A 105104-nucleotide genomic window follows, 5' to 3' on the forward strand; every position below is an offset into this window, starting at 1 on the left:
GCATATGCCTGTAATTCCAGCTACTCCAGAGGCTGAGGCATGAGAATCACTTGAACCTGGTAGGCAGAGGTTGCAGTAGGCCAAGATTGCACCACTGCACTCCAGCCAGGGAACAGAGTGAGTGACGTTCTGTCTCAAAATTAATTAATTAATTAATTAAATTTAATGTGATGAATAAATAAACCTATAGATCTTTTATAACATTCGTATAAGATTATTTTCTTAGTCTTAATAAACATTTTAATCAATGACTTGATTGATGCTATATTTTTTAAAAAGGAGCATGCAGGCCAGGTGCTGTGGCTCATGCCTGTAATCCCAGCACTGTGGGAGGTTGAGGCAGGTAGATCACGAAGTCAGGAGTTTGAGAACAGTCTGGCCAACATGGTGAAACCCCATTTTTACTAAAAATACAAAAATTAGCCAGGTGTGGTGGCAAACGCCTGTAGTCCCAGCTACCTGGGAGGCTGAGGCAGGAGAATCACTTGAACCTGGGAGGCAGAGGTTGCAGTGAGCTGAGATTATGCCACTGTGCTCCAGCCCAGGTGACACAGCAAGACTTTATCTCAAAAAAAAAAAAAAAAGGAGCTTGCTAGTTATTGCAATTATACACATATTGAGACAATGTGCTTATGGATAGATAAAAATACAATGGATAAAAAGGACATAGGTCAATACCAATATGATAAAATTTAATATCACTAAATGTATATTCAAAAATGCACAATCAGGCTGCACGCTGTGGCTCACGCCTATAATCCCAGCACTTTAGGAGGCCGAGGTGGGTAGATCACGAGGTCAAGAGATCGAGACCATCCTGGTCAACATGGTGAAACCCCGTCTCTACTAAAAATACAAAAAATTAGCTGGGCATGGTGGCGCATGCCTGTAATCCCAGCTACTCAGGAGGCTGAGGCAGGAGAATTGCTTGAACCCAGGAGGCGGAGGTTGCGGTGAGCCGAGATCGTGCCATTGCACTCCAGCCTGGGTAACAAGAGTGAAACTCCGTCTCAAAAAAAAAAGCACAATCAAAGAATAGGAGGACTCCCAGCTCGAAATAGCTTACTTTTTCAAAGATATGACAGTCATAAGATCATCACCCCCTGAGCCATCCAGCTATAAAACCTAGATAGAGTGGATGGAGCACCTATTTAGGAACACTGCAAAATAAATGATAGAAGATTTGTAAAGGAGACCAGAATTCAAAGCGCCACCAAGCCAGTACTGGATTTGCCCTTTTATTCCCTCCTGGCCAGGATTCAAGAAAGCCTAAAGCTTTGAAGTGGGCACCCAGATGTAGACAGAGAGTGCTTCAGGAGAAGCCCTCTAGTTTTGGCTCCAAGAGTGAGAAAGGAGAATTCTAACACTCATCGAGAGGGGGGCAATTCATCATTTTCCTTTCTTCCTTGTTTGTCATGCCCCAGAAGCCAGATGATCCCATGACAACAGTTGCAGCAAAGACAGTGGTGGCAGCAGAGGCTACAGGTCCCTAAAACTCTGAAGTACAGAATGTTCCTCTCTAATGAGAGGAGCTGTGGTCCCCCAAAGCAGGGCAAATCCCTGTTGTTTTTTCTCCCTCTGTCCTCCTCCTATTTGACTCTGAATACACACAGAAAGTGTGCAGCAGACCAGGCTAACTAAAAACCCAGTTTTGGGGCTACAGAACTAAAAAGATGAATGAAACTGGAAAAATTCTGAGGAGAGCATAGAGAGGGAGGAGCTAGGAAGTTTGACCCAATAAAGTCGTTTCTAGACTCTGGAGCTTATTCCTGAGTGGTACATGCATGAATCTGACCCTTAACAGCATATCATAGATTTTGAGAACTGGAAGGTGGGATAGACTGCAGCCCAGCTCCCAGACTGTACATTGGGTGGCACATACAAGGGACACAAACAAGAAGCATTGCATAGGCTTTAAAAACTGAACCAACAATGGAAACACACCCAGAGTGGGCTGATCAGAAATCACAGCCTGTATCTAACTTTATGTATTCAAAGTTTATGGTATGCTATCTGTTTATTCTATTTATTCCTGGGGGATGAAGATTGAAGTTCCCAGTTTTAACTATAGATTTGTCTATTGCTTTTTCAGGTTTTTGTAAGTTTTTACTTTACGTATTTTCAAGTTTTGTTGGTAGGTATGTACATGTTTAGAATTGTTATGTGTTCTTGGTGAATGGGCCCCTTTTTCTTTACATAATGCCCTCCCTCTCTATCAGAATGTATGTAAAACAAGTCTCAACTATATTACATCTACAAGAAACTCCCTTCAAATATAACACATAGGTAGGTTAAACGTAAATGGATGGAGCTGGGTGCAGTGATGCACGATAGTCCCAGCTATTTGGGAGGCTGAGGCAGGGGAGTCCCTTGAGCCCAAGTCAGAGGCTGTAGTGCACCATGATCATGCCTGTAAATAGCCACTGCACTCTAGCCAGGGCAACATAGTGAGACTTTGTCAATAAATAAATAAATTTTAAAAAAATACATGGATGGAAAAATGATAGCCTAAAGCTACAGTGGTTATTTAATAGCAGAGAAGAATTCAAAGCAAAGACAATTACCAGGAATAAAAATGAACCTTGTCTATTAACCAAGAATACATAACAGTCCTAAATGATAACATACCTAGCAACAAAGCTTTAAAATACACAAAGCAAAAACTAACAAAACTGGCAGGAAAAATGGGCAAACCCACAATTATAGTTGAAAACTTCAACACTCCTCTTTCAGTAGTCGATAGAACAAGTAGACACAAAATCAGGAAAAACACAGAACTAAACAATGCCATGAAAAAACTGTATCTAATTGACATTTATAGAATATTTTTCCCAAAAACAACATCATAGTCTTTATATGTGTACACAGAATATTAATCAAGATAGAGCATATACTAAGTCATAAAATAAACCTTACCAAATGTAAAAGAGTTGAAATCACACAAAGTTTTCTGGACATAAGAAAATTAAATGAAAAATCAGTAGTAGAAAAAAAAAAGTTTTAAAAACTGAGAAATTTAACAATAGATCTTTAAACAACCCACGAATCAAAAAGGAAGCCTCAGGGGAAATTAGAAAATACTTTGAACTGAATGAAACTTAAAATAAAACGTAAAAATCTGTGGTATACTGCTAAAGCAGTATTTAAAGGTGAAATTGTACCATTATGTGCTCATATTAAGATCTCAAATCCACTAGCTAAGATTCCATTTTAAAAAACTAGAAAGGCTGGGCGCGGTGGCTCACTCCTGTAATCCCAGCACTTTGGGAGGCTGAGGCAGCCAGATCACAAGGTCAAGAGATCAAGACCACCCTGGTCAACATGGTGAAACCCCATCTCTACTAAAATACAACAATGAGCTGGGCATGGTGGCTTGCATCTGTAGTCCCAGCTACTTGGGAGGCTGAGGCAGGAGAATTGCTTGAACCCAGGAGGCAGAGGTTGCAGTGAGCCGAGATCCCGCCATTGCACTTCAGCCTGGCGCCTGGCAACAGAGTAAGACTCTGTCAACAAAAAAAAAAAAAAAAAAAAAAAAAAAAAAACTAGAAAAAGAAGAGCAAAATATATACAAAGCATACAAAAGGAAGAAAATGATGAACGTAAAAGCAGAAATCAATGAAATTAAAACTAACCAAACCAAAAAAGGGGTGGAAGACAGAAAGAGGACTAGACAAAATAAAACCAAAGGCTAGTTTTTTGATAAGATCAATAAAATTTAAAATTCTCTATCAAGATCAACAAAGAAAAAAGGAGAAAAGACATACATTATCAATATCAGGAAAGAAAGATGGAATCACTACAGATTCCACAGATATTTAAGGTTCAATAAGGGAATGATACAATTCTAAGCACATAAATGGAACAACAAAGATGAAATGAACCAGTTCCTTAAAACCTCAAAACACCAACATTCAGCCAATATAAAATAGGTCACCTGAATTTTTCTATAGCTATTGAAGAGATGGAATATGTAGTTGAAAACCTTCCAAAAAGAAATTTCTAGACTCAGATGGTTTCACTGGAAGATTCTATAAAACATTTGAAGAAGATATTACATCAATTCTACAGAATCTCTTCTAGGAAAGAAAAGAGAAGGGAATGCTTGTTTGCTAAGTTTACTAGTTTATGAGGCTAGCATTATCCTGAAAACAAAACCAGAAGATGATGATAGTACATGAAAACGATAGAACAGTAGCCTTAATGACCATAGGCACAAAATATTATTGAATCTAATTCAGCAAGTATAAAACATAAAAAATAGGCCAGGCACGGTGGCTCACGCCTGTAATCCCAGCACTTTGGGAGGTCAAGGCATGCAGATCACGAGGTTAGGAGTTCAAGACCAGACTGACCAACATGGTGAAACCCCTCTCTACTAAAAAATACAAAACTTAGCTGGGCATGGTGGCACGCACCTGTTGTCCCAGCTACTCAGGAGGCTAAGGCAGGAGAATCGCTTGAACGTGGGAGGCAGAGGTTGCAGTGAGCCAAGATCGCACCATTGCACTCCAGCCTGGGCAACAGAGTGAGACCCTATTTCAAAAAAAAAAAAAAAAAATCAATTATGCTTATGTTTATAGAATGGAACCATCATAAAAATACTAAAGAGTAGGGTTCTGAGAGTTCCAGATTGGTGAACACATTCAGGTGCTGGAAGGGGCAGTGCACCTGAGAGGGCCTGGAAGCCCTGCAACCTCTTCACCCTTACCACGCCCCGTGCATCTCTCCCATGTGGCTGGTCCTGAGTTGCATCCTTTATAATAAACTGGGAACAGTAAGTAGAGCACTTTCCTGAGTTCTTTGAGCCATTCTAGCAAATTACTGAACCTGAGCAGGGGGTTTTGGAAACTCACTGACTTTATCCTCTGTCAGCTTTAAGTACAGGTGGCCCAGACCTGTTGCTGCATGTGAAGCAAGGTGGTCTTGTGATATTAGGCCCCTAATGTGTGGGGTCTTTCCCAGCTCCAAGCATCAGTGTCTGAAGTAAACTGTAGAACACCCAGTTGGTGTCCAGAGAGTTGGGGAACTGGTTAGTGTGAGCAAAAAAGAACTGCACATTAGGTGTCAGAGTGTTGTGAGTAAAAACAATTGAGAATTACATTCTGAATGATTTCATTTATGTGACACTCTTGAAAAGACAAAATTTTAGTGATAGAAAACAGCTTAGTAATTCCAATGCTAGGGGGTCCCAAGGAGGTTATGACTGCAAATGTGTAGCGGGAGGGAGTTTTTTGGAGTGATGGCACTGTTCTAGGTGCTGAGTATGGCAGTAGTTACACAAATCTATACACGTGCTAAGATTCATAGAATTGCACACTAAAAATGTCCATTTTACTATATGTTAATTTTTTAACTACGTAAATTTTTTAAAGATAGGGCAGTTTTTGTTGAACACAGCTCAGTATATGCCAGAAGTATGACTTAACTACCAAAAAAACAGTTTGAGATGCGTTAATGGAAGTACTCAATCCAAAACAAAGAAAGTTATAGACCCATTGGACTCTAAAGTAATTACACTGCATCTATAGTATTGTGTTTTATTTGGGATATTGATAAAATCAATAGCATCTAAAGGAAGGTGATCAAGATGACCAGAGGATGATAGAAAGGATTAGGACTATTTAGCCTGGAGAAGAGAAGAAATGACATGATAATTCTCCTACTATATTAGAAAAATATCCAGGTAGTTTACTGAGCCCTATTCTGTGTTACTTTTGAGGGAAAACCTGTGTCCCCCAGGGAGTAGTTACAAGAAGAAACGACATGATAACTCTCCTAGTATATTAGAAAAATGTCCAAGTAGTTTACTGAGCCCTATTCTGTGTTACTCTTGAGGGAAATACTGTCTCCCCCAGGTAGTAGACCTCAAACAACTATACAGGAAAGCTTTCTAACAATTCAAGTAAGGAATAAATAAAACAACCTGCCTAGATAAGCAGTGAGCCTCTTGTCGTTGGCTGGAAATCACTGAAAATGTTCAAGCAGATGTTAAATAACCATCTATCAAGGTTATTGTCAAAGGAATTACTTCATTGAGTAGGAGACTGATCTATTTAACCTCTAAGGTCCCTTGCAACTCCACCTCCCGTATTCTAAGTTATAAATGATGTTGTAAATCACCCTCACCCTATGAGTATCTCCAACTCCCTACACCTCATTACAGTGTACATCATATACACAAGGCTCACAAAATCCTCATGGACTCCAGCTAATACTGACTGTCTCAAGACAGCCTTCGAGGCTGCTTTAATGATTTTCAACCAGCAATGGGGGAGAAGATATGCTGAAGAACATGTGAAAATGCTTAAATTTGTGTAAAGAATGAATAGATCACTTTTAACCTGGATATAAAGGGAATTTTTGACCCTGCTTTGATAAGTTATTGTAGCAGCTTCAAAATGAGCTATTACAAGCCTTGAGGCCTATTTCGACTTCCCTGATCTGGCTCCTGATGTCTAGACAAGGAAACTGGGAAGCTCCTTGTCCTGAAAGTTACCATATACAAAATAATTTCTTTATTCTTTCCCACTCTTATCAGTTCTTTGAATAATACTCTTTATATTTTCCTTTCTAGTTTTCTCAGTAAATTATCTAGGCCTGAATCTTTCAAAAGTCTAGCTACAAATTAGAATAAGAGGGACTAGTTAAGGTTGCAGTGGGCTAGTTCAGGACAGGCAACAGAGTTAACTTCAAGCTAACAAAGATTGGAATAAGGGGATGGCTATGGAGATTAGTCTTCTCTGGCAAGACATGAGTCAGGGCAACTGATAAGGATTTGGATACCCGAATTTGGAAGGGCAATATTGAAAGCAGTAGATCAGGCACAGGTTAGACATGATTTCAATCAGAGGTTATGTGCACCCCAATGATTCCAAGAGAGACGAGTTGAACTGCCTATGCCCATGACCATCATGGTGTCTTTCCACACCAGAGCCCATGGGCCTACCTGGTTGACCTCATCCTCTTGGTGAAATTTGATTACAAAGTATTTATATCATCAGATGCAACTTTACTCTTTTCAGGGTGTTAATGAAGTTATTATAGTTCCCTTTATCAAGTCCATTATTGAATTTAAAAGACTGTTTGGCAGAAAAAAGTAGTCTATAATGTTAGAGGTCAGATTGTGTATTGCAGCAGGTAATCACTGCAAGGGAGATAGGAGGTTCCCAGGGTGTTGTCTTTGTTTCTTGATCTAGCTGCATTCAATTTGAAAATTCTTGTTTTTATGGTTTTCACACTTTTCTGTATTTATGTTATACTTCAATAAAAATGTTCCAAAGATAAGAAAAAGCCCTGGACAGAGGTCTCCTGATACCATCTAGGTCGCGTTCAGCCAGCAATGCAATGAGTAGGCCTCAGTCTTCTTTCTTTCTTTTCCTGTGTGTGTACATGGCTCACACAGGCTCATTCAAATCTACACACACCCAGACACAAACAAGATCTGTTCAGACCCTGAAGAAACCAGCAAGAATGCTCCAAAGGGATATATTTGCCTTCTCTTCCCAACTCCCACCCAGGTGAGAATTCAGGGCTTGGCAGATGCCATGCTATAGAACAGAATTTAATATTCTGTCCCTAAGTGTTGGAAAGGGGGTCCTCATTCTCTCAGGAGAAATCTGGTTCCCTGGAGCAGAAGAAATAAGGCAACTTTAAGCACCAGTTAACTAATAGTACATATATGTATATGTATGTATATTTATATATGAATATTTATATATTTATATGCAAAAAGGAAAGTAATACATCAAAATGTCAACAGTTACTTCTGCTGAATGACAGGATTAACTGAATTTTTTCTTTAGACTTTTCTCATTTCACTTTTGTGTTTTGTACATGATCATGTATTGTTTTCAAAAAACATTTAAGTGCTATAGTTAAAATTCTCCCCTCCTCTACAAGACAGAGTCTTGCTCTGTCACCTAGACTGGAGTGCAGTGGCACAATCTCAGCTCACATTGACCTCTGCCTCCCAGGTTCAAGCAATTCTCCTGCCTCAGCCTCCAAGTAGCTGAAATTATAGGCATGTGCCACCATGCCTGGCCAATTTTTGTATTTTTGGTAGAGACGGGGTTTCACCATGTTGGCCAGGCTGATCTCAAACTCCTGACCTTGTGATCCACCCTCCTCAGCCTCCCAAAGTGCTGGGATTACAGGCATGGGCTATGGCCGTGCCTGACTATCATTAAAACTATTATGTTCATATAGGCCATTATTATTTTCAAACATAAGCATAAGTTTTCTCAGTGAATTCTTTGTATATTTTGAATACAAATTCCTTATCATATACGTTTTGCAAATTTTTTTCTTAGACTGTGTCTTGTCTTTCCATTCTCTTGACAGTATCTTTTGCAGAGTGGAAATTTAAATTTTAGTAAAATTCAACCCATCAATTTTTTCTTTCATGGATTGTACTTTGGGTTCTGCATATAAAACTCATCACCACTAATTGATTCTCTGATATTATTCTCTGACATAACTCTGTTTTTTTCTTTTTTTCTTTTTCTTTTTTTTTTTTTTTGAGACAGAGTCTCACTCTGTTGCCCAGGCTGGAGTGCAGTGGGGCAATGTTGGCTCACTGCAACCTCCACCTCCTGGGTTCAAACAATTATCCTGCCTCAACCTCCTGAGTAGCTGAGACTGCAGGCATATGCCACCATGCCCAGCTAATTTTTGTATTTTTAGTAGATACAGGGTTTCACCATGTTGGTCAGGCTGGTCTCGAACTCCTGACCTTGTGATCCACCCACCGCTGGGATTACAAGCATGAGCCACCGTGCCTGGCCACAAAGTTGTTTTTAACGTAGGATGAACATGGTTTACTAGAAGAAATGGCAGCTTCCAGAGAAAAAGACATCGATGAAGCTAATCCAAAGTCTACCATAATAGCATTGTTAGAAACATGCTCTAAGGTAGCAATGCTAAGGATTATAAGAGTCTGGGGAACCAAAGGAGCATGTTATAAAAACAAGAGCTCATTTCCCTAGAAATATGCATACACACAACATTTTCAATACAATTTTAGGATCTCTGAATGCTATGGTGGCTCTTCGACACAAAATATATGCAGATTAGTTTAGCCCCTTGTTCTCCAGGGAAAATATAAAATAATTTTAAAAAATAATATTTATAAAAGCATCATCATAGTTCCTGTAAATAGTGAGCATTCCATAAATTCTCTGAATTAATTTAAAGTCTGATTTATTTGGTTCACAGTAATTTTTGTCTTCAAGTAAAGAATCCATAACCACTCAGCTTAATAGCTTCTATTCTATAAATTGGCCACAAGATGTCACTGTTGTTTTAAGGAAAAACGAACAGCCCACCACCCCCACCACTTCCACCTCCCACCCCTACACCCACCCACAGTTCCCAGCCCCCTTAATTTAAAAGGACTAAGTAATGCCTTTGTGATGAGGAATGGATTGAATGAGAGCATTACCTTTGTATTCCAAGAGCTTCATTTTAGACAAAAAAAAAAATGCCCAGGCACAGTAGCTCATGCCTCTAATTCCCAGCTCTCTGGGAGGCCCAGGCACAAGGATCACTTGAACCCAGGAGTTGGAGACCAGCCTAGGCCACATAGTCAGATCCTCTCTACAAAAAATTTAAAAATTAGCCAGATGTGATGGCATGCACCTGTAGTCCCAGCTACTCAGGAGGCTGAGATGGGAGGATTGCTTAATCCTACAATATCAAGGCTGCCGTGAGCCATGATGGCCCCACTGCACTCCAGCCTCGGTGACAGAGCAAGACCTTGTGTCAAAATAATAATAATAATAATAATAATAATAATAAATGTAATAGTAACATAATACATTCCATTTGAATATTCTATGAAAAATATTGCACCAACATAATCTTTCAGAGATGCCTTTTGTGTGAAAAGCACTCATAGGGTTCAGACACCTCCTTCTAACCCAGAAGATCCATGGAAATTCTCAATCATTCACTTACTGATTCATTCAAGATTTTTTGAATACCTACTATATGATAGGCACTGTGCATATCACAGTTTGCCAGGAGATTTAGGCATATCTGGTCACTCTCACAATAGCTCTGCATAATTAGATCCCAGCTTGGGGTGGCAATAGCATAGGGATTTGGTTCAGAGTCCCTATAGAGAAAGTGGTCACCCCAAATAGCCTCAACCTGAAAAATGTCATAATAATCCTGTATCTTACAGTGCTGCCTGGGGTAATATTCATCCATCACTGCTAAAGTGGACATCAGTCATCTGTAAAATTTCTACCTGGCCCCGTGGCTGCTCCCTTCTGGGCACCACCAAAGGCACATCAAGATTCACATGAACAGTTTTGTTTCATAACAGTGTTTTTGAGATATACTTAACATACCATAAAATTCACCCTTTAAAAGCATACAAATCTGTGGTTTTTAGCATATTCAGAGAGTCGTACAATCATTGCCATTATCTAAATCTAGAAGATTTTCATTGCCCCAAAAAGAACCCCCAAATTCACTACCCCAATAAGAAACCCCATATCTTATTCTCACCCTTGACCCAGCCCCTGGCTACAACCAGTCTACTTTCTGTCTGTGTGGATGTGCTTAATCTGGACTGATATAAATGGAATCATATAACATAAACTGGCATTTATTTATTTAATTTTTGAGATAGAGTCTTGCTCTGTCACCCAGGCTGGAGTGCAATGGCACAATTATGGCTCACTGCAGCCTCAACCTCCTGGGCTCAAGTGATCCTCCCACCTCAGCTTCCCTAGTAGCTGAGACTACAGGCACCCACTAATTATTGTTTTAAATTTATTGTAGACATGAGGTCTTGCTATGTCGTCCAGGCTGATCTTGAACTCCTGATCTCAAGTGATCCTCCCACCTCAGCCTCCCAAATTCAGCCTCCCAAACTGTCAGGATTAAAGGCATGCGCCACTGCACTTGACTCATTATAAACAGTTTTTAAATGACAAGGAAAAGTAATTCTGTCACATATTTCAGGAATTGTCATAACTGCCATGGCTTGATGGGGTGGGTTTCTGCTTCCAGAAAAGGGCTTCCAGAGTAGGACCTAACATAGAAATCTGTAAATCCTTATAGTATAGATCATGGACTCTCTTGGGAAATTTTTTTTTTTTTTTAACTTTGCTAAACAATACAGCCAAATTGAAGTGAAGCTGGTTTTACTCAGGACAAAAGTGGCTAAAATTAATCATCTTCTAAAGTCATTTTAAAAATATATTCTGCAAGATTATGGAGTCTGGGTACAGTGCTTGTGTCTATTATATTATATTCTAAAGTAGGAGATAAGAAAAATAAACTACAAGCTTCTGCTAGTCTGTCTTAATTAATCATTAAATAAACATCCAAGTCCTCCACCCAGGTACACAGAGTAAAGTGAACTGACAGTGACCAGTCTAGAGGTGGAGAATAACATCTACAGACAGAACCCCCACCAGCCATTAGACTATCAGTCTTCCTTCCACCAGTTCCATGAGATAGGTACTATTCAAATGGAAAAAGAGAGAGAGAGATTCAGTGGGATTTAAGAACTTAATCAAGGGAGATTGCATCCCTGGCATGTGGAAGTGTCAGGGCCAGGCATGGTGGCTCAAGCCTATAATCCCAGCACTTTGGGAGGTTGAAGCAGGCAGATTACTTGAGGCCAAGAGTTCAAAGACCAGCCTGGCCAACATGGCAATCAACACCCCATCTCTACTAAAAATACAAATATTTGCTGGGCATAATGACCAGTGCCTGTAATCGCAGTTACTCTAGAGGCTGAGACAGGAGAATCACTTGAACCCAGGAGGCTGAGGTTGTGGTGAACCAAGATCATGCCATGGCACTCCAGCCTGAACAGAACCAAACTCTGTCTCAAAAAATAAAAATAAAAATAGTGACTGGGGAGGGCTGTGGCCTGAGCTGACCCCGTGATGCTGTCAGATGCAGCCTCTCAGTACACAGGCCTAGGACAGTGAGTACTTTGGTGATGCCACCCTGTTCACACACCAGAAAATACCTTCTGCATCTTGTTTCCTCCATTCAGTGTACGCAAGTACCGTGGCTCCCACATGCATTGCAATACATGCATTACAAGGATGGGGGGGAAGGGTTTGAAGGGCCACTTCCTCCTGCAACATCCCCATTACATCACTGTAGATACAGACAAATAAAGTTTCTCTGCTTCTTCTCTTATGAAGGAAAGTAAAATGAGGTCAATGAAGTGATAACAAGAACTAATGAACAGGAAAGTGTTTCCTGCCCATATCCCAAGGCAATAGGGGCAATTAAGCTGATTTATGGCAACAACAATAATGATGCTACTGGCTTTGTCAGCAACGTCTTTATTTTATTATTTATTTATTTATTTTGAGATGGAGTTTTGCTCTTGTTGCCAAGGCTGGAGTGCAGTGGCACGATCTTGGCTCACTACAACCTCCGCCTCCGAGGTTCAAGCGATTCTCCTGCCTCAGCCTCCCAAGTAGCTAGGATTACAGGTATGCACCACCATGCCCGGTTAGTTTTGTATTTTAAGTACAGACGGGGTTTCGCCATGTTGGACAGGCTGGTTTCAAACTCCTGACCTCAAGTGATCCACCCGCCTCGGCCTCCCAAAGTGCTGGGATTACAGGCGTGAGCCACCGTGCCTGTCCAATGTCTTTATTTTTAAAAGACTAAGTCTTAACTGGGTGTGGTGGTGGGCACCTGTAATCCCAGCTACTCAGGAGGCTGAGGCAGGAGAATGGCTTGAACCTGGGAGGTGGAGGTTGCGGTGAGCCGGTATCGCACCACTGCATTCCAGCCTGGGCAACAAGAGCGAAACTCCATCTCAAAAAAAAACAAGGGGCCGGGTGCGGTGGCTCACGCCTCTAATCCCAGCACTTTTGGAGGCCGAGCCAGGTGGATCACGAGGTCAAGAGATCGAGACCATCCTGGTCAACATGGCGAAACCCCGTCTCTACTAAAAATACAAAAAATAAGCTGGGCATGGTGGCGCGTGCCTGTAATCCCAGCTACTCAGGAGGCTGAGGCAGGAGAATTGCCTGAACCCAGGAGGCGGAGGTCGCGGTGAGCCGAGGTCGCGGTGAGCCGAGATCGCGCCATTGCACTCCAGCCTGGGTAACAAGAGCGAAACTCCGTCTCAAAAAAAAAAAAAAAAAAAAAAAAAGACTAAGTCCTTTCAGTCCTACAAGTCTGCCTAGATTTCTGGGTGAAGGAACTCCAGGAGTAGGGAAAGAAAAGCTGTTCCCTAAAACAAACAAAAAGGACAAACTTGACTTTCAAGTTTTCTTAATAAATGTACTATCTCTATATTTGCATAACTTCCCACTTGCCTCTTGTGAATTTTTTGAAGAAAAATGAAAGAAATCCTTGCTGTTTGTGACTTGGAGCTGCGGGTTGAGCACGTAAGTAGAAGCTCGTTAACATTCCAATACCTAAAATTTGAAGCACCTGTGTATTTGGAGTCTCTGTGGTTTCTCCAAATACCTAGAGCTTCTGTGTCCATATTGCAGAAATTGTCAACCTTTGCTATTCAGTAGAATCACATAGGAAGTTTTTTTAAAACCGCTAGTTCCCAGGTTATGCCCCTAGAGACTCTGATTTCATTGATCTGGAATGCAACCTGGGCATCAGGAATTTCAAAGACTCCAGAGTTACAGACAACCAAATATAGAAGTTGGTACTTAGTTGGCTGTCACATGCATCTCTGGTTCTTCCTCAGTTTCAGCTGTTCTGGTGGATGGCTCCTTATATTTTGAGGTCTCCCTTGAGGTTCCTTCACTAACAAGTAAATTTTAATTTTCAGTATGGCCCATGGTCCCTATTTTATGTCAGACCATGTCAACCTGAGCCTTCAGGACAGGTCTGCTAAATGGACATGAATTAGTGAGAGTTACCTTTCTCACAATCTCAACAGAAATAAACCCTGAGAGATACCCAAGTGTATCAGTTCATACTACATCAAATTACCATAGACTGGGTGGCTTAAAGAGCAAAGATTCATTTCTCACCGTTCTGGTGACTGGGAAGTCCAAGTCTGGTGAGGTCTCACTTCCCAGTTTCCAAACAGCCTTTTTCTCCTTGCACCCTCACATGCTGAGAGAGAAAGCTTTGGTCCCTTTATCACCTTATAACAGCACTAATCCCGTCCATGAGGGCTCCATCCCTGGACACAATTACCTGTCAAAGACCTCACCTCCCGATACCATCACATTGGTGATTAAGATTGTCAACACATGAATTTGGTTCGGAGGTCATTTTGGGAACATTTGGTCATAACACCCAGTAACAGAGATTAGCTGAATGCCGGAAGAGTTTGAGTATAAACTTAGAAAAGAAACTTAGTTCTGGTCATATGTCTGTTTAAAAATTATGATCTTATGTTCAATTCTGTTGTTTTCTTCTTTAAACAATAAGCTAGAATTGTTACTTCATTATAGTATGAAATGTAGTATGATTAAAGTTTGTAATTTAGCTGTAAAGCAGTATATATTTTTATTGTCACAGGAAGATTGAAATCAAATGGAAACTACCAACCAAAAAAAGAACATCTTACAAGATGATCGGGCCATTGAGAAAGAATACTGAATTGAGCATTAAACTATTTCCACTTCACGCAGACATTTATGAAGCATCTACTAGGCAGCTGGCACTGTGCTAAGAACTCAAGATTCAAAAATGCACCTTTTAGGGTTGACCATCCAGTGAGAGAACAGATCATTTCAATATACTGTGGTCAGTGCTCCACTAGAAAGGAACAACAGAGCAGGAACCTTGACCTCAAAAAGAATAGTGAAGGGGTAGGGAAATCTGATGGAGGAAATGCCTTTGCTATATTTTAAAGGATTGTTATCCATGTGCAGTGAAATACTGGTGTTTAGGGGATAGGGCCTCAGTTAAAGAATGCTCCAGCTTCCTTCAGGTTCTGAACCAGCTGAGAAGTGGACTCAGCTAGAGATCAAACTGGAGATCAAAATCTCAGCTTTCTTACTGTTACCTTTGCATTAATCTAAGAGGAAGGATGGCTTTGCCAGGAGAGGAGGAAACAGTGAGAGGAGGAATCCTGTGATTTCCAGCTCCTTATCACGGTGTGCTTTCTGGAATCCATAGTTATATAAACAGAGGAGTTTGCTAAATATGTTCAAATTACTCACTATTGTTCACTTTGAGTGAGACAGCTGCATCAGCATCCTTAAAAGACCTATAAGGAGAACATACTTTTAGTTCTCACAAATTGTAGTTGGAAAAAACAAACAACAAAAAAACTTGTTTTTATTTGATCTTATATCAGAATCAATTTTAAGTTGTATAATCTGGCACACACTGATTTATGGACACTCATGGTTATCATCAAACTTGGTCCTAAAAGCTAAATAGGAGATGTCAAGCCCAGCTTCCTATAGAGCCTAAAGACCACACAATAATGCAATAAATTTTTTAAAAAAGCATTACCGCAGGGTTTATTTTGAAATACATATATACACCTACATATATATATTATACTGATGTCTATCAACCACAGTGTAAGTTTTTGTGAACGGTAAAGTTAGACCCAAAGTAATCAAAGCCACCCCTACTAGAGTATCTAAGATTAGGTACCATGAAATTCAGCCCCTCTTTCTGATTTCTACTTGGGGAGAAACATTCACACAAAGCCTTCATGTTTTTGGTAGATTTTACTTAAAGTCTTGTCAGATAAATCGGATTTACATCACAATTCTACAGTGAAGGGGTAGGGAAATTTAAAACAGAATTAGATGTCCATGCCATTGAAATGACCTTCTGCCATGTTTTGAAGTTGTCATTTCTATAATATTTTCAAACCTCCCACTAGGTTGAGAAAGCTCTACTCTCCCTTCCCCCAACATCCCTCATAATGTGAGTATCCTAAAGTTATCTATATAAGCTGGTGGCCTTCCAGAAAGCACTTTTCATGCTGTTTACTTTTTTATTAGCACAGAAAATATTACAGCTTACAAAATGGATTTTCTAAGCTTTACTAGTTATGTTATCATCAGTAGATACTAAAAATTCCAAGAAATAAACAACTCTTTTCTTCTTTCTATAACCCCTCTGATCTTTAAAACTTAACCTGGTGGTTAATGTACTATAAATAGTTCCAACATCATCAGATTGCTTTTGTGTTTTGGATTTGCATGAAAGAACAATAACAATGAAACTTATTCTATTCATAATGTTTATGTTTAATACTGTGAGGAGTTGTACTTTTTATCAGTCCATTGAGCACTGAAGCTCAATTTTAACATACAGATCATACTGTCAGAGAAAATCATAACCTTTTAAATGTGTTGCTATATACTATTAATGGCATTCTATTAAAATAACTTTGGGCATCAGAGTAGATCAATCTACTTTGGAGGTATGGGTTGAAAATATTTGTAAAATGTTTTATTAAAAGGATTAATAATGAAATATAAATAATCACAGATATTTTCATTGTTCTTTTTATACAGAAGATACACAGAAACTATGATGTAGATTGACTTAGATAAAGGTCATGCTATGTGTGTGATACAATGGTATTATGATTTGGATATAAATGACTGTACTTAGTTTTGGTAGAGTGGTTGCCACAGAAATGTTTATCATTTTGTCAATGAAGGCCAACACATAAAGGCCTACTCATTTCTTAAATGGAGGTTGAGGTAATGTTACAAATGTGCATTTAAAAGATAACTTGATGGTCTGATAAGTTTAGATTGGAAAGGAAGTTGTATCCAGCAGAGAACAGCATAAGGAAAGCACAAGGCACATACTGGAAATTGGGTTTAATAGTTCAGGATACCTGGCCATTGATAAATAGTGAAATACGAGGCGAGAATTCTGGGGTAACTTGGCTTGATAATTTTTTTTTTTTTTTTCCTGAGATGGAGGTTTGCTCTGCTGCCCAGGCTGGAGTGCAGGGGCACTGTCTCCACTCACTGCAGCCTCCACTTCCCAGGTTCAAGCAATTCTCCTGCCTCAGCCTCCCAAGTAGCAGGGATTACAGGCACACACCACCATGCTCAGCTAATTTTTGTATTTTTAGTAGATACGCAGTTTCACTATTTTGGCCAGGCTAGTCTCAAACTCCTGACCTCAAGTGATCTGCCCACCCACCACGCCCAGCCAATAATGATAAAGAGAACTGAGCCTTTTAAAGGTTAAGAAAGAGTCACTGAAATATGGTAAATGAAACTAGGTGTCATTGGTTTGTTTCCAGTTTACCAGATTGGAAGTCAATGGGACTATTGACACTGGAGAGAGAAAAGGCCCAATTATCCTATTACTAGTAACATCAAAGCACAGGGGCTGCGGCTACTACAAGGAGAACTGGCGATCTTAGTAGGAAGATAGAAGATGATAAGTACAGAGCCTTTCTGTCTTCCCTATCCTGCCCTTACCCCACTGCCAACCTTTTATAATAAATATCTCAATCTACCCAAGAAATAATATATTGCTTTAAATATGGCATATTAAGAAAATGAACATGCTTTTACAGCATGGGACACAATTCTCAACAGCATATATATATATATATATATATATATATATATATATATATATATTTTTTTTTTTTTTTTTTTTTGATGGAGTCTCACTCTGTTGCCCAGATTGGAGTACAATGGTGCAATCTTCGCTCACTGCAACCTCCACCTCCCGGGTTTAAGTGATTCTCCTGCCTTAGCCTCCTGAGTAGCTGGGATTACAGGTGCACACCAGCTAATTTTTGTATTTTTAGTAGAGACGGGATTTCACCATGTTGGTCAGGCTGGTCTCTATCTTCCGACCTTGTGATCTGCCCACCTCAGCCTCCCAAACTGCTGGGATTACAGGCATGAGCCACTGCACCTGGCCAACAGCATATGTTAATTGCTGATGAATTTAGTCACAAGTTGAGAATTTTATGTGTATTGCATTCCTTTTCAGTGATTGAATTTTTTTTCAGTGATTGCATTCCTTTTCAGTAAACAAAACATTTCTCAGTGATACAACCTCTGTGATATCCAGGAACACACCCTATAGAACATCTTGTACATAAACCATAATGTTTCATTTTATTTTGCATAAGCTTGAATTCCTTAAATGGATTCCACAACTTCATTATAGTAAGAAAGTGTTTTTGGCCAGGCACGGTGGCTCATGCCTGTAATCCCAGCACTTTGGGAGGCCAAGGTGGGCAGATCACCTGAGATCAGAAATTCAAGACCAGCCTAGCCAACATGGTAAAACCCTGTCTCTACTAAAAATACAAAAGCTAGCTGAGCGTGGTGGTGTACACCTGTAGTCCCAGCTACTCAGGAGAGTGAAGCAGGAGAATCGCTTGAATTCAGGAAGTGGAGGTTGCAGTGAGCCGAGATCGCGCCACTGTACTCCAGCTTGGGCAACAGTGAGACTACATCTCCAAAAAAGAGAGTCTTTGTTTTCAACAAAAGAATAAAGGATTCAATAAATTCAACAATTCAGTAAACAGATTAAATATTTTAAAATACAAATTTCATAGTTACATTAAACTCTCTATTAGCTCCTTTTTATACTTTAAAACAATCTGCAATGAGCCCTACTCGGAACTTGTGGCATGTATTTATTGATTGTCTTCACATAGAAGTTAAGGAATAGATCAGAGATAGATCAGAGATAAGGTTCAGATCAAATGCTAGGAATAGCTTAAAATAACTACTTCTCCCTTTATAACATTTTTGCTTAGTATCAATTTCCTAACAGTTAGACTTCAAAAGTTGTTCCTAAATGCAACAATTTTGTCTTTAGATAGAAATAGGTTTCAAAAAACAAAAGCTAACAATGCATTTCTCAAAATGTATCCCTGTTTAGTGCCATATGACTGTATATACATTTTCTTTATTCATTCATCTATTGATGAACAATTGGGTCTTTGCCATATCTTGGCTATTGTGAATAATGCTGCAATGAACATGGGAATGCAGATACCTCTTCAAGATCCTGATTCATGATTTTACACCGCACTGTTTTTTCCAGCAGTCTCTCTACAGAGGCATGCTGTTCACCTGGGTTGCTATCTCTCCCAAAACAATCAAGTGTCAAGTTAGTGATTCCTCAAGACACCCCAGAAGTGGTATGGTATAAGTCCCTCCAACCCATTTTCTTTTTCTTTTGTTTTCTACTTTTTATTGATACATAATAGAGGTGAATATTTTGGCATGCCTGAGATAATTTAATACATTCATATAATTTGTAAAGACCAAATCAGTGCAATCAGGATACCCATGACCTTAAATATTTGTCTTTTCTTTGTGCTAGAACCATCCAAATTCTTTTCTTTTAGCTGTTGAAATATACAATAGGCCAGGCATGGTGACTCATGCCTGTAATCCCAGCACTTTGGGAGGCTGAGGTGGGAGGATCACTTGAAGCCAGGAGTTCAAGACTAACCTGCCCAACATAGCAAGACCCCATCTATATTTAAAAAAAAAAAAAAAAGAGGAAGAAGAAATATACAATGGGTTATTGTAAACTATAGTCACCCTACTGATCTATCAAGCACTGGGCCTTATGTCATCCATCAAACTGTATCTTCCACCCATTTTCAACCAAAATGTTCAGATGATTTAAAGTGATCATTTATTAGGTTTGAATGATCTGCATAATGCCACAGGTTTTTATTTTTGTAGGCCCAATATTCTTCTGAGATAGGAGCAAAGTATTACTAAACGTTTAAATAACAAAGCAGAATTTGGGAAGTAATTTTTTTTTTTACAAGTATCTTCCAATTGCTTGTTGAAATTCTTTTTTCATGAGTCTCACATAAGTCATTCATTTACTTTCTTTCTTTTTTTTTTTTTTTGAGAGTCTTGCTCCATCACCAGGCGCCAGGCTGGAATGCAGTGGCGTGGTCTCAGCTTACTGCAACCTCCACCTCCCGAGTTCAAGCAATTCTCCTGCGTCAGCCTCCTGCATAGCTGCGACTACAGGTGCATGCCACCACACCGAGCTAATTTTTGTATTTTTATTAGAGACAGGGTTTCACCATGTTGGCCAGGATGGTCTCAATCTCTTGACCTCATGACCTGCCTCGGCCTCCCAAAGTGCTTGGATTACAGGTGTGAGCCACAGCACCCGGCCAAGTCATTCATTTATTCACTAATTCAACAAATATGTATTGATATTCCATTAGGTACCAGATGTTGTGCTAGACACTGGGGATATAGTTGGTAGTTTTTAAGAAGTTAAATATATACTTATCATTGATCCAGCAATTTCACTCCTAGGTATTTACCCAAAAGAAATGAAAATCTGGCCGGGCATGGTGGCTCACGCCTGTAATACCAACACTTTGGGAGGCCAAGATGAGCAGATCACCTGAGGTCGGGAGTTCAAGACCAGCCTGGCCAACATGGTGAAACACCATCTCTTAAAAAAAAAAAAGAAAGAAAGAAAGAAAATCTATATCCCACAAAAACATATGTATTCATGTTCTTGGCAATTTTATAATTTTATCAAGTTGTGTTTGAATGTCTTGGGCAACCTCCAGCACAAAACTGCAACAACCCAAATGTCCAAAAAGTGAAACAAATTGTGGCATATGCATATAGGACCATTATCATACGATACAAGACAGCAATAAAATGAACTACTGATACAGGTAACAATATGTATAAACTTCAAAAACTTGCCAAATGAAAGAAGTCAGATACAAAAGAATATATACAGTACATAATTTATTGCACCACTTATATGAAATTCTAAAACAGTCAAAACTATAGTATGGCAAATTTGTTATATATATTTTACCACAATTCAAAATATGAAAAAAATCTATACTGATATTAATAAAAAGCAAACACGTGGTTTTCTGGGGCCTAGAACTGACTGCAGAGGAACACAGGAAAAGTTTTTGGGGTGACAGAAGTGTTCTATATCTTGATTTTTTTTTTTTTTAAAGATGGGGTTTCATCATGATGGCCAGGCTGGTCTTCAACTCTTGACCTCAGGTGATCCACCCACCTCGGCCTCCCAAAGTGCTAGGGTTACAAGTGTGAGACACCACGCCTGGCCTTCTGTATCTTGATTATGGTATTGATTACATAGATGCATACACTTATCAAAACTCATCAAATTGTACACTTAAAATAGGTACATTTTGTTGTATGTAAATTATACCTCAGTACAGGTACTTGATGGGGGGAGAGTTGAAAACCTACCAGTGGGTACCATGCTCGGTACTCAAGTGATGAATTCAGTTGTACCCCAAACCTCAGCATCACACAATATATCCTTGTAACAAACCTACACATGTACCCCCAATTCTAAAATAAAAGATGAATGTGTTTTAAAGAAATGAGCTATCTAACCTTGAAAAGACATGGAAGAGTCTTAAATGCATATCACTAAGTGAAAGGAGCCCATCTGGAAAGGCAACATACTATAGGATTCCAGTCATATGACATTCTGTAGAAGGCAAAACTATGGAGACAGTAAAAAGATCTGTGGTTTCCAGAAGTCTAGGGGGCAGAAGGCAGGGATGAATAGATGGGGCACAGGGGATATTTTAAGACAATGAAACTATTCCGTACAATGCAGTGATGGTGGACACGTCAAGTCATTAAGTATTTGTCAAAATCCATAGACCGTAAGACAGAAAAACGTGAACCCTAATGCAAACTATGGATCTTAGTTAATAATAACGTATCTATATTAGTTCATCAGCTGCAACAAATGTACCACACATTGCAAGATGCAAGATGCTAATCATAGAGGAGGAGCTAGGGGAGGGGAGGGGATACATGGGGCTCTGTACTTTCTACTCAATTTTTATGTAAACCTAACACTCACCTAAAAAATAAAGTTTGCTTGTTTGTTTATTTATTTAGAGACAGAATCTCGCCTTTTCACTCAGGCTGGAGTGCAATGAAGAAATCTTGGCTCACTGCAACCCCCGTCTCCTGGGGTGCCTCAGCCTCCCAAGTAGTTGGAATTACAGGCATGCCACCATCGTCCAGCTACATTTTTGGGGGGGATTTTTAGCAGAGACAGAGTTTTGCCATGTTGGCCAGGCTGGTCTTGAACTCCTGGCCTCAAGTGGTCTGCTCACCTCAGCCTCCCAAAGTGCTGGAATTACAGGTGTGAGCCACTTCACCCATCCAAGTATATTAATTTTAAAAGTATGTGAATGTTAGTTATATGCATATTGATGAATAACAGGTTGTCATTGTCTTCCCCCAGTCATTTCAAAGGTTCCACTGTGATGCCAGTATGTTAACGTTGCTGCACAGTAAATTATTACAATCTTAGAAGTTTAAAACACACAAATGTATCACCTCACAGTTTTGTTTTGTTTTGTCTTTTTTGAGACAGAGTCTCTCTCCGTCACCAGGTGCAAGGCTGGAGAACAGCGGCACAATCTCGGCTCACTGCAACCTCCGCCTCCTGGGTTCAGGCAATTCTCCTGCCTCAGCCTCCTGAGTAGCTGGGACTACAGGCACATGCCACCACGCCCAGCTAACTTTTTTTGTATTTTTAGTAGAGATGGGGTTTCACCATGTTGGCCAGATGGTCTTGATCTCTTGACCTCGTGATCCACCCACCTTGGCCTCCCTAAGTGCTGGGATTACAGGCTTGAGCCACCACACCTGGCCTCACCTCACAGTTTTTGTGGGTCAGGAGTGCAGACTGGGTCTCTGCTCAATGTCTCACCCAAAGTAAAGATTCGACCAAGAATATCTCATCAAACCCATTCAGGTTGCTGGCAGAATTCGGTTCTTTGTGGGTAAATGACTGGGGTTTCTGTTTTCTTGCTGTCTCTCAGTTCCTAGAGACCACTCTCAGTTCCTAGCCACGTGGCTCTCTCACAACATGGCTTCTATTTCATCAAAGCCAGCAGGAGACTCTCTTTTAAAGGCTTGCCTGATAAGATCAGGCCAGCAAGGATAATCTGTCTTTTGATTACTTTAAAGGACATTAATCACATCTCCAAAACTACTTCACCTTTGGCGTATAACATAACCTAATCACAGGACTGATATCCTATCATATTCACAGATCCTTCTGCACTCAAGAAAGAGGGATTATATAAAGCATGTACACCAGGAAAGCAAGAATCTTAGGGGTCATTTAGAATTCTGCCTACCACAGTAGCCCTTTTGGCCTCCAACAATTTGTGTTCCTTCCAAAGGGGAAAAAGACTTCCTCCCTCCCAAGGTTTCCCGCATCTTCTTACAGCATGAGCTCAAAGTCCAAACACTCATCATCTGAATTATCTATATCTGGTGCAGATGAGTGTAGGTGCAATCACTTAAGCTCAGTTCTTCAACGCACAATTCCTTTCTGTTGACTTGTGAAACTAGAGACAAGTCTGCTCCCAACACTCCATCACATAATGGTGGGACTGACATAGGATAACAGTTACAGCCATACCAATACAAAAACAGGGAAAGGAAATGGAAGGTAACAATGAGTCACTGGTGTATAACAATTCTAATGTCACCTGGACAAATGTTGGATTTTTATTGATTAAGTTTTAAGATCTGCGAATAATCTTCCTTGACTTTCAATCTACCCTTTGGGCTCTTGGTTCCATTGTGAGTCATCCTTGGTTTTTCATAGAAGGTAGCACATGTTTGATTAATTTTATCAGCCTGCTTCCTACCAATATGATTTTGCTAGCTCTAAAATCTCCTGCTTGCTCACTAGTTCCAAAGTCAATTCTATGATTTTTCCTCCCCAAAGACATGGTCTCTCTCTGTCACCCAGGCTGGATTGTGGTAGCGCAATCAATAGCTGACTGCAGCCTCAAACTCCTGGGCTCAAGTGATCCTCCTGACTCAGCCTCCCATGTAACTGGGACTACGGGTGCACATCACTGCATCTGGCCCACATTTGTATTAGTGTTTTATTGCTCCATAATAAATTACCGCAAACTTAGCAACTGAAAACAAGACAGTTATTATCATTTCTGTAGGCCAAAAGTAGAGGCACAGCTTACCTGTGTTCTCCGCTTCAGGGTCTTACCAGGCTGCAATCCAGATATTTCCTAAGACTTTAGCCTCATCAGAAGCTCAACCTGGGAAAGATCCACTTCCAAGCTCATTCAGATTGTTGACAAATTTCAGTTCTTTGCACCTAGAGGATGAAGGGCTCTGGTACTAATTCTTTTCATAGCAGCTGGCGTCCTTTTTTTTTTTTTTTTTTTAGACGGAGTTTCACCCTTGTCACCCAGGCTGGAGTGCAATGCGCAATCTCTGTTCACTGCAACCTCCACCTCCCGGGTTCAAGCAATTCTCCTGTCTCAGCCTCCCAAGTAGCTGGGATTACAGATGCCTGCCACCATGCTCAGCTAATTTTTGTATCTTTAGTAAAGACAGGGTTTCATCATGTTGGTCAAGATAGTCTCAAACTCCTGACCTGAGGTGATCTACCCGCCTTGTCCTCCCAAAGTGCTGGGATTACAGGCATGGGCCACTGAGCCCAGCCTAGCAGCTGGCTTCTTCAAGGCAAGCAGGAGGGTCTTTCTCACTCCAGTTGGCTGAGACCAAGTCTTTTATAACATAACAGTCATGGGAATGACATTTCATCACCTTTCCTCATCTCTAACTGGCTGACTTGAAAGTTGTTGAATTGATTTTATTCATCAATAAATGCTGAAACTGCTCTGACTTAATGATAGGCTGTGAGAATTAAGTGATAATATTTGTGGAAGAGATTTACTATAATTCTTTGTCATGTAAGCTTTGTTATTCTTTCATGCTAGATTTATATGTTGATAACTTAATTCATTTTCACTGTGTTCTCTAATTTGTAAAATAAAAGCATGGAATTAAAAACTAAAACATTCCCCATAATTATCTCTGTCTCCTCCTCATGCAGAGATCATGTCTGTTCAGTTCACTGATGTATTTTTTCCCAGCACTGTGCACAGGGCATGCTGTATAATATGTGTTAAATAAATGAAAAAAAAAAGGGCTTACAAACACAAAATGTAGCTTTCAGATAATACAGAGAATGAAAACAGTTTTCTAATTTTAAACTTGTGAAGATTTTTTTAAATAATGATTTGTCTTTTGGATGAGTATCAGGTAAAATGGGCTCTCAGGGGTAGATGGTGGGAGTGTAAATTGGTACAAGCTTAATTGCAAATAATTTGGTATCAAGAATCTTAAAAATGCCAAGGAAACTTATTCTTGTTAAAGAGTTTCACTTGCAGTATTTATTGTGTTTAAAGTTTATCTAGGTTCCAAACTGCAGCTGACCCCAAGAAAGTCAACAACCTGGCCTTTTTAAAAGAGATACAAGACCTGGCTGAGGAAATTTATGAAATGATGGACAAGGCAAAAAACTTACAAAGACATTGGGTAGAACAAACCAATACTCCAGGCAAGTAAATCTTTCATAACTGTGACATTACCTACCTGGACACAGCTTAGGGAGAGCTGTGGAGGATGTGAGAGCCCAGAATGTTTAAAAAATGCTTAAATCCTTCCTGTGCTAAACTCTCCTTGTAATTGTTTGATGGATGAAGCCAGCACTTGCAGATGGTTGTGGAAGGTGAAGAAGGATTCTCCCTCCTTGACCCCCTGGGAAGGTACCTTGTGCAGTGCACACACTGTACAACCTTTAGAGGGCTGCAGCCCATCCTGACTTTGTCTCCACAGTTACATTCTCACCTCTCTGCCTACTTAATCATGTTCTTTGGCTGTTGTCTTCCTTTCTTGCTTTTCCTTATTCTGTTTTTAAAATATGTCCCCACCTTTCCCAAACACACACACACACACTCACACTCACACTCACACTCCCAATTCATTTGCTCCTTCTTGAAGATTTGGATTGGTCTTTTTCATGTTACAAACCTTTTGGATTATTGGGGTAGATTATTCCCTAAACAAAGGTAATTTCTGTTCATTATAAAGAATATCCACATTATAAATGGCTTTGTCTTATTTATAAATCTATAGTAGAGAAAGTTAGGATGGACATAGATCTTAGAGAGTTTGGCTTACAAATGGAGAAGTTTGCACCTCAGAAATAGGCAGCCAGTTGCCTCTCTTCACATCCGAGTCATTGCCTAGTGTAATATTTCTTAATAAATGAGGGGCATTCATTAAATTTGACATTTAAATAACAAAAGTTTGCTAATATATGTATGTCCCAAATGTTACATACGTTGGTAAAAAATAACTTATTTTTTAATCTGAAATTGAAATTTAACTGGATGTGCTCTGTTTTAAATTTGCTAAATCTGGTAAACCTAAGTACACAGCTCCAAATTTTCTTCCTATGTATTTTTTTTTTTCATGGAGTGTATACAAAAACATGAAATAAAGAGTTTGGCAGAAAAATGAAGAATGAGCTTCCCAGAGCGGATGGGATTATGTGTTATTTTTAAGAGACAGAATAGCACCTTTGTCCAGAATGGGGCAAGACTGGCCATGGCCTCCCTGAAGGCTGATACCACAATGGTCCCAAAATGTATCAACAATAGACCAGAATGGTTTCAAACACCAAACAATGGCAGTCTTATGTTGCACTCTATTATGGGGTCATTCTACTTTTATAAAATTTGATTTTCAAATGAGGTTTTTAACATTCTATTGAAAGAAGAATTAAATGTTTTTGAGATGAAGTTCCCACTTTATTTCTAGTTTTCTATTATTTGAACCATTTGCTATGGTATATGTAATTAAAAATAATCTGAAAAATTATAATTTTACTTTTTTTTCAAGTTTTTCCTTCATTTATTTTCTTTTTTTTTTTTAAACTTTCATTTTTTCCCTCTATCCTAGCCTGAATTTTTACAATGCCTGGTGAAATTAGATACTAATAAAATAATACAATACCTTTGGCAAATTGTTGATATTTGGTTTGCCAGTTACATTTTTCTATAAATATACATACTTGCATTAGGAAATCTATGGTGATAGCTTTATTCAGAAAAATCTTATGAAGATAGATTTATTCTTCAATTTTGGTGTATTTGGCTTTTGGGCCAGGGCTCTAGGATACTCCATTTGACTTTAGAATTAAAGTAGGTATTTAGCATGTGCTTTTTCATTGATGATTGAACTAATATCTCTTAAATCTTATTTATCATAGATTCTTCTTATGGTTCCAGTTTTTTTTACAGTAAGTATCTTAAGAATAGTTTGAAAATTAGTCTTCAAAGACAAAATAGTTAAGTTCACAACACTGTTTTTAAGTTTAATTTACATTTTCAAACAATGATTTCTAATGACTTGAGTTGTATAACAATTGTGTAGAAGCTGGATTTGAGAGAGCCAAGATCTTTGTTCAGATGGACTGAAAGATAAGTTTGAATTTTCTGAAGCAAGGGTCTGGTCTGTGAAAAGCAGGGGTGAAACCCGAGGTCAGCAGGTGGTGGACGATCCACAGAGTTGCTTTGTAAGATGAGTACAGAGTTTATCTGATCCCAGGGAAGGTCTGAGATTTGTGCTTGGCACGTAAGCGGTGACTCCCTCGAGACACGAAGCCGTCAGTTAAAGCACTAGTTACCAACAGGGGATGATTTTGCCCTCCATCATATATTTGTCAATGTCTGGACACATTTTTGATTATCACAACTGTGGACAGGTGGGGAGGGTGATATTAGTCTCCAGTGTGCTGAGGCCAGAGATGTCACTAAGAATCTTAAAAAGCATAAGACAGCTTCTACAACAAAGAATTATCTGACCCAGTAGAATTATCTGTCTCAGTAGTCTGGTTGAGAAACCTCAAGTTAAGGTGCAACCTTGATAGTATTAAAAATTCTTTGTTGCTCATATTGTAGCACCAGACACTGACTGACTGCACAGGCATTTGTAGTAACATTGCACTAACAGAAGCACATGTGTCTGTATCTGTTTAATTCTAGGTAACATTTAGAGAGCTCAAAAAAACACATGCCATAAAACCATAAGAATAGGGGCCGGCTAATGAATAGCAGGAATATCAGTGTATCCATTAAATAATTACACTAGCAAGGAGTATTGAACACTCAACGTGGAGCTTTCTGTTGCGCCAGGTCAAAAGGAAAATGTAGGATACACACACTCAAAGTCTTACAAATAATGAAATAAAAATACAATAAAGCATCATTTTAATGATTAAAATAGCATTTAAAAAGAAATAATACCTGATGCTTGTGATGTTATAACTTACTGATATAATCTCATATGGTTTGTGACAATAAAAAATGGATATAATAATTTTTAGAAAAGCAACTTGGTATTTTTGTCTTGTAATTGTTCTGAAAATTAATCTTATATATAATAGAAATAAAAAGCTGTATAAAATATTCATTGATAATGATGGATAATTTGAATTTCCCAAAGTAAGATAAATTGATATTGATTACCTTCTTAGTACAGTCACTTAATAGTAAGTATGTTATGTGGAAAATGAGTATGTTACTGGATCAAGTGCAAAAAGGAGAGCACAGCATCATATCCGTCATATGTTTGTGATGTGAAAACATTTTGGTACAAGGAGTTGAAGCAAAGTGGCTATAGGAAAGCAGTTCCATTTGTTACAATGAAAGAATTCTAGGTCCCTTTTTTATTAAACAATTTTTATAAAGATGTTATACTGTTTGGTTTTCACTGAGAGTGAAATGGCTATCTGAATAATCTGAGCAGAGGAATGATGGGACTTGATTTATGTTTTTGGAGGATTTCTCTGGATGTTGTGTTGAGCAGAGACCGACGGTAGCCAGAGCAAAAGTGGGAGTCCACGTAGGGAATTCACTCATCCTTCTATGCAACAAGTGGAGGTCTTTTAGAACAGATGCACAGTTAGTGAGGGAGGTAGTGAGATGCGATGGTGGTTTTGATATATTTTGGAGGTAAAACCAGTAGGCTTTACTGATGAATATGAGATAGGTTATAAGAGAAAAAGAAGAATCAAGCATGAATCTATGTGGTTTGACCTCAGTAATTGGAAATATGGAGTGGCCATTTACTCAGGTGGGGAAAGATTGAAACAGGATTTTTGGAGTGGAGGTGAGAAGAGGGTAAAAAGGGAAATCAGACATTGATTTGGGGCATTTTAGTGGGATATCCAAGTGGCGCTGCCAAGGAGGTTGTGGGAGGTTCCAGTTTGGAGCTGAGATAAATGGTCTTGGCATAAATGACACTTGAAGGTCATGAAGGGAGAATGTGTAGACAGAGCAGAGAAAGAGGGCTGGGCACCAAGCACTTGCATTTAAAATAGTGTCAGGCAAGGAGGAGGAAAGTTAGGTTGTGGGGTGTCGTGGAAGCCCAGGAAGGCTATTTTCTAGGAGATGGGATGATCCATTTTCTCAAGTGTGGCTGAGTGATCATGTAAGAAGAGGATGAAGTGCCACTGGGAGTAGCAACATGGAGGCCATTGGTATGTTGACAAGAAAGGCTTTGATGGAATGATGAGGGGAAATCCTGACTGGAGTGCATTTAGAAGAGAGTGGGGGCAAGTAAGTGGAGACAGAGAGTGTATATGACTCAAGACGGTAGGCTGTGAAGTGATGAGGCATAGGGTGGAAGCTGCCGGGCACTGCAGAGGCCTTTGGTGTCTGGTTCCCACCCCACTGGCTCCCTAATTTCTCCCCAGCTAAGATGGACAGTTCCCCGAGAGCTCAGACTCCTGGTCACAGGGCCCCACATCAAGCATGTGCTGAGAGTATTTTGCTTTCTGTTCTTGCCTGAAGTCAGCTCAGCTTGAGAGGGCAGGGGAGCTAACACCCCCAGAGCAACCCACAGCCGAGGTGACCACCAGACTCACATTGCCTGGGACTGAGAGTCTCTTGTTCCAGAAAACATCTCAGTCCTGGGCAACTGGGGAGGGTTGGTCCACCTTCCCCCAGTAATGGGTCACTTCTGGGCAGCACCTTTGTTCCTGAGAAACTTTGAGGATTTAAGGCAGTATGGTCTGTCCAGGCCCTTGATGGCTGCATTGACTTTTCCCTCTTTCCTGTCTCATTCTTTCCACCTCCTGAGCTCTTTCCTGGGATCATCTCCTGAACATGCCACCTACACACAAGCCCTTGATTCAGGGAACCTAAACCAAGACAGGAAATATGGATTTATTTTCTTTCCTTCCTTCTTTCTTTTCTTTTTTTAGAGACAAAAAAAATACTCTGCCATTCACCTTCAAACTCCTGGGCTCAAGCCACCCTCTGGCCTCAGCCTCCCTAAATACTGGGATTATTTAGGAGGAATTAGCCTCCCCAAATACTGGGATTATTTAGGAAAGAAGGGAGGGAGGGAGGGAACAGTGGTTCCCTCCCTCCCTCCCTCCCTTCCTCCCTTCCTTCCTTCCTTTTTTCCTCTCTCCCACCCTCCCTCCCTCCTTCTCTCCCTCCCTCCCTCCCTTCCTTTTTTCCTCCCTCCCTCCCTCTCTTTTCCCTCCCTCTCTTCCTCTCTTCCTCCCTCTCTTCCTTCCTCCCTTCCTTCTTGTCTGCCTCCCTCCCTCCTTCTTTCCTTCCTTCCTTTCTTCCTCCCTCCCTCTTTCCCTCCCTCCACCCTCCCTCCTCTCTCCCTCCTTTCTTCCCTCCCTCCCTCCTTCCTTCCTTTCTTTCACCCTCCTTCCTTTTCTCTCTTCCTCCCTCTCTCCCTTCCTTTCTTTCCCTCCCTCCCTTCCTTTCTTTCCCTCCCTCCTCCCTCCCCCCTTCCCCTCCCTCCCTCCTTCCCTTCCTTCCTTCCTCTTTCCCTTCCTCCCTCCCTCCCTCTCTCCCTCCCTTCCTTCCTTCCCTCCTTCCTTTCTTCCTTCCTTCTCCCTTTCTCCTTTCCATCTTTCCTCCCTCCTTTCCTCCCTCCATCTCTCCCTGTTCAGTACAGATGTAGCCATCCATTTTTTTCCCTAAATTTTTTCAATCTATGGTTGATTGAATCCAAGGATGCAGAACACACAGATACGAAAGCCTAACTGTACTTCATTGTGCACCTCTGAAAAACAAGGACATTCTTTTTTTTTTTTTTTTAACTTTTAAAAGATGATTTTATTAAATCAATCATTGCACTTGATCATTTTATTGCTACAGCAAAACAAGGCCATTACATTATAATACTTTTCATTTCTGATTTAACTGATTGTCTCATTCTGTTCATACATTTCAAGTTTAAATGCAAGCATAAAATGTTTATCAACAAATCTAGAGAGCACTTGGATTATTTTATTTTTCTGTGATCACAGTAAGGAGCATAAAAAAAAAAAGAGTATCTTCTTTTACACAAGGCCTGTTCTGTACATCTTCAGACTTAAATTCTGTAGAAGGTAACAGCTTTATATTAAGACAGAAGCTTAGTGGTCACACACAAAATAACACTGAAATACAATTAGGAAATTAATGATATTGTGTCTCAAAGAATACCTGAACTATACATTCATTAATAATTTGGCAATGACAGATTCCATGCTGTTCAACTTTCATCTTTGATGCTCACATGTAAGAAAAAAAATTCATGATTTACCCCAAGTAAAGGTTATTATTCTTACATATCATTTTGTGATATGAACTCTAATAATAGAAATTAATAAAACTTCCCATAACAACAGCAAGGAGTAAATTGCTAGAATAAAGGAATCATTTTTCCCATGGTTTGTTTGGTTCTCTTTACTACTTTATCAAGGACAGAAAGATAAGAGTATTTCAGTTACTTTTCTATGCTGACTGAGTAGTACACAAGCAAAAACTTTAAATGCATTTCAGTGCCCACGAGCATCTTGATTTTAAGTACTAATGAGAAAATGATCAAGAAAAACTTTAAGAACAGCCTGAAATCTGTTGGAACCTTCCTTCACCCCATTATTAGGGTAACCAGGGATCACTTCAATAGATTTTCAGGTGAGAAAGCTGGAGGATAATTTCGAGGATTACAATGTTTTTATTTTTACCTAAGGTCTGTCATTAAAAGAAAAGAAAAGAAAAGAAAATTTAACACGGAGGAAATAATTCATTTGACTAGTCATTTAAACCTATTCAATTTAACAAAAGAGGGAACAAGTTTGTTCAGTAGTGACTTCATTAGAGGAGCCCAAACATTTTAAAGATTTCTAACGTATATTCTTAATATATAATTAGTGTTCCCCAAAAGCCCTAACATAAACTGTAAATTAAACATTATGTTGTTTAACTGGCATTTCTATTATTTTCTACTTCAGTTCTCTTCATTTGAAGCATGACCAAATTTCATTTACATTGATTTCTGTATTATGATATTAAAATGTAAAGGAAAAATACTGGTTTAGTGGTTTAAAACTAAAAAATGGAAGCATGATAACTGGTACTCAAAAATCTGACACTCATTTGCTATATGATAAAGCATAAAGCCTAATTTTTTAAAAATAAAAAATTTCAGATTTTAAAAATTTAAATAAATCCATGTGTTTTTAGATGTTACCTACAAACAGAACATTTTAAAGCATTCAACTGTTCATAAGTAACTCTGAAGAAACAACTAATTCATCCATTCTGTGAAAATGTATTTTAAATATGTTCAACTATATTTGGTTTTAAATAAGCTGTAATGTTATATATTATGACATACTAACATTCTTTATAAAGTTTGTACCTAAATAATAGTTCGAAATATCTCCACAAGTTAGGTTGGTCTATTAGGTAAATTAAACATCATAAAACCTGAGTATTTACAAGGTAACTTGTCAAAATAGGAAAGCTCACATTGAAGTTCTGAAAAGCTTTGGGTTTCATTTTCCTAATATTATCATTATTAAAAGTCACAAGGAGGAGCATGAAGAACTGAACTAAGTCACAAGATAATGAGAAATATTTGAGACTGTAAAATAGCAGAAAAGTATAGCAATAAAGCTAGTGTTTATATATTTTATATGTGCTGTAGCTTCTAGGCACAAGTTAAGGGTTAAATTAACAGTTTTAGATTCTTCAGAGCTAATGAATTTAAAATACAGCTCATATTTCCCCCAAATGTTTAAAAATCCAACATGTTTTAACTAAGTTCCTTTTATGACTCCTATAGTGCAAGCAACACAAAATATTCTAAAAGCTGATGAAATTATCTTGATTATTCATTAGTTCTTACTATATGCATGGGTGAGTAATCTGGCTTATATAGCTAGGAAAGTCCTATTTCATCACCCAAAATATAAACAGCAGACAAATAGGCACAACAATGTAACCTTGGGTAAGAGGATAAAAGTAAAAATATACACACACACACACATACACACACAGTTTATATCCCTTATGCATTATGGAAAAAGTAGTGACTATAGTTACTAAAAAGCTACTTTGTCCCTCTCAAATAGTATATCTTACAGATTACTTGTAAATATATCACCATATTTATAGTATAGATCTCTTTAAAAATAATACGTTTCAATTTAAAAAAACTACTGTGAACATTCTTATTTATACATATTCAGTAGTATTTTCTTTTTTTCTTTTTTTTTTTGAGATGGAGTTTCGCTCTTGTTACCCAGGCTGGAGTGCAATAGCGCGATCTCAGCTCACCGCAACCTCCATCTCCTGGGTTCAGGCAATTCTCCTGCCTCAGCCTCCTGAGTAGCTGGGATTACAGGCACGCGCCACTATGCCCAGCTAATTTTTTGTATTTTTAGTAGAGACGGGGTTTCACCATGTTGACCAGGATGGTCTTGATCTCTTGACCTCGTGATCCACCCACCTCGGCCTCCCAAAGTGCTGGGATTACAGGCTTGAGCCACCACGCCCGGCCCCGATTCAGTAGTATTTTCAAGCAAACAATTTTTTTAAAAGTGTTTGCAATCCCAGCACAGTAAGAAATAAGGCCTCTTTTTCTTCATATTGGCAAAACAGTATATATATATATATATATATATATATATATATATATATATATATACACACACACACACATAAAATTCACCCACACTCTACTTTTCTATAGATATTATACTTCATATACTCATATTTATCACAACACCAGCATTCACGATTTTTAAGTAATAAATCAGTTGAAGTTCATAGTGTTGCTTCTGAATCCCTGGAACATTATGAAAATCGGGTCCACACCACCTCAAGAAGACAGGACAGCTTTTTTCAGCTTCTCTATTTCTACCTCTAGATTACTTCTCCTTGCCTTTTCTTCTTCCAAATCTTTTCTCAGTTTTTCCAGTTCTTTCCCATGATCCTTTTTCAGTGCTTCTACAGTGCACAACAATTCAATAATATGGGCTCTAAGCTCATCCAGGAAATTCTTTTTCTCATCATCTGTTTCTACTTTAGCTTTGATTTCTAATGGAGTCAGGAAAGCAGTTGTATTTGCTTTAGAAGCACTGGAAGGTGTTGAAAGGTACACAGATGGCTTTGGAGAGTAGCATGTATCTTTCTTTAATTCAGATGGCTTTAGGTTGGCACTATCTTCTTCTTTTGGTAACTTGAAGATTTTTTCGGGGCTGTGAGTTGGAGAATGTCTACCATTGAAGCAGCCCGGCAACCTTCTTTCAGGCATCTTTTGTCTATTTGCAGTGAGATGAAGCAAGTTTTCTGAGGAAGCTATGTCATCAAAATTTACAATATCTGTTTCTTTGGCGGTCCTTACTATAAGTGAATCAAGGTCTACTGATTTTGGTCTAAGTGGCAACTGTTCAGAATCTAGCTTTGGTTTTGATACAGGCTCAGCTTCAAATTTTGATGAAATGGTAGAAACTTCCCCCATTAATCTTGGCTATAGGAGGTGGTGGAAGAACTGGTTTTTCAGGTCGCTTTGGGTACGTAGTTCCAGAAGATCTCAATAAATTATTGGCTTTGGTAGGTGGAGTAGGTTTCTTGGGTGGGACTAGTGGAGCTGCTGGTTTAGAAGGTTTCTGTTCCAGTGTTGATTTTTCATCCTTTTCTTCAGGCTTTAAAGGAAAATACTGCTTCTCTGTAGCTATCAGTTCAGGCTTGGGAGCTGGACCCTTAGCAGGAGGTGGTGGTTTCTTTGGTTTTGGAAAGTCTTTGTCCAGTTCACTTATCTGAACAGCAAAATTGTCTGGAAATACTCCTTCTTTACCATTAAGTTCACCCTTCCATCAGCCAGCTTCTCCAGTCTCCTTACTTATCAAATGGATTATCTCCCCCTCTTTAAAAGTAAGTTCATCTTCATTCATACCTTCATATGCAAATAATGTTCTACAATATTCTTTAGCTTTAATTTTACCATCCGTGTCTGTTTTTGTTATCGCCACACTCTTGAGTTTTGGGTCCCAGTGACTAGATGATTAAGGGCTTTTCTGTTTTTTTCTCTTCTGTTTCACTACTCGATGTTCTTGTCCGAAGTTTCACAGAGCCTTCTTTAAAAATGTCTCCAAATCCAATTCCTCTAATTTTCTTGGGCTGTGTAACTGATCCAGGTGCAGTTTCACTCCCATTTCCCGGGGAAGGTAAAGGTGAAGTAGGCCCAGCCAAAACAGTTTCTGAATCGTCCTAGGATTCATGAGTTTCACCATCATCTGTTACCTCTACTTCTTTCACAAAATTTGAGGGAAACCATCCCAACTTGTTGTTCAGGGTTCCACTCCACCAGCCTTCTTCTACCTCTTCATTAATATCAATAATATCTCCCACTTTCAGCTCCATTTCATCCTCATTTTGTGGAATATACTCAAAAAGAACTTTACACTGACGCTTCTTGGTCTTCTTCTTAATGTTTTTGGTTTGTGGATGTGGCTGAATTCCTCCAGCTGGAAGTCCGTAAGTGCTTATTCGTTGTACAAGACTTGCTACATTCCCATGCCTTTCCCGTCTGATGGGCGAACTGTCATCTTTGAATTGTGTCTCTCTTTTAATTTCCTTAACAAAATTATCAGGGAACATTCCTCTTCTCCCATTTAGTTCTCCTTCTAGCCATCCTTCCTCCTGCAGCTTTTTCACATTCCTGATGACTTCTCCAACTCGAATAGTTAATTCATCATCATGTACAGCATCATAGTCATACTCCACAACATAGTCAACCATGCTGGAGGCGCCCGCAGGGAGAAGCCGAGGTCCGCTCCTCCTCCTCCTCTGGTGGCTCGCGCAGGCGCTTCCGCGGCTGGAGGCGGACCCCGCGCTCCGCGCTAGCCCCTCCTGACCTTAGGCGGGGCGAAGAGTCGCCTCCATCCGCCTGCGGCGCTCTCCGGCCAGTCCCTTCAGTGCGGCCCGCGAGGCAGACGCAGAGGCAGCCGCAGCTCCTCACGCCTGGCCTCCGCTGAAGCCACGGCGGCGGGAGGGCCCTACCCTGCCCGCCGAGACCGCGGCTTTCCCACCCTGGCCGTTCGCGCAGGGGGACGGACCCGCCGGTTCGCCCTGGCCCTCGGCTCCAACCCGGAGCGCCCGCCCAGCCTCGGAGCCCGCCCCTCGCCTCTCCCTTAGCACCAGCAGTTAGAGAAGGCCACCCCTAAGCCTACGGTGGAGACCCACACCGACATTCTTGTACGTAACTACAATTATTAAAATCAGAAAATTAACACTAATACAATAGAATTGTTTAACCTATAGACTTTTCCAGATTTACCAATTGTTCTAATAATGTTCTTAACAGCAAAAGAAAATTTTGGATCATGCATTGCATTCAGTTGTCCTGTCTTTAATTTTCTTTGGTCTGGAACGGTCTTTGTTCATCAGGATTTTTGAATACATCACTTATTTGTAGATCGTCTTTCAATTTTTGGGTTGTCTGATGTATGTTCACGATTGCATTTGGCATTTTGTACTTACGGCAGGAATAGGTAGTGTTTTTTAAGATGGCACATAATGATATGCTGATAGGAATGAACTGATAGAGGGGAAAAGAGAGAGGACAGTTGCTGAACGATGCTCTTGAGGGGTGGGAGAGCAGTAGGGCTGAGCTCAGCCTGAGGACTGAAGCGCTGAATTTGACTGGAGATGAAATTTATTTATTTATTTATTTATTTAGCCAGAGGAATATATGATAGATTGTGAGAGGAGAAAATAGTTGAGTGAGTATTCAAGGGAAAGATCATCCAGGGATCTGGGGCATGAGAGCAAAGAGGACAGGAAAGAGGTGTTGGCACAGTGGAATGTGAGGCCTGGCAGGGCTGAAGAGTCATTAGAGTTGGGGAACTATAGAAAAGGAGTGGGGTTGGTCATGGAAGAGTGAGGTGCATAATGTTGTAGCTATTGACAATGAAAAAATACAGATTTTGACCAGAGAAATGGGTGATTCAAGCAGGTGGAAGACAATATCACTGGATGGAAGGGAGGTCAGAACAGAAGGGATTTGAGGATTATTAGATATGGAGATCACCGAGAGTGGTGGCTGAAGTCATGCTGAAGAGCATGGCAGTGTGCTAGAAGCCAGAATCCTCCAGAAATGACTGGACTGACTGTACTCCCTGGGGAGGACCCTGCTGAATTCTGAGACCCTCTCTTCATTCCACTGACAGTGGTGTGAGGAAGAGGAAGTGTATCTTGTTTGGAGTAGTTGGACCTCTGGAGAATGCTTCTTTTTGTTTGTTTGTTTAAACTTTATGTCATCTGAAAGATAAATGTTGTGACTTTTATGGGTGGTCTAAAATGCAGGATTCACTTTTATTGAAGGAATGGAAACTAGACTGCAAGAAGAAAGCCAGAAACTGTGGAGCTCGGAACACAGAGGGTGGGGTAGTTCTTACTGGGATGTCATGGAGCGTTGGGGCATTTTTCTACCCAGAGAGAGCATGTAGGTGCAGTGAGGCACTGGAGACCCATGGTCCTACTATTTTGGCACTTTGTCATTCTTGGCATGTATATAAAAGCCTGAGGTATCTAGAGAAATCCAAAGACTATACCATAGGCCAGCTGCATTTGCCTTCTGACCAAGCCATCAGTTCTCAGTGAAATGTTGGGTTTTCTTGTTCCTATTTGAATTTTTCTCTTTCTTTTATCATTTACATGTAAAAAATAGATCATTACGTTCTTATCTAGCATCTGTCTCAAAGACGTTGTTGCTTCAAAAACTGCAGAAGTTGGTACAGCTTGTCATGAAAACCAGCTTTCTTTTTCTCCTTGCCCCGTCTATACTATTTTTCCTCATCCATATTTTTAAACCATTAAAAAAACCCCTTCAACTGAACAGAATAGCTTTAACATTGTGTTCAACATAGTGGCAAATCTGTTCAGTGTAGTGACATATGAAGTATGGGTTTCTACCAGGAGAATTTCTACAATTTTGCACCTTTGCAGCATTTCTGTCTCTCATTTACTTGATTAATAAAAGTCCAGAGGGAAACTTTTGGCATTTTTTTTCCCCATCAGATGGATCTCAATAAGACTGAGGAGGTAATATTGAAACTGGAAAGCCTCCACCAGCAGCCTCATATCTGGGATTTTCTACTTATTACTGACGAGGCTACACACAAGCCACGATCACGTGGAAGACGGCATGCGTGTTGCAGTGCACTTTCTCCGGGCTGTTTTGAATTAAGTGAAAATGAAAAACGTAAGTATCGATACATTGTTTTTCACCTTATTTTTAAAATGGGAAATAAAAATTACTGAGTAATTGTTGGATTAAAAAAACCTCACAATAATGTCACCTTGAAACGACGGGAGCTTCTGCACCTCCACGTCTGTCCCTCATCTGTCTGTGTACATGTTTTATGTAGGGGCCGTGATGTTCTTCATAGCATGTTCTCCCTGATTTAAAAAAGTTAGCTCCATACTTTAATATTTCATCTGTTGTTATAGCTGATAAATGGTCGTTTTGAATGGCTGCAGCGTATATCATTCTGGTAAAGTACGATATAGCATAATTTACTTAATAAATTTAGCATTAGATTTTTGGTTGTTTCTAAGTTTTTCACTATTAGAGATGAGGCTTGAATATAATAATTTAAACTAATTTCTTAAGAAGTTATGCCACAGTTGCCCACATAGTATTCAGAACTGATAAGCTCAGTTGCGTCAGTGGTGTAATTCAGTGAGCTGGATGTTGGTCTTCTATGCTGGATCTGACCCCCATGTTACCTGGGGTGACTTTGGGAGCATCCCTTCCCATGGTGGGTTTCCCATGCTTTAATCAGCATGACCCTCTTTTACAAATAATTGAATTATTTTGTGTAAACTCATTGTATGAATAATGGGTTTTATTGTCTTTTATTAGCAGAAGTTTATATTCTTCTCTGATTTTTAACTGTTACTTATTTTATCTGCCATTGGTGAGAGAAACCCACATTGCCCTTAGGCTGGGACAAAAGGGGCCCTGTCCTGGGGCCTGTGCTTTGGGGAGTTCCCTGTTCTGGCCTTCCTCAGATTGTATCTCTGCTCATGGCTCAGAATGCCCATGGGGTGAAGGTGATGTGTTCACAGAGCCCACACACCGTGATTCCCTCTCACCCTGGAGTTCCCTAATCTAATGGCCAGAGCCTGCTCAAGCCTCTTTTCCTGACCCCTCCTTCTGAGGGAGTCTTACCATTGGACTGTGCCTCCTCCAGCCTAAGGGTGGTCTAGGGATGACTGCAGCCATTGGCAGGAGTGTAGGGTGAGAGGCATGGGTGCTGTTGGGCTGTGTAGGCTGGAGGACTCACCTGTGAGCACTAAGGCCCCTTGTGGTACAGACCAAGCTGAGGGTGGGGAGCACATAGGGGAGGAGTGGGCTGAAGATTGTGGCCAGGGACAGGCGCTCCCTTAAACTCTTACAGTCTGGTGTACAACTCCGTGTCCGAGGATCCTCTGGTGTCCGAGGATCAGACAATTCTTAATCTGAATGTAGCTTTCCAAGTTGTTATGAAGATCTATTGGTCAATATAGGAAAATGGAACATATTATGATAGTTAGTTAGCTTGATTTATAAATTAAATATTTGAACATATTAGAAATGCCTCTTTTTGTATTCTTGCCTGAAGCCCTGACTCTGTTAGCAGTGAACAATGAGAACAATGGGGCTATTCGGAGAGACGCAAAATTTAAAATGAGAAGATATTGATGACGGTTGTTGAACCATATCAACTTCAGCATAAATTGTATTTCCATATTTTGCTTCAGTAGCATGATATCAAGAAAATCTGCATTCATAGAGAGAAGTATTTGCAAGTGGTACCAGGTTTCAATGATATATCTTATAATCCTGGGATACTCTTCAATACACAGAGTTGTCATAAAATATTTTTCTTGATGAAAATCTACAAGGAAATAATCTGTTTGGAAGCACAGCTTATGGTTGTGTTGGTCACATGTTGCCAAAATACAGATATAGTCCGCCTTCTGTTGAGTGCATTTTCCAATCTACAAATTGAAGCGTATTTATTTATAAAATAAAATATTAATATTCTAAAAATAAAATTAATACCATGTATATGTAGACTCCCCCTCCCCAAAGCTCCCTTTTCTTTGAAACAATTTGACAGCCACTGATTGAACCCTTGACCTATTCAGATCCATAGGTTAAGACAGGGTGGAGGATTGAGGTACATGGCATTGCCCTGCAAATATTAGACTGATTATCTGAAATTGAAGCAGCCAGGCTGACTGTTCATTTGCTTTTCTAATATGGCAGCCCTTTGCACCTTGCTGGCCTCATCAGCTGCCCTGCGGCAGGAAGAATCAAGGCTGTGTATAAAGTAACACCTATGGCAGAGCCAATGCAAACTTGAGTTCTGTGTCAAAGGCAGAGTGGAAGATGGCCTAAGTTCTCAAGTGTTTCAAGAGAAGACCTGAACTCTTAAATTTAGTTACTAGTCCAGGGAGTTAGAGTCAAATTAAAGCCATGAAGAATGCTGACACATAAATGGTCCAGCCACTTCTTGCAACAGTGCTAGGGGCCCAGTCCACGGGATGTTAAGTAAACCTTGAATTGATGCTACTTGTTTTGCTCACTACCCATTCATACTGCTTTTTGTTTTGTTTTGTTTTGGTTCTAGTTCCTTAATATCCCTAGAAGATTTAGATTGGCTGCCACTCAACCAAACTTTTTCCTAGGTTTCTGAACTTGTACTGAATGTGACCATTTCGACACTGACATTTCTGCAGCAACATGGAGTAGCAGTCACTGGTATGGGTGCCTTGCAGCTATTGCTATATTTAAACAATGTTTAACTACTTAAATTCATTGACCATCAACAGAGAGCTAAAATGATGTTCAAAATGATTTAATTAGAATTTTAAATTCAAAAAAGAATCAATTGTTTCTGTTAATACAAGACAAAAATAGAATAAAAATTTGGAACTCAAAACTGAATTTGACTTTCTACCACTGTTGAAATTCTGCAGTCATTACTAACATAAATAACATTTTTGAATTAAAATAATTGATTTTAAAATTCTTTGACATTATTTCTTCTAATATTAGACCTATCACTGGTTCTGTGATTTTACTCTTTCCTCTCTCTAACCTCCTATTGGAAGGAAATATTTTAAAAATGGTAGTTAGTAAGAGGAGGCAGGTTGATGTGACCTTACAGAGTCCCCTAACTAAATAAGCAGTCCTACCACAGGGGAGGGAATGGAATTATGTAGCTCTTTTCTTGACCCAGGATATTATTTGCTGAATTGTCAACTGAGTCTGAGCATTTTACTTTTAATTCTTTTCTTTTGTCTATTTTTCTATCTTTGGCTATTTCTTTAAGAGAAATACAGTGAGAGAACAACAAAGTTAGACTTCATCCACTCATCTATTCATCCATCCTTTTATTCATTCATCTGTCCACCCATTCACCCACACATCCATGCATTCATACATCCATCCACCCAACCATCCATCCATCCATCTGCGTACCCATTCACCCACTAAACAACCCTTCAACCCATTTATACCTCTATCTATCTATTCATCCATTAATTCATCCATCCATCCACCCATTCACATACTCACCAACCCACCAACTCATTCATCTATCTATCCGTCATCCATCCATCCATCCATTCACTCATCCATTCATTTATGCATTCATCTACCTCCCCATTCATCTACTCACCAACCCACCAACACATCCCCAGACAGTGGAATAAAAAGCTGAATAAGACACAGTTCTTCAATGAGAACACATGGACACAGGGAGGGGGACAGCACACACCAGGTCCAGTTGTCAGGTGCAGGGGTAAGGGGAGGGAGAGCATTAGGACAAATAGCTAATGCAAGGGGGACTTAAAACCTAAATGATGAGTTGATAGGTGCAGCAAACCACCATGACACATATATACTTAGGTAACAAAACTGCACGTTCTGTACTTGTATCCCGGAACTTAAAGTAAAAAAACAAAACAAAACAAAAACAAAAACAAAACATAGTTCTTGCTTTCAAAAAAGTCATCTTTAGTAAAGGAGAGAGATATATCAATAAAGAAAAAAAAAAGACCACAGAGTAAGGATCTGAAATCTGTTTCAGGAAAAACTTCAAGGAGGAATTTTGAAGGGTGAGTTGGAGTTTATCAAAGAGATGAGGGAGCATTTCCAGGAAGGAGAAAGAGTCTGTGAGATACTTGGGCTTGCTAAGAGCTGTGAAGGTTTGACATTCAGCTTGTCTGAGGTACAGTAGGGAGTAGCGGGGTTGGCACAGAAAAGAGCCCAGGCCAAAACATGAATGGCCATGGAAGCAGTAGAATTAGATCTGCGTTATAGAAAGATACTCCTGGGCAGTGTGAGGAATGGATTGGAGGCAGGCCAGTCTGGAGTTCAGGATTCTGGGAGCAAGTCTTTCACTGACCACTTTCTCCTTAGGTCTCAGTATCCTGAACTATATTATTATTTGAGATGGAATCTTACTCTGTTTCCCAAGCTGGAGTGCAGTGGTGAGATCTCAGCTCACTGCAACCTCCAACTCCTGGGTTCAGGCGATTCTGCTGTCTCAGCCTCCCGAGTAGCTGGGACTACAGGCATCTACCACCCGGCCCAGCTAATTTTTGTATTTTTAGTAGAGCCTGGATTTCACCGTGTATTGGCCAGGCTGGACTCAAACTTCTGACCTCAGGTGATCTGCCTGCCTCAGCCTCCCAAAGTGCTGGGATTACAGGTGTGAGTCACCACGCCCAGCCCTGAAGTATTATATAATGAGATTGTTATGCACAGAGATTTCTACAATCCCATTCAGAATTTTGCGGCTTCATGGAGCAAACTAACCTGAAACCCTCTATTACCCCAAATTCTGCCTGTTGCTTCTTTCTTCTCATTGCTTGTGACCCAGCACAGTGAGATCCACATAGAAAGGGTTTTTTTTTTTTTTTTGAGCACTCTGTAAAAGAAAGTTAGCTCATTAACGTTTAACTCCATTTTCAGGTTAGGTTAGTTCTACTGAGAACTATTTCTTCTTTTTTTTTGAGATGGAGTTTTGCTCTTGTTACCCAGGCTGGAGTGCAATGGTGTGATCTCGGCTCACCGCAACCTCCGCCTCCTGGGTTCAGGCAATTCTCCTGCCTCAGCCTCTCGAGTAGCTGGGATTACAGGCACGCGCCACCATGCCCAGCTAATTTTTTGTATTTTAGTAGAGACGGGGTTTCACCTTGTTGACCAGGATGGTCTCGATCTCTTGACCTCATGATCCACCCACCTCAGCCTCCCAAAGTGCTGGGATTACAGGCTTGAGCCACCGTGCCCGGCCTGAGAACTATTTCTTATGCTGAGAACAAAACACAGAGGTGGGGTGTGGGATGAATAAAACACTTCATTGAAGTCTTCCCAGTGACCTTAATTTTAACAAACTCATTTAGAAGCTCAAGTTTTTGTACATCATCCAAATTACAACAACCAATTTACCTTACAATTGGAAATGTAATTACCGCTAAGAATGTAATTAAAATAAACAATTTTCTATTAACTCTCCAGTGAGTCAAATCTAAGGAACACTATTACAAAACATACTTTGAGAGGTAGCTAAAAATTGTCTTCATTTCTCTTGTCTCCAAGAAAAATTCTTTGGCCTGATGAGCTGATTTGAAGGGAAAGGGATGAGTGGCCTCATGTGGCTTTGGGCTACTGGTCCAATTAAGTTATACACTGGAATTGTTAATCTACACATTGTGAATTCTCTGTTGTTTTAGCAACAAATTTCTGAATCCAAGGCGCCTTTCACTTTTTGAGAAAGATTGTGTACTTTTATAAGTATGCTATACTGACGTCACTATTCTTTTCTCTCCTTTCTGGAACTCTGTGAGTAATTCTAATACCTTCTGAGACCAGTAGAGATTAATAGTTACAGCTCAGCTTCAGGAGCCAGATCATTTGGGTTTGAATCAGACGCTTGATCTAACATGTGTGACTCTAAGAAAAAGGAGATAATTATAGCACCAACCTCACAGTGTTGTTGGAGGACTAAGTGAGACCTCCCATGGGTTATTCTTAGTGTAGGTCCTAGTACCTCTTCAACATACAATAAATGCTAGTTTATGCCATGTAGAGACAATCAGAGTGGAAACAAAAAGTCTTGTATTCCTGGGATCTTGCCCATCTTCAGTACCTTCCTGAAGTCCTCATTGACTTGGCCTTTCTTTGTAAATGTCAGGGATTGTGCTTTTTTTGTAGACCTCACTGCGATTATAAGGATCCTATGAGATAATGCATGTGAAAATGGTTCAATAGTGGTTGGCAAGTACGGGGGCTCAGTCCATGGGTGTTGAATCATGATCTAAAACAATCTAGTTTCTAGATGAAGGGTCAAGGTTCAAACACACCTTGAAATTTGTGTGTTTTTGTGTTTGTGTATGCTGAGGCATAATCCTCAGAGATTTTGTCATACCTTGGGGGTCTTGGATTTATATTTTGAATATGTCATTTCTAGATAGTGTCATGGGTTTTTTGGGTAGCTCATGAATTTTATACGTTGACAACTTGAGTTAGGGGAACTTTTTCTTGTGACTTTGAATAATTATTGGAAATATAGTTTTAAAGAACTCCATAGTATTTTATGCTATGAATATACTATAATTTATCTTTTCCCTTGATGCTAAGCCCTTAGCTGGTTTTCAGTATTTAATCAGTATAGAACCAATAAAATATTGTTGTACAATAATTTTTGCTCAGATATCTGATTAAGCTTCTTGAGAAAGATTTTTAGAAGTGAAATTATTGGGTTCAGGGACTTGAATTTTATAAAGCTCTTGAAATACATTTTAAAATTGTCCTCTGGAAATGTTGCAACCATTTATGCCAGGGAGTGTGTGACACTTCACCGTTCTCTCTATAGCAGCAAGCATTTTTTTCTGTTTGCTTTTTCTATTTGATGCCCAAATGGTGTTTTGTCTTCATTTGCTCTTCATTTAGGGGTGGAAATGCTATTTTTTTTTTTCTGAATTACATTAGACATATCAAAATATTCAACCAACTGATGGTGTAAATCTTTTGTTGTTCCAACAGAGCCAGGTTACCACCTGTCCATGCAGAATATAGTGTGGGATCCACAGAAAGTCCAGTATGATCTCAAATCCCAATTTGGTTTTGATGATCTTCACGCGGAACAGATCCTGAACTATTCAGCTGAACTAAAGGAGGTACACATGCTTGACTGCTTCTCACACCGTTAGGTCTTTCCTGGAGACTGGATCTACAGCCTGTTGCTGGGGCAGGGTGGGCAGGTACCACAGGAGAGGCAGCCAGACAGGAGGGTTCCATTAAAACCTGAACTCCTTGCACAGAAGGGACCCCTGCTGTCTTCAGCTTTTCTAGAAGTGTCTCTTTCTTCTTACCTTGAAGTTTTATCCTGGAATGGAAAGGCAGCTTGGAAGTAATAAGATACTTAATTGCTCTGGGAACTAGCAGTGGGAGAGGCCAGGTCAAGTGAGGTTGTGAGATTCTGAAGACAAGACAGTGCTAGTGGGGTCCAGGTAGGAAGGTGGTGTACCAGCCGTAGTGTGTTGGGGTACAAGTGGGTGAATTTTTAGGTAAAGAGATAATTTTCCTTAGAAGAGTAGGAGCTGTAGGTTATAGATGCCAGCTGGGTTCCCTGAAGTTGAGCTTCTTCCCAAACTAGGTGAAATAACGGGGTTGGACTGGATGATCCCCAAGACTCAGTTCACTGCTGGTATTGCTGAGGTTCTGGGAGGTCACAGAGTTCCTTTTGCCACTCTGGCCTGTTTGTCGGCACTTCTCCTTTGCATGGTGCAGGCCCAAGAACTATGCACCTGGAGCTTTGGTCCATAGACTTTACTTCCAGGGTTAGAGCATTTCTGGTGCAGCTCCTAGGTCAGGGTTGAGCTAGGCATGTTTGGAAAAGACTACTGTTCTGTTAGGATCTCAGTCCATGCTGGGTGTGTAGCTTTTGCTCACTTCTCTGTCAGTTCCCCACAACCTGGTCTTCCCAGATGGCACTTTTCACATTTCAATGCAGCTACTGTTTTTGTTCAGACTGTTGCTTTCAATATTTAGACTCTGGATCTGTGCTGTCAGTCCGAAGGCTTAGATGGTTGGCCTGCAGCCAGCAGACCCTCATGCTGGCTTGGTGTTTGAAAAATTCTGCCAGGTAGGTTAGGGCTCACCACAGTATACTAAATTTTGTGCTTCTTGTACCCCTTGCACAATTTTATTTATCATCTTAGTTTTAGGAACTATTTACCTACTCTATATAGAATTTGAAATTGTGACTCTTGGGTTTTCTCATGGGTGCTGATATAGATGGAATATGAAACCCCAGTTGGCTGACTTTTATTCTAGTTTTCTCCATCTTTATGACCCATTTTCTCATTATATTATAGTTTGAGTAAACTATGTAAAATTTTTACTTTAGAATGTTAAATATATTGAGATTAGAATTAAAAAGAAAATGATCAGAAAATGCCACTGTGTATATCACCAAAGCTCCATTTATCATCTGATGGTGTACATATGATATACATATGATTGTACCTCATATGTGTGAGCTTTCTATTGCTGCTACCCCAACACGGTGGCTTAAAGCAACCCACATTTTTTTTTTAAATCATAGTGTACTGGAGGTCAGACGCCTGAAATGGTCTTACTGGGTCAGACTAAAGGTGTCTGCAGGGCTGCATTCCTTCTTGAGGTCAAGGAGACATACTGTTTTAGGGGAGGAAACATTCTTTTTTTCTCTATTATTGTGTTCAATGGCTGGGGATCATAAATTAACCTGAGAAAAGACAGATAAACAAGAAGAAAACCAGTTATTATGTAGGTATGTAAGGGAGTTCACAAAGTGAAATATATAGATGTTCCCTGACTTATGATGATTCAACTTATGATTCTTCAACTTCACAATGTTGTGAAAATGATATATATTTAGTAGAAACTGTACCTCGAGTACCCATATGATCATTCTGTTTTTCACTTTCAGTACAGTAGTCAATAAATTACATGAGATAATAAATGCCTTATTATAAAATAAACTTTGTGTTAGATTGTTTTTCCCATTGTAAGCTAATGTATGTGTTCTGAGAACAGTTCAGGCAGGCAAGGTTAAGTTTGGTTATGTTTTGAGGTTAGCTGTATGAAATGCATTTTTGGTTTATAATATTTTCAAGTCATTATGGGCTGATCAGGATGTAACCTCATTGCAGATTAAGGATCACCTGTATTTTAAGGAAGCAGCCAGATGATGAAGGCTTATACACCATCCAAGTCTGTCTATGCAAATACAGGGGGTTTGGGGTTTCTAAGCAGCAAGGCAAGTTATGGGAAGGTGAGGGGAGGAAATGTACAGTGAATGAGTTATCCTGTTTTGCAGAGAAGTCTTCCAGGTGATCAGAGTTGTTTGAAGAAGTAGTTCTCTTTGTGGTAGGAGAGATCTTTTTTTTAAGACAGAGTTTCACTCTTGTTGCCCAGGCTGGAATGCAGTGGTGTGATCTTGTCTCACTACAACCTCCCGCTCCCAGGTTCAAGCGATTCTTGGACCTCAGTCTCCTGAGTAGCTGGGATTACAGGTGCCTGCCACCACACCTGGCTAAATTTTTTTTTTTTTTTTTTTTTTTTGTATTTTTAGTAGAGACAGAGTTTCTACTACCTTGTCCCTACTAAAAATACAAAAAAAAAATTGGCCGGCGTCAACTACCCCATGTTGGTCAGGCTGGTCTCAAACTGCCGACCTCAGGTGATCCACCCACCTCGGCCTCCCAAAGTGCTGGGATTATAGGAGAGAGCCACCACGTCTGGCCAAGAGAAACCTTTACAGATGAAAATTATCTTTATAAATGTAAATTTTCTTTAGAAATCTAGATTTCCTTTACCAAAAGGAAATGTATACTCTATTTTTAAGCAGTTAGGGAGAGATAAGAAGCTGGTTCTTGTCTTTAGCTCAAAATAATACATATGCCAAAGAGACATACTTTGAGGTGGTATGTTCTGTTTTCTTGCTTTTTCCAGCTTCTAGTGACAATCCGCATTCCTTGGGTCTTAACCCCTTTCTCAATTATCAAAGCCAGCAACAACAGGTCTAGTCCTTCCCACATCCCATCACTTGGGCACTAACATTGTTGCCTCCTTTCTCCAATAAGAACCCTTGTGATTACAGTGGGATCACCAGGAAACCCAGGATAATCTCCCATCTCAAGGCCAGGTGATAAGCAGCCTTAATTTCATCTGCAGCCTTAAATCTCACTCACAATATAACATATACATGGGCTCTTGGGACTGGGACATGAATATCTTAGGGGACCACTGCCTGCTTCTCACTCTTTGTAAGTGTAATTGCCTGGTGGGTTCTTCCTGCCCACTGCATAGACAAAAGGAATTCACTGAGACTGCAGTCCTGCAGTAGAGAAAGGGTTTAATTAATGCAGAGCTAGCCAAGGGGAAGAAATGGAGGTATTACTCAAATCAGCCTCTTTGAGAACTCAGAGGGGTGGGGGTTTTTTTTGTTTTTTTTTTTTGGATAGTTTGGTGGGCAGGGGACTAGGAAATGGGTTCTGCTGATTGATTGGGGATGAAATCACAAGGGTGTGGAAAATGCAAAAGTCTGAAAAACATCTCAAAAGATCAATCTTAGGTTTGACAATAGTGATGTTATTTATAGGGGCAATTGGGGAGGTCATGTATCTTGTAATCTTTGGCCCCATGACTCCTGAGCAGCAAGGGATTATAGAAGGCCAGCTAGGGGCCAATGGCTGGTTTTCATTTAGCTACACTGACATTTTAGCAGCATTCAGGCCCCTCCCATAATCTTAATCTTGTGGCCTTTTATTAGTCTTACAAGGGCAGGTTCTGTTCCTGAGAAAGGAGAGGATTCATCTTAAGGAGGGACTACTATCACCCTTGCTAAAAAGTTAAACTATAAACTAAATTCCTCCCATGGTTAGCTTGGTTTATGCCCAGGTGTAAGCAAGGACAGCCAGCCTGAGGCTAGAAGCAAGATGGAGTCAGTCATGCTAGACTTCTCTCACTCTCATGATCTGCAAAGGAGGTTTCACAGGGCCCTTTCCATCTGGATCAGCCTGTGCTTCTAGGCCCTCCCTGGGGTCCGTCTGACTCCTGATCCCTCCAGTCTCTGGGCCTGCTGGAGGCCTCAGTGCATGCTGCCACTGCAGGAGAGTAGTCCTCCTCTCACTGTCTCTGCTTCTTGAATTGGAAAATGATTTGTCTAATCTCACATCCTCTGTGGAACCCCTGTAACCTCACTTCAGCCTCTGCCTCTACTCCTTCAACCTTCCATAATAAGGCATGTCCAAAGGAACCTGATGGCTGCACATCTGCCTCTCATAGACTGAGAACATCTGAGTTGGGACTCAGCCTTATCTATCTAACACGATACATAGTATTGTTGATTTTTTTTTTTTATTTGAGACGGAGTCTCACTCTGTCACCCAGGCTGGAGTGCAATGGCGCGATCTCGGCTCACTGCAACCTCCACCTCCCAGGTTCAAGCGATTCTCTTGCCTCAACCTCCTGAGTAGCTGGGATTACAGGCACGTGCCACCTTGCCCAGCTAATTTTTGTATTTTTAGTAGAGACGGGGTTTCAACATCTTGGTCAGGCTGGTCTTGAACTCCTGACCTCATGATGCACCTGCCTCGGCCTCCCAGAGTGCTGGGATTACAGGTGTGAGCCACTGCACCTGGCCAATTTTTTTTTTAATTAAGGAAAAAAAATAGGACTAAAACATCAGGAACCCTGTGCTTTGACAGTCACAGGCTAATATTTTAAATCTTGATCCTAAAAGAACCTAAAAGTGAACACAAAAGACTAAAATTAAGCTGTTTGACTACTGCCATTATTTAGCCGATTTAGGCTGTTATAACAAAAGATCATAGACAGGATGGCTCGTAAACAACAGAAATTTATCTCACTGTGTCCTCACATGGAAGAAGGAGTAAAGAAACTCCCTGAGTCTCTTTTATCAGGGTACTAATCCCATTCATAAGGCTTCACCTTCACAATAGTTCCCCAAGGCCCCACCTCTTCATACCATCACCTTGGGGGCTAGGATTTTAAAGTATGAATTTTGGGGGACAGTCCATAAGCATTTAGACCATGGCAGTCATCAACAGAATCTCTTAAAGATAGCATTATAATTGTTATAAAATGATGTAATAGGGGAATGTGGTTCATTATATTACAAACATAAGTATTTGTAAAGCGGTGTTAGAGGAACTGTGTTGAAGTTCACGTGTAAAATAAAGGAGGTTTGTTTCAAGCATGTTAAACAGTTTCTGACCCAAGACCTCAATTTGAATCTTTCCAATATTATCCACTTTTGATAATCAGAAAAGAAAATGTTCTTGGCAAAACAACTTTGTTAGTCCAAAGTATCGATTAAACTGGGCTGACCCATGTTCACTTTTGGCCTGAGAACAAAAAGAAACAAGATTTGATGTCATCTCTATGTCCTTGGCCTGGAGAAACAGCTGTTCCCATTGTTTGTGGATGAAACTGAAAAATATAACCCCTTTTTTTTTTAAACTACCAAGTCTCCCCTCAAGGTAAATCACATACATATTATCACTTGTTACTTCTTCAATCAAGCAAAATGTAAGACCTTTTACTATGGCAAGATCGTGGTGTTATTTTTAGAAGAGGAAGGTTCTAGGAAAGGAGCTTTACTTCTAAATATTTTTTCATATTGTTGTCAGATACCCACAGACAGCTCTTTGGAGAAGATGGTGTGTTCAGTCTTGTCTAGCACGTTAGAGGATGAAGCTGAGAGATGGGGCCACACTGGAGACTGCCACCCCAAGTGGTCAGAAGCCAAAAACTATCTTGTCCATGCAGTCAGCTGGCTGTGAGTCTTCCAACAGGTGCTGTCTCCTATCTAGATGTTCTGTCCAAAGGTGTGCCAGTTTGAGTGCCCAAATCCATTCTCCTCCCTTGCCCCACCCCCACCATGTTGTTTACTGTTGGATTTTATGTCCTTTCCAGGAAAGGACCTTAGGATCCCCACATCCTGGCCATTGAGTGCACCTTATCTCATGTGCATCAACTGGCCCCATCTCCTTAGGCCTAGGTCCTCAACCATCATCACCAAACGGTCCATCTTAGGTTTGCACACACACCTTGGCAACTCAGAAGTTCCTAGACCCATGCTCTGTTATTGGTGCATGAGATTCTCCTGGACTACTTTGACCAGCTCCTTGGATGTTTTCATGCTGGCATTCAGCATCCCTGCAGTACTTTGAGCTCTGGACTGGCCTTGTCCCTTCACTCTGGTTTTGACCAGAAGCTCTGTGCACAGTGACTGTGATTTCAGTGACTGTAATTTAGCAACACGAAGGGAGGCTCTGGTCTGTCTTTACAGAAATGTTGGTGTGGGGCAGAGCGCCTGAGTGATCAGATTGCTCTTGGCCTCAGAAGCTCATGGGGCCCTGGCTGTTTCACAGCTTTGTGCTTCTTGGGGAGTTTTTGGAGACCGTGAGGCAGAGCTCTCATGGCAGTCACTTCCCATTTGGTTTATCAGGCTTTGCCATCTGCATCTCATGTTTTTCCTTAAAGAACATATCTCTTTAACTTTGTTCCCCTCTAGTATGTGTCATTTATAAAGGCCAAATCTCAAATAGTGGACAAAACATCATTAAAAATATATAGGTGTTGTCATCTGCTTTATGGTACTAAAGTCATCCAGCATAAAATAACCAAGGGACAGTGCTGAAATGATCAGCATCCAATGGTCTAGTGGATACCCTTGCTTTGTGCATTATCTGGGTAAAATAACTCGTGGTTATTTAAGATGTAGTTAGCACACATATGTGTACATCATGCACCTCCCATGCTATCAGGCTTGGGCAAGAATGATCTATTTTGGTATAATGTTGATGATAAACCACATTGCTAATTGACATCAGTATCATCCTCCCCATGTCCATGTCATAAAATGGCACTTAGTATATATGTATTAACTTTGGTATATATTTAAAAATATGAAATATACTTATGTTATCCTAAATATGTCAGTTTAGGTTTTAAATTATATTTCCTTGGTTTTAAGGTGCATGTTATTCTCTTCTCTCTCTTTTTTTTTTTTTTTATCTTGGGAGAATAAAGAGAAATAAGGCAGAGATTATAAAGTTGTGTGTATCCATTGTTGCAACATTAAATCTTTAATTTCTGAGTAGAAATTAAATCATAATGCAATTGCTAACAAATATTCTAATTTTCAAAAAAAAAAAGATAACTGTCTTTTTTTTTTTTTTTTTTGAGACGGAGTTTCGCTCTTGTTACCCAGGCTGGAGTGCAATGGCATGATCTCGGCTCACCGCAACCTCCGTCTCCTGGGTTCAAGCAATTCTCCTGCCTCAGCCTCCCAAGTAGCTGGGACTACAGGCGTGCACCACCATGCCCAGCTAATTTTTGTATTTTTAGTAGAGACGGGGTTTCACCATGTTGACCAGGATGGTCTCGATCTCTTGACCTCGTGATCCACCCATCTCGGCCTCCCCAAAGTGCTGGGATTATAGGCGTGAGCCACCGCGCCCAGCCAACTGTCGTATTTCTTTTCTTTTTTTTTTTTTTTTTGAGATGGAGTTTCGCTCTTGTTACCCAGGCTGGAGTGCAGTGGCGCGATCTCGGCTCACCGCAACCTCCGCCTCCTGGGTTCAGGCAATTCTCCTGCCTCAGTCTCCTGAGTAGCTGGGATTACAGGCACACACCACCATGCCTAGCTAATTTTTTGTATTTTTAGTAGAGACGGGGTTTCACCATGTTGACCAGGATGGTCTCGATCTCTTGACCTCATGATCCACCCGCCTCGGCCTCCCAAAGTGCTGGGATTACAGGCGTGAGCCACTGCGCCCGGCCGACTGTCGTATTTCTTAACTAAATATTATTCTTTCCAGTTTGCTATTATTAATGCTAGTATTTTTGTTTCCAAATTTGTAGGTGTTTGACCAGTGGCAACAGGGTAGCCTTCTTCAGAAGACACTCAGAGGCATGGGCCACAGTCTAGAGGCTCTCAGGAATCAGTTTGAAGAAAAGAGTAAGCCCCGCAAGGTGGTGGAAGCCCTGCACACTGCGCTGCTCCTCCTGAATGATAGCTTGGCAGCAGATGGCCCAAAAGATAATCACACATTTCCAAAGATGTAAGGTGGATTTCCCTGTTTGATTATTAATTAGATAGATGGCACTGAATTTTAAAGAGAGCATAATGATACTGTTAAAAACACATTCTGTAAACTACAGCTAGACAATGAATTTCAAGTTAGCAAATGGGATATCAAAGGCTTTCATTGTGGACTATCACCAGGATAGAAGTTTTTTCAGCACTCTAGATGCCTATTCAGAGGCCGAAATTGACCTAATAAGGGAGCAATATTTGAGAAGGTGTCAGTTTCCTGGATTTTGGATTTTATGTGTTTGGTATTTGTTTAAAAATGAATAAATACATTTCAGAGGCATTTTCATATACAGAACTACTTTACATGTGTAGCTATTTTCCTAGAATCTTCCTCTTGTAAAAATATATTTTTGTATTTACTTAAAGATTTTGTATAGTAGAAGTGTTTACATAAGGTCCGGAAATATTTTAGAATTAGGAAATGGTGGAACTTGTTTCTTCCTTTTTAAGATAACCACAATTTATTCACCAAAATAGCCGACTACATCTTTTTCCTCAGTAGGTGTGGCAGTTTGTAGTAACTTGAATCTTATTATCCTTCTGAAGTTAAGGCTTTCCTTGGAAAAGAACAATATGATTTCTCAATATTATCTCAAAAATGTTCATTTCAAACCAGGTCAGACAAACTGTTGCTCTCTGCGTACCATGAAGGAGAGTTGAGATGACAGAATTGGACGGACCGTGTTGTATTATGATTACTTAACAAATAGCAGTTCTAAACACTTCCAGTTTTTTCACATTTTCTGGAACCATTAGCAAACAGGATCTTGCTTTTGAAGGCCCTGTTTCCTAACTTTTACTTAAGAGATGTTCTGGGGCATGAGGTGCTGGTGCTAGAGGTGGCAGTACAGTTCCCCATCAGGGCCATAAAAGCTGTAGGAGGATGGTCACAGGGCGCCAGCAAGGATGCCTTGAAGCAGTGATCTAGGCAAAGGGCAGGGACAAAACATCTGTATTAAGTAAACAAATGCCAGGACATTGCATTGGGGATGTTGAAAACCTCCCTGCTGGTCTGTTACTTAACGAACATTAATAGAAACACCACATTAAGTCACCTTAATTATCCTACATGCCTTGAACTCCCCCTGGCACGTTAGCCTAGGATTCTGCCTGCTCTATGCCAGGCCAGGGCATTGAACCCCAGAAGCTCTACCTGGCTCTTAGTCCTACAAAGATTGGGGAAGCTGAAGACTACATCACACTCTAAGTACAAAGCTAGGACAGCCTGCATTCTTCTGTCCCCATATATAATTTCCATACATTCTCAGTGCCAGGAAGATGAGGCCCAAACACTGGCTTTGCTGTCCATCTGCTGTGTGTGTGTGTGTGTGTGTGTGTGTGTGTTTGTTTGAGACAGTCTCGCTCTGTCTCCCAGGCTGAAGTGCAATGGCATGGTATCGGCTCATTGCAGCCTTCACCTCCTGGGTTCAAGTGATTCTTTTGCCTCAGCCCCCTGAGTAGCTGAGATTACAGGCATGCCATCATGCCCAGCTAATTTTTGCATTTTTAGTAGAGATACAGTTTCACCATGTTGGTCTTAAACTCCTAGCCTCAAGTGATCTGCCCTCTTCAGCATCCCAAAGTGCTGGAATTCCAGGTGTGAGTCACCAAGCCTGGCCTGAAGCCTCCATTTGTATTTGGATACTGCTTTTGTTGCCTGTAGTAGAAAACTGCCACCTCTTGGCTGTTACAGCTTTGACCCTTCTGTTGGCTTCCCTATGGGATGGACTCCTGGCTTGGTAATGGCATTGCTAGATGACTGCTAAGGCCCTCGCTAGTTTTTAGTTCCTTGGTTTGCTGAAGACTTGGCACACAACTGCCCAATGGCCCTGTCTTCATTTGTTAAGAAGGAATCATCTGTCCCTGCTTGTTAGACTGCTACTGGGATCAACAGAGACCCCTGTGCTGAGATGCATCACGCTCTGAGTGGATGCCCTAAAGCATCAGTCCCTGCCACCAAAATCTGCTAATCTCTCTTTCTAAACCCACCCCTCTATCCTGCCATCCTTCTTCTCTTTACAAATTCACTGATTTTCCTACATGGGTGTGAGATGACACTTCATGCCTACCTTCAAGACTAATCCCTTTTGTTAATTCTATTATTTTCAAAGTAAATTTTTTCTCTAAGTTTTGTATGGAGTCATGAGTCCCATCCCAGTAGGTGCTAGTTTGTATGTGTGTGTGCGTGTGTGTGTGTGAGATATTCTAATTGCTTTCTCCTCTGTGTTCTGTGGTTTCTTATCTACCATTCCTATGGCACAAATTCTCTCCTCTGTTTTCCTCCTAAGCATTTGCTGAGTGCCTCCTTCTCTACCTTAGTATTTTATTGTTGTTCTACATGTTGATATATCTATTAAGTCCTTTGTGAAGTTTAATCCTTGTTTCTTCAATTCAGTATTTCAAATAAAGCAGTCACTTGTCTTCAGCTCTTTTTTTTTTTTTTTTTTTTTGAGACAGGGTCTCACTCTGTTGCCCAGACTGGAGTGCAGTGGGCAGTGGCACAATCTCGGCTCACTGCAACCTCGGCCTCTCAGGCTCAAGTGATTTTCCTGCCTCAGCCTCCTGAGTAGCTGGGATTACAGGCACACGCCACTACTGCCTGGCTAATTTTTGTATTTTTAGTAGAGATGGGGTTTCACCATGTTGGCCAGGCTGGTCTTGAACTCCTGACCTCAAATGATTCACCTATCACAGCCTCCCAAATGCTGGAATTACAGGCATGAGCCATCATGCCTGGCTGCCTTCAGCCTTCTTTAAATCTTTCTGAGAATCACATGCACTCTTAGCAGAAAACTGTGTATCTTTTATCATTAGCTTTGGTCCAGGAACCCCACCCCTTTTTTCCCACCCTGTCTCCATAACCAATTGTTCACATCTTTTTTTCTTCCTAAGCCACAATGTTCACTTAAAAGAAATGGAAATCACACCAGACCCTCAGTTTTCTACTGAGTATTTTTGTGTCATTATAGACTGCCTTTTCTTCTCCAGGTTCTGTCTGGTTCCTGCCCACATCCCTGCAGTCAGGGTGGCTGAGGTGTGGGAGCTCTTCACCCAGGCTCTAGCAGATAGCGTGGATTTTGGCAAGGCGAGGACTCACAGAGGTTCCTCCAGACCCTCCAGCAAGGACTCACCTTTCAGTGTCACACGTTGCTGTGAAGTGTCTGTTCACAGATGTGGGAGGAGGGGTGCGGGGGTGGGTATCCTTACTTGTCAGAACTTAAAGACACTTGACAGCAAGATCCAGATTCCAAGTCACGCAGCATTTCTTTTTTCCCTGGGGAAAATGAAATAATCTTCTTCCCACTTTCTGGTTCTTTCCAAGAGCCACTCTGCTTCCTTCTCAGTGTAACCCAAAAAGTCAGAGGAACGACTAACCTAAGACCACTTCATTCTGCAGATGGCCAGTTCCAAAAGCCGTGCTTCCAGCTTCACACTAGCACAAGGTGTCAGGAATCTGGTCAGCAGCCAGAAAGCCCAAGCATGAGGATGTGATGAAGCAGTTGCTCCACCTTGTAGGGTGATGACATGGGGATGGGTACCTCTTCCTGCTGGTGTCTCATAGAAGAATTATCACTGGGGCCTTGCTCATTCTCTGTATGCCCTCTACAGTGGTCAGGTCCATCAGTCCTCCAGCTAGAGAATAGCAGCAAGTATTTATCAAGCCTGGGTTCAACCCCAGACTATCAAGGTGCCATGAAGAGACTGACCACTATGGGACAGAAGTCGAAATGGACACCAGGGGCTCAAAGCTGTGGCGCACCTCCAGCCAGTGGAATATTCTGCTTAGGCTTCAAGTAGCTCAACTCTTTCTGCTTTTCTTTTTGTGGCTTGCCTTCTTTATTATGGGTGAGGATTCCATGTGGTTCCTCAAAGACACAGAAAGCTTGGACTCATCTGCTCTGGGCAGTTCTGCCCACGGTGTGGCTGTCTTGCTCCTCCCTTACCCATATTTATTCCCATTTCAGGTTCTTTGCATTATTAAACTCATTTTCTTTCCAGCTTCTCTCTCAGTTACTTCTTCCCTGTCTAGAGACCGTTGGTCTGACACTCCAAGGACTATTTGTATTGAGCTGCCTGGCTCTTCATTCTTCCTTTGACCTTGGATAATCCTACAGGCATTGCTAATTTGCTCAAGTTGGTACCACTGTGATGGTCCTGTACACCACCACACACCATCTCTGTATTTGAAACTTCTCTCAAAATGTTTTTCTGTATCTCATTAACTTCAAGGCAAGTGTTTTTAGATCCCATGTGAAACTTTATCCTAACCCTCACTTCTTTTAGACACTACTAGGAATATGCTTTTCCATTTTGGGGTAAAGAGAATGTTTAATCCATATTCAGTACCAAAAGCATCTCCAAATCAGCTGATTCAAACAATGCAATTTGTCAAGAATCTGGTTGTATGATGAAGTGAGACTTTCGGTCTGTGAACACGCTTCTCAAAGTAGTAGAATATTTTCCTTTGAATGGAATTTTTATTTCCCTAGTTGGCACTTTGAACTACTTTTCATTTTATTTCATTTATTTATTTTTGCCCTCAAATTACAGCATCTCTGGAAATTGCAAAGCAGGCTGCAAAACCTGCCCCAGTGGCCGGCACTGAAGAGATTTCTTCAGCTTGATGGAGCTCTCAGAAATGCGATAGCTCAGAATTTACATTTTGTCCAAGGTGAGCTAGTTCTGGCGTTATTTGTCCCTGACTCACTAATTGTAAACGTGAAATTTATTGGAAAATGGACTTTAAACTGCCTGACAACATTGTAAAGTTGAAGATAAGTTGGCTGGTGTTGAATGCTTATTTATGCTTCGCTCTGATGCCTTCTAGGGAATTTAAAATACGGCACACCAAGGCTAAATAATCAATGAGGGCACAGTGAAGAGCACATCCTTGATGTGGCCTATGACAAGCAGTGTCCTAGGGCTGGGTTGACTTTCACATTCACAGCAGCATCTGTGGTTGTCAGGCTGGAAAGGAACCAGAGTGCATTGTGAATAAGCGAATCTTTTGTATTGTTCCTTCTACCACCTCCTGTTACTGCTGCTCCTTGGTGTCTGGTAGGGATAGCATGTTTCCTGTGGGTTTATAGAATGACCTTCTTTAAACTTCCTTGACTCTGCTGAGCATTATTTCCTTCGCCCTCTTCTGAGGAAGTCAGGTTTGCACTTTTGCTCCCATGGGCTGCTGCCTTTGCATTTTCTCAGGGAGGAGAGGGAAAAAATGAGGGGGGATGCTACTTTAGAAGCAAAACTCTTCTGTAACTAAAACACATTCTCATGAGTCTTCAGAAAGGATAAAATGATTTACAATGACTTCTGTTTTTCTTTCTGAGTAAGAGAATAAAATATATAATAATAGGTCAAGTTTTTAAAAAAAATCTAAGTGTTCAGAATTCAGTTTCTTGATTTGTGGCCATGTGTAGAAGTAGCCTACCGTAGGTGAATAATAAATGAATTTGTCTATTATACAGAAGTCCTCATTTGCCTGGAGACATCAGCTAATGATTTTAAATGGTTTGGACTTGACCAATTGAAACTGGAAAAGGATGTGTTCTTTTGGGAGCTAAAGCAGGTAAAGCACAGCAAAGAATTGTAAATAAATAATTTTAATAAAACATGTACCCCAAAACCTAAAATGCAATAAAAAAAATTTAAAAAAAAATTCAAGAAGCTCATGCAATATTCAATTTTGCTCCTGTTGTGAATTGTGCTAGAAAAATAAAGAGAACAATATGCAGGTTTTCCAAAACTTTATATTGTGTTTAAAATGTTTGTCATTGCTTATTATATTTGCAGTTCTTGGGACCAGGAAGAGGGTATCTAAGCCTCTATGAATGTTACTCTTTCCCATTCTTATTAATCTTTTAGATGTTGACAAAGAATGCTCTCTGCTCAAATGGTCATTTGTCTGAGAAGGAGGTCTTCTTGCCCTCTGGAAACTCCAGCATATGGGTTGGTTTCCAGGGACTGTTGTGCTATTGTAACTCCTCCAAGACCAGTGTTTTAAAGAAGCTACTTGATTCAGTGGAGGATGCTGTAAGTATTTTACCATCTTAGCTCCTCTAAGAGCACCAGTGAACTCATTTTTGAGATTAAATTCACCAGAGATGCTAATATTTAACCCGGGGTTTTGATGAGGAAAATGTTGCCATGAGCCCATAAACTTAAGGGAAGCTGGCTCTCTGAACTCCAGCTGCCCTTCAATGCTGACCCTCCTGTTTGACTGTTTGAAAGGTTGTGTGCTATCCACCTGGCCAAAACCTACTTGAAGTTCCTCAAACTTTCAGATCATGCCATTTCTGCTTTTCTGGCTTGCTAGCTCCTTGATCTGCTTTATTCTTGACTGCACATGCTAACAAAAGTAGAGGAATCTCTCTGGTGATCAGTCAGTCCCAGCAAAACTGTGGCTTTGAATGGTCACAGGCTTTAAAAGTCATGTTCTTCTCAGGTAAAACTGCCAAGGACAATGAGCTACCTCTATTGAGTGTTCAAGTGGCACTGCAGAATGTTGAGCAATTTGTTTGGAAAGATTATTTTGTCAAGTTCTAGCCCATGTTCTTCTTACTGAGAATTAAAAATACAGTATTTTTATTTTTCGAGTTCATTTTTCTCTCTCAGTATTACCTATTTTATTTTTTAATATCCTTCCTTATGTACCATGGAAATAAAACCAGTGAAATAATGACATTAGTGAAATATAAATGATATCACAGCAAAATGAAAATTGAGATAGTAATTGCATAGTGTGTATAATTCAATCAGTTGTTTCTTAGCATCTACTCTGGGCATGATGGCATATGGAAGGGAGTACAAACATGAAGAAGACACTATTTTGGTAGAGAAGGGCAAACAGTGATGAGACCCTTGGAACTCAGCATCTAGAGTCTTCCCAAGTAAGTCAATGAGCCTTAGATGAGGTGTAAGCAAAGAGAAGTCAGGAGGGGATGCTAGGCAGACAGCAAAGTGTATGTGAAGGGCTGGGCATAGTGGCTCATGCCTGTAGTCCCAGCACTTTGGGAGGTCTAGGTGGGCAGATCATTTGAGCCCTGGAGTTTAAGACCAACCTGGGAAACATGGCTAATCTCCATCTCTACAAAAACAAAAACAAAAATTAGCCAGATGTGGTAGCATGTGCCTGTAGTATCAGCTACTCATGAGGCTGAGGTGAAAGAATTGCTTGAGCCCAGCAGGTCAAGGCTGCAGTGAGCCATGATCACACCATTGCACTCCAGCTTGGGTGACAGAGTGAGACCCTATCTAAAAAAAGAAAAAAGAAAATAAAAAAATAAAGAAGAAAAGTATATATGAATGCATGCAGGCACAGAAAACATTACCTGTTTGCAAATATCTTTCTTGCCACTGGATATCAGCTCTTTCATAGCAGAAATCTCATCCCAAATTTTATCTGTAAAGCTTAACTTATAGCCTCATATAAAGCATGGAACTATATGTTTATACGTTACATATACATGAGATACCCTTTCTAATGATGCCTAGGATGCGTATCACTAACAAATCACCCCAAAGCTTAGTAACCTAAAACAAAACACATTCTGTTTTCTCTCTTCTGACTCTGGGTTGACTGGGCTCAGTGGGGTGATTCTTCTGATGTTCTTACTAGACATCATTCATGTAGTTGCAGTCAGATGGCTGTGGGGGCTGGAGTCTGGTCAGCTGGGACACTGAGATGAAGGCCTCTCGTTCTCCTCTCAGACTCAAGGTGTCTCTTCTCCAGGTAGCCTCTCCATGTGCCCTTTCAGCAGGGTAGCCAGACTTCTGACATGGCTATCCAGGGATCCCCCAAACAAGCAAGAACAGGCAGGGAGGGAGAGCAGGAGCTGCCACTCAGAGAAGGTAGACCTGGAATTGGCACAGTTCACTTCTGCTGCATTTTATAGGATCATGTCAGCCAGAACTCAGCCTAGAATAGTTGTAGAAGGTAGTACTAAGAACGAGACTCTCAGGGGGTCTGGGTCACAGGCTACTTGTCGCTACTAGCTAACACAGATGGCTATGACACTGGGTTGCATCCTACTTTATTTTTGGATTAGGTTTTATTTTTGGACGTATTAACTTGAACATGAGTAAAAATTCAAGTCTAGAACTATAACTTATTTACCATGCCATAGGGCATGATTTCTGATGTATAGTTTGAGTGGACCCTTTGTTAAGTGGTACAAGGTAAAGGCTGCATCTCAAATACCCACATTTGAATTGGTTTATTTGTTATAAGCAATTATCTTCTTTTCTTGTTAAGGATCGTATTTTGCAAGAGGTCATTACTTGGCACACAAGCATGCCAGTTTTTTTTTTTTTTTTTTTGAGATGGAGTTTCACTCTTGTTACCCAGGCTGGAGTGCAATGGCGCTATCTCGGCTCACCGCAACCTCCGCCTGCTGAGTTCAAGCAATTCTCTTACCTCAGCCTCCCGAGTAGCTGGGACTCAGGCGCGCGCCACCATGCCCAGCTAATTTTTGTATTTTTAGTAGAGACGGGGTTTCACCTTGTTGACCAGGATGGTCTCGATCTCTTGACCTCGTGATCCACCCACCTCAGCCTCCCAAAGTGCTGGGATTATAGGCGTGAGCCACCACGCCTGGCCAAGCATGCCAGTTTTAATACCTGAAGAATATTTGGACTGGCAGGAACTTCAGATGCAATTGTCAGAAGCAAGCCTTTCCTGTACTCGGCTCTTCCTGCTGCTAGGAGCTGATCCCTCTCCTGAGAATGGTGTCTTTTCTAGTGACTGTAAGCACCAGCTTGTCTCCATAGTGTAAGTACATGTTTGGTGAAAAACTTATAAACAAATTGGACATCAAAATGATTTCAACTGCCCTTTCTACACAAATGATAGATCACTCTGGTAGATTATATTTCTAATAGAAAGCGGTTCAATATATTTTAAACATATTTACCTACTGGTATTGTTGGAAAGCATCTAAAAACTGTAAAATGTGAAACAGTTCCTTTAATTTAACCACTGACTTAGTCTTTCATAAGAAATCGAGGATCCCTGTGAAGTCCAGAAATCACGCATTAACTACCAATGGGAAGGAGCTTCTCTTGGGATCTGTAACTCTACAGAAAATTTGCCTTGTTTTTATTTTATAACTCTGTGAACTATATATGTAATCAATTTCCATTTTCCTTGACTTCTAGGAAGTTCTCTGTATTTCCTGGACTTGAATCTTGGCCTGCCTTGCTAGGTTGGGGAAGTTTTCCTGGATAATATCCTGAAGAGTATTTTCCAGCTTGGATGTATTCTCTTCGTCACATTCAGGTACACCTATCAAACGTAGATTAGGTCTTTTCACATAGTCCCATATTTCTTGTTGACTTTGTTCATTCCTTTTTACCCTGTTTTCTCTAATCTTGCCTTCTCGTTTTATTTCATTGAGTTGATCTTCGACCTCTGATATCCTTTCTTCTGCTTGGTCAATTCGGCTGTTGAAACTTGTGCATGCTTCGCGAAGTTCTCGTGTTGTGTTTTTCAGCTCCATCAATTCGCTCATATTCCTCTCTAAGTTGTCCATTCTTGTTAGCATTTCGTCAAGTCTTTTTTCAAGGTTCTTAGTTTCTTTGCATTGGGTTAGAACATGTTCTTTTAGCTCACAGAAGTTTCTTATTATCCACTTTCTGAAAGCTGGTTCTGTCATTTCATCACACTCATTCTCCATCCAGTCTTGTTCCCTTGCTGGTGAGGAGTTGTGATCCCTTGTAGGAGGAGAAGTGTTCTGGCTTTGGGTGTTTTCATCCTTTTTGCGCTGGTTTCTTCCCATCTTTGTGGATTTATCCACCTGTTGACTTTGTAGTTGTTGTCTTTCTGATTTTGGTAATTTTAAGTCTGCAGTGGCAGAACTCATAAACCCCCTGTTCTTCCCCCCAGGTGTTCTGTCCGAGGGAGTTAGGATTTTATGATGTTCCCCTGTGCAGTTGCTGTTTTCCCTACCCACAAGGTGGCAGCCTAGTCACACTCAGCCTGCAGAGGCTTCACTAAGCTGCTGTGGGCTCCGCCCAGCTTCCGTGTGAACTTCCCTGCAGTCCTGTTTATATGGGTGTAGTTAGAACTGCTTCCGCTTTGTTGGCCCACCCCTGTAGTGACGGAGTCTCTGTAGTGGCAGGTTGCCTTGGTAGATTGCCCTGGGAACTGCAGGGTGCCTATGGAGAACGCCCCTCCTCCACAGAGCTGGACCGTCCCGGGTTCAGTTGTGTTTGCAGTGGCGCTTTTTTTTGCTCGGGAATCTCCTGTCTTCACTTCCTGTTTCAGGTCCTCTTGCTGGCTAAGAGGGGACACCGTCTCATCTGCTCTGCCTCCGGAACCGCTGCGTTGGCTAAAGCCACGGCTCTGAGATTCGTGGCGCTGGACTGGCTCCCTGTTTCAGCTCCCCTTGCTGGCTTATAGGGGACTCAGACTCTCTCACTCTGTACAGTGAGCCGTTGCCTCAGGGTGCCGGCCCAGCGGCTGTGCCGTTCAAACCAGCGGCGCTGGCAACCCGTGTGGCTCCTCTGCCTGTGAATCTCCTGGTCTGTGGGCAGTAAAAATCAGTCTGGAAATACGGCGTCCACTCACCCTCTGTGCTTTCTCTCGGAGCTGCATTCCCGAGTTCCTCCTAAGCGGCCATCTTGGATCAATCCTCGACTTCTAGGAAGTTCTTTGTCAACTATGTCAAATAGGGAATATATATTTTCTTAACCTAAAGTTTACTTCCTGTTATGGCCTTTAATTTCCCTTCTTTTTTCCTTCTTGATTTATTTTGTCTTATATTTTGTGTATTCTCATAAATTGCTTTTCCTCATTTTTCAAATTAAGGTAGAGGAGTTTGTAAACAAACTAAAAAAATTAATAGAGCTGTTGGAAAGATTCTATTTTCTTACATAAGTGGACTGCCATACATTTGCATATATTTGTTTTTAGATAAATTTATAATGATCTGTCATCTGCAAGATCATTTTTAAATTTAATTTTCTCTGGATTCTTTTTGACTGCAGGATATTTCATACACTTGAAAAAGCACAATTTTCTCTGGAACAAGCATATTACTGGAAAGCCTTTATAAAGTTAATCAGGAAGACTTGCAAAGTGGCTCAATATGTAAATATGCAAGAGAGTTTCCAGAACAGACTATCAGGTAAGTCAGTAGCCTAACTACAGGAAGGAGAATATTCTCCCCTTTAGTGAGGTGACATGATTTCCTGAGAGTCTATCCTATTTAACAAAGCAGGGCTTAATATGGTGGATCTCCAAGCACAATTTGGCATTGTGATTACTTCATACAATTTTTTCTCATCAATTACAGCAAGACTTACCAGAAGTCCTTGTTTGACTGGGCCACGTTTTCCCTGCAATATTTCTAATAGTGAATCCTTTTACTCTCAAAACTGTACTAGTTTGGATGATAAATATGTAGACTCATCATGATCCTACTCATAACAGTCCAGATTTTCTGCTGTGGGCCTTCTGACTTTACTCAGCATTAAGACTGCTGCTCACACTAGGGACAACACCCCATGCTTCTGTAGAAGAAAACACAAACTGTTTTTCTCAATACTCAACACTTCCAACACTGCTGTGACCGTATGTGTGGATTCTTCCACAATAAGCAATTCTCCACTTCTCCGTTGGCACTAATTGGCACTAATCCAGCAATTCAATTCAATTCTAGCACTATCTACCTGGAATTAGCATCAGATCCTACAGGTTAAGGCTTCAGTTCCACAAGACTGCCCCTATTTCAGATGCCAATGCCAAGTCCAGGTCTCCCTTCTGACTTCTGACCAACTGGTTATAAATCAGGATTTGCATGAGCCCCTCGTTGTGTTCAATAATTTGCTAGTACAAATCACAGAATGCAGAAAAAAAGTTTGCTTACTAGGTTTCTGGTTTATTAAGCAGATATAATTTAGGGACAGCAGATGGAAAAAATACATAGGGCAAGGTATGGGGGGGCATGGAGCTTCGATGCCCTCTTCAGGCCTGCCACCCTCCCAGCACCTCCATGTGCTCATCAACCTACTAATACTCCGAACACTGTCCTTTTGGGTTTTTATGGAAGCTTTTTTATGTAGGCATGATATATTAAATCATTGGCCATTAGTGATCAACTGAACCTCCCTCCCTCTCTCTTTTACCTAGAGGTTAAAGGGAAGGTAAGGGAATGAGAGGAGGTAGAACCTGGAAGTTCCAACCTTCTAATTACAGGGTTGGTTCCCCTGACAATCAGCCCCCATTCTGAAGCTATCCAGCAGCCCCTAGTCACCAGTCATTCATTAGCATACAAAAAGACACCACTTCCTATATTCCAAGGGTCTTAGGAGCAATGTGCCAAGAAACAATGGCCTAGACCAAATATATTTATTTGTTATTATGTTAACAGCTCATCTCTTTCCTTTTCAGCTTCCTCCCTCTCTCCCTTCCTTCCTCCCTCTCTTCCTCCCTTCCTCCCTTCCCTCCTTTCTTTCCTTTCTTTTTCTCCTAATTGCTGTGGCTTGAACTTCCAGTACTCTGTCGAATACCAGTGGCAAAAGTGGCATCCTTGCCTTGTTTCTGCCTGAAGCAGAAACACTTTGTCTTTTACCATTGAGTATGCTGTTTGCTGGGAGCTTTTAATTATGGTTTTATTATGTTGAAGTAGTGTTCTATTCCTAGTTTGTTAAGTGTTATGAAAGGGTGTTAAATTTTGTCAAATTTTTTTGTGTGCCTCAATTGAGATGATTATGTATTTTCTTTCCTTCATTCTGTTAGTATGGTATATTGCGTTGACTTATTTTTGTGTATTGAACCATCTTTGCATTATAAGAATAAATGCCACTTGTTCATGATGTATAATCCTTTTAATTCTTTTTTTTTTTTGCTATTGAGTTCTGTTTTTGTTTTGTTTTATGCTTGTATTTGTTTTTCATTTTCATAGATTTCGGGGGAACAGGAAGCAAAATGGTGAAATCTTTGCTTTAATATTAAAATGCCTGGACCAAACAATTTAATGGACTAGGTGTGAAGCTCAGAGAACAGGACTTAGACTTTTTCTTAGATATACCTCCTGCTGTTGGTTAAAACAACATTAAGGGGACAAACTTGAAATGTCTGTAAATCAGATAAGAGAATTGCATCGACAGCAATTTCCTGATTGTGATCATTGCACCATGATTATGTCAGTAATGTCCTTTAGCAACATTCTCTGGGGTATAGGGGGATGACTGGGCACTGGGTCTGCAACACGCTGCCCGATGATTCTGAAAACAATAATGACAACAAAATGATAAAAAGAAAGAAAACATAAAGCAAATGTGGTAAAATATCATTTGAGGAGCCTAGGTGCAGGGTATAGGGGAATTCATACTATTCTTGCAATGTTTCTGTAAGTCCAAAACATTTAACAATGAAAAGTATTTTAAAAGTTAAAAAAAAAAAAAAAAATGGAAAGTTAAAATTTTCTAAACAACAACGACAACATAAAGGCCGGGCGCAGTGGTTCACACCTGTAACCCCAGCACTTCGGGAGGCTGAGGTGGGTGGATCACCTGAGGTCAGGAGTTTGAGACCGGCCTGACCAGCATGGAGAAACTCCGTCTCTACCAAAAATACAAAATTAACTGGGTGTGGTGGTGTGCACCTGTAATCCCAGCTACTTGGGAGGCTGAGGCAGGAGAATCACTTGAACCCAGGAGGCGGAGGTTGCAGTGAACCGAGATCATGCCATTGCACTCCAATCTTGGCAACAAGAGTGGAACTCCGTCTCATAAAAAAAAATGTCTTACTGATGGTAATAGGTCAACCAAAGTTGCCTGCTGCTGCCACGGGCATTGTTATCATTTTGCTGTCCTTATTATCAGGAAAATCAGTTCTTCCCACTCCCTGCCTTTTGACACCAGGGGAGGGAAGTGTGGGGAGCTACAAAGTAAGTGGGTGAGTCAGGAGCTGGCCTGGGCCTCTGGGAAGAGCCTGTGTTCTCTGTGCTTCTCAGGGTTGGCTCCAAGGTGACTGTGAAATCTCCCAGGTACCTTTCAGGGGCTTGTATCCTACTTCCCATCTGGAAACCTGGAGGGGATGGCTTCTCCTGGAAATGGTCGGGGTGTGGTTAGGGACAGTTCCACAGTGGGAAAGGACAGTCAGACTGTCCTATGCTTAGAGAATGGTGTGGGGGTAGCTGAGGATGAGGGAGCCAGCATGTGCAGCCCCTGGAGACCTGAGCTGTGGAGGGATGGGCCCCCACCAGGAACTGGTCTTTGTCCAGATCCACAAAGAGTGAGATGGGGAGAGGCATACAGGATGCCCCGGCTTGAGCACAAAGCAGGACATCCACCCGTCAGCCTGCGCAGAGACAGGTAAGGATCAGAGATGCTTTGTTAGCCCCTGGATTGCAGAGGCAACCCCAGGGAGACCCACAGTTCCCCTTGTAAATTGAGCCTATCACTGGCAATGCTGTGTGTCTGTGTAGGGGCAGCAGGGTGTCTCACAGCCATGTCATTTTCTCTTTGAGATTCGTTGAAGCACTTTGCTCCTAGGACCAGGAAAGGCTCCCCGGTGGCCTATTCCCTGCCAGACTGGTATATCCACCACAGCAAGCCACCAACAGCCAGCTAGTGAGAGTAAGTATATTAAAGCACTCATGTTTTTGTTTATTTTTGCAGGAAAGAAAATAGCCCAATACTGATAGCAAGCATGTGGTATGGCAACTCCAGTTTCTCTTTTATAATAGGCTGCTCTTTGGGGGACATAGCCTAGGTGGTCATAAAACCTGAGTTCTGGAAACCTGTGACATTTTGTGCCTCCCTAGAGTCTTGTGTCTTTGGGAAATGGCACTGCAGGACTGACCATGTCCGCCTATCATAGAAATAACCCATCCCAAAGCGTTCTTGTTAAAGACAAAAGGCAGTGCCTAACAAGCTACAAATACATGAAATCCTAAGTTTCTATGCTGATTATTGAGTTATGGGGAGCGAATGTTCCCATAATATTTGAAATGTCTTAGAAATTCCTATTTGTGGACATGTAAACTTTATCTCCAAAACCACCTCTCTTGGATTGAGAAGTAAAATAAAAAATCATTTCAGGTCATTTCCCCATTTTTTTGGCTTGAAAATAGGACCACTGTAGATATATCCAGGCTGTTATCCAGTGTATCCTACTTCCTACAATGCATCTTTTGTCTTCAGGATTCTGGTCCCCCTGTTGTTTAAAATGAATATGTGTGGTGGCTCACGCCTGTAATTCCAGCACTTTGAGAGGCTGAGGCGGGTGGATCACCTGAGGTCAAGAGTTCAAGACCAGCCTGACCAATATGGTGAAACCCTGTCTCTACTAAAAATACAAAAATTAGCTTGACATGGTGGTGTGCACCTATAGTCCCAGCTACTTGGGATGCTGAGACCGGAGAATTGCTTAAACCCAGGAGGTGGAGGTTGCAATGAGTCAAGATCGTACCACTGGACTTCAGCCGGAGCAACAGAGCAAGACTCCATCTCAAAAAAAAAAAAAAAGGATACTCTGTGCTAACAGGTTACATCAAAGTGGATGAGCTGAGCAAGAAGAGACAGGCTTAGAAGGGGAAGCAGGAGACTAGGGGCCTCCTGCAATGCTGCCTGTGCTTGCAGGAACAGAGCAGGTCAGGCAGCCTGAGGTGAGGGTAGGACCTGAGTATCCCAGGCAGATGTGGAGTGATGGGTTTCCTGAGCGCCCTTGACCCTGAGCACTGACTGAGGGATGCCCAATCCCTGAATAGACCAATAACAAGATCTGAAATTGAGGCAGTAATTAACAGCGTACCAACGAAAAAAAAAAAAAAAAAAGCCCAAGACCAGACAGATTCACAGCTGAATTCTAGCAGAGGTACAAAGGGGAGCTGGTACCATTACTTCTGAAACTATTTCAAACAAAAGAAAAAGAGGGAATCCTCCCTAACTCATTTTATCAGGCCAGCATCATCCTGATACCAAAACCTGGCAGACACACACACACACACACACACACACACACACACACACACACAGAATCTCATGCTGAGATCCCTGATGAATATAGATGCAAAAATCCTCAATAAAATACTGGCAAACCAAAGCCAGCAACACATCAATAAGCTTATCCACCCCAATCAAGTTGGTTTCATCCCTGGGATGCAAGGCTTGTTCAACATACGTCAATCAATCAACATAATCCATCACATAAACAGAACCAATGACAAAAACCACATGATTATATCAACATATGCAGAAAAAGCCTTTGATAAAATTCAACACCCATTCATGCTAAAAACTCCCAGTAAGCTAGGTATTGATGGAATGTACCTCAAAATAATGAGAGCTATTTAAGGCAAACCCACAGCCAACATCATACTAAATGGGCAAAAGCTGGAAGCATACCCTTTGAAAACTAGCACCAGGCAAGGATGCCCTCTCACCACTCCTATTCAACATAGTATTGGAAGTTCTGGCCAGGGCAATCAGGCAACAAAAAGAAATAAAGTGTATTCAATTAGGAAAAGAGAAAATCAAAATGTCTCTGTTTGCAGATGACATGACTGTATATTTAGAAAATCTCATCGTCTCAGCCCAAAATCTCCTTAAGCTGAGAAGCAACTTCGGCCAAGTCTCAGGATACAAAATCAATGTAAAAAAATCAGAAGCATTCCTATATGCCAATAACAGGCAGAAAGAGCCAACTCATGAGTGAACTCCCATTCACAACTGCTACAAAGAGAATAAAATACCTAGGAATACAACTTACAAGGGATGTGAAGAACCTCTTCAAGGAGAACCACAAATCACTGCTCAAGGAAGTAAGAGAGGACACAAACAAATGGAAAGCATTCCATGCTCATGGATAGGAACAATCAGTATTGTGAAAATGGCCATACTGCCTACAGTAATTTGTAGATTAAATGGTATCCCCATCAAGCTACCATTGACTTTCTTCACAGAATTAGAAAAAAACTACTTTGAATTTCATATGAAACTAAAAAAGAGCCTGTATAGCCAAGACAATCCTAAGCAAAAAGAGCAAAGTTGGAGGCATCACGCTACCTGACTTCAAAAAATACTACAAGGCTACAGTAACCAAAACAGGATGGTACTGGTACCAAAACAGATATAGACCAATGGAACAGAACAGAGGCCTCAGAAATAACACCACACAAGAGTGTAAACCATCTGATCTTTGACAAACCTGACAAAAACAAGCAATGAAACTGGACCCCTTCCTTACACCCTAAATAAAAATTAACTCAAGATGGATTAAAGACTTAAACATAAGACCTAAAATCATAAAAACCATAGAAGAAAACCTAGGCAATACCATTCAGGACATAGGCATTGGCAAAGACTCCATGACTAAAACACCAAAAGCAATGGCAACGAAAGCCAAAATTGACAAATGGGATCTAATTAAACTAAAGAGTTTCTGCATAGCAAAAGAAACTATTATTAGCGTGAACAGGCAACCTGCAGAATGGGAGAAAGCTTTTGCAATCTATCCATCTGACAAAGGGCTAATATCCAGAATCTACAAGGATCTTAAACAAAGTTATAAGAAAAAAAACAAACAACCCATCAAAAAGTGGGTGAAGGATATGAATAGACATTTCTCAAAAGAAGACATTTAAGCAGCCAATGAACATAAACATATAAAAATAAGCTCATCATCACTGGTCATTAGAAAAATGCAAATCAAAACCACAATGAGATACCATCTTACTCCAGTTAGAATGGCCATGATTAAAAAGTCAGGAAACAACAGATGCTGGAGAGGATGTGGAGAAATAGGAATGTTCTTACACTGTTGGTGGGAGTGTAAATTAGTTTAGCCATTGTGGAAGACAGTGTCACGATTTCTCAATGATTTAGAAGAACCATAAACACCATCTGACCTAGCAATCCCTTTATCGAGTATATACCCAAAGGATTATAAATCATTCTACTATAAAGAAACATGCACATGTATGTTTATTGCAGCACTGTTCACAATAGCAAAGACTTGGAACCAACCCAAAGGCCCATCAATGATAGACTGGATAAAGAAAATATGGCACATATACACCATGGAATACTATGCAGCCATAAAAAAGGATGAGTTCTGTCCCATGCAGGGGCATGGATGAAGCTGGAAACCATCATTCTCAGCAAACTATCAAAAGAACAGAAAACCAAACACTGCATGTTCTTACTTATAAGTGGGAGTTGAACAATGATATATGGGCACAGGAAGGGGAACATCACACACCAGGGCCTGTTGGGGTGGTGGGGAACTAGGGGAAGGATAGCATTAAGAGAAATACCTAATGTAGATGATGGGTTGATGGGCACAGCAAACCACCATGGCACATGTATACCTATGTAACAAACTTGCATGTTCTGCACCTATATCTTAGAACTTAACGTATAATTAAAAAATAAAAATAAAAGAAATATCAGGATAGACAGCTGCCAATATATGAATGTGGCTGTCTCTGGATGACAGAATTTCTGGTGGTTTTTGTCTTTATAATTTTCCACATTTGGGTTTACTTTATTTCAATGAGCAGTTATTATTTACAAAGTCAAAAAGTAAACGGTTACTATTTAAAAATACTTGTGCATATGAGTATGTTACATGTGAAAGTGAGATGGTAAAGAAAATAATAGGAAATGACTGTGTTCATCTAATCCATTAAGAGTCCCCTACCCTTTGTAGCAGATCATTAATTCCTGATTCAGGAACAAACAAAGGAAAAAGACCAGGCAGGACCTGTAACCCTCTAACAAGTCTTATTCCATCTCCCATCCCTCCCGCCTCTCAAATCTGAGGATAAGAAGGAAGTAGGAAGAAGGAAGAGGGGAGGGCAGGTCAATTAGAGGAGAAGAGGTGAGAGGAGCCCTGGTGGGTCTGAGCTGGGCTGAGACCCTCCTCAGGCAGCCAAGGGATTGGCTGGAAGATGGATGGTGAACAGATCACTCTTTTTGAATCTATGGATGGGCTTGCTGAGATTTTCATGTACTCATCAGATTTACAAGTTAACTTCCTTGTGGAGTAGGTAAAGGGTATGAGATTAAGAAATAAATGATTTCACTGGTGCATGTTTGGGGCCACTCTCGGTTTTCACATAGAGCATCATGCCTCATCTACCTACCATGGCAGTAAAGGTAATTTTCCTCTAGGGGCTGTCTCAGCTTTTAAATAATGTTTTCTAGAACATTCTAGCTGACAGGGAGTTTACAGTGTTTAAAGTCTAAAATGTAAGCTTATAGGTTTAAACTTATAGTTTTACTTTCTGTCAGGTAAAAAATTACTTTGTGATCGTCTCCACACAACAATATATACCCATAATCCACACCTCGAACCACAACATGATTTTTGCAGGAATAGGGTTAGGCTTGGGCTGACTGCATTTCGGTTTACTTTATTTCAATGAGCAGGTATTATTTACAAAGCCTAAAAGTAAATGATTATTATTTTAAAATAGTTGTGCATATTAGTATATTACATAGGAAAGTAAGATGGTAAAGAAAATAATAGGAAATGATTTTCTTCAAAGAGCTTCCTCATCACCAAGGCCATTTGGGGTTTAGAATGTATGTGGAAGGGAGGATACAGTGTGAAGTGTGTGAGAAGAACAGAAGGAGCAGAGTTTTTTAAATTTTGTATTATTTATTTTATTTTAGAGATGGAGTCTCCTTCTATTGCCCAGGCTGGAGTGCAGTGGCATGAGCTCGGCTCACTGCAACCTCCGCCTCCCAGGTTCCAGCAATTCTCCTGCCTCAGTCTCCTGAGTAGCTGGGATTATAGGCACATGCCACCATGTCTGGTTAATTTTTATATTATTAGTAGAGACGGGGTTTCACTATGTTGGCCAGGCTGGTCTTGAACTCCTGACCTCAGGTGATCTACCTACCTCAGCCTCCTAAAGTGCTGGGATTATGGGTGTGAGCCACTGTGCCTGGCCAGAAGGAGCAGACTTTATGCAGAGATTTTTTAAAAAGAAAAAAAGCTGGTTAAAAGTAGGGGTCTGGGACAGAGCATTTGGGAAGGTTATGGACGCTGGAGGACAAGAGGGGCCACTGTAGAGCAACCAAAAAATTCAGGTGAGGTGAGAAGGGAGAGTAGCTTTGGCAGCACAGAGGGCGGCAAATACAGAAAATTATAAAGATCAAAAACCTGAAATCCCACCATCCAAAGACAGTCACAAAGGTATTTTGATAAACATATTTCCTGATATTTCCATATTCAATCTTGCGCTTTAATATTCTTCAAATCTACACAATTCACCATATTGATTGAATGGACATATTTAAACATTACATCCCAAATTGAACAATATTTATTGTTTTCAACCATAGAGAACCTATTAAATATTAATCATGATTGCTAAGTCATAAGGCATTCTCTAGTTCTTCTTTAAGGTTGGTATCATAAAGATCATACTGTTAGTCTACAATGCAATTTAATTGTAAATGACCACCAACAACAATGAAGTAAAAATTAGAATAACTAACCCAGGAGTACAAAATATAACAACTAACTCATGAGTACAAACTAACAAACAAAATTGGAAATTAAACATGATTCAGAAAAAAATGAAATATTATATGACAAGGTTTTTGATACATTTTAAATTTTCATAGTTACTTATCACCAGTTAAGTTTCACAAACTGTTCTAAAACCTTAAAATACCAACTCATTGAATTTCCATAACAACTATATGAATCACTACTATTATTCTTATTTTATAGTTGGAAAAACTAAAGAACAGAGACATTAAATAACTTGGCCAAACTAGCATGCATTTTAAGTACTGGAGTGTGGATTAAACCTAGCTACCTGAGTACATTCCCTTAGCACCTATGCCATATTGCCTTTCAATAACCTCATCTAAATAAAAAGGGTATATCATGACTTTATGCAAATATATATGAAAATTTAGATGAATTAAACAAATTTATATGTTATAGTTACCTGCTAAAAACACTCAAAAAGAGAAACAATAGTTCTGAATCACTAGAGCAATTGAATATGTAATTTAATTTTTTCTCACTAAGAGAACAAAGACTAGGTTATTTATTTTAACAGTGACTACTACTAAACAAAGAATATATAATTTAAACTTTGTAAACGACTATAAAATAGTTAAAACAGGCAATACAATAACCTCATGGGGCTAGTGTAATTCTGACACAAAAACCAGATCAGGATATTATGAGAAAAGCAAATTACAACCCAACCTCTCTCAAGAACCTACATGCTAAAATCCTAAATAAATTGCTAGTAAATTTAATCTACACATGTATAAGAAGAAAAACACATGATAGATAAAATTAATTTAATCAAGGGTGTGTGGTTGTTTTAACAATAAAATATCATAGTCTTAACAGACACATAAAATATATTTTTAAAAGTCAACTTTCACCACTAATAAGAAAGTTTTGCATGTTAGAAATAGAAAGATGCTTTCTTAACCTGACATTATTATCTACCAAAAGATCACAGTGCCTATCATATGAAATGAGAAATTACTTAAACACATTTTTCATTAAGAAAGAAGAAAAGCCAGGCACAGTGGCTAGTTCCTGTAATCCCTGAACTTTGGGAGGCTGAGGTGGGGAGATCACCAGAGGTCAGCAGTTCGAGACCAGCCTGAGCAACATGGCGAAAACATGTCTCTACTAAAAATACAAAAATTAGCCAGGCATAGTGGCGCATGCCTGTAATCCCAATTACTCAGGAGGCTGAGGCAGGAGAATTGCTTCAACCTGGAAGGCAGAAGTTGCAATGAGCTGAGGACCATGCCATTGCACTCCAGCCTGTGTGACAGAGTGAGGCTGTGTCTCAAAAAAAAAAAAAAAAAAAAAAAAAAAACTTGCATCCCCCAGACAGAAAAGAGACTTTTTTTTTTTTGGTATATCCATAAAACACTTAAAAATGTCATATATCATATCACATATTTAGCTATAAAGAAAATTTAACAACATCAATGAAAAGAGATTTAAAGCCTAGCCTTTTTGATACTAATTCAAATAAATTAAAAATAAATAACATAAATGTTACCAAAATCAACAATGTCAATGACTAGAGATTTAATTTTCTGATACTAATTCAAATAAATTAAAAATAAAACTGTTATCAAATTTAGAAATACAAGAAATATGTACCAATGTAACTATTACATTGAAAGGCATTTTTTTAAAATTATACTTTAAATTCCGGGATACATGTGCAGGTCTTGCAGGATTGTTACATAGGTATACATATGCCATGGTGGTTTGCTGCATTCATCCCCTGTCACCTACATTAGGTATTTCTCCTAATGTTATCCCTCCCCAATCCCCCCACCACCTGCTATCCCTTCCCCTAGTACCTCCCAGCCCCCCAATAGGCCCCAGTGTGTGATGTTCCCCTCCCTGTGTCCCTGTGTCCATGTGTTCTCATTGTTCAGCACCCACTTATGAGTGAGAACATGCAGTGTTTGGTTTTCTATTTCTGTGTCAGTTTGCTGAGAATGATGGTTTCCAGCTTCATCCATGTCCCTGCAAAGGACATGAACTTATCCTTTTTTATGGCTGCATAGTATTCCATGGTGTATATGTGCCACATTTTCTTTATCCAGTCTATCACTGATGGGCATTTGGGTTGGTTCCAAGTCTTCACTATTGTAAACAGTGCTGCAATGAACATACATGTGCATGTGTCTTTATGATAGATTGATTTATAATCTTTTGGCTATATACCCAGTAATGGGATTGCTGGGTCAAATGATATTTCTAGTTCTAGATCCTTGAGGAATTGCCACACTGTCTTCCACAATAGTTGAACTAACTTACACTCCCACCAACAGTGTAAAAGTGTTCCTATTTCTCCACATTCTAGTATCTGTTGTCTCCAGATTTTTTAATGATGGCCATTCTAACTGGCATGAGGTGGTATCCCAATGTGACTTTGATTTGCATTTCTCTAATGACCAGAGATGATGAGCATTTTTTTAATATGTTTGTTGGTTACATAAATGTCTTCTTTTGAGAAGTGTCTGTTCATGTCCTTCGCCCACTTTTTGATGGGGTTGTTTTTTCTCATAAATTCGTTTAAGTTCTTTGTAGATTCTGGATATTGGGCCTTTGTCAGATGGGTAGATTGCAAAATTTTTTTTCCATTCTGTTGGTTACCCGTTCACTCTAGGGATTTTTTCTTAGCACAGCAAAAGTTTAATTAGATCCCATTTGTCTATTTTGGCTTTTGTTGCCATTGCTTTTAGTGTTTCAGTCATGAAGTCCTTGCCCATGCCTAAATCCAGGATGGATTTAAACATAAGACCTAACACTGTAAAAACCGTGGAAGAAAACATTGACAGGGATTCTAAGAGGGAAAGTAAAAAATACACAGAAACCAATGAAAAGCAGGACAACTAACATCAAAATGTTCAGTGTTGAATTGTACATTCAGAGTAAAATATAGAGCATGAATGCTGTTATTATTTTAAAATAATTTTTTATATTTTCTTATTTAATTTTAGAGAGTGGGATGGAGTGCCCTGGCATGATCATGGCTCACTGTAACCTCTGCCTCCCAAGTTCAAGTGATTTTCCCATCTCAGCCTTTCAAGCAGCTAGGACCAGAGATGTGTGCCACCATTCCTGGTTAAGTTTTTGTATTTTTGCTAGAGACGGGGTTTTATCATTTTGCCCAGGTAGGTTTCAAACTGCTTAGCTCAAGCGACACACCTTTGTTGGCCTCCCAAAGTTCTAGGTTTACAGGCATGAACCACTGGAGCCAGCACAATAGAATTTTTAAATAAAACCGTAACCCAGCAAGATTAGGTGGCCCACACCTGTAATCCCAGGACTTTGGGAGGCTGAGACAGGTGGATCACCTGAGGTCAGGAGTTCAAGACCAACCTGGCCAACGGCAAAACCCTATCTCCACTAAAAATACAAAAATTAGCTGGGTGTGGTGGCACACACCTATAATCCTGGCTACTCAGGAGGTTGAGGCAGGAGAATCCCTTGAGCCCAGGAGGTTGCAGTGAGCTGAGATCTTGTCTCTGTACTCTAGCCTGGGTGACAGAATGAGACTTCCATCTCAAACAAACTAACTAACTAACTTACTAAAAACCCACAGAAACAAAACACAAAAATTATAAAATTTTGAAAAATATAGTTTACAGATGGTGTAGGTAAAACAGTATTTCTGGTTCTAGATCCTTGAGGAATTGCCACACTGTCTTCCACAATGCTTTAAATGTTTTGATAGAATTTACTTGTGAAGTCTTCTGGTCCTTGGCAATTTTTGTTGTTGTTGAAAACGTTTTGATTACAGATTCAGTCTCCTTTTTCATATTGAACTGTTCAGAGGGTCTCTTCCTGATTCAGTTTTGGTAGGTTTTATGATTCCAGTAATCCATTCAATTCTTTTAGTTTATCCCATTTGTTAGTATATAATTGTTTATAAGAGTTCCTTATTATCCTTCTTATTTTTAAAAGATATATTAATATGTACCTTTTTGTTTCTGATTTGTCTTTTTTTCTTAGTTTAGCCAAGGGTTTGCCCATTTTATTTTTTTTAATCAATTCTTAGTTTTGTTATTTTTCTTATTGCTTTCTAAGTTTTCTATTTTATTTATGACTTAATATATATTTCTTTTCTGCTTCTGACTTCAGACTTCCTTTCTTCTTTTTCTAGTTCCTTGAGGTGTAAAGTTAGATGAATTGAGATCTTTCTTCTTATTTAATGCTATGTGTTTATTGCTATAAACTACTCTTATAGATCTGTCTTTGTTGCATTCCATAGATTTGGGTATGTTGTGGGGTTTTTTTTGATTGTTTTTTTTGTTTTGCCTGGAGACAATTTTAAAATTCCCTTTTGGTTTCCTCTTTGACCCAATGGCTTCTAAAGAATGTGTTGTTTAGTTTCCATGTATTGGTGATTTTTCTGCTTTTCTTCTGTTATTGATTTTAAGTTTAGTTCCATTGTGGTTGGAAAATATAAATGTAATTATTTTGATCTTAAATTTTATAGGATTTTTTTTGTAACCCAGCACATGATCTCTTCCACAGAGTGTTCCATGTATATTGAGCAGAATGTATGGCATTCTTCAGTCAAGTGCTAAGTTCTGTGCATGTCTGTTAGATCAATTTGGTGTACAGAAGTAAAATTATTTCTATTTGCAGATGACATAATCACATACATAGAAAACCTAAAGACTCAGTTAAAAAAAATGTTAGAATGAATGAATTCAGTAAAGTTGCAGTATACAAAATCACCGGTAAAAAATCGATTGATTTTCAGTGACCAAACTACCCAAAGACAAAACTAAGAAAGAAATACCAGCCCACTTACAAAAACAATAAAATACTTAGAAATAAACTTAATCAAAGGGATACAAGACTTGTACAGCAAAAATCAGAACACATTGATGACTGAAGTTTTAAAAGACAGATAAATGGGAAAACATCTCGGGTTCATGAATTACAAAAATTACATTGTTAAAATTTTTATACTACACAAAGTGACCTACAAATTCATTGCAATCCTTATAATATTCTTGATAACATTCTTTAGAAAAATATTTTTTAAATCCTAAAATTCATACGGAACCACAAAAGATCCTAAAAGTCAAAACAATCTTGAGCAAGACAAAGGTATGCGATTAGGCATAACATTTTCTGATTCAAAATAGTGTATGCTACAAAACCACAATGACTAAAACACTATGATACTGACATGAAAACAGACCTATAGTCCAACAAAATAGAATATAAAACCCAGAAATAAATTTACGTATCTGTGGTTAACAGATCTTTGAAAAGGATGCCAAAGAAACCCAATGGGTATTTTAAAATAAATCATTTCAAATGTTCTCACCACAAAAAATAAATAAATATTTGAGGTGAGATATAGATATAGATACATAGATGCTAATTAGCCTTATTTGATCATTCCACAATATACACATGCAATGAAACATTACATTATGCCATATAAATATAGAAAGTAACCATTTCTTTCTTTTTTTCCTTTCTTTTGAGATCGAGTCTTGCTCTGTCACCCAAGCTGGAGTGCAGTGGTGTGATCTTGTCTCACTGTAACCTCCTGAGTTCAAGCAATTCTCCTGCCTTAGCCTCTTGAGTAGCTGGGATTAAAAGTGTACACCACCATGCCTGGCTGATTTTTGTATTTTTAGTAAAGATGGGGTTTTACCATGTTGACCAGGCTGGTCTCAAACTCTTGATTTCAAGTGATCTGCCCATATTAGCCTCCCAAGTGCTAGGATTACAGGCAGGAGCCACGATCCGTCCAGAAAATAACTATTTTTAGCAAACCAAATCCAGCAGCATATCAAAAAACTAATCCACCACAATCAAGTAGGTGTTATTACTGTGATGCAAGATTGGTTTAGCATATACGAATCAATCAATCTTATTCATCACATAAACAGAACTAAAGACAAAAAAACACATAATCATCTCAATAGACGCAGAAAAGACTTTTGGTAAAATTCAACATCCCTTCATATTAAAAACTCCCAACAAACTAGGCATCAAAGGAATATACATCAAAATAATAAGAGCCATTTATAATAAACCACAGCCATTATCATACTGAATAGGGAAAAGCTAGAAGCATTCTTCTTGAAAACTGGCACAGTTAAGGTTGGGCCTCTCTTACCACTCTTCCTTATCATAGTATTTGAATTCCTGGCCAGAGCAATCAAGCAATCAAAAATAAATAAATGAATGAATGAATAAATAAATAAATAAATAAATAAATGGCATCCAAATAGGAAAAGAGGAAGCCAAACTATTCCTGTTTGCAGATGACATGATTCCATATCTAGAAAATCCCACAGTCTCAGCCTCAAATCTACTTACACTAATAAACAACTTCAGAAAATTTTAGGATACAAAATCAATGTACAAAAATTACTAGCATTCTTAACACCAAAAACAGTCAAGCTGGGAGCCAAATCAGGAATGCAGTGTCATTCACAACAGTCACAAAATGAATGAAATACTTAAGAAATGCCACTAAACAGGGAGATGCAAGATCTGTGCACTGAGAATTACAAAACGCTGCTTAAAGAAATCAGAGATGACACAAACAAATAGAAAAAGATTGTATGATCATAGATAGGACAAATCAATATTGTTAAAATGACTATGCTGCCCAAAGCAATTTACAGATAAAATGCCATTCCTATCAAACCACCAATAGCATTCTTCACAGAAAAAGGTAACATTATTTTAAATTTTATATGGAACCAAAAAAAGAACCTGAATAGCCAAGGCAATCCTAAACAAAACGAACAAAGCAAGAGGCATCAAGCTACCTGATTTCAAACTATACTATAGGTCTAAGGTAACCAAAATAGCATGGTACTAGTATAAAAATAGACACACAGGCCTACAATCATCAGATCTTTGACAAAGCTGACAAAAACAAGCAATGGGGAAAGGATAACCTAATTCAATAAATAGTTCTAGAATAACTGGCTAGCCATATGCAGAAGATTGAAACTGGATCCCTCCTTATACCATATATAAACATCAACACAAGATGGATTAAAAACTAAAATTTAAAACCCAAACTATAAAAACCTTGGAAGACAACATACGTAATACCATTCTGGATATAGGAACTGGCAAAGGTTTCATGATGAAGATGCCAAAAGCAATTGCAACAAGGGCGAAAATTAACAAATGAGATCTAATTAAAGAGCTTCTGCACAGCAAATGAAACTAGTAACAGAGTAAACAGACAACCTACAAAATAGGAAAAATATTTGCAAACTATGCATCTGACAAGAGTTTAATATCCAGCATCTGTAAGTAAGCTAAACAAATTTACAAGAAAAAAAACCACAAACAACCCCATTAAAAAGAGGGCAAAGGATATGAACAGACACTTTTCAAAAGAAGATAAACATCCAGTTAGCAGCATATTTTTCAAAAGCCCAATATTACTATTAGATACATTCAAATCAAAACCACAGTGAGATACCATCTTGTACCAGTCAGGATGGTTAGTATTAAAATGAAAAAATAATAGACGCTGACAAGTTATCAGAGAAAAGGGAGCATTTATACATTGTTGGTGGGAGTGTAAATTAGTTCAACCACTGTGGAATGTAGTGTGATGATTCCTCAAAGAGCTGAAAACAGAACCACCATTTAACCCAGCAATCCCATTACTGGCTATATAACCAAAGGAACATACATAATTCTATCATAAAGACACATGCATGTGTATGTTCACTGCAGCACATTACTGACAATAGCAAAGACATGGAATCAACCTAAATGGCCATAAATGATAGACTAGGTTTTTAAAAATAGGGTGCATATTTTAAAAAACCATGGAATACTATGCAGCCATGGAAAAGAATTAGATCATGTCCTTTGCATGAACATGGATGGAGCTGGAGGCCACTGTCCTTAGCAAACCAACACAGGAACAGAAAACCCAATCCTCATATTCTCACCTATAAGTGGGAGCTGAATGATGAGAACACCGTGGACACAAAGAGGGGAACAACAACACTGAGGCTTACCTGGGGGTAGAGGGTGGGAGGAGGGAGAGGATCAGAAAAAATGATGATTGGGTACTAGCACTAGGCTTAGCACCAGGGTGACGAAATACAAACCCTCAAGACGTAAGTTTACCTGTTAAACAAACCTGCACATGTGTCACTGAACCTAAAATAAAATAAAAATTTCTTAATAAAGAAAATAACTATTTGCCAATTAAAAATAAAACAATATAAATATAGAAAATAACTATTTTCCAATTAATAATAACACAAAAAAGAAACAATAGGGACAGATAATTTTTTCCATAAATGTTGTTGGGAAAACGGTATGTCCACAGGCAGAAGAATTAAATCGGATCCTTACTTCACATCATATATAAAAAAGCAACAAAAAATGAATTAAAGATATAAACATAAGGCCTTAAGGCATAAAACTGTAAGAGAAAACATACAAAGCTTCTTGACGTTGATCTAGGCAATATGTTTGGATATGGCACTAAAAGCACAGGCAATAAAGCAAAAATAGAAAAATGAGATTGTGTTAAAAAGTTTTTGCATTGCTGTAAAACAATCAACAGAGAGAAAGCAACCTACAGAATTGTGTAAAATATTTATAAACCATATGTCTAATAAGGTGTTGTTATCCAAAGTATCTAAGAAACTGAAACAACTCAATGGTTAAAAAACAACAACAACAACAACAAAAAACGCCATTACAAATAATGAGCAAATACATGAACAGACCAAAATAAATTTATCAAACAAAGGCATGCAAATAACAAAAAAGTATATGAAAGAATGCTCAACATGACTAATCTCAGGGAAATACAATCAAAACCACAATAAAATACCACTTCACACCTCTTAGGATGCCTACTATCAAAAAAGTAGAAGACAACAAGTGCTGACAAGATTGTGAAGAACAAGAAAACCTTGCACATTATTGGTAGAAATGTAAATTTGTACAGACATTATGGAAAACAATATGAAGCTTCCTCAACAATGACCTTATGATCTAGCAATTTGACATTTGGGTACATACGCAAAGGAAATGAAATCAGTATGTTGAAGAGATATCAGCACTCCATATTTACTGCAGCATTATTCACAACAGCTAACACATGGAAACAAATGTACGCCAACAGATGAAGGGATAAAGAAAATCTGGTATATACCAAGAGATAGATCTATCTGTCTGTCTAAGTAGATGTATAGGTAAATACAGGTACACAAACAGAGAGATACAATAGAATACTATTTAGCCTTTCAAATAAAAGAAATCCTGCCATTTGTGACAACATCAAAGAACTTGGAGAACATCATGTTAAGTGGAATAAGCCAAATGCAGAAAGACAAAAACTGCATGATTTATTTGTGTAATATAAAAATGTCAAGCTCATAGGAATAGAGAATAGAATGGTGGTTACCAGGAGTTATGGCAAGGAAGTTATATAAGATAAGTAAGTTTGGAAGATCTAATGTACAACCATGTGACTATCGTTAACAATATTGTGTCATTAAAAACTGCTAAGAAAGTAGATCTTAAGTGTTCTTCCCCCACCAAACACAAATAGTTATGTGAAGTTAAGAATATGTTAATTAGCTTGGTTGTGGTGAATATTTCTTTCTTTTTTTTTTTTGAGACGGAGTTTCGCTCTTGTTACCCAGGCTGGAGTGCAGTGGCGCGATCTCGGCTCACCGCAACCTCCGCCTCCTGGGTTCAGGCAATTCTCCTGCCTCAGCCTCCTGAGTAGCTGGGATTACAGGCACGCGCCACCATGCCCAGCTAATTTTTTGTATTTTTAGTAGAGATGGGGTTTCACCATGCTGACCAGGATGGTCTCGATCTCTTGACCTCGTGATCCACCCGCCTCGGCCTCCTAAAGTGCTGGGATTACAGGCGTGAGCCACCGCGCCCGGCCGGTGAATATTTCATAGCATATACACATATCAAGTTGTATATGATGTTCTTTGTCTTAGGATGAGGTTACATCTTAATCAACTATGAGTCAAAAATATTGTAAGCTGAGAATGCATTTAATATGTCAATAAACCCACAGTGAAGCTGAAAATCCTAAATTGAGACAGTGGGAAGTATGTAATATGTGAATTAAAAGTGGTAAATACTACTTCAGAGATTCATAGAAGAGGGGCCTTCCAGTTAGGGTTAACAAAAATGACTTTTTGGAGTGTAATTTAAGGCAGGCCTTAAAGAACTGTAGGATTCTGATAAGTGGATACAGTAATCAGGTCATTCTAAATTGAGAAAATTGGATAGAGAGAGGCAGAGAAGCAGGAAAGATAACATGTGTTTTAGGAATGACCAGTAGTCTAATTTGACTAAACAACAAAATAAATTAAGTTCTTACTATATGCTAGAATTTTTACACTCTTTATAGGAATTATTTAGGAGTATTATCTTTGTTTTCAGATAATGAAACTGGCTTAGGGAGTTTAAGTAATTTGCCCAAGCCATTACATCGATCAAAAATGATAAAACAGGATTGGACTTCTACAGTCAGGCACCAGAGCCTTTTCATATCACTACTAGATTATAGCTGCCATCTTCAAGGATGTAGTATAAAATAAAGTTAAAAGTTAGGAGAGTACTGAACTTTAGATGCTGATAAATGCTTGCTGAAACAGTCAGAGCTTCATTTAATAGGTAATAGTTTTAACGGTGGAGGAAGAAACCATCAGAACAGAGTTTTAAGCGTTAACAAGCAACAGTACAAAATGGATCTGAGGCAGGTAAAAAAAAAAGTCAACAAAGGCTAGTTGGTAATCTACTGCAGTGACACAGGAAAGCTCTGACCTCGAAATGGGATTCATGGGATACTATGATGAAGCTGCATGGAAAATAATCAGCTTCTTTCCAGATAATATACAATCAAAGATAGTTAAATCAAGTCTACAGTTCTGCATTCTGGCCATGAAATTGTAGCTAATATCAGAAGAGAAAAACCCATTGTAATTTCATAATGTTATAAATAAAGGAAGCTGGTAGAGACTGGGCATAGCAAAACCATTTCTCCTTATAAACTTACTTCATTTTTTCTTTCTTCATTTATTTGTTCCTTCTTTTTTTCCCTAATTCTCTACCTTCACCCTTTCTTACTGGTTGGCAGTATAATAGAACACCATGTTGCTATATAAGAGCAGTTATCTTAGATACAAGTTTGTATCATTTCAGTAGTTATTTTAAATATAGGGGGGTTGGTTCGAACTACAGTACAGGCAAGCCTGTCTCCTGAGCCAATTGATGAGATTGTTATAATTTGTTACAATTGTTACATATATGCCTACTTTTCAACTTGAACTGTAATACAGAAATGCCTAGAACAGTGTCTGGCACAAAAGGAGTAACAAGTGTAAATACACAGAGGATTACAAAAGGATATTTAAGTAGATAAGCATTTCCTACTTAGCTACTTCATCTTTTAATGCTCTCACATTCACCATGTGTTCCATCTTTACCTTTGTACTTACATGTATGTTTTCCCATATCTTTTCCTTTAAAGCCAGTATCTTGCATTTTTTGTAAATGATAAGCCATTTTTTTCTTCAGAAGGTGTTTTCTACAATATTAAAGAAAATGTATTGGTTAATATTAACTTGTCATTAGAAATGTAAAACAATTTATTTAAAATGTCACAATATATTAAAAATGGATTATCAGTCCTGTCTTGACTTGCAATGTTACAAAAATGAGAGAAGAACAAAGGGTAAATTTCCCTTGTGATCAAACACAAAGAATACATTTAATACACAAGGAATTTGCCTTTCTACACATCATCAGAGGACTAATCCAGTTTCTGAACAGATAGAGTAGCGTATCCATGGCTGCCCTGGTGAGGTAAAGTAATTTCTCAATCATCTTCAATTGGAAGATGCCTGAGGGCTCACCCAAATATCACTCAGGTCTACCAGACATAAACATAATATAGTACATAAAATGTGATTACCCTTTGTGAATATCTGGGCTACTGTTGAATGTACTAGAAAAAAGATAAATGCATATAGAAAAAAAAAAATCCAGAGCCGGGCGCGGTGGCTCACGCCTGTAATCCCAGCACTTTGGGAGGCTGAGGCGTGTGGATCACGAGGTCAAGAGATCGAGACCATCCTGGTCAACATGATGAAGTCCCGTCTCTACTAAAAATACAAAAAATTACCTGGGCATGGTGGTGTGTGCCTGTAATCCCAGCTACTCAGGAGGCTGAGGCAGGAGAATTGCCTGAACCCAGGAGGCAGAGGTTGCGGTGAGCCGAGATCGCGCCACTGCACTCCAGCCTGGGTAACAAGAGCGAAACTTTTAGCAAGAAATAGATTAGCACATGTAAAACAACTACCCAAGACTACAGTAAAGACCTTCCTAAAGGACTGGGGAAAACAGTCACTGGAACCTTTACCTAGGTGTAAAACATATGCCTATTCCCACTAGAAATATTTCACTGTAAAGCTACACTGGAAAAACTTCGTAAGTCATAAGGTTTTGAGTAGAGAACTAAGATGGGTTTTAACTCAGTAGCAGGGAACAACTAGCCCCAGATTAAACATGGCTCTGGCCCCACCAGCAAATCATAAAAGGCAAGACCTGTATAATCAAATTATTTCCAAATAAATTATCTACATCCAAAAATTCTAAATAATATTTATAAGAACATAAAAATATTCAGTATACAAAGTAAAATTTATGTCTGGCATCCAATAAAAGAACACTAGGTATAAAGAAACAGGGGAGTATGACTTATAAAATAAGTAGATCAATACTTCCACTCCAACCAAAGACACAGAAGAATCACACCGTCAGGCAGGGTTCAGGGCCTCCTGAAGTCCTCCCGCTTCCCGGGTCACCAGTTCCCCTGGCATCCGCACCTGCCAGTTGCGGCCGGTACAGTCCGAGTCACCGCCACCCCCCCCCCCGGGTGCCACAAGAGGGCGGCCTCCTGAAGCGGGACAGTTGGTAGCCTCGCAACCCTTGCTTGAGTGGCGATCCCTGCCCTTGCTCCCCACCATTCCTGCGGCCGCCAGAGCAAAACACCATCTGGCTTGCGGCCACTCATGTCTCTGCGCCGCTGTGTGTGTGCTTCGTAAGGGCCCCTCTGCTCTCCTTCTCTCGCACGCAGTTGCCCCTCTGTCTGGACCCAACCAGGAACAGCCAGGGCCTCACGACGGACTGTAGCCTCTACCCCCAGTGTCAATATCTGAAATATTCAGTATACTCCTTGACTTATTGTTATTGATTATTTCCCTTCCAGAAAAGATCTGGGCTTCATTTGTGAACTCACTGAATTCAAGGCTTTCTCCTATAGGAGTCCTTTCGAGCTCCTCCGCTCTCCTTCTCTCGCACGTGGTTGCCCCTCTGTCTGGACCCAACCAGGAACAGCCAGGGCCTCAGGGCGGACTGCAGCCTCTACCCCCAGCTGTCCACAAAGGCAGTGGCCTCACAAAGGCAGAAGCCTCACAAAGGCAGTGGCCTCCTGAGGCGGAGGGGCGTGGCGTCCTGCGGGGGGAGGGGCGTGGACTCCTGGGGCGTGGCCTCCTGAGGGGGAGGGGCGTGGCTCGCGCTGGGCTGTGTCTAGACTCCTAAGATGCAAAAACTGTCAGATACTAAATGTTTGTGGTTTGACTGGCTAGGTTTTAGAACGCCATGGCGGTCGCTTCCGCGCCCACTCCAGCCTCCGCCACCTTCGCAGACGCCCGGCCCACCGCTCCGCCCCAGTAGCCTCGGCCGTTGCCCTGGACCAGCGGGTCAGCGGCCGGCTGCGCTGAGGAGACCAGGCAGGGGACGGTGCCACCACCTGGGCCGCCCGCCACCCGGGCCGCCCCCGCTCCCGGGCCGGCCCCCGCCGCCGCCGCGCCTCCTAGGATTACAGGTTTGAGCCACTTAGCCTGGCCTATTTTTTTACTTTTTAATAATAGCAGCCATTCTGATTGGTGTCAGAGGGTATCACATTGTGGTTTTTTTTTTTTTTTCCCCCAGAATAAACTTGCTTTATAATCAAGATAATCTCTGTGCCTTTGACTCTAACAGGACGCCTGGGTCCCCTCAATTCCCTTTGGTTTTGGAGGGAGGAGTTTAAAGCTGTGCATGGGAGCAGGAGGGACTCAAGGGTGGCAGTAGAGAGAGGGAGAAAATACACTTTGGAATGACTGGCTCAGTCCTGAGAGAGGGGTGTGAAGTGTACAGGGCATGGGTAGGGAAGGTTTAAAGCAACACCCAAGGAAAGGAGGGAAACTCATCTCTTGTGATTGAACCCTGAGAACAGATGGGGAGTGGGGTTGGCTGTCCCCCATGGATGGATGAAAGGTCACCTAACCAGTAGTTACCAGGACATAGTGGTGGAGGCACAAGTGGCCAAAGAGTGCTGATGTGGTGGAGTGTGGGAGAGAGGCTGTTATTTAGCGTATGTGTAGTAGACGGAGCGCAGCTGGTCCCAGAAGAAGAGGGAGAGGATGGTGTGGGGGCCAAGGCGGAAGTAGGAGGCACCTATACCCTTGTACATGCCAAAAATGCCCTCGGTCCGAGCTGTCTGCAGCAGAGCATCCAGTATCCCCCGGTACATGAGGCCCTTGCCTTGTGCATTTATTTGTGGGCTGGTTGTAGAGCCTTGTGCAGGCCACATCAAAGGGTGCCACAGCCAAAACCACTGCAATGCCACGCACCATGGCAGCCACCAGAGCCAATTTCCAGCTCTGGGGAGGAAAGATCTCCCACTGGCTCAGGAGGTCCTTGGTGGATGAGAAGGTGCACAGCTGGGTGGAGGAACCGATGATAACTCGGGGCAGGCTGCCCAGAGCCCCACGCCACAACCCCACCAGACCATGTTTCTGGCCAATCTCGGTTAGCGCTTGAAACATGCCCTGATGCTTATACTGGTGCCCTACAGCAATTTCTGAGGCTGCCTGTGCCTGCAGATGTGTCTTCCCCATGTAGATGGGGCTCCCCAAGTAGTCTCCCATGACCCCAGCCATGGCCCCAGCTGCTGCGCTTCGGGCAGGACTGTGGGTGCCTTCAGCTGTGTGTAGGTAGCCCCCAGCCTCAGCCAGCCCATAGGTGCCCAGTTGGATGCCATTCATCAGGAACTGGTATATGAGGGCAGGGGCCAGGCCTTTCTGCAGGGAGGCCAGGCCATCCACCTTGCCGATGGTGATGAAGGCATGGAATACATTTCGGTAGTGCCGCTGGTATGTGCCAGGGGCCTTCAGTTCTCCCTGCAACTGCATCCTGGTCTTCACCACCTCAAGGAGATTGGTGAATACACAGGCGCCGCAGGCTGCCAGGCCACTCATAAAGAAGTCCATGGTGGGATAGTTGTAGATGAAGACGCAGAGGACCACTGTCATCCGCCGAGACTACCTGCACTACATCCGCAAGTACAACTGCTTCGAGAAGTGCCACAAGAACATGTCCGTGCACCTGTCCCCCGCTTCAGTGACGTCCAGATCGGTGACATCGTGACAGTGGGCGAGTGCCGGCCCCTGAGCAAGACTGTGCGCTTCAACATGCTTGAGGTCACCAAGGCCGCCGGCACCAAGAAGCAGTTCCAGTAGTTCTGAGGCTGGACGTCGGCCCACTCCTCACAATCAAATAAAGTTATTTTCTCATTCCTCCCCTCCAAAAAAAAAAAAAAGAAAAGAAAAAAAAATTAAGAAGAGTACAGTTGAATTTCCCACGCCAATCAAAATCCAATCCGGATTTTGCCAATTTTTATTTGGCAGCATTTAACCAAAAGTTTCATAGGAAAGAGGCTTTCTTACGAATTTGCAATGTTCCCAGATTCTGATCCTTCAGAAAAAACAAACTATTTCTGCAGTACTTTGTCCTCTTCTGTGTGTTCCATTACCATTCCACATCTCAGATAAAGAACTAAATTCCATGAAAAGCCACAACTACCTTCTAGTAGAAATTAGTCCATAATAATATTACACTTGCACAAATTGAAATGGTAAAAGCTCGCACTGTGGATTCTTAGATTTCTTGCTAAGCTGGAAGCTTTTATGGGGCTCACTTTAAATTGAGAGGCAGAGTTTAGACCCTTTTGTTACTTAAGAGACTGAGAAAATTAGCAAGTCCAAGGCAAATCTTTTTTGATTACTGAACTATTACAAATGCCTCCCGGCCAAAGAATAACCTTTCTCTAGAGAGAAATGTTCAGCAGGACCTTTTGCTTAAATTCATAAAATCTGTTAAAGCAAATCTCTCACATTTCCATTAAGTCAGTAAATTACTTCTAGGGGAAAAGGATAAAATGCTGGTGATAAAATGGCTGGACTATATTAATGATGGGAGGTGGGGTTGCAGAGGTGGAAGAATTTATGCCACATTTACAGTGCAGAGAATTTCAGCCTTTTTCACGTGTTGGGCTAAATGTAAATGATGTCACCTTCTCCTCCCTGAGTGAGAGGCAAAGTTATCAGGACTCAGAGCCTTCACAGACCACGTTCTGTGGCTGACATTATAATGACTACAAGGTTATTTCTTTCCGCAGCTATTCTCTTGGAAATTTTTTCAAGATTTTATTGTACGTGGGAAAAATGCATAATGCTTACAGAAACAAAGGCCTAGCTACATTCTTGCTACTGGATTATTGTCATTCTATCTCAATGCTGATTGAAATCCAAGACTTTGTATCGAAGTCTTAATGAGATGCTGGCAAATATCCTTCTGCCCCACTGGAAATGTAATCTTTCTATTGAACATTTTGTACCAGTGAATTTCATCTGCAATAGCATTTTGCATTTGAATCAGAGAGGTCACTGCTTGAGAGCAGACCATGTGGTACTGACTTGGTTCACTTTTGGTGAAATTGATCCCTAAAGGTGTTGGAAGTGTAGTAGTGAGTCATTAAAATTAGCTCATCACTTCGTTCAGATGATTAAAGTCATAATACCACTGTGCAATCTGTTATATTTCTAAATATCAGATTTTCCTATAAAAATGACCTGCCGAATCTCATGTCCACAGTGCTTCCAGTAGTTTGAATTAGTATATTATCTTTTAATCCATCTTCTTTATTTACATTAGATTTACTTAGGGAAACTCATGCATATCATAACAGTTGTCTCTAAAATGGTAGTATTTTTCTACCTTTTTCTCAGTTTCGTGAGTGAAGTAGTTTATGCTGTAAACATAGGCTAAAATGTAAAGTAGAAATACTCTCTCCCTTGCCTAACCATCAACATTTTCTTGGCCTTTGGACAGTTAAGTATCAAGGAAAAGTGCTAAATTGTACTCTTGTTTGCTAAGGTTGAGATAGCAGGAAAGGAAGCATCTATTAATAACTATCGTCTTTTATGCAGTTAAGAAGCAATAACAAAACACATTTTCAATATTTGGCTTGGTAGTTAAATTATTTATTTCATGTCTATAAGCAATAAAGCATATCAAGATAGGAAATGCAAATATATATATATATATACATGTTTTTAAAGTAAATGTATGCCACCAAAATATAAAAACTTGCTTTTCATGCTGTGCTAATATCAAAAGACTGAGCATTTAACTGCTATATGGACATGGCCTTTCAAGTAAATTTGCAAATCAAAAAGGCCTAGCATTGCCTTCTTTGAATTCACTTAAATAATAGCAGCTTACTGTTCTATGCAATATGATCAAGTTAATCAAAAGATAAATAGAACTACAAGAGATTTACCTATATTAAGAGACCAAAAGATTGGGCTATAAAACCCAATTATTGGTATTCCAAATGTGGAAGAAATTCAAGCAAGCATGAAGCTAGTAAATAATGGAAGAATTTTAACTTTGAGTAAAAATAAAACCTATTACAATTTCAGAATGGTAAGTTCATTACCCTCATAATGTAATAACCTTGTTATGATGCTGTTAGGTATACAGAAATAAACTGAAAATTTTGGTATGATTATTTAAAAGGCCAAATGAATTTTCTATAAGTAGAAAACATTATACAAATATTTAAATGGACCTGTTGCAATTTTCAATATATATTTAAAATAATGTTGTACAAATACTTTGTATTTCAATTATTTATTTTTAAAATTATATATATATATTTTTTATTTCAGTAATTTTGGGGATACAAGTGATTTTCAGTTACATGAACAAGTTGTATAACGGTGAAGCTGAGCTTTTAGTGTACTGTCACCCGAATAGTGTACATGGTATCTAATATGTAGTTTTTTATCCCTCACCCCCTCCTATGCACCCACCTCCTGAGTCTCCAGTGTCCATTATACCACTCTGTATGCCTTTTTTATAAATACTTTTAACCAGTAAGTCCATGTTTCAGAAATTACACTAAGGAAATTATGAGTTTAATAAGAAGGTTTAAAGGAATTTAGCTACAGTTATCATTGTGCTTTTAATTATAACAACAAAAACTTAGAAACGCCTCAGAATCTCACACTAATGATGTGGTTGTGTATATTACTTATAATATAGAACATATAGTTTCTATATAATAGAGTATGATATAGCATTTAGAAATGATGTTGCAAAAATATAATTGCAGAAATGTATTTGTTGATATGCAAATGTACATGCAATGTTACACCATGTCAAAAAAAAAAAAAAGCCCAGTTTACACAAGTGTTTACAGAGAATGATCCTATGTATATGAATATATGTGTGTATGTGTGTTTGTGTGTGTTCAGGAAAATTAGTCGCCAAAATATTGAGCGGTGATCTCTGAGGGGTGGGTTATACGTGATTTTATTTTCATTTTCCTTCTGTATTTTTGATTTGCATAATTTTTTAAAAATTACAAATACAACAGGAATAAACTGTTCCATAGTGCCAGAAATGTCATACAGTATATTTTTCTAAGTAGAATTAAATCTGGCTCTGTCACTAATATCTAAAAATTGAGGGAATCCAATTTTAGTAATTTTTGAAACCCCTCCCTTCTCTTGGGATTGTAAAATTGGAGAAGGGCCTCTGCTCTTCAGTTAATTGCGGTTAGCACTCCTGATTCTCCTTGCCACAGTAGCATGGTCCATGCAAAAGTGGGTGACTCTGCTGGGGTGGCCACTTGCTCTGTACTCGACATGGCTATAGGAACATTCTCTAGGGTTTAGTGCTATGAGTTTATTCTGTAGGCACCCATGTGCCCCTTTAATTTTTTGGTGGTATTGGTGGGGGATTGGGAGAGAGATGCTGTCTCTTTCTCTCTTTCCCCCCCTAAATTAACAGTATTAAACAACAGCAACAAAACAATAAAGAAGATATTATTAGTCACTTTTTTATAAAGTGAATTACCCTGTTATGGCTGAGTGTGGTGGCTCATACCTGTAATCCCAGCACTTTAGGAGGATGAGGTGGGTGGATCTTCTGAGGTCAGGAGTTTCAGACCAGCCTAACCAATATGGTGAAACCCCGTCTCTACTAAAAATACAAAAAATAGCCAGCCGTGGTGGCATACGCCTGTAATCCCAGCTATTCGGGAGACTGAGGCAGGAGAATTGCTTGAACCCGGGAGACAGAGGTGGCACTGAGTTAAGGTGGCACCACCGCACTGCAGACTGGGTGACAGAGCAAGACACTAACAAAAACAAACAAACAAACAAAAGTAAATTACCCTGTTTTGCCTCTCACTTAAAAAAAATATTAATGATATTGCTGTGGCTCAAATGTGTACCCCAAAGATCATGTGTTAGAAACATAATCCCCACTGAAACAGTGTTGGGAGGTAGGGTCTAATAAGAAGAAATTAGGGGCAGGGAGCAGTGGCTCATGCCTGTAATCCCAGCACTTTGGGAGGCTGTGGTGGGCGGATCACCTGAGGTCAGGAATTCAAGACCAGCCTGGCGAACATGGTGAAATCCCATCTGTACTAAAAATACAAAAGTTACTGCACTCCATCCTGGGTAACAGCAAGATTCTGTCCAAACTAAGGAGAGGGGAGAGGGGAGAGGGGAGAGGGGGGAGGGGAGAGGGGGGAGGGGGAGGGGGAGGGGGAGGGGGAGGGGGGAGGGGGGAGGGGGGAGGGGGGAGGGGGGAGGGGGGAGGGGAGAGGGAGGGGAGGGGGGAGAGGGGAGAGGGAGGGGAGGGGAGGGGAGGGGAGGAAGGTTACAAGGGCAGTGCCCTCACACATAGGCTAATGTTATCTCAGGAGTGGGTTGGTTATTGAGAGTGGGCTTGTTATAAAAATGAGTTTAGTCTCTTCTTGCTCTATTGAGTTCTCTGTCTGTGTCTTTCATCATACTATGACATAGCAAAAGGGACCTTGTCAGATGCCAGCACCTTGATATTGAACTTCTCGGCCTCCAGAACTGTGAGAAATAAATTTTTCTTTATAAATTATCCAATCCTTGGTATTTTGTTACAGCAAGACAAAACCATTTAAGGCAGATATTGACATTTAAATTTTGTTTTAAAATGTACAAGATGTTGGGCGTGATGGCTCATACCTGTAATCCCAGAACTTTGGGAGGTCCAGGTGGGCAGATCACCTGAGATCAGGAGTTGGAGACCAGCCAGGCCAACATAGTGAAACCCCGTCTCTACTAAAAATACAAAAATTAGCCAGGTGTGGCAGCACACACCTATAATCCCAGCTACTTGGGAGGCTGAGGCACAAGAATTGCTTGAACCCAGGAGGCAGAGGTTGCAGTGAGCTGAGATTGCGCCACTGTGCTCCAGCTTGGGTGACAAGATTCCATCTCTAAATAAATTAAAAAAAATAAAATGTACAAGACCACCACAAACAACTAACTACAGGAGTCCTCCTTTTCCCCTTGGGGATATGTTCTGAGACCCCCAGTGGATGCCTAAAACTGCAGATAGTACCGGGTCCTAATCCTATATACACTGTACTATGTTTTTTCTTATATGTATATACATACCTACGATAAAGTTTAACTGATAAATTAGGTACAGTAGATTAACAATAACTAATAAAAACTATAACTATAGTTTCTATAACTATAGAAAAATTTTAAGAGTATACTGTAATATGTTATGTGAATGTGATTTCTCTCTCTCAAAATACCTTTTTGTACTGTACTCACCCTTGTTATGATGACATAAGATGATAGCTGAGACAGCTACTAAGTGACTAGTGTGTGTGGGTGGTATCTACAGTGTGGATTTGCTGGACAAAGGAATGATTCATGTTCCAGGCAGGACCAAGTGATACGGCACGTGATTTCATTATGCTACGCAGAATGGTTCACTATTTAAAGCTTATGAATTGTTTATTTCTGCAATTTTCCAATTAATATTTTTGGACCAAAGTTGACTGCAGATAACCAAAACTGCAAAAAGTGGAACCTCAGGTAAGAGGGGACTATCGTATGATCAACACTTTTAGCCAATGAGTGATACTGAGGAAGACACAATTCTTGTCCCCAGGAAGGTTTTTTTTTTGAGACAAAAGCTTACTCTGTTGCCCAGGCTAGAATGCAGTGGCCCAATATCAACTCACTGCAAACTCTGCCCCCTGGGCTCAAGCCATACTCCTGTCTCAGCCTCCCTACAGGTGGATAATTTTTGTATTTTTAATAGCAATGGGATTTCACCATGTTGACCAGGTTGATCTTGAACTCCTGTACTCAAGTGATCCACGTGCCTTGGCCTCGCAAAGTGCTGGGGTTACAGGCATGAGCTGCCGTGCCAGGCCCCAAGAAACATAATTAAATTAGCCATTTTTTACTGCTTCTTGGAGAAAGGTAAAAAACAGATCTATAATCTAAAACTATTAAAAACCCTAGAAGAAAACCTAGGCAATACCATTCAGGACACAGGCATGGGCAAAGACTTCATGACTAAAACACCAAAAGCAATGGCAACAAAAGCCAAAATAAGCAAATGGGATCTAATTAAATTAAACAGCTTCTGCACAGCAAAAGAAACTATCATCAGAGTGAACAGGCAACCTACAGAATGGGAGAAAATTTTTGCAATCTACCCATCTGACAAAGGGCTAAAATCCAGAATCTACAAAGAACTTAAATTTACAAGAAAAAAGAACAAACAACTCCATCAAAAAGTGGGCAAAGGATATGAATAGACACTTCTCAAAAGAAGACATTTTTGAAGTCAACAAACATGAAAAAAAGCTCATCGTCACTGGTCATTAGAGAAATGCAAAACAAAACCACATTGATTTGCCAGTTAGAATGGCCATCATTAAAAAGTCAGGAAACAACAGATGCTGGAGAGGATGGAGAGAAATAGGAACACTTTTATACTGTTGGTGGGAATGTAAATTAGTTCAACCATTGTGGAAGACAGTGTGGCGATTCCTCAAGGATCTAGAACTAGAAACACCATTTGACCCAGCAATCCCATTACTGGGTATATACCCAAAGAATTATAAATCATTCTACTATAAATACACATGCACATGTATGTTTATTGTGGCACTGTTCACGATAACAAAGACTTGGAACCAACCCAAAGGCCCATCAATGATAGACTGGATTAAGAAAATGTGGCACATATATGCCATGGAATACTATGCAGCCATAAAACAGATGAGTTCATGTCATTTGCAAGGACATAGATGAAGCTGGAAATCATCATTCTCAGCAAACTAACACAAGAACAGAAAATCACACACTGCATGTTCTCACTCATAAGTGGGAGTTGAACAATGAGAGCACATGGACACAGAGAGGGGAACATCACACAGTGGGGCCTGTCAGGTGGTAGGGGAGTAGGCAAGGGATAGCATTAGGAGAAATACCTAATGTAGATGACTAGTTGATGGGTGCAGCAAACCACCATGGCATGTGTATCCCTATGTAACAAACTTGCACATTCTACACATGTACCCCAGAACTTAAAGTAAAATAATTAAAAAAAAAAACAGGTCTATAAACAACTACACTTTCCCTTCAGCCCCTGCATCCTCCCTTCCTCACTCTCTTTACCTCACCCTTGCTGCTAATGCAATGCTGGGTGGTCTGACAGCCGGCTTAATCATACAGCATTACACTGAGAGCCTTTTTCAGCTGATTAGTCAGGACCTAATGCTGGGAGATCATTGACTGGCTGGAGAGAGTCTAGTGAGAAATCATCACTGGTTTGTTGAATGAACCAAAGCATGATTGCCATAGTCTCTTTGGGGACTGACTAAAAATTTGGTTATGCCTGATCTCAAGAGGAAAGGAAACTTGATGCCAAAGGCTGCTGGCAGTGGTAGCAACCACCAGACCCGAATCGGAGCACATCTGCTGAAACAAGGATACTGAATCTCCCAAGAAGAGCTGACACAGTAAAGAACCATCCTGGTGATTGCTTGTTTGGACACTTAATGGAGATGCTATTACAAACCTTGGATACCTACCCTTGTCACACTACTGCATCCCTTCAGTTGGACCATAAGTTAATTGAGCAAAGGCCAACTAGTTCATAATTTTGGTTTTAGATATGAAGTTAAGATTAACAAATAAGGCCCATTATAATAACCTTTCAACATGTAATGGCTTATTTTATAGCAAGAAGTGGTCAGTTGTCTTCCATGGTCACTAAAAACAGGTTAAGAGCCTGAATTACAGCCTCAGAAAGCTTCATTGCCATTTCAAAGAGCCAGACAATTGTGTATTAATTATCTGTGTTTCTCCTCAGTGTTAAAATCATCTCTTTATCAAGCACTTACTATGCATCAGGTACGCTAAACATTTTACATGCTTTTTTCTCTATTACATGTTTATATCAACCCTGTATCATAGCCATTATCTACCCTGATTGTGGACAAAAGAACTCATCTTTAAAGATTTCAATTCTTTCTCAAGTTTACACACAACAAGTTAGATGGCAGAATCAGGTCTATTTCAAACCCTTGTTCTTAAATGCTACTTTTACATCATTTTGGATGCATTTGGCTGCAAGTAACAGAAAATCTCAACTCAAATTGTCTTAAAGAAAATGTCATAACACACAGAGGTGCAGAGGTCATGTAGCTCCCAGGGCACCTTGTCAGGGCACCAGTTTCTCTTGGCAGGGATTCTGTTGGCTCTGCCCTCTTTCATGTCTTGGCTTCCTTCTCAGGCTGATAGCAAGACAGTTCATCAGTTCCAAGCATGGTATCTAAACACACCACCAACCAGAGGAAGAAAGGAACTGAATCTTTCTTGTCTCTCATTTAAGGATGAGGAGATTTTTCCTGGAACTCTCTCCTCCCAACCCCAGTCTTTCTCCTGTGTCTGCTTTATCAGAATTCAGTCATGTACAGATTCTTAAACCACTTACTAACAAGAGGTAGGATTACTGTGATTGACTTAGACTTACCACCTCAGGTGCAGTAGACTCTGATGACTAGGAAACTTGGACCACTCTACTGCCTTCTAGAAAAGCAGTTATTACTAATTTATTGGAATGCTCAGAGCCAAATTTCAGGCCTCTCACCAGCAATTTACAAGCCTTGGATATTAACATTACCCTGAACTTTATCTTATTTTCTACTTCAGCTTTCTCACATCATCTTTATTTTTTAAAATATTGAAATATGTGTTTTATTGTAAGTGACCTTGGATCCTTTATGGAATGAGGTAGAGTAAAAATAATAGCTAAGTAGCTATTTAAACATTTCAAATTTTAAAAGTACCGATTTTATTTCCAACCTGTTTTATTATCTTCAAAGTACTTACAAAGAAAAGGGCTAGTACAAATTATGTGCATATTTATGACATTTTGGGGCTATTCTATAAAGCTGGGTTATTTTTTAGGAGGAACTCCTTGACAGTGATTATCGTGAAGCCTAGGATTCAAGTGATGAGGGACATTATTAGATTTCCTCTGGAGGTCTGCATATAAAAAATTAAGACCTTTAACTACTTATGTGATTGAAGCAGTTTTGCTAGATGAAGAGGGCTCAATCAATCAACTATTTATTCAATATTTTCTTATTTTTCTACACACTGAGCAGGGCAGAAAAATATGAGATTCAGATCTTGCCTGAAAGGAGTTTACAAACGAAATGGAGAGACAGCCCCAGCCCCATATATACAAGTCAGATACAACCCCCACACACTACGGGCCGGGTGCGGTGGCTCACACCTGTAATCCCAGCACTTTGGGAGGCCAACGCGGGTGGATCACAAGGTCAAGAGATCGAGACCATCCTGGTCAACATGGTGAAACCCTGTCTCTATTAAAAATACAAAAAATTAGCTGGGCATGGTGGTGCGTGCCTGTAATCCCAGCTACTCCTGAGGCTGAGGCAGGAGAATTGCCTGAACCCAGGAGGCGGAGGTTGAGGTGAGCCGAGATCGCACCATTGCACTCCAGCCTGGGTAACAAGAGTGAAACTCCGTCTCAAAGAAAAAAAAAAAACCACAACATTAAGTTGGCATTAAAGAAGCTAATTCAAGGCCTGGTTGAGGCTAGATGTCAGAATTTATTAATACCATTCATTGAAAGACCCACCCTACTCACCCATTCTCCCTTCTGCTCATCCCATCTCCCCTCCCAATACAAAAAGATTGTTATAAAAATACTTTTCAGATTGCTGGTGTTGGTTATAGTGTTCTTGTGTATCTCTGCCTTGCAGTATCATTTTAGGCCTTTCAGAGGATATATTATTTTTATTCATGGTATTATATAATTAGTAAAGGCATTTTTAAACAGTAAAAGTAAATCCAAAAATTTTAAAGTGTACATACAAGGTTAGACAAGCTTTGAAGAGCCATAAGCAGCACAGATTTGTCACCACCCCGGGTTCATGAAGCTGGATTTTAAATTTAATGACACAAAATCAACAAATAGGTGACACCCAAGAAATAAATACATCCAAGGAGCAGATGAAAATAGTACATTTGCCTTAAAAATCAATCTGAGGCCACCTTAAACATTATATTTTTATGATTATGAAACTAAGTTGCCTTTATCTTCTTTGTTCAGATTTTAAAGAATTATAATTGTACGTTTTGTGAGAAAATGAATTTGTTTGACAATAGCTAACTTTCCCATTCCCCAGCAAAAAGTCAGAACTATTTATTTCAAAAAGGTTAATTTAGTCAACTTCACTTTATGTTTTAAAATAGGTCTTGAGAGAGAGTATTTAAGCATAGCCTCAATTTAATTTCAGTTTTAGCACCCTGAAAACTCATGTTAAAAATGAGTTTTATACAAAAACAATTTTTTTTTTTTTTTTTAAGATGGGGTTTCACCATGATGGCCAGGCTGGTCTTGAACTCCTGACCTCAGGTGATCCACCCACCTCGGCCTCCCACAAAAAGAAATTTCCTGTAACAGAGAAATTATTACATCCCCTGTTCGTTTTGGATTTTTAATTCACTGTTTTACAAGCCTATCTCAGTGTAATTGCTTTTACTCTTTTACCCCTTTTTCCTGTATAAGCTTACAGAGTAGTCTGAAATGAGGAAACTGCTACCATTTGCTGGAACTGGCAAACAAGTCATCCTACTTGGTAACAGCAACCCAAAGCAGGTATTAAAAGAACATAACATTTTTTCTTCTTGCTGAGAGAGCCAGTAAATGTTAGAAACAATATTTAAATTGAAATTCTTCATGGACACCATTCTGATTATTCATCCCACAAGTTTTGAAAGAGAGTTAAGTCCCAGGTCATTTGAACAAGATCAACCTTGGGGAAAAGAAATATTTATCTCAGATGTTGCTTTATAAGTGATGAGTTCTGAAAGACATTATCGCCTCCCTAGGAAATCACCTTTCCAGCTCGTGGTTTCAGATTTTATTTCATTCACTATGTCATGTTGCCTATGACATGGGGACAGACAAAGATCGAAGTCATAGATGAGTAGGACCTCGAGTCACTCACAGTCTGGAGAAAGGTTTAACCTGTGATCTGAGGAATAGGAACAAGAAGTGGGGACAAACAGCAACCTCAAGAGTTCATAAAGAGACTCTGAGAGGCTAGCAAGAAGGTAATCGAAGCCATAGCCCAATAAAAGACAGTTGGTGCTCAGCAAACAATATCCCAAAGTACGGCCCTCTGACATGCTGAGTGCTTTGAACTGGAAGACATTAGAAAGGCCTCAGAAGCAAAGTCTCTTTCTGATCTTCTCCTGCCCTTGTTTCTCCTGTCCCCTTTCTACCCCAAAGCAGACCATAGAAAATGGGATTCTTCCCAGAGGTGGGTCACAGAAACTAGAAATATTATTCTAACCTTCCTCTACCTTCCTGTGTAGGAGCAAAAATTATCTGGCCTATAGCATCTGATGATGAAGACCTCATTCCAGAAGGGGTTCTGCCTTGTGTCTGGGAGAAAGGAAGGCTACACAGAGAGACCAAGAAGAGTCTAAACAGACAGGCCTTGCTGAATTTCCCAGCACTCAGTCTATTACTATTATTAGATCATTCTGTTGGAGCTCAGAAAATGACATCCCAAAATATGGCACTTTGGCATGGTAAACCAAAGAAGCAGTCTCAAGGTCTTTCTGCCCTTCCCTCACCCTGTCTTTCAATCCTCTGTCTTTCCTAAAGACAGGATGAGGTTGTTCTCTGAAGTTTCCTCATCTATCTAGAAACCAGACCTACCAAAGAAAAACACAACTGGATTCAATCTCCTCCCTGAAATTTCATCTACCATCAGAGAAGATCAAAACATATCACAGAGAAAGAACTAAATATTAAATACCACATCTAGAACCTAGACGAACTTAGTCCCAAACTACTGTCAGTTCTCCAGTCCCATTCAATTCCCAAGGAGAATTATTGACTAACAAGTTTCTGAGCATTGGGCCCTTTCATTCCCCCTAAAAATTATCTCCTCCCATTCAGAATTGCCACATTTTCTTCATCTCCCCTCCCCCAATGAAGAAGGGTATATGAGCGCCCGGACGTCATTAGGTGATTAGGTAATCACCCTCCTGTTATTCCCCATGCTTATGCACATTAATACATTTGCATAATTTTTTTTCTCCTATTAATCTGCCTATTGTCAGTTCATTTTCAGCAAACTTTCCAAGGGCAGAGGGGAAACTTTCCCTTTTCATCTCTACAATTTCCTCTTGTTCAATCACATTTCTACATATCTGTCCATTCTTCATTGAATCTAAGCATATACAAAGTTTTCCCTGAGTCTGCATGGTCATTTCTGAAGGCTTCCTTGTCACATAAAACTTTGATTAAATTAATCTGTTATGGTGTTCCCTTGTTTTTATTTATTTCTTTTTCAAAGACAGGATCTCACTATGATCCCCAGACTGGTCTTGAACCCCTGGGCTCAAGTGATCCTCCTGCCTTGGCCTCCCAAAGTGCTGGGATTACAGGCATAAGCCACCATACCTAGCTGCTTTTCCCTTTTTAACCTGCCTTTTCTTACGGGAGTGTCGGCAGTGACCCTTATGTTGTGTGAGGAAAATGATCATACTTTCTGCCCCTACAATTGAATGAACTCAGTCAATATCAAGCAACAGATGTGTTTTCAATCTCAGTGAAAAACTTACGAAATTCTGCTGAATGATCTTGGACTGATGAGAGCTGCAGAAACTGCATTCAACTTCTGCACTAAGAGACTTGACCATGCTCTAGCCTGGCTTCTAGAAACCTAAAACCAAGTCCCTGGGACTTCCCAGCTCACCATTCCACCCGACTCCTTGAGTTCTTATTTGGAGACACTGAGAGCTGCCCAAAGAATTTATCATTTGTGGACTGGGCATGGTGGCTTACACTGGTAATCCCAGTACTTTGGGAGGTTGAGGTGGGAGGATCCCTTAAGGCCAGGAGTTCAAAACCAATCTGCCCAACATAGCAAGACCTCATCTCTCAAAAAATAAAAAGGAGAATTTATCATTTGTTCCAGCCATCACCTGAGACAGGCTCCGGATCTCCCTTTCTTAGAGCATTTACCAAAAGAAGCTTACAACTATAAATCCTTCCTCTGTCTCTTTGAGAAGTGTGTGTTTTTCCTACAAGCCAGGAGTAAGGACCTGACAGCCATTCCTTTGAAATGCAATCATTAAAAAGGATAGGACCTCTATCTCCCAGTTTGTGAAGTAGGGTAGAAGCCTAACTTCAATAAATGCCCTGAGAGCAGACACAAATGGCCTGATCAAATTTACATTGACCAACCTTCTTGCTTGCTGTTTGCAATTTTTCGCTTCCTGAATTGGCTTGAAGACTACCCAATCCTCCTCTCTACTCTCTCATTATCCCTTGAAATGTAACCAGTCACCTCTTCACAAATCAGGATAAAGCTTGGCATTTTCTCCTACTGCAGTAGTTCCTGAATAAAATGTTTTTACTGCTTTAACTCATGTTGGTTTTGCTTATCTTTGACACTAGTCAGGAATTTTTTTCACTGATTTCCTTGCATATAGGTGATTTTTACCCTTCAGGTATTTTTAATATTAACTTTAGAAAATGGTTTTTATTATACAAGTAACGTATTTTCCTTGTGAAAAAAACAGTAAAACACAGATGCTAGCAGAAGAGGAAGGAGGAAGAGGAGGAGGAGAAGCCACCACCCATAATACTAGTACACTATTAACATATTGCTTTCAGCCTCTTTTCCCTTTGAATATATATTTTTAAATATTGGACGATAGATGTTTACTAGAGGTGGGGTGGGAGGGGGATGGAGAGATGCAAGTCAAGTGTACAAAGTTATATAGGATGAATAAATCCAGAGACTTAAAGTACAGCATGAGACTAGAGTTATTTATATTTGTAATAGTCATTCTCACACCACTTTCAAGAAATGCCAGAGACTGGGTCATTTATAAAGGAAAGAGGTTTAATTGACTCACAGTTCTGCATGGCTGGGGAAGCCTCAGGAAACTTAACAATCATGGCAGAAGGGGAAGCAGGCATGTCTTACACGGCAGTGGAGGAGAGAAAGAGAGCAAAGGGGAAAGAGCCCCTTATAAAACCATCAGATCTCGTGCGAACTCACTATCACAAGAACAGCATGAGGGAAACTGACCCCATGATTCAATCACCTCCCACCAGGTCCCTCCTTTGACATGTGGGGATTATGGCAATTACAATTTGAGATGAGATTTTGGTGGGGACACAGCCAAACCATATTGATATGGTATACTAAACTTTTACTGCTTTAACTAATGTTGGTTTTGCTTATCTTTGACACTAGTCAGGAATTAGCAGCCACCATGCCTGGCTAATTTTGTATTTTTAGAAGAGATGGGGTTTTACCATAGTGGTCAGGCTGGTCTCAAACTCCTGACATCAGGTGCTGGAATTACAGGTATGGGCCACTGTGCCTGGCCTATACAGAATATTTTTAATTGTGAGTTTAATATTCCATTAGATGGGGCTGGACGTGGTGGCTCATGCCTGTAATCCCAGAACTTTGGGAGGCCGAGGCAGGCGGATCACTTGAGGCCAGGAGTTTTTGAAACCAGCCTGACGAACACAGCAAAATGCCATCTCTACTAAAAATACAAAAAATTAGCTGGTGTAGTGGTGTGTACCTGTAATGCCAGCTGCTCCAGAGGCTGAGACATGAGAATAGCTTAAACCTGGGAGGTGGAGATTGCAGTGAGCTGAGATTGCACCACTGCACTCCAGCCTGAGTGACAGAGGAAGACTCTGTCTAAAAAAAAAAAAATCCATTAGATAGATACAGCATAACTTACTTAAGGAATTGTTCTTAGATTTATCATATTTATTTTTTTTTGTATTATAGATAACACATAGCAAAAAAAAAAAAAAAAACCTTGTAGCTAACGTTTTCTTTGAACATTTTCTTATGTAAATCATAGGACAAATTGCTGTACACTGTTTGTGGAAATCTATGGTGCCTTTGAAAGTCTGTTGTATCTGTTCAGGTATATCCATAGCATTGCCATCTCCCAGGAAGAGATAGTAAGTATAAAGTTCTTGGAACAAACTATTTTCTGTCTGCCCTGTTGCTGCATTCTTTTTTCTGCCAACTGGTTATCCTCTGCTTTTCCATCTTGCTCTTGGTTCCACCTGTACCATGGTCTCAGTGCAATATCATAAGCAATATCTGTAGATTGACTAGTTGACTGGCCTCTCTCAGACCAGGTTTCTGGCCTAATAAGCAGTGACAAGAAAGAAAAGCACAATCCCATGCACCACCTACTTACTGCCCATTCGTTAGGAGTTAGGGGATTCTTTCTTATTTTGTTTGTTTGTTTTGAGACAGGGTTTTGCTATGTTTCCTAGGCTGGAATGCAGAAATGCAATGGCTATTCAAAGACATGGTCATAGGAACTGCAGCCTCAAACTTTTGTCCTCAAGGGGTCCTCCTGCCTTAGCCTCCCAATAGCTTGGACTACAGGTGCACACCACTGTACCCAGCTGAGTGGTGGCTTCTTTTACGGGTGAGTTAGAAAATTTAAAAAACAAACAAATGAATCGTCCATCATTTAATATAACTGTTACGGGATCTCACAAATGAAATAAACCTCAA

General features: G+C 40.1%; 2 protein-coding genes and 2 pseudogenes across 6 annotated transcripts; 2 read left to right on the forward strand and 2 right to left on the reverse strand.

Moving 5' to 3' along the window:
* Positions 1 to 33802: 33802 nt before the first annotated feature.
* LOC135273623 (CD2-associated protein-like) lies at positions 33803 to 35900 on the reverse strand (annotated as a pseudogene).
* A 317-nt stretch (positions 35901 to 36217) lies between these two features.
* Positions 36218 to 51281, forward strand: LOC135273666 (ATP-binding cassette sub-family A member 13-like). Its single transcript, XM_064373349.1, has 4 exons — positions 36218 to 36328; positions 38153 to 38336; positions 45180 to 45313; positions 50837 to 51281. The coding sequence occupies exons 2-4, from the start codon at positions 38153 to 38155 to the stop codon at positions 50987 to 50989; spliced, it is 471 nt and encodes a 156-aa protein (XP_064229419.1). The 5' UTR covers positions 36218 to 36328; the 3' UTR covers positions 50990 to 51281.
* A 1757-nt stretch (positions 51282 to 53038) lies between these two features.
* On the forward strand, positions 53039 to 87225 carry LOC105707071 (ATP-binding cassette sub-family A member 13-like). Of its 5 annotated transcripts, XM_064373347.1 has the most exons (7): positions 53039 to 53275; positions 57855 to 57982; positions 58782 to 58882; positions 59179 to 59346; positions 62470 to 62590; positions 64300 to 67632; positions 67788 to 71580. In XM_064373347.1, exons 1-5 carry the CDS (start codon positions 53127 to 53129, stop codon positions 62494 to 62496), a joined length of 573 nt encoding a protein of 190 aa, XP_064229417.1. In that variant the 5' UTR covers positions 53039 to 53126; the 3' UTR covers positions 62497 to 62590; positions 64300 to 67632; positions 67788 to 71580. The 5 variants fall into 5 exon arrangements, 1 of the variants encoding a protein (XP_064229417.1); XR_010341468.1 differs by lacking the exon at positions 53039 to 53275 and adding an exon at positions 87108 to 87225 and having other exon boundaries at positions 57296 to 57982; positions 59179 to 62590; positions 67788 to 67896; XR_010341469.1 differs by lacking the exon at positions 53039 to 53275 and having other exon boundaries at positions 57296 to 57982; positions 59179 to 62590; positions 67788 to 67896; positions 69816 to 71580.
* A 440-nt stretch (positions 87226 to 87665) lies between these two features.
* On the reverse strand, positions 87666 to 91148 carry LOC105707069 (solute carrier family 25 member 35-like; annotated as a pseudogene).
* Positions 91149 to 105104: the final 13956 nt, after the last annotated feature.

Source organism: Aotus nancymaae, unplaced genomic scaffold (genome assembly GCF_030222135.1).
Source record: "Aotus nancymaae isolate 86718 unplaced genomic scaffold, 86718_ANA_hifiasm-v0.15.2.pri h1tg000008l, whole genome shotgun sequence".
Taxonomy (NCBI): domain Eukaryota; kingdom Metazoa; phylum Chordata; class Mammalia; order Primates; family Aotidae; genus Aotus; species Aotus nancymaae.

Coding starts and splice junctions, on each gene's coding strand:
- LOC135273666 (XM_064373349.1), top strand. CDS start 38,153: ATGGATCTCAATAAGACTGAGGAGGTAATATTGAAACTGGAAAGCCTC. Junction 38,337..45,179: donor ATTAAGTGAAAATGAAAAAC/GTAAGTATCGAT, acceptor TTGTTCCAACAG/AGCCAGGTTACCACCTGTCC. Junction 45,314..50,836: donor ATTCAGCTGAACTAAAGGAG/GTACACATGCTT, acceptor TATTGTTGTCAG/ATACCCACAGACAGCTCTTT.
- LOC105707071 (XM_064373347.1), top strand. CDS start 53,127: ATGGGCCACAGTCTAGAGGCTCTCAGGAATCAGTTTGAAGAAAAGAGT. Junction 53,276..57,854: donor AATCACACATTTCCAAAGAT/GTAAGGTGGATT, acceptor TTTTGCCCTCAA/ATTACAGCATCTCTGGAAAT. Junction 58,883..59,178: donor TCTTTTGGGAGCTAAAGCAG/GTAAAGCACAGC, acceptor TTAATCTTTTAG/ATGTTGACAAAGAATGCTCT.